Here is a 128,677-nt window from a genome sequence, read left to right as displayed (position 1 = left end):
TTATCAACCGTCTTGTGGATTTGGCCATACGTTTTTGGCCACATCATAATGTACGTTTTCATTTGCTGAAATCTTGGAAAACCTGCATGTTCTGGCATGGCAAATAAAGGCCTGACGTTGGTCTACTGTGATGTCATTTCATGCATAATTCATGGCCTGGGGAAGAGTGACTTGTTTGTGAGGGTGCCTATTGTGAACCTTCCACCTCCATGTAAGGAAAGGGGAGTATGTTGGTATATACAAGGTGATAAACTGTGGATAGGCCTAAACCATGATTGCACTTGATTGTGCTGTTGTTAGGAATTATGGGCCCATTGCTCTGATTTTGCTGTGGGGCCTCCTCAAAATCACATTCGGGGGGGCCAGGCCAGCCAGTGAACATCATTCTGGGCCACTCTCAACCTCTCTTCCATGTCATGTACAGGTTGAAGCCTGCCTCATCCAAAAATATGAATATCTTTCATCACCTTCCAGCTTCCAGCATCAAACCTAAAAATACTCAGCTCCTCCACATTCATAATCTAAAAATGTAATATTGTTAATTATTTTCCATTAAAACTATGCTTCAAGAGTAATGCAACAGTATCAATTGATAGTTAGATCATTGTAATGAAATAGACACTTAAATCAGACACTTAATTACTTTGATGGTAAGTTGTTTCATTTTGAACCAGTTATTTTAGTTCAATGAACAAAACATCTCTGGTTCATGTGTATTTTATCCAAGCATTTGGAAAACGTGTTAAGTGTTTAGAAAAATGTGCATTTTGATCATCAGTTATGAATTATGTGCCTAGAGTTCTGAAAAAGGACATGAAGTTTCTGTTATTCTTGCAAAAATTATTGTAAAAAACTGTAAGACACTGACTTAACATAGAGGCTTTGTTTATGCAACTTGCCACTGTTGCCACTGTACCAAAAGGTGATTTAAGCGATTTTGAACAATACACAAATTTTCAAGTTTATGTCCACCCACGTTAATCTTCTCTCCTGTCTGGTTTGTTTGTCAGACAAAATGGCAGATTCAACAATATGAGTGGTCAGTCGAGCTCCCTGCAAAGGGTCAATTTGGTGAAAAAAATGAACATATCTTGTGATGCTACTTCAAGCAGGATAATATACCATGTCACAAAGTAGGGCTGCACGATAAATCGCATGCGATATTTAATGGAGTAAAGCCGGTTCTGTAATCAGACAAGCATTAACTACACAGAGCCGTTGTTCACTGACAAGCTGCTTAAAACATGCACAAAATATAATTGTCAGTGAACAATGGCTCTGTGTAGTTAATGCCGCTCCATGTGAAAGCGTGCAGGTGATTGAGATTCACAGAACCGGCTTTACTGACAAGATGCACATTAAATATTGCATGCGATTTATCGTGCAGCCCTATCACAAAGCAATCAGTTTACTAATCAAATGGCCTCCACAGTTACCAGATTTTGGGTTGTGGGGGAATAAAATATTTGCATCATGGAGGTGCAGCTGAAAAATCGACAGCAATTGCATGATATGTGTCATGTCAATATGGACCAAAATCCCTATGGAATGTTTCCAGCATAATCTATGCCACAAAGAATTAAGGCAGTTCTAAATACACAAAAGGTAGTCCAATCTGGTACTAGCAAGGTGTACGTAATAAAGTGGCCAGTGATTGATTTGCGATGCTTGTGAATAGCAGTTAACTTGCTACTAAATGCATTAAACCAAATTCTGAGTATCTTTGGTTTAAAGCCAAATATTTTTGTTTGCAGTAACCTGGGAGAAAAGTCAGAACAGTCTTGCATGCACAAAAATAGACACAATGCACTCAATGTTTTTATCACAAACAAAGCATCACTCCACATTTTAATAACCATGTATTAATTCTTGTAATCCTTCACAGAGGTCATTGTACTGGTTATGTGTGGTCTATAAACAGCCTGGCCTTTAGTCTCTATAGAGCTGTGCTTAAAAGGGTCCCGTGTTTGAAGCCGCAGCAGTGCCGTTCAAAGCTGCAGCTGTTTTGGCTGCTAGATGATGACAGCTAAAACTGATGTTGATTTTGGCATTTATCTCCTGCATCCTCTCATGCAAATGAACCAGAGTATGGTGAAATGGGTCAGGGCATGAACGGAAGATGATATGTGCTGCACGCTGGGAGCGCTTGCATGTCTAGATGCATGTGTTCATCTCCATGTTGTCTGTGTGTGTGTATTAAATGCCGGTTACAGTTTGAGCTCTGCAGTCTACAGAGAGCCTAATGAGATATTTAAATTAAAAAAATCACAGAGTGAATAAAAGAGAGAGAGTCATTAAGACAGTGTTTATTGGTTCCCCTTAAGGTCTGCTCCACTCTGCTTAGTTGAGGGGGTTTGTCACATTAAGGGAATACCAAAAGCTTGGCTGTATGTACTAATTTTCTTCACTAATCCTACTTGTGTGTAATGGAATAATATCTTGAATTACAGTGAAGTATGTTGAACACAAATATCCTAACAGCTGATTTACAGCCTCATGGCAGTCAAACATAATTGCCCTTAATTAGACAAGATGCTCTTTCCAAACAACTGTCAATTGTTGTGTAATAGTCTACCCGACTGTCTTTTCAAACAGAGTAAGGTAGAGATAAAACAAAGTAATGCATCAGAGATGAACTTGTTGGGGTTCCACTGAGACAATGAGAGATATAATAGAAGATATAGGAAACAATACAACCCTACAGCGAGAGTGCGTCCTCCCAGACATTCCGCTCTGCCGCACAATTCCCCATCACCCACAGACCGCCAGAGCTGACATCACTGTGGAAACACGCAGAGGCCACAGGCCCCTCATCGTCTGCTCTCAATTACACACACATTCAGTGAAAAATCCTCAGAACACTCATGGTTGGGAAATGGCTTCAGAAGGTTATTAAACCTGCTAGAAAGACCACCTCTAAATAAACCTGCAGCAACAGCAGCCAGAGAACTAGGAGAACCTGGGAAACAGACCAAACACACTTTGCAGAATATCGAGAAGTGGAGTAGCAATTAGTACGTAGCATGTGCAATGCATATTGTCGTACATTGCAGTGTGGGGCTGTTATATTGAATGGATTGTAATATAGAAAAAATATTAATGTTCATATTCATGAACTTTCTGTTCATCAAAAGAATCCTGAAACAAAATCATCACAGTTTCCACAAAAACTCATTGTTTCCACACTGATAATAATAAATGTTTCTTGAGCTCCAAATCAGCATATTATATTGATTTCTGAAGGATCCTGTGATGCTGAAGATTGGACCAACGGCTGCTCTACAGTCAGCCTTGCTATTATATATATAATTATATATATATATAATTATTATTATTATTGTGATTTTGATCCAATAAATGCACCCTTGATGAGCATGAGAGACTTCAGAAACATTTCAAAATCTTAAACTCAAACGTCTAAACTGCAGTGTACATTTTTGCATTCCATCACTTCTGCTTTAGCTACTGTAGCTTACACTTGAAACTTGGCATTTCAGTGTCATGAATATTGTTGAGCTGTTCATGATTAGTTACTTTGGCTAACAGCATCTGCTAAATCGATAAACATAATTGTAAAGTCACATGAAAGTGAGAAAGTAAACACAAAGAATGTACAACTATAAATTGGCCTTTATATGTTTACTGTGTTCTTTATTCAGTGTCTTTCAGAATACTTTGGAGTAGGCCAAAAATAATTATTTTTGTAGAAAAGTGCCAGCATTTGCCAGTAAGTTGTTTCCCAGTAGTGTAGTTAGCAAACTCGCAGGATCATTGGAATTCTGGGTGTAAAAAAAAAAAAAAAAACTTCATAATTCTTCTTGTGTTTTTCTTCCATTGTGCATCTCTTGGTCACATACTCACTCTCTTTCCTGCATTCTTTATTTTTCATGGCTGACTGGCTTCCATTTTCAGTTTGGCAGGGAGTGATGTTTTGAAAAGCATTCCTCTGATTGAACATAAAGTGAGAGGGTTTGAACTCAAATCGGTATATTAGAATATTCATCTGGGATTATGGCAGAGTTAATGGGGAAGGATCAAAGTTCAGAAGCCTTTGAAAAGAGAGAACATAAGACATTGCGGATAACTTGATGGATTGTTATAAACACTGGAAAGGTCAACTTCAACTGCAGAGTCAGTCATTACTCTTTTTATTAGTTCACATTATATACTGTTTCAGTAAAAGACGAAAACAGACTGCCTAAGATAGAGTTTACTCTAAATTATCACTGTAATTTCTGTTTATTTGGCATACATAAAACTAGGACCGTGGTCCGTGGAGCACATTAGAAGTTGGCTTAAATAAAGTCGCTGAATAATTTGGTCCTATACATTGATGCATGCATAGAATAAATCTGTGTGGTGACTAATTTTTTCTTTTGTTTTATTTTGCTAGTTTTCCAGTGTTTTAAGTGTTATTTTATATACACTGATTCATTGGCTGACTGATTCTGCAAAATGCCTCCATGTTTTTTTGTTTTCTGTTATTTCCCATTATTTTTGAAATTGCTTTTGGTGACCTTAATAGCACATAAATTGCAAACTTCACCATTAAAAAGAGATCATAAATGGTTGATGAAAGTATTCAAAACTCTTAGACTATCCTAACTTACAAATCCTAACTAACTACTTACAAATTTTCTGCCAATACCAACAATGTTGTTGATTCAGGAAATTTCAATCACATTATACATCATCATATCAAAGTCAGCTTTGATGCCAATTATTATTTCTGCTTAAGAGTATTGTGTGTGTGTGTGTGTGTGTTTGAACTAGATATATGTTCAGTATTTTCATTGGTGTTTCTGTTCTGTCTGATAAACAGCATTAAGAGAGGGACTGAAGTGGAGTGATCATGGGAAAGAGAAAAAGAGTGACAGTAAGAAGGAAGGAAACAGAGGAGGACCATACGTTCTCCAGATGTTCTCCTACACACAACTGAGACATGAAGGAGAAAAGCTTCACAGAAGCTGCTGACACACACACATACTCAAGCTCTCTTTATGGTAGAACACGGCTGGTTAGCATTACGTCTACGTTCAGAAAAAAGCTCAGACCCCCTCATCTTTCACATGTGAAACCCTGTGAAATACAGACTTGCATATTATTTCACATTTCATGAAGTCATCCCAAGCATGCCGAATTTACATTTTTGGTCTGGTATCAATTTTTTGGAGCATTTAATAATAAACCAACATCTGTATGAAAAAACAAACAGCTCTCAACATCTCAATAAACACCCATGCGTGCCTCATTTTGCCTTTCCATCCTTCCCACATTCCTTTCCCTTCCCCTCTCTCTCCCTCTCTCGTTTTCAGGGAATACATTGAATAGCATTGTTTCTTTGTTCAGGCTTTGTTTTCCCTTAGTGCAGGCACACACACTCTAACAAACACATGACCTAACACACACACACAGAGAGAGAGAGAGAGAGAGAGAGAGAGAGAGAGAGAGAGAGAGAGAGAGAGAGAGAGAGAGAGACGCTGTTGCACTCCGAGGAACATTTTCCCAGGCCTTGAAGGGGCAACACAACACCAGCCTGATGCTGGGGTTCAGATGACATCATCAGGCCCTTCAAGTAGAGTCCTCCAACACCTCCTCCCCTCCATTCACACGCACTTTCTCATGCATCCCTCCTGCCCTCTCACTTGCTATAAACACCATGCCATTTCACTGTTAGTGGATCATCACATATAGGAAAACAAAATCAATCAGTCTGCCAGCATCCTTCTGGATGAGAAATTCTCTTCTCTTCTCTTCTCTTCTCTTCTCTTCTCTTCTCTTCTCTTCTCTTCTCTTCTCTTCTCTTCTCTTCTCTTCTCTTCTCTTCTCTTGTGAATGTATTGTGAGAATGCTTCAGGGAATATGTGTGTGTGTCCTGGAGGATTGCTCAGTTGGGTGTGCCCATGCTGGACATCAGGGCATCACACGGTGACCTTTCTTTCAAGGGTCAGTGAACCCTGTGTGTATGAGCGAGCTCATGGAGACTATCCTAAGAGCCTTTATGGAGAATGAGAGAGTATCTGGTTTAGAATATCTTTCATGTTCTGTCTGAAGCTGAACAAATGCAAATTATATCGGTGGAAGAAAATCACATAACCAGTTCAGGAAAATTGGTTTCCAAATATTGCACAATTAGAAACAAGCTCCCATTAAAAAGATTTTTGTGGCTGTTTATTTATTTTATTTTTTTGTTGTTGCTTTGGAAATGTTGCAACTGATGCGCAGGCCAATAAAGCACTTTGAAACTGAAAACTGAGAGAATGAGATTGCTTTTTCTCAAATAGGTGCTTCTTTTTATATATCTGAGCAGAACATATTCATGAATTATATTATGGTCCCACTTTATATTAGGTGGCCTTAACTTCTATGTACTTGCATCAAAAATAAGTACAATTTCCTTATTGTGTTCATTTTGTATAGCAAACCACTTCTGATGCTATTGAGGTGGGTTACAGGTAAGGTTAAGGACAGGATTGGTGATATGGGTAGGTTTAAGGGTGGGTTAAGGTTTAAGGCATTGGTCAACATTTTAATATAAATTTAATTACAGAAATTAACTACAGATGTAATTACATTCTGGTATTTTTTTTTTATATAAGTACAATGTAAAAACATGTACATGATAATCGCATTGTACCAAATGATTAATTTAAATCTAAGTACATTGTAGTTAAAGGGTTAGTTCATCGAAAAATCATAATTATGTTATTATTAACTCACCATCATGTCGTTCCAAACCCATAAGAGCTCCATTTACCTTCGGAACACTGTTTAAGATATTTTAGATTTAGTCCGAGAGCTCTCAGTCCCTCCATTGAAACTGTGTGTACGGTCTACTGTCCATGTCCAGAAAGGTAAGAAAAACATAATCAAAGTAGTCCATGTGACATCAGAGGGTCAGTTAGAATATTTTGAAGCATCAAAAATACATTTTGGTCCAAAAATAGCAAAAAAAAAACTATGACTTTATTCAGCATTGTCTTCTCTTCCGTGTCTGTTGTAAGAGAGTTCAAAACAAAGCAGTTTGTGATATCCGGTTCGCGAACGAATCATTTGATGTAACCGGATCTTTTTGAACCAGTTCACCAAATCGAACTGAATCGTTTTAAACGGTTCGCGTCTCCAATAAGCATTAATCCACAAATGACTTAATCTGTTAACTTTTTTAATGTGGCTGACACTCCCTCTGAGTTAAAACAAACCAATATCCCGGAGTAATTCATTTACTCAAACAGTACACTGACTGAACTGATGTGAAGAGAGAGATGAACACCGAGCCGAGCCAGATAACGAACAAAAGATTGACTCATCGGTTTTTGGATCACCAGTAATTCTTTTGGACAGTTCGATTCAATAAACCGGTTGAAGAAAACGGTTCACTGGCTCTTTTGCGCTCGACGTAATGGCATCATTGGCGATGATTGCCCTTCATTCAAGCCTTCGGTTTACCCGCGCTCATAACATTAGCACAGAATCAGTTCAGAATCAATCACCAAAAGAATCAGTTTGGTTCAGACGCTCTGTGTGTCAGTCAGCTTTACGCTGAATCATACATGCGCAATATCATCAGCTCCTCGGATCTCGAATCGGATGCGTCTGACAGAAACTGTTCTTCACTCGTAAACGAGTCAGTCTATTGTTCGCTATCTGGCTCAGCTCGGTGTTCATCTTCAGTTCTCTCTTCACAGCAGTTCAGTCAGTGTACTGTTTGAGTACATGAATTACTCCGGGATATTTGTTTGTTTTAACTCAGAGGGAGTGTCAGCCACATTAAAAAAGTTAACAGCTTAAGTCATTTGTGGATTAATGCGTATTGGAGATGAGAACCGTTTAAAACGATTCAGTTCGATTTGGTGAACTGGTTCAAAAAGATCCGGTTACATCAAATGATTCGTTCGCGAACTGGATATGACAAACTGCTTTGCAGAAGAGAAGACAATGCTGAATAAATTCGTAGTTTTTGCTATTTTTGGACCAAAATGCATTTTCGATGCTTCAAAATATTCTAACTGACCCTCTGATGTAACATGGACTACTTTGAAGATGTTTTTCTTACCTTTCTGGACATGGACAGTATACCGTTCACACAGCTTCAATGGAGGCACAGAGAGCTCTCGGACTAGATCTAAAATATCTTAAACTGTGTTCCAAAAGATAAACGGAGGTCTTAAGGGTTTGGAACGACATGAGGGTGAGTTATTAATTACATAATTATGATTTTTCGATGAACTAACCCTTAAAGGCCACGTAAAAGAGACCACTATTAAAAATAATACTGTCAGCTTTTACATTTTAAACTGGCTTGTTCCTTGTGATTTTATTTCTATTGTTTCTATTACTTTTAATTTAATTTTTTTTCTTTTCTACATCGATGTGAACCAAATATACTGTATCACATCACAACAGTTCAGAGATCCACAATCAAACATGCTGAATTAAACTTTTTGTAGAAGGTTGGGTTTTACAGTGAGCAGTAAAACTCTCAATCACATTCTGAAACATACAATGAGACACAAAGTATCGTTTGGTTAGTTATTCATTATGAAGTGGGCCTTTCTGTTGTCCAATGAAGAACAAAACATGCCCTGAATGAATAATTATCTTAGGCCATGAAACAGCTGGCTCACTAGACCTTTGCTTCCTCTAATGCTCATACATCTGTCTTTCACACCATTCCCTCTTTTCATGCTGTCTCTTCTGATTCTTTGACACCTCCTCTCCTGTTCTCTTCTCCCACTGCCTAATGTATTCCATTCTTTAGTTTTAAGGAAACCATGAACATCTGGGTTGTATTTAATGGCACTGTAATAATAGGAATTAAAAAATGTAAAGTTGTCTACTTCAGGAGATCAAGGAATCTTACGACTATACTTTATATATCATATATCTGTATAGATAGAAAATTGCTACTTGATTGTTACTTGAAGGGATAAGAGAGAGTGGATAGTCATACAAAACTAAATTATTGTTTTACCTGATACAAGACGTTGAATAACATTTAACAGAAAAAAGTGTATAGTCCCTTTAACATTATGTTTTAGGTTAAACTCCCTCTCATCACTGTTGTTGTTCCCTTGTTTAAATGAGGGTTAGCTTTAGAGAGAACCCTGTGCAGCTGTGAACAGGCTTTCACTTTGTAAAGCTATCAAAATTACCATTACATTCAAAACATGTCAAAAACAACCAGCAGAGACCTGTTTCATACATCTATTGATTATGGATCACTTTAGATAACTAAATAAGATAAATAAATATACCTAAATTGCTACAGTGACTACGTACAATACCGATCAAAGTTTAGGATCAGTTTGTTTTTTGTTTTTTTTTAATGAAAGAAATTGATGCTTTTATTGGAAAAGGACAAAAATGTTTCAACAATGTTTCAACAATGTTAACAAAAAAATGTTACTTAAGCACCATCTGTCACTGAATGTAATCACTTCTGAAAATTCACTTTTGCCGGAAGAGGAATAAAGAAAATTTGAAAATATATTAAAATATAAAATACTTATATGTAATTATATTTTACAATACTAAATGTTCTTTTAATTTAATAAATGCAGCCTTGGTGAGCATAAAAACCATATAAAAAAAATAACTAGTGTATTTATTAATGTGTTTTTTTGACAATTAATGTTCACTTTCTCTCTGATGCATGCATAACTTTAAATAATAAACCCCAACATAACAGTACATTTTTTTTTCTGTTTTGGTATGCGATCAAGGTTTAGCTGTTTAATGTTGAGTAAAAAAAAAAGGTCTGGGTATACTGGATGAAAGGTAATGCAAAAATAAAACACAAACTGGGAAGAGTATGTTCTAAAAGAAAAAAAAAACTATAACTATTACTTCTCTACAATGCTATTTAAAGTGGAAGAGCTGAATGTGCCCATGGATTCAGTGGAGTATGGCAGAGAGTGTACAGCCCAGGCTGCCTAGTGCGTGAGACTAAACCATGTTTTTCTTCCTCAAGGTCTTCTGAGTACTCTCAGAGAATGCCATGACAGTACAGCATTTGCATGTACACACTCACAGACAGTCACACAAATAGTCAAGTGGTTTATGTAAAGGGAAGGTGAGTCCGCACGCAAGCAAAGGAACACACACATCTGCTGAATGTGTCAGGCGGTGAAGGGATTCTGGGTAGAGGTGAGAGATCTTGCCAGGCGTTTTGAATAAATCCTAGAGGAAATTGTGACTTCCTCTTGCAGAGGACAAGGTCCCGGATCAACACACACACAAAACTAAGTGTATGCAACTGTATCCACCCTATAGACTATAGACACAAGTGGAGAACAAGTCAAACCTTAGAGAAAGAGATGACAGTTTGAAATGCAGAATATGGGAATATATGAAAACTAAAGCTGTTGTATTGTAATGAAACATTTAACATTCTGTGATAAAAAAATCTTATCAAATAAAAAATCATATCAAATAAAAATCATTCTACCAATTTTCTACATCTATGCTAGTTTCTCTTGTCACTCCATTATCTCTTTTGTTTTACCTCAAACTCAAATCAATATTGTATTTCCATATTTTGCTAAATGTAAGTGGGATTGTTTTATCAGCTAGTCATTATCACAAAATTATTTGACTATTTTATCATAATTTGCTATCCACCTTTTTCTTTGATGCAGAATTAAGCCTATTGGCGAGACTTAGGGTTCATTAGTCGCTATAATTAAATAATGAGAAGAATAACAACGTGCAGTAAATTTTAAAACTGTTTGCACTACAAACCAGTGTGTTCATAATTAAGATAATATATTAAAATAATATGATAAGACACACCAATTTTTAATATCATGCACCAAAATGAACTGTTTTGTACAGCTAAAAATAGCTGTACGCAGATGAGAACAAAAACCAGACCCATAGAATTTAAAATTGCCATGACCATTTTTACAGCAAGAAAAAAGTGGATACTGTATAATCCCTTACTTAGTTTCCAGTGACCAAATGTTAAATTTTATGTCCATTTTGCAATATTATTTGTCTTTCAATTATGACATGAAGACAGTGAACAGAGGTCTTGGCAGTATGCTTCAAACTTATCTTTAAAAATTAGTTTCAAGCCACCACAATTTTTTGAGTTAGAAACAACTGAGCTATAGCCCTGTCCTGCATTGCACCAAGATGAGAAAAAAAGAGTTATAAATTGTATTTTTAAGCATATGTTTAACAGTGTTGCTTGTAGTGGTATTACGCCTGCAGAAATAGGCTTTCAGTTTTAGGCAAGGACTATGTCTTGTATGTACATGAGCTTTTTATTCTGAATGTGGTTCATATAACAAGTTAAAGCAACAATGCTGCCAAGATTACCATGTAAAGATTACAAAGAGCTCAAAAAGTCTCTTACTTAGTTTTGTTTAATTTGTGCATTGATTATAAGATCATTGACATAAAATCAAGATCATTTGTTTAGAATGCTTTATTTTAAATCAAATTTCAGTGTTCAGTGGTTTGTGTCTGTAGGAGTTCGTCAGAACATTTCACTTAAATCTGTTTCTCTTTTGCTCTGTTTGCTTTTCATGCTATAGTAAGATCATTATAAGGACATTCAGCACTTACACACTTTTATGAGGACATTCCATACACATAATGTTTTTTCTAATGTACAAATAGTATTTTCAATCCCTTACCCTAACCCTTACCCCTCACAGAAATACTGACAGTTTTAGATTTTCAAAAATCTTCATTCTGTATGATTTATAAGCTTGTTTCCTCACAGGGACCAAACATTTCCCCATTAGGTCAAAAGTTACTGGTATTTCTACATTTTTGGAGACAGTAGGTCCACATAACGCACTGTGTAATACCATATATTACATAGATGTAATGGTTTTCACACTATACAAACTATTTTCTGTCACCTTCATCTTCACCCTCAACTTGCCCTTCACAGAAAACTACTGACATTTTTCATACAGAAAATACTTCATTCTGTATGATTTATAAGCTTGTTTTCCACATAGAGACCTAAAATGTCCCCATAAAGCCAAGGATTTTGAATATTTCCATCTATGTTGGGATGTTTTGTCCCAATAATGTATTGTATACCTGACTTATACACAATACGCAGTTTCCATGAAGTACATTACACATAAATATATTATCACCTTTCCTCTATTTCTTTATGTATCTCTTCCACACAATGCCTTCAAAGCAGTAAAAGGTTAAAGGTCAAATATTTGACTTCAAATAAACTATCAGACTGCTCACAGTATTACACAAACCTTTGACCACAATAGACATGTTTAGGCTTTTAGTAACTGTCAAGGCCCAGGTATACTTCATTTTCTGTGCAGACTGTGCGCAGACATCAGTACTATGTACTATTAGTTTAATACTAGGATGAAGACATAAGATTAATCTGCTTCATTTCTGCTATTTTCAGATCAACAAAAACGAAAAATTTTCTTAGCATTTTAGCAGTTTGTGTTTCTGTCTGAGTTTGAGTGCTGTGTATTTTTCGAATATTCTCATTATGTATTTACTTTTTGTAGTTTTTGTGCCGATCTTAATGTTGTATTTACTTTTAAGCTATGTGGAAAGATTCATGTCACTTCATGGAAGAATAAGCTAAGAGAGAGAGAGAGAAAGAAATAAGGCAGTGCTTGGATAAGGTGCAGGATTTGTCTCTGAAGCCTTGGTTAAAGGTTTACAGTGCAGCGGCCTCCAGGGAGCGTCTCACACTTTAAAGCCTCGATTTGTCTTGGTGGCACCTCTTATCTCAGGAAACTGTTTATCTCTGGCTTCCCTTTTTCTTTGCTTTGTTTCTTCCCTCTACCTTTGCTTCCTGTTTAGTCATTGTTGTTGTCATTATTTCTGGGTTTCCCTCTCTGACCATCTGCTCCATTCAAAATAACCACCAAACTCTATTTGAGCTCGTACTAACCAACATTTAATTCATCATCATGTCTGTCTTTTTCCTATTCACCACATGCCGTTTCTCTCCAGCCATCTGCAGTCTACCACTCACCTACATCCACCCACTATGCCATTACAGTAGCTTTCTTTCATACTCTGTCCTTCTCTTCCTTCCTTTCTCCTTTCTCTCCTCCTCTCTATAGCCTGTGACAGAAAGGATAATTAACGAGCATCATAAAGCGCTCTCTCTATTAGCCGTGCTGTGGTGAGTTTGCCAGCACTGTCATTCTGAACAAAACCATGCGGCTCTTCTATTTGATCCACACTTCAAAGAGGGATCCCCACTGTTCTCCGCTCAGTGCTCTAATTGTGTCCTCATTTTGGATGGGGCAAAACCCCCAACTGCTTTAAAACCAGCCAGTGCAGGGCAAAGATAGCACAGAGAGGGGACACACACTCAGATAACCATTTTGAAAGAAGTTTTACTTTTATGCTGCCCAGTGATCGATTTTGTGCTTAAAAAAGTATATAAGTATTATAAAAGTATTTTTTGTGCTTAAAAAAGTATTATATGCTGCAAAACTGGTCTTAGATCAGTATGACAGAGTAATATTTACTTTGTCCACACAAAGCACACAGTGTTGATTGTCTCTGTGACCTATAAGAACCAAAAGGCCACTGATAACCATGAAGGAGACATTCTCAAATGCCAACTTAATAGTCTGATTAATGTGTATATACATGCTGGATGAAGCCATGTTACAATTACATTGTCTGTTAGTCCCACTTTACAAAAACCAACACTTACAATACAATTTCAGTCAGACTAAAGAGTTTGCATGTAAAAAAAAGTTGAGTTATTGCTTTAGTCCAACTGAAATCCAACTTTTAAAGTGTGTATAAATGCATCAACCAGAGTTGTGTTAAATGCTCTCAGCTGTGATGCCTGATTATGAGAAGCCCCACATGTGTTTATGCGCCCGGATGTTTGTGTGCTTCATCAGATAAAACGGCATTCTTAAGTGGGACACCACAGTTTCCCCTTTTTACACCAGGAGCCCTTAAGTTAAAACACCACATCAGCATCCTTTTAATTACAGGATGAACCTTTAAAAAAAGCTTATCCAGTAAGATGCTTTACTCCTAGAGCACAGCATACACTATGTTGGGCTTCAGTGCATCTTTAATTATTTGTCTTTTAAGCAATTTTAATCAAGTCTGATAGGACAATTGGGTTTATGTAAACTTTCTTAAAGGGATAATTCACCTCAAAGTAAGCAATGCCGACATGTCGTTCCAATTTTACATCAGTATGAAGATATTTTGAAAAATGTCTCAACCCCCCCCCCCCCCCCCCCATATAATGATATAATAAAGGTCATGGGGTTAACTGTGTTGTTTTAGATCCCACTGGCTTACAATGTATGTAAAAAAAAAAAAAAAAAAAAAAAAAAAAAAAAAAAAACCTTCTTAAATTATCTTCAGCAGAAGATCACGTTGTTTAGGTTTGGAATGACATGAGAGTAAATTATTTATTTATTGTTTGATTGAACTATCAATTTAAGATTTTTTCTTAATTGTAAAGTAAATAATATTCTGCAGTACACAGGGTGGCTTGTTTTATCCATCACGTGAGAAGCCCGTCTTTGACTCTGTCTGCACTCATTGCACAACGGGGTCATGGTGCTAATCTAGTGGGCATACACACTAAACACATGCCAGCCTGCTGTCTCTCACCACCCTCCCCCAACACACACAACTGTCCCAGATCCCCCTCTTCTGACACACAGCATGCTGGGTCTTTACAAAGCCTCATTCCGCAGCCGTCCCAGGACTCTGCACTGTACTGCCGGACTGTTGCCCTCTGCCCTCTCGCACACCCAGCACTCTTTTGTCCCGCAAGAAAAAAGCAACGGTCACATGTCCACTGAACACCCCACAGATGCTGGCTTTGTGTTTACAGGTGATTTAAAATGCTAAAATATTTTGTATCATTCCAAGGACATTTTGGAATGTAACAGTTTTACTGCAGGGACATCATGAGAAGAACCACAGGATGTGTGATGAGATGGAATCATTTATTCGATTACATATTGCGAAAGACAAAAACTTTCTCCATGCTACTTAAATCATTTCAGAAAAGCAACTGATGAGCCATTACAATGAATTAATATAAGTACCTCCCTTCCCCCATACCATGTATACACACACAGCCTCCTCCTCACGCAGGCTTCAAAGGCGATGATGGGAAAAGCCATCTCTCCACTGGCCGCTTCAAAGCACAGGAAGTGTGTCAAAACGACTAGCTGGCTGGTTCCCAGCCCTTGTGTGTGTGTTAGTGTATGAGCAAGAGAGAGAAAAAATATGTGTATGCAGGGTATAAAACATGCTCATCTCTGTGCGTGTGTGTCTGGAAGATTCAAAGCCCGCCAGAATCCTCTGCTTTGAGAGGCAAGATGTGAAATCTGCTGTGGCATTGATGCCCCACTCTGGCATATCCACATGTTTGTTTGTATGTGCATGATTTTTTCCAAGACCGCGGACACGCACGACTTGTCTTGGAAAAGGTTTTTCTTGAAGAGTGGAGAGTGATGCACCGGAATGTCTTTCTTCAGAACTCTCTCAAACCTCATTCAGCTTTCATTAGAAAGATTTTAAGGAGTTCAGTTGACTTGTTTGTTTGTGTTTGGCACCTAATATCAGTGAAGTTCTTTGTAGATACAGAATTGCTGGATATGTTTTTCATGAATACTTCCCTGCATCATTTTAAATTATGGAATCCTAGTAATGGGTTTCCCAAAAGCATAATGAGCTGCACCACAAATACAGCTCAAGGTTTTTTATTCTTAATAGTCTTTAAATATCATATATCAGCTACTTTTCTTTATTTTCTTTTACTTTTAATTTTAATACTTTTTAAATTTTATTTGAACAAAAATCTATTTTCATTAGTGTTCATAATTTTGGTGCTGCAAGTAGCCTACCTTATTTGCTTTGGTAATATTGTAATTCTTAACAAAACTGTCAATAACGCATTGTTAGTAATAGATAGATAGATAGATAGATAGAGAGATAGATAGATAGATAGATAGATAGATAGATAGATAGATAGAGAGAGAGAGAGAGAGAGAGAGAGAGAGAGAGAGAGAGAGATAGATAGATAGATAGATAGATAGATAGATAGATAGATAGATAGATAGATAGATAGATAGATAGATAGATAGATAGATAGATAGATAGATAGATAGATAGATAGATAGATAGATAGATAGATAGATAGATAGATAGATAGATAGATCTATACATTGCCATTAGAGTAAAATTACTAAACCTAAAGGAGCCTTATAAAAACGTTCATTATAGATGAAAATTTCAGAAATCACTTTTTGGCTTTTGCATCTGAACTCTTCATATGTTTGTAGGCTAAATACTGTCTGTGATGTTTGTTCACATCTAGCCTAGACCATTACTGTAGGCCAGGGGTTTTCAAACTGTGGGTCGCGACCCACTCGTGGGTCACGGAATGGAACAAGGTGGGTCGCACAAAGTCACTTGGCTGCAGCTAATTTTGCGTTTCAATGACACACAGACACTAACACAGTTCAGTCTAGGGCTGCACGAATGTGACGAGTGGGGCGGGGCCTAGTGCCATGGGAACAGAGCTAGGCCGGTGGAGTGATTGGGAAATGAGCAACACTCACCGGTCTCAAGAACCACGGAGGAGATCGGAAAGATACAAAAGAGGAGCGATGACAGTGAAGGACGAGAGAGGACCAGGCCTGGGTTTTATTTTGTGTTTGTTTTTTATTTGTGCACGGCAGTCATCCGAGAGGGGCTGTCGCGCTGTTTTGTGTTTATTTGGTTATTAAAACTTTGTTTGATTGTCCGCCGGTTCCCACCTCTTTCCACGAAGGAGTCATCGAGGCGGTGGGCTGGAGTGAGTGAGCCTGCTTCACGTTTTTATGGACACTACATATTTTAACGCCAGTAAACAAAAATTAAAACTTGTAAATTTGTAGTGAAATTTTCAGTTGTACTCTAAAATAAAATGGTTATTTTTCTTAAATACTTAATTTCTGTCATAAAAATTTTAAGTAAGATTAGGTTTAAAGTAATTTCACTCGTTGTTTTTTTTTTTTTTTTAATATTTTGGTGGGTCGTGAAATATATTACACTTGTCTAGGTGGGTCGTGGAATGGAAAAGTTTGGGAACCACTGCTGTAGGCTACATAATTAGTACTCTATACGCTAGCCTACATTACATAGCTAGTTAAAAAAAAAATTTCAAAACAGTTTCAAGCTAATTTGTTACTAGAGAGGAGTTTACAGTTCATCTAGACAATCGTTTTTCACACCTTAATGTAATTCAGCTCTTGTCCAAAGCAGCGATTGGTGTCCGCTCGACTGGACGTGTTTAGCTGACGTCCTGCTCATGGCGCCCACGGGGGACTTTGCGCTGCTCTTTTTATATTTGGAGACTCCAAAAGAATCCCGCTTCCCTTTCATGTGCCGCCTCGGTCCAATCAGATTGTAGGAGAGGCGGCCTGCGCGAGGCGTCAATCACGCTCGCTGAGTGGCTGCAGCGCCTCGCGTCTGGTCCGCTGGAGCCGCAGATCACTCGATCCTCCACCGCTGCTGGATGTGTACGGACCCCGCGCGCTGTTCCTCACGGACGCTCACAAATATCGCGCTCTTTCTGGATTGTTTTTCATTTCTGATGTTTCTCACTTGCTCTCCGATGCAGAGAAATGGGTAAACTTCATTCCAAACATGGTAAGACGGCATCTCTTTGGTGTTGAACAGCAAGTCTTTGATTTTAAAGCGCTTGTGATGTAGTTCTTTCGAGTAGTCCATTTATACGACGTCTTTTTATTTTTTAAAGCTGCTATTTGTAAAGCGAGGGAGAGTCCTGAAGGTGAGTAACTTTATTTGTTATACAAATAATAACGCTTTTATCTGAAACGTTTGAACTGGCTAAATGACTAATAAAACAAAGCTGCATCTTTGAACATTTGGCGTAAACTAAAAGAAAACGCTAGGAACAAACTTGAAAACTGTTTAACTGATAAATACACAACGGTATTATGTATAAATTGTAATTTCTTGCTCTTTTAGGCGATAGTTTTGTAGTTAACGCGTGTTTGGCGAGGAAAGGACTGGATGACTGGATGGTTAAGCAGAAGTATTACTGCCCGAGCTCTCGTGTAGATCAGCAGGACTGCCAGCAGAAAAATACCTGCGGACTGTCTCCACGGGTACGTGAACGTTATTAATGACTTCTTATCACACGTGCATGTTAAATGTGTGAAGATTTTGAACTTTGAGAAAGTGAACTTGTCTGCGCTTCACCATCATTTATTTCCAAGACTGTAGGAATCAACTGTTTGGGTGTTAAGTTATCATTGCCTACAGAAATGTTGCGCACTTTGAAGTAAGGGGTGCATGCATTTAGCTATTTAAAGCTCGGCCTTCAACTGATCAAAAACGTTGTTTTGTTGTGATAAACATCGTTTAAAACCTGCAATACAACCATTATCTTTCCTTTGTTCTGCATTATTTCAGTTCATGGGTAGTTGACATGAAATATGCTACACAAGCATGCAATGTCCGAGGTGTGACACGCTGTAAGATATCTAAAACTATCTTAAACAACTATTTTATTCCAATAATTCTGTAATAATGTAAAAAAAAATGTAGAGAATAAATTGAATAGCCTTTTTGTAAATTTAAGAATTCAGTTGTTGCATCACATAACTATTTTAAATGATTTCGTGAAGTCAAAAATGAGATTTACAATGGTGATGAACTCGAAATAAATGTTTACGCTTTAGAAAACATACATTTCTTTACGCATGCGTCCATTTTAAAGTCCATGTTGAATAAAAAAGTTAAAAGTCAACTACCCTTATTGGGTTCTAGATGAAAAAAAGCGTGTTCGCGTTGCAGAATGATCGTTGCCTGCTTGTAGAGGCCACACGCGCTTCCAGACCACCCAATTCACGCGCTTTGAAAACGAGCGTGCCATTGTTTTTTGACGTCACCACGAACAATAGTTTACACTCTGGAAACACTCTGTAGTTTGAGCCTAACTATAAAAGCCAAAGGCGTTATTACCAGAAGTGATTAAAGGAGAAACATTCTCTGAATACACGTTCCCCTTTAATGATGTCTGTTAAAACGCTCTCTACGGTTTCAGCTGCTGCCTTTGAAGCCAGAGGAGGAGATTTTGTGTTGTTATTCATTTGAATGATAGGAAGAGGGAAAAGTCAGGTTTCCAGACAGGTTCAGGCTGTTTATTTCTGGCAGGCACATCATTTTGAGAGGAAATAAATATAAGTAGGTTTGGGATCTTAAAGGTGGCATATGTATTTGAAAGCATATATTTGGATTTTAAGCACCTTCTTGCATGGAAAAAGTTATGCATCTCTATCTTGAATCTACCCAACAAGGAGAATGTTTTAGCAGTCATGTTTAGACAAAAGGTGCATCAACCTTTTCACTGGCGGCTCACATGGGTAAATGGTTTATTTGAACGTGGTGGGAAGAACTGTGTGAGGGCTAGGAACAGATGCAAGTTCTCTCTGTAGGTAATAGATCACGGTGGGTTGAAAGCATTGCAGGCTGACAGGCTGGTGACAGCGCTGTATTGTGAAGTCGAGAAAGGGGTGGAGGGAGGGCCAGTTTGTCTAAGATTTGGCATCCTAGTAAACGCATAAGAGCACTGTCGTTTAGGAGAGGAGGAATCCTCTGGAAATACCTCAGAGTAAGCCTCTTTTGGCCAAGGGCTGATGCAGAGTCTCAAAAGACTTTTTTGAGGGTTGGAGAGATAGTGAGAGATGCTGAGAGTGGCAGAAAAAATGAAAGGAAATCCAGAAGGCTGCTATTAAAGAGCCATCTCAAACAGCATGAGAATGCAGCCACAACTTCTTAAACCCAATCCTCATATGTGGACATCCAAACACAAACCTGACGCTCTTAAACTTTCAGAGTCCGGAGTGTTGCTGGAGAAATGCTGCATTTCTTTTCTAACTCTCTAAGAAAGTTGTGGCAATAAACCTTTATTTAGCATGTAAGATGCATAGTACTGCACTGCAAGTAAAGAAATTGTAACCACATTGGTGTGGACTTTAGATCATGTGATGTGAAAGGGAGAAAATAAGTTTAAGGAGCATGTAACAGAGTTCTTGCCTGGTTCAAAGTTCACACAGTTTGAAGTTTATTACTTTTTTCACGCTCTGCTGTGAGAAGGTTTTATTGTTGCTGGAGAGATCATAATGCACTGAACAATGGCTACAAAGTCTGAAATGACTTCATTGAGTTACCTGTTTTATATTTATTCAACATCATAAAGTCATAAAGTTTTCCCTTTTCTCTTTTAACGTAGCCTTCATTGCTTAAATACGGTAATCTGAAGAAGTGTTTGTTTTAACACAACCTGATTGTTTTCCCTCTGATGTACTAATGAGGAGTTTAAGAAACAATAGCAGTACTAAGGAAAGTGTGTGCGCGTGTGTGTTTTTCCAGTTGGTGTGAAGTGATTTGGCCAGGCTGGGAAAGCATCCCTGCTGAACGAATTCAAACATTTGAACAGTTTTGAGTAACTGAATGGTGTGTGCTTAATTGAGCATTGTGAGAATGAAGGAATGAGTGAAGGTATTTGCATAAATATTTATTTGGAAATAATCATTTTGTTTTGACAAAACATCTCTGGGACAATTTAATATTTGATGTAGTGATGAAATTTGAGGCTGGTTTAACTGGAAAGAGGATTTTCATCCCTTTGTTAGTCCTCCCCTTTTAGTTTTGATTTGATTGAAAGTGATTGAAACTATTTGAAGATGCTATTTTTATTATTCCATTGAGATTGATTGGATCAGTGTGTGGAGTCTTTATTAAAAACATGTTGTTGTTTTTCTTTCACTTTATTCATTGGTTTTCTTAATCTTTCTGGAGTTTTTTCTGGTCTTTAGTGGTGCTTTAGACTAATGTTGATACTATATAATACACATCTTTTAAAACCAGCTTGTCACATGTTAAGTTAAACTATCTACTTTTCATAATTCAAATTTCTTCTTATTGAGAAAAAGCCACTGAGTGGAATTCAATGGAATGACCTCACTCCTTAAGCATGAAGAAAGCATAAACCTCACTCCTAAATGCAGGCTGATAATACGGGGATTAATAGAGGCTACCTGGAGAGTTAGTTATTTATAGTGGCTGTGCTTAAGTTCGGACAGTTGTGTGTGTCTGTGTTGTAAATGTGGTTCAAACGGTATGGACAGTGGGAAATCTGAGTAAGGAATCTGTTTGATGAGCATGTTTGTGTTGTGCTGTGTTAACTGGCCTTCACACACAAGACTTTATGTAGCACTGCCTATTACTTTTTCCAGTCTGGTTTGCATCGGTCTTGTGCTATTAGTAAATTACACTAGAAGTTCTTGTTCAAAAATAGGTAGGGGTCAGATTTGTGGCCTTGCTGTTAGCATGCTGCACTGTGGCTCTCACGTGGGCAATTTAAATAAAGTCTAGCTCCATCATTACCTGTTCTCTATATGAAGCCTTCTGTTTTCCTTTTGACTGGTGTTGTCACATGGTGCAGTTTTGTTATTGAGTAGCTTACATCTGAAGCTGTAAACAAAAATCTGTAAAATTAATGGTAAAAAACTGGCAGCTGAGGTTACCAGAATTTTGCTGTAAAAAATATTTACAGATTTAACTTAAATTTACATTTAAAAACAATATATATATTTTTAACCGGTATAATGTTAATATACCAACTTATGGAAGTAATGAAATCTGTTTCGTACCTTTTTAATATACTGATAACCACCAAAAGCAGTGAGGGAGTAAGTCACACGATGAACCCAAGTTCTTCACAAGCAGTTTTTAAGTACTGACAAATACAGAAGGTCCACAGTGTAATTCACACAAACACTAAACACCTTCATGGTAACACACATGAAACTGAAATAATCCTATAAACATTAATTTAACAACATTAGATGAAACTTACAACCCTTATGTGAACATCTGGTAAGAAAAGCTATAAGAATAAACAGTTATTTCAATAGAAAAACATAAAATGTGAAATATATAAAGGAATTCTGGGAATGTCCATTTATGGTTATTCACTGTAAATTTGACTTTAATTTTCACTTTCTAAAAACGGCATAGTGCCGTTAAATTACATGTAATGTCCAATACAGTTCTTCACCTTATAGGGGGACTTACCATTAACCTATTAATAGGTTATTACTATATAATTTCTATATTTCTATAGTCTTTTACAGTGATCCCGGACGTGCCCGGATGTGTCGTTTAAGCATCGATATCGCGATGTACGAATCCACGATAGTCACATCGCAGGATGTGCGATGTAGGCTGTCGTAGTTGATCCGTTATTCATTAACTGTACGGGCCAGCTGCTCCCGGCCCTTGACGAATGTGATTTGTGGAGAGCACGAGAGAGAGAGTGCGCGAGAAAGAGAGCGCACGAGAGAGGGAGAGAGAGAGAGAGAGAGCGCGAGAGAGAGCGCGAGAGAGAGAGAGACGGAGGGAGAGGGAGAGAGAGAGAGAGAGCAAGCGAGCCCTGGCCACACGCTCACCGTCTTCAAACAACACGAGCGCTGTCTTGCTCTCTCTCCCTCATGCATATTAATCAATTGACACGATGGTGTCAATGTTTAAATAATTTAAAATGAGAATGTAAGTGTGGTCACCCCATTTTTGTTTGTAAGAAAAAATTTGATTAGATTTCATATCGCAATATATATCGCAGAAAAATAAAATATCGCAATGTCATTTTTTCCCAATATCGTGCAGCCCTAACTAAAACTAGTCCGAATTACACTATAAAAGAAGAAACTCAACATCATAGCTCTAAAATCAGTCTGAATCAAAGTGCCAAGACCAGACGTTGTTACTACTTTGAAATAAACCAGTTGGCACAACAGTTCTAAACTAGGGCAAACCAGGCAACATCACAGCTTTAAACTCAATCTCCGGCACAGTCAAAAGTGGCCAATAGGTCAACTATAAACCAGGCTTGATCATGACTTTGAAAGCATTCTGTATCACTCTGTGTGTAGTATCACTCAGAGACCAAACACTTTGAAGCCCAGATCAAATAGAGAGCTGTAATTCTAAAAATATATTTTTTTGCAATTTCAGAACTTTTTTGGGGGGAATTTTTTTTGCTTGCTATTTAAACCTTTACTGACAACCAACACACTTTTTATTTTTCTGGCTGTCTTTACAACAGAATGTTCTTTATTGTAGCACAAAGAGTGACAGTATATGCACTATATCCTTTGTCTCTTTTATTCCCTTCCCAATATCCAAAGTATTTCTTTCACTTTAAGCTTCAAGTGTGGTTGTCACGCACTTACCCTCAGACTTCTTTCTCTTTCTGTTCTAGACGTCAGGTTTACCATGTCTCACCAGGGCTGGTTGAGAAAGGATGACAGAAAATGATTGAAAGACAGAGGGTGGGGGCGGAAGGGAAAGGCTATGTTTCTCTATAAAAGAGAAAGAAAAGGGAAGAGGGTGCCTCTGGGGAGTAGGACAGCACCTGGCTCCAGTGTAGGGCTGTTGAGGGGCTCCTATGAGAAAGGAAAAGAGGATAAGAGACGAGAAGGGAGGAGGGGAACAGACGTGATGTAGATTGTTCTTCCAGGACAGGAAGAGTTAAGGGACCTGCTGGTGGCTGCTCTGCCACCTCCTATATCAAGCAGTGAATGAACTCATTTTTTAACTCATTTAAATAAGTAGGCCTGAGTGTTTTAATTACTATATGTGTTTATTACTATATTTTTTTTCTTATTTTTTTTTGGGATGAATATAAAGTTCAAGAGAACAGCAATTATTTGAAACTGAATGTTTCTGTAACAGTGTAAATATCTTTACTGTCGGTTTTGAATAATCTACTCAAAAGTATTATTAAAAAAAAAACTCGGACTTCGCAAAAAAATGGATTGGCTAAGTGTAATTTGGACCCGAGTATGTGAGCAGAGCGAGGAGTGGAGTGGCGTGATTTTGCCTGGAGCTAGGAGTGGATTTTTTGAAAGTCAGAGCGTTGAGGTTTTCACTCGCTCCGAGAACACTCCGCTTCCTCTCCGTCACAAGCACAAATTATGCCAACTCACACATTAAACATAATTAGGGACGAGTGCGGGAGGTTAAAGCATGTTGTAAGTTTTACCGTTTGTTAATCTCCGGTCGAAACTAATGTGCTGCTACATTGCCGCACACAGACAGAGCACACAAGCTTGCACGTAACATACAGATCGCACACATACATTCAGGAATGAATAAAAACAGAAAAGTTACGGCATATTCTTTCTGTTTCTGAAGTAACTACCCTCAGCTAAGCAGTCATTTCATATGGACTTGACCTAATTGTAGTGTTCCAATAAACCATTAAAACTATTTTCTAGTATTATGCATTTATTTTTCGTTTAATATAATCTCTGAACAGAAGTTAGATTTTTTTCAAGCACTGTGAAATAATTTCACCACAGAGCGAAGGCGGAGCAGAGTTTCTGACGAGTGGACCAAGGAGCGGGAAATGGTGAACCCGGAGCAGAGCTGGAGCGGAGTGATTATTGAATGCTTGGAGCGCGGAGGGGAAATTGTTGCCGCTGCTATTCGCTCACATACTCTGATTTGGCAGCATTTAGATCACATTTTATAAAGACTTTATGTAAATACCCTAACTGTCATTCATCAAGGTTTTTAAATGAGTCTGTATCCTGGAATTGCAGCACATGCACTAAATCTAAGTTGAGATAACCTGTAATGAGATGGGAAACTTGAAAGGCAAGTCTGAGGTAACTGGACCTTCCTCTCAAATTACTCTTGGTTAGTAAACATGCAACGCTGGCTTTTAGTACGAACAGAAAGCACTGCAGTCATGTCAGTTGTAGGTGATTTAAATGGTTTGCGCGTGTTTTTATGTGTTTTTCCATTTAACTATGTGTAAGTATGTGTGTAAAAATAGTGCTTGGGTATGTGTGGCATGGGGGTGTGCTGAGGGCAAGGATGGCGCCTGGCCTGGTGCATCAGAGAGAGAGAGAGAGAAAGTGTGTGTGTGTTGTGCATTAAAGCACGTCTGTCCGGATGTGCTCTAGAGATCAAAGTGCATGGTGGGAATGTGTGGACTGAGTTGCCAGGATTAACAGCTGAGAATTGGGCTGTGTTTTCTAAATTTCCTTAATAAACACACACACACACACACACACACACACACACACACACACACACACACACTCCACAAGCAGCAGAGCTCAGAACTGTGTTGTTCCAACCTCCTCAAAACCCTTATTTATTCAGCTTCTCTGATACATTTATGTTTCTTCTGTACTTCAAAGTGTATGATCGAGGATCTTGATTTGTTATATGTAAGTAAACATTAACTGGTGTGTGTGTGTGTGTGTGTGTATATATACACAAAAATGTTAGGAAGGATCATGTGACACTGGAGTGTAATGGCTGCTGAACATTCAGCTTAGCCATCACAGGAATAAACTAAACTACATTTTAAGCTTTAAAATATAATATTTTAATAACATTTCATAATATTACTGAAGTGAGTAATAAAGTTAATACTTTTTTATATAAAAGACATAAAAACAAAACCTAAAAATCTTACAGATCCCATATTGTTTTTGATAAATTGTATAATTTGTTAGCTCATCACATACAATAATAAGAAAACATTTTAATTCACGTTTTTATCACTGTCTATCTGTGTTTTGAGTGCTTATTAATTAGTAATATTGAAGGATTTGGTAAATCTCTTACTTGATGTTTCCACAAATCTGTAGCTCTCTGTTACTCTGGTCTTTAAAGTCCTTCAGAGAGGAACAGGCTGGAGTTTCAAACAATATTTGAAAAGTCTTTTCTCTGTATTTTTGGGCCAGTTTAGTTATTCCCTTTCTCTGCCTTTAAACAGAAAGGATGAGGGGAAATAGGGAGAGAGTAAAGGAGGGATCACCTTAGGGGAAGAAAGAGTAGAACAAACGGGGAGTGCTGCTTCATTTTCAAGGCTTCAAAGCACTCTTTCACTCTGCAGCTTTCATGCTTTAAAGGTGTCTCTAGTAAATGAGAGCGTAGCCTCACCAGTACTGTATGTTTGCTTCATTTTATCTCAGTAAGTGTCCTGTTGTTGCCTGCAAAGTAGTAAGATTGATGCTTTTATCTCTCACTAACTATTCTGCAAACAACCTCTTTCAGTTGAATGTGTCAGTGATACTGATACAGGATGTGTGTGAAGTGTATGAAGTGAAATGTGGCCAAGTATAATTTGTGCTCTGCATTTAACTCATCCGAGTGGACACACACAGTAGTGAACACACACACATACAGTGAACACACCCCCATAGCAGTGGGCAGCATTGTGTATCTTATATCTGAATCGGCTGCAATATTCTTCCTTAAGTCCTACCCCAATTTTCTGTTTCATTAGGAAATACTGTTCTTGTTAAGCATTTTCATATTTATTTTATGCATTAAAATAGAGGATCAAACAAACTTGATAAATACAATCATGTTCACATCCAGTTTAATAAATCTGCATTTTGTTGAGCTTTTTGTTTTTATATTAATGAACATTATATTTGTATCTTTTTAGAGACAGAGAGTGTGTATGTGAGTACATGAGAGGCTAGAGTGCATGTGTGTGTGTGTGTGTGTGTGTGTGTGTTTCTATGGACAGTAAGTGTGTGGTGACATCAGCGTAGAGCGCTTTGATGTGGATGAGGTAATGTGTGAGGAAATATTTGCAATGTTAATCTCATCTGAGAAATTACTACGGAACCTCTACAGACACTGACACAAGCAGCTGCCCACACACACTTTAATGATTTCTTCATGTCCACCTTAAAAAAGAGCATAAACCATACAGACACGTGTAAGTTTACAATCTAATCACCAGTATCGAGGATACCAGACACAACAACTTCTCCAAACACTGCAACTGCCAAAATGGAGCTGATATTAAGCAGTATTTTGCAAATCAGAGTGTGCAAAGCAGTAATCAAAGCAAAAGGTGGCTACTTTGAAGAACCTAGAATATGACATATTTTCAGTTGTTTCACACTTTTTTGTTATGTATATAATTCCATATAGAATTAGTTTTGATGCCTTCAGTGTGAATCTACAATTTTCAGTCATGAAAATAAAGAAAACTCTTTGAATGAGAAGGTGTGTCCAAACTTTTGGTCTGTACTGTACATGCATGGTCAAAGATTGTTTGATCAGAATATGCATTTAATATCACATCGTTTTTTTTCAACGTTTCTCAAACGATTGCTTCAAAGCAGTTCTAAGATTCAGTCTCTCTAAACCCCTCCTTTCCGTGAGTCTACTACATTCTGACAACAGTCTGTTGTGATTGTGTACAGCAAATTTCGGAATATGCTCATTGCCATAGTTACATATTTTGAACACTCTATAGAAAATATAAACATCTATTATTTATCATACTTACAGGTTGTGATTCATTGGATCCAGCTGGTCCAAATAAACTGGGTACTGAGCCTTCTTTCAAGAGCAAGCATTTTGTGAATCCTGTGTTGAACTCTCCGTGATTAGAGAAGCAGTCGTCAGTAAAATGGCTTGTTTGAGTGATAATAGCCTTGTGGGCTGCGTGCAGATATATTACGCTGTTGCGCTACGAGCATCCTGAGTTCGAATCCTGCCTCGAGGACTTTCCCCGTTCCCCTCTCTATCCCACTTTGCTTCCTGTCCCTTCTTCACTGGCCTATTAAAATGCAATACATATATATGTTTAAAAGATGTTTGTGGCCAGTCAATGTAGAATGGTGGGAATTATGTAAATGTGTTACCCTGTGATGGCTAATGGGATTCAAATGACCAACGACTCATTTAAGTTGTTCTTTCTTTTCAGAGACAATAACTTTATTTACCATGCACTTTTGGCTTTGCAACTTAGCAGATCATTTACATTCACATATTGCTACATTACATATTGCATGAAAGGTAATATTCGAAATGGCATAATAGAGGTATTTTAACCATCTCACACAAATGCTCATCAATGCAGGCATCCATTGTTTTTACTTCTCCAATAACCAGCACTTTTTTTGTTGTTGGTGTAAATAGTCCCTCTCTCTTTCTCTAATCCCTCCCTGTTTCTGTTGTGGCTGTTTGATGAGAGGCGTATATTGAGACTAAAGTGATGTTTTCCTTCTTAAATAAAGACATCAATGATACATAAAATGCTAAACGTCTAATAATGCTCTAATTCTTCTATTATCTTTGCCTTCAGGCAAACTAACCATCTGAACAGACACACATATATACAAGCTCATTCACTGTCTTTCTGTTGCTCAGCTTGACTTGATTTAGAAACCTGTGATTCAGTAAATTAGCAGCATGTGTTTGGATTCTGAATGCGTGGAATTAGCTTTTTGTGCCAGGGCGGGTATACGATTATCAGAACTCGTAACTTTAAAATGCTTGAAATGTTGGATCAAGGGCTATTTTACACACAATTACTAACAGTCCATCTTCTGCCAATCTCTCTGCACCAGATCATCTGGTTTCAGTCCAGCCAAAATGGTTTTTTTTTACAGTTTAAGCTCACTAACTGATTGTTCCACTGACTTTCAGCCATATACCTAATCGTTCATAGCAAATCTAAGTTTATGTGCATGAACGTGTCTGTCAGCAGGTGAGTATTTTCAAACCCTCCGACTCAACTTCCTGCTGAGTTAATGGCCCAGCTGACTCTTTTAGGGGTTCAGTGGGATCTCATGGCTCTGGCATTGTCCACTGATCATATTCTTACCTCCAAATCGTGCTGAAGAAATTATGACCCATATTGTTTGCAACCTAACATGTACAAATCCATCACAAATGCTGTGTCACTGAGCACTTTCTTGGCATTCACTTAAACGTGAATGAATAATAAAATAAGAAAGAAGAATGTAAATCTTTTTCTCTGTGAAGCTGACAAGCGCTCCCGGCGCACATGAGCATATACTTTCTACGGCAAGCCCCGAAGGGACAAATACACATCACACACATTCACAGGGTGAAGTCACTTCATGAATTACATCCTAATACAATTGTCTTCATTTGCATGGTGCTTCTTTCTTCACATTGATAAGCTGCCAAAATGGGGTGTTGCAATACATGACAGGGAATCCGAGAGGAATCTCAGAGAGAGTTGTTTAATTTGTTACCTCTCTTCCTGTCTCTTTCAGTGAGCATGACAGAACCATAAAATTTCAGTTCAGCAGTGAGACTGGTTTATTTGTTTATTTCTCTTGACTTTTTTGCCTGTGGAAGGAAGAGTGTTTTTGTTCAAAACATATACCTTCAATGCATGGATGGAAAAATAAATACAATTTCATAAGGCAGAAGAAAGTGTAAAAAAACATGAAGGTGAGTTTATAATGACCAAATTTTTCACTTTTTTTAGAGTGCAACACTGACACTCCAGTCAGTAGTTCAAGTTGTCTGGGTTGCCTGTTCTGCTCATTATAAAGTATGAGGTGCTTATGTAGGTCACTGCACTCCGGACTCTTTCATCCTCACATGTAGGAAAGTATGTAGGGTACAGGGGGGAGTGTAGGGAGTCATTTTTGGATTGGCCCTGTAGCTAGCGAGAACCGGTTTTGACATCCTAGCATATACATCCTCTCTCCTGAGATCCTGCGCATGTAACCATATACGCTTAAGCAAGATAACAGACATGCAAGATTAAACAGGAATTCAGTTGCGAGTCTTTTTCTGTCTACGCTCGTGACTATATGTTCGTAGTTGATTGTCTCGCTGGTGAAATATGGCACCTGTAGGTGTATGTGTCTTTGTGAAGGCTTAAATTGTCTTAAAAATTGAGTGGTTCTGGTTGGCTGTGGTTCACAGCGCTGAAACCCTCCATCTTTCATTCCCTGTTTTAATATGATTAGGACTGTGGTCTTTGAGTGTGAAAACTGAAGGTGACAGAGAAGGAGAGAGAAGGCGACAGGGAGAGACGACAGTCTTAATTAGGTTTTCCCAGGTTTGATGACGTTCCAAGGCCGTGGCCTAGTGAAGGCTTGGCGACTGATTATGTCTGTGTGTTTTATGTGTGCGTGTCTGGCCCGTGATCATGCAGAACTGTCATCAGCTGCGTAAATTGTCCATCAGCCCTTGTGGCGTGGCGAGCAGACAGAAAATACAGACACTGAGTTGTGTGGGACTTTCCACAACACACACAAACACACTCCCTTACCCACATACATTCAAACGTACCGATACAGACACACACATACCCTAATGACAAAATGAACAAGGCCACATTCATATGTGTAATTTAATTTAGACACACATCCTCATACTTAACTTGGTTGAGCAATCCCCCTGGGTTTCTCTTCGCATTTTTCACTGAGCATTTTTTTTTCATAGTGCTTACATATTAATGTGCCAAACACTTGGGGTTGACCCTTATACACACTTACAGACACTTGGCAGTGCGTTTGAATGTGTTATTCCAGGTTTAAACTGGCAAGAACCAACATCTAATCTGTGCTCTTGCATTCGGCACACAAATCATTATCTTCAAGATGTGGTTATTCCTTAAAAAACAGCTAGACCAAGCATCTCCAACTCATGGTGGGCAGACTGGGCACTATACTAAAGCCAGGTGGTGTTTCTGTCGTTGAGTAGTTGGACAGTTTAAACCGAAATTAGTTAAATTATTTATTTAGTTATATTTCCTCCAGAACTGCTGCTTGTTTATTTATTTATTTATTTAATGAGCACTAATTAATCCAGAACTGGTATTTATTTACACATTTTTAGATCAATGGGAGATAATAGTCCTATCAGAAAAGTTATTATGTTTTAGGGCTGTAATAAGCCATTTGAAAAGGTATGTAGCTTATATTAGATAACATTACAGGCCGAACCCAAGTGAAAATTAATTTCCAGGCAGGGTTTAAGGATATGCAATTAACATTTGAGAAGTTGTATGATTCTGTTTGGCCTGCGGTACAGCAGTTGGAGATCCCTAATCTAGACAGGCACCACAGACTTGGACAAAAGGATCTTTAAAATGAGTTTATAATGAAAGGAGTTGTTCAGAAAAGCTTGAACTCTATAGCATTAGGCATATGCATACACTGTGCACACGAGATAATGATCCGGCTCCTAGATAAATCAGATTAGTCCATTGTTTTTAAATGCTTTTAAAAGTATTTTCATCACAGTGGCACAATATGGAAATCTGTCTACCACTTAGACCAACAAAAAGCATCCTTTGTGAAAAGTCCTTGCTCTATGTCTCTCTCCTGCTCTTAGTTTGTTTTTAATTCACTCTTGTATTTGTCCTTTCATATTGAAAGATTCATTTAGGCTACTTCCACTGATCACAGGGCCAACAAAAACATAGCACTGGAGTGTTTGATGTATGTGTTTGTGTTTTGGCAAATCAGTTATGTTGCACTGGGTAATGTGGGCATCCTTTTTTAGTAAAGCACTTAAACCTCTCTTCTTTGCTGTTTTGGCTTGCGTTTAAACAAAAAGATCTGGTTGGTTTTCCGCAGAGTGTGAAACATGGTGTCTGGGAAAGAGTTTCTGGTTGCTGGCACAGATTGAATGAAGCCCTTGTTTATGTTTCACAGGCCTTTTCATGATGCTGCTGAGGCAAAAGACCCACAGCAGAAATGTCATTGTTCCATCTGTTATAAATATTTATAAACACAAGCCAGTATCAAATATGGGCATGAATGTGTTCATACTAAGAGTTCGTCAAAGGACGCAAGTTCTCTCAGATGTTTTTTATTCTTTGTTTAAAATGTCGCTCACAAGACTTCATCTGTGAAATTACAAGATAATGCTTTTAATCAAAGACCCTATCCTTTGCACGCAAACATTCTATCTTTTTTTCTTAGCGCTATAAATGGCACTTAGTCTCCATATATTAGTAAGTGACCTGAAACACATGGTCACCCTCACACACGCTGAGTGTGTACAGATCCCTCTTCAGCCTCTCATTACACCACTGAAGAGAGATCAGCCTCTATTGATTACACTCCACACAGCCAATTAGCCTCTGATGTTATCTGGAAAGTGTACAAAAACATGCAATTTAAAAAAGAAGGACCATCTCAGAGGTCAAGGTCACTGCAATGCACATTCTCAGTGTGTTATGTAGTTTATGTTGCTAAGCACTTCTGTTTGAAATGTGGCTAGATTTCATTACTGAAAGTTGCACATTTACCATAAATAGTCTTACTGTGCTTTCACTTCGTCGCCATCGAGAGCAGCAAAAATTGCCTCTTTGCAGCGCGGCCAACAACTCTGTAGAAAGATTTGTAGATGCCCTGACGTAGATCAAATGCTTATCTTGCTTGTATTTAAAGTGGCCACAAAGCAAACAAGCTTGTTGATCTTGTGCAGACTGACCACAAGGGAGGTAACGATATAAGTTAACCTCATTAAATATTGTTGTAGATGAAGTATTAAGATCCTTTATCTAATAAATGTATAAAGCACTAATACCACACTGTAAAAATACTCTGATACATGTAAAAGTCCTGCACTGAAAATGTTACTTAAGTATAATCTGATATAAACATTACTTAATATAAGTATAATCAGGAAAAATTATTTAAAAGGTTTAAAAGTGAACTGGGACTATTATACTGTTATTTATTATATCATTAGATTATTATCAATATCAATATCAATACTTCAATACCACGACTTAGGTGCCCTTGAGCAAGGCATCGAACCCCCAACTGCTCCCCGGGCGCCGCAGCATAAATGGCTGCCCACTGCTCCGGGTGTGTGCTCACAGTGTGTGTGTGTTCACTGCTCTGTGTGTGTGCACTTCGGATGGGTTAAATGTAGAGCACAAATTCTGAGTATGGGTCACCATACTTGGCTGAATGTCACGTCACGTCACTTTATCCCTGTGACATCAATGCACATCAGCAGCTCACCAGGAACACCAACAATCTCAGACACTTTGGTCCACGCATCATTTTTATTTATTTATGTCCCTGTAGGCAAACGGGGACACGCCGTAGTTTATTGGGAAACCCGCCACAGCAATAATCAACTTCTCTTCCATTTTGTTTGGGAACTAATGTGGTCGGAACCAACGTTTACAGGGTTGTGTTCTCTGGAATCCTCTCAAGCGGTGGACTTCTACTTTCCGATTCGTTTCCGCCGAAATGCGTCATAGCTCATTACCATTAAGTTAACCTGATTTCAGCTCTTCTTGATGCTCTCAATGGCCAAGTCGCGCCGTGCCACGCTGCTGCTCGATATACACTTACATTGAAAATGAATGACTTCCGGCCACTTTGACGCTCTCGATGGTGGCAGTGTGAATGCACGGCTCTCTATATAAATATATTTTTATGTAATGTATTTTAGTATTTTGTTATTCATTGTCATGTGTTTGATTTGTTAGTTTTTTTAATACATTGTGAGATTCTTGGGTTTGTGAAAAGCAATATTTAACTAAAAATGTTTATTATTATTATTAGGGCTGTGTGAGACATTTTCAAATATTGCAATGTGGTGGAGTAAGATGCAAGAAAAGGGGCTTTAATATATGGGGGTGGTTGGGACTCCATAAAGCTTTTTAAGAGTGACTGCGAGGGGTCGACAGCACCACATCGAAGAGGTGAAGTCCAGGGATTAGTGAATTTCTCACAGCCCTCAATGTCCTGCGCAACAACACACAGCCACGTATCCATGCTCTCAAACACAGCACACTTATTTACAAAGGGCCAAGTAGTGCTTTAGCCAAACTTGACCTTGAATGATAGAGAGAACAAAAAATAAATAAAAGAAAAAGAATTTCTGCTGACCGATTCTCATTTCAACCAGCTGAGAAGAACTCATATTTTAAATGCACCCCATCCATCATCCAGACAACAGATAATTAGCGTGTTCCCCTCAAATGCTGTCGGCTAACCTCTCGAGCATTATGGTGAACGTGTGTGTTTGTGTGCGCAGCTTTGTGTCTCTAGCGGCTAGTGTATGGCTTGAGGCACTACAGCAAGACATTTAGTGCGCCTGTCTAATGTGGATGAAGACAAAGCAGCTCCTCATTGGCAGAAGCAGCATGTACACACATGCAGCTGCAGAGCTTCAGTGGAAGCTGTACGGTCAGTCTTTGGGCCAGAAAAATTAATTGTTAGTATGCAGACAGCTGGAGCGTTGAAATTAGACAAAGGTAGCAGGTGTGTTGAGACAATAGTCTTCTTCTAGACTGATGTTTGGTTTTGAACTTGAAAGATGTGTTCTAGACAGCTGCTTGTGTGTGTGAAGCATGGTTTAATATCTTCGATGAGACACTTCCAGTATCCACACCTGCTTATATTGTCTGTTAGGGGATGTGTAGACGGAATTGCGTCAATTTGATCTATTACTCTGTAGGATTTTCAATCTACTCTATAATGTCATTCATCTAGTCTTTGGAAATGTTGACACCCACTGTGAGGTGCTCAAGTAGGAGAAGCATGATTCAACCCAGCCTGCAGCGTATATTCATACAATTCACCCTTTTCACTGTAATGTTCTGATTTTATAATATCAACTGCACAAAAATTCATTTTTTTGTCTCAAATACGGCCATTGCTTGTCTGAGATGTGTAATTTTATCTACTTAGTCTTTTTTTCTTTTAAGAGGCCTAACTCTCTTTTCCATTGTCTCTGCAGGACCTGTTGGATGAAGGTTATGCTGAAGGTATCAGTGATGAACGTTATCGTTTAGAAGGTAAATTATCTCACTGTATCCCCTGAGCAACTGCTGTTCTCTTGCATGTAGCTCCTGATCTCTCCACTGCTCAGTTTCATTATTTCTTCTATTAAGTTATTTGCACAACGTTGGCACAGTATGATTTGTTTCTTGTCATTTTTGAGACATTAGTCTGTAAATTGAAGGTCGTAATTTGCTTATTAAACTCATAGTAGCATGTTAAAAGATTTATTGTCAAAAATCAGATAAGGTTTTTAAGCTGATATTCCATCTCCTGTAGTTGTAATAATATCATCTGGTTGGGGATCAAGATTCTTATCTAGGGTTAAGGCAAAAGGAAATCTAATCATTTGACTGTCATCATCAAGAGGCAGCAACAGGTCAGATTCCTGTACAAACAACATTTATAGCTTATACGTGCTTGAAAGTGGTCCACTCATATATGTTAAATTGTACCATGACTGGCAACTCTGGAATTCAATGTGATACCTTTTTTAATGGATCTATGAAAGTGTAAAACAAAGATTTTTTTTTGTCATCATTTGTGTACACATACAGAGGTCATAGCAGTGTTTTTAAAGCAGCTTTTTCATTTTAATGGGAGCAAAATAGTTTTGTAGTTTCCACCAAACCTGCTGGATTCATGATCAGGATGTTATAAATGGCTAATTAAGCTCATAGCAGTAAGCTCATAGCAGTAGGCAAAATCCTACTTTTGAAGGCAAGGATGTAAAATTTTGACCAAGGAACTTGAAATGATTGGATCATTTGTTGTTACAGTTATACTGCACTTTAGCCTGTACCAAGCACCCACACTGAGGAAACACACTTGGCTTTAGCTATTAACCAGTCACCACACAGTTTACTCTGAACTCCAGGTGAACCTTTAGATTCAAAGCCACGTTTGGGACGCTGCCAGGCTGCCCTCTGTGTTGTATAGCGTGGTTTTTAAGCTCTGTCACCGGAGCTCTGCAGCGGGTTTGGCTGTCTCATCACTCTGTGGGGAAGGACTTTGACTATTGCTGTGAGAGTTAGCACTTCCTTTGTGTGTATGGTGTATGTGTGTGTATAGTTTCTTTGTGACCATTTGTTAGTCCTCTAGATAAACAGCTCCTGTATATTGTGAGCTGGCTGGCATGCAGGCTTTGGCCCCGGAGCTCAGCGTTGCCTTTGAGTTTCTGGCCCTGATCAAAAGCCCTGATCTGACGCTGTTTCCCTCCAAAAATCCTGTAAAAGCTCCCTGGGACGACTACTCTCATCCTCTGGTGCTTTTCTTTTCTTTTTTCATCCTCCCTTGCCTCTCGCTGCAGAGGGACAAGACAGGTCCTCTTTGATCTGAGCGGATCAGCGGAGGAGAAGTGAATGAGAGAGAGAGAAGACAGAGAGAGATACTGTTGTGTCTGCCTATCCTTTTGGCTCGTACAACAAACACTGTTTCAGATTTGACTTTGCTTAATTAATTAGAGATTCTGTTTTACAGACGGACTGATCCTGGGCCAAAAGGTTTGAGAATGGAACTTCAAAGCACAGGGATTTGGGGCAGGGGGGAGGATTTAGCCTGCAGGACCCAGCCTGGTGCTGAGCCGTGTCCTCACTGAGCAGAGTTAGATCTGCTCTCGTTTAAAACATCTCCATCTTATTACCCAGAATACACAAAGAGACAAACTGCCTTTGAAATTTACATATTGAGTTCAGGATTGATCCTGATCTACGTCAGAACGGGCCGCTGTTAGACTTCATCTTTCCCGGCGACTATAAATTTGCTTATGATTTCAGACATAAATAGGATATCAAGGATGTTTGTGAAGCCTGGCCTTAGAATGTGATGGCAGCAGTTAGGCCTGTTTACGCATTTACTTGCAGCTTTAGAAAGGCAAAGTGCTGATTTACCATAGTCTGCTCTTAAAGGAACAGTTCACCAAAAATTACGATTCTGTTGTCATGTTCCAAACCTGTATAACTTTTTATATAAAAAATTTTTCTGTGAAACAAAAAAAGGCAGTTAAGCTCAATGTACAGACACTCTGAAGCTTCAAAGGTAAAACCGCATTATAACAACTCTATATTCAAAGTCTGACAATAGTTTTGTATGAAAAACAGGCCAAAACTCTCAAGTGGTTATTTACTGAAAATCTTGCCTTCAGCTGAAGAACCCAAATCTCAGTTGTGACATATTAAACTCAGCATGTCATAATCAGTGCCGTTTAACATCATTGACATTACTATTGATTTAAACTGTGCTTTCACGCCTGTAGATCTATTGCTTTGTTCCACAAACAGGGATTAAAATTATTACAATGTTGCTTTTTATATATAGACAAAAATTGTTAATACAAGTCACGTGTGAGTAAACTGTCCTCTCAAGTTTCATGGTTTATTTTCCAGAATTCCATCAGGATGGAACCAGCTTTGATGGAACTTCTACAGCTTCGAGGGCTTATTGATGCTTTTTTTTATAGCTGTAGTTTTATTAATTTAGCACTTTGAGCAGGAGTCCCAGATTTTGTCGGGAAAACATTGTTAAAATGCACCTAATACAAAGTGCATTAAGACAGTATTATAATATGAAAAGGCGCACTTTGATTTTGAATGGCGAAGACGTGCTCACCCATAGACATAGTCTACTGTTTTTCACGGAACTTACGTAATTACCCATTATAGATTGTGATATAACCTGGTTTGTTGGTCCGTTGGATCAGATTGCTTTCTCACTACAATCAAACCACTCCAGAGTTAGTTTTCAATCTAACCGAGACCACCTCGTTCAGGCAATCTCAGACTGATTTTTTAGTCATGAGGTGTTAAACATCGGCGATAATCGTGCATGATATTCGTACAGATGTAAACAAGCCTTAAGACACTCTTCTTTGTAAAGCAGCTTTCCGACAATCCATTATGAAAGTCCTGCCACTGCACAAAAAATTTATTCTGAATTGTGATGTATAAACGTGAGCTACGTGTGAGCCACATGTCCTTCATTGCTTTCCAAGACTCAAACAAAGTGTGTAGAGGAACATGTACTTCTGAGGTTAATATTCAGGGTGTGACTGCACATTTTGCCTGAAGGTTTATATCCAATACTATGAGACTTTATGAGTGTCTTCAGTGTAATATGTCTGCAATAGCAGAGATGGCATGGCTACATTCAAAAATAGCTGGGTGCTTCCTAGGCATTCTCTTTTAACTCTTTCCCTTCTCTCTTCTGTCTGTTTTAGTTTATATATGCTTATAAAGCTGCATTTCTATATGTATTTCCTCATTAAAAAATTACAAATTAATAACAATTTTGAACAATGTTCAAAATGAGTTACAGTCACATGAGATGAAGACAAAAAAACAAAAAAAATTTTTTAAGTATGAATGTGTGCCCCCCTGCAGTGGCCCTGCCCCCTGAGAAGACTGACATCTGTAATGGGGAAGAGAGAATGCAGGACACTGAAGGCTCTGCCACTGTCGGCCCACACAAACAACTACAGTTTGAGGTCAGTATAAAACAAACAAACATATTTAGTTGGCTTTTTAAAGAGATTAAAACGTTTATTCTGCTAGGATTAAAGCATTAAAAGTAAAATTGTTAAAAAGTCACACTAAAGACATAATTATACAAAAGATTTCTATTTCAAATACATTTCTATTCTGTTAATTTCTATTAATCAAAGAATTCTGAAAAATATGCATCATAATTTCCATAAAAATTATGCAGCACAGTTGAAATCCAATGACATTTTTAATTGATAATGAAGGATCATTTGACACAATGGCTGCTGAAATTGCAACTTTGCTTTCACAAATACAAGAAAATGTATGAAAATGGATAAAATAATTCTTTTTTCTTTCCACTGTTTTACTGTATTTTGGATCAAAAAACAATACTACTTTAAGAAAAAACATGGCAACCCAAAATTTATAACCAGTCTTTTAAAGGAGTGTTACAGTGATTATCCATTGTTGTTTATTAATCAGGAGTTGGAGTGTGCTGTATCAGTTGAAGAAGATAACAGGCAGGAGTGGACTTTCACCCTCTACGATTTCGATAACAATGGCAAGGTCACAAGAGAGGTAAGACTGAGACATCTGTGCATTAGGGAGAGCAACAGAGATAACACTAAGAGGACATACTAAATGTCTTTTCTCTTCCACCGTACCACACAGTTCCTGTTTTCCTCCGCTTCATAGTTGCTCTGCATTTACATTTCATTTCCACATGCTAAATAGCCTCAGATGTATAGCATGTTTCATGTTTGTGCACACGTGCTCTCCACTGCTGCAAGCATCTGTCTTCCCTCCCTGAGGCTGAGTAGACTCTGATTAACACATTATTATGGACATGTCTATGTATGAATTATGAATAATGCATGTATCTTAGCATATATCATGTACAGGCTAACACAGCATATAACAGACTAATGGACCGTCTTGTGTCAGTGAAGATCTCTTAATTTCATGTAATTTTTCCCTCTCTATCTCCCCATGTTCAGGACATCACCAGTCTACTGCACACCATATATGAGGTGGTGGATGCGTCAGTGAATCACTCCCCCAGCAGCAGTAAGACCCTCAGGGTGAAGCTCTCTGTTGCTCCAGACTCCAGCCAGAAATGGAGGAACTGCACCCAGACCAACACAGGTACATAGGGACCGTTTGCTCAGAACAACAGGAAATGAGTTGAGGGATATCAAGGAGAGTTCACTCAAAAATGCTGTCATCATTTACCCACCATCATGTTGTTCCATACCTGAATGACTTTCTTGTGTCCATGTAACACAAGAGGAGTTTAGCAGGATGTTGACGCTGCTCTTTTCCACACAGTTATAATGAATAGTAACAGGATCTATCAAATTTGATCAAAAAGACATTAAAATGCAGTCAGTACGACGAGAGATTTAGTGTGATGGTCAAACTTTAATGTATAGATGCAATGTGTAATGGTTTTTTATTTATTTATTTATTTGTTTTACTTGACTGTCTCAATTTCATTAGACAGGTACATCCTTGACACTTGACATTTTGTTAAATACTACATTTTGTGTTAAATACCACATTTTTTTGTGTTACATTATAAAAGAGAAAATAAAATAAAAACAAGGACATGAGGGCAAGTAGAAGATGAAAGAATTTTCAGGATTACAATTCTAAATTCTTGTTATGCTGTCTCCTACACTATTGCCCTCCTCCTTTTCCCTGTCTTCCATGTCATTGCATCTCTTGTAAGATGAGTTCATAGTCAAAGGCAGAAGATGAGAGAAAGAAAAAACCCAAACCTCTGCAGCTCTGAGCTTTTGGATTCCTTTTGGAAAGTGCTATCTTATCCCTCTTTGCTCAGATTGTCTTTTGCTGTTTGAAAAATAAATAAATCCACATTTAGCCACTTTCTAACTGTGTTACTTGGTAAAAAACAATGTGAAGGAGAACAGGAAGTACTCTGAAGAAACAGAAGTGTTTCTGTTTGTTTAGTGCTGTCATTTGAGCTATTTATACCCGTCATGTATTTGAAAGAGAAGAGCCTTTGAACAGCAGCTGTCTTCATGCAAATTCACAAGTGTGTGTTTTTTAGATTTATATGAGGCCTGAGGTTCAAAATAGAATAAATTAAGCATTGTTGTTTTTTCCTTCTTTTATGAACCTTCAAAGTAAATAGAAAGCAGGGAACAAAGGTTTCTTTCTTATTTTGGTTGGTCTTTAAAGCTGCTTCAGTATATGTGCATGTGTGTGATGCTGTGCAACTTAATGCCGTTCTCTTTGATAAAGACCCCCCTTCTCTCTCCCTCTCTCTCTCTCCCTCTCTCTATCACTCACTCTGTCTCCAGCAGACACTCCCCATCCCAAGCATAAGGGAGAAAAGTGTATTGAGGACTCCAAGACTTCAGAGAAAAAGTCAAGAGCCTTTCTTAGGTACTTATGAAATTAAATTACATAAACAGACAACATCATATATAAATCAGTTTAACAGATTAGTGTATGTAATTGTTAGATAAAACTGCAATTTATAAACTTCGGAAGAACATGTCACAGAATATTTAAAATAATGAATGTAACGGACAATGGTTGATTCAAGCCCGCTTTGTGGTCACAATCTCAGAGCAATGTAGTTGCAGTCATGACAATATGATGCTGTTGTGTTAGGCGTTACCATGCTGATCACCACAACCAGCAAGGTTGCCAGCGGCACTGTGTGGATGAGAACTTGGAGAGAAGAAACCATTATCTTGACCTGGCTGGCATTGAAAACTACACATCCCGCTTTGGAACAGGTACAATCTTAAAGGGTTAGTTCAACCAAAAATTTAGATTAGGCCGCATTTTACTCACCCCCGAGGCATCCTAGGTGTATATTACTTTCTTCTTTTAGACTAATTCAGTCGGAGCTTTGATCTTTCAAGTTCTATCATTGTAGTCAGTGGATGTTGCATCGCTTCAGTCCAAAAGACGTGAAATAAAAAGCGCCCTACCATTAAAAAAAAAAAAGTGTCTCACATGGCTCTGGGGTGTGAACAAAGGCCTCCTGTAGCGAATCGATTAATTTTTTAAAGAAAAATATCCATATTCAAAACGTAATAATCACTTGAATCTAGCTTGCACTCACTTTTGTAAATGAAAGCACTTCTGGGGGAATTACGTGTGAGGTCAGATTTTTGCATTCGCCAACAAAACAACGGTCACTAATAAGAAGAACAAAATGAGGATTTGTAAAGAAGAATGTCAGAGGATTTCAATATAAGCCAAGAGGTGACTGGTTTTCCTTTGCTAAAGTAAGGAAACTTTGCTTCTTTTGATTCTGTGAACAAACGTTGGTTTTCACGAGACTCACTGGCGCATACGCACCAATGACCCATACGTTATGATCCCGGAACTGCTTCTGCGTATAACTGTTGACGCAAACTAGATTAAAGTGATTATTACGTTTTGAATATGGATATTTTTCTTACAAAAACGCATCGATACTCTACAGGAGGCCTATATTTCACCCCCACCCCACCGGAGCTGTTGAAGACACTTGTTTTTATTGAAGGGCACTTTTTATTTATCTTATTTTGGACTGAAGGGATGCAACACAAAGAAAGCAAAAATAATACCTTTATTTACGCAGAACTTGGATGTTCTGCATCTTGTTTGCAAGCAGAGGATTTGACACAAGCATCAGTTCTTTCATGAACAGGGAGTGAAGACTGACATGGAAGATAAGAAATTATTGAATAGTCTTTTTTTATTTTATTTGCGCAACAAAAAGTATTCTTGTAGCTTCATAAAATTACGATTGAACCACTGATGTCACATGACTATTTTAACAATGTCCTTACTACCTTTCTGGGCCTTGAACGTTGTAGTTGTTTTGCCGTCTGTGCAGGGTCCCAAAGCTCTCGGATTTCATCAAAAATATCTTCATTTGTGTTCTGAAGATGTTATCCCTCTAAAATGTTTTTTTTTTTTTTTTGGTAAAGGCACAATTATTTATATACTTATAAAACATATTTATAATAATAACCCTTAAAACAAATAATTTTGTGCTTCCTCTAGCTGCTCCTGCCGCAGAACCAGCAAAACCCAACCATACCACACGTTCATCCAATCAGACACGCTCACGTTCTCAGGAACCAGAGAATGGGCACGCATACTCTGTTCACCATCGGCGCTCACAGACCATCTCCACAGACCCTCCTGCCATCCTCTCCCGGCACACACATGCACTTCGTTCCCCTAAAACGCACCGCACGCCGCCCACACAGGCCTCTGCCGGTCGGGTGATAAGAAGAGGAGCGCCCCCTCCCCCAGCGGTCCCCAACCAGACCCCTCCACACCAAAGCTCAGGCCCATACCGACGACACAAGCAGAGGCCTAAAGAAGGCCTGCACTATCGGGCTCTTGGGCCGACCGTGACGTCTGGCCCAGTCGTGGAGAAAGAGCATGTGAGGGATCTGCCCAGTCTGGTGCTATATGAAGGAGGACTAGCTCAGGTGGTCCAACGACATGAGCATCATCATCATCACGAACATCATCATCACTACCATCACTTCTATCAGTCCTGAAAAGTAAAACACAGATGGGCTACATAAAAAATCAAAATAAGAATAACAATGAGGAACATAACAATTGAATGATCATTGCATGGCCACATTGAGGCTGAGAAGGACACAAAGCATCATGTTCATGCCAAAGTGGCAGACAATATGTACGCATTTGTATATATTAGTGTGTGTGTGTGTTAGTGTGTGTGTGTGTGAGAGAGAGAGAGTTTGTGTGGGTCGGTTTGAATGTGTGCTGATGTATTCAGTCCTGTCTTTGGCAGCAGGAGAGGTTTACTTACTACGTAAGGGCTCTATCTTCCCCTTTTCTCTTCTTTTTTCTCTCTATCATTCTATCTGCCTCCTTTGTTTTCTCTTTCCGTCTCTTCATTCTTATCCGATTGGTCTATTTGGTTGAAAAGGTGGTCAGTCCTGTTAAATGAAGAATTTTGAGTTGTCAAACCACTTTTGAGGGAATACAATTCCTTGGTTTTGTAACTTACACTTTGTGTGTGCATGTGTGCACACATTCTGCGCATCTGTGTGCTTGTGGTGTCTTTTTTTACTTATCCTTTTATGTTTTCTTTTTTCCACTGAAGAACACTTGAAAAGCACTTCTTGTGCCATTGCATTCGAGACACTTTATCTATTAAGAGCTTCTCTCTCCGAAACCACAAATCTGAATCGACACCTTTAAAAATGCAATACAGGACACATGTACATAAAAGAGCCAGTAAACACACTCAAACCATCAAATCAGACTATGTTGAAGGACAGTATGAGATCTACACACTACCAATCAACATGAAGAAAACAGAGCATCATAATCAGCTGCTACCTCTAGTATTATTATGATTATCGGTATTATTGACAATTTTATTCAGAATTTATGTTTAATTTGTCTGTCTGTTGTAATATGCCACCAATCTGCAGTCATGTTAAGGTGTATTGGATTTAAATCCATTGTAAGCTTTATTACTGAAACGTTTTGTTTTGTTTTTGGTGTTTTCCTGTCCCTGTAACTTTAAGCTAATTTCATTCTAAGACCACTAGGCATCAGAGTTTATAGTGTAATTATGTGTATCAGACAATATGAAATCTTAAAATAATCTTCTGATTATTGTAGAATAATGTTTTGAAGCTTGTTAAAAAAATAATTTATTTGAAAAACATATTCCTGTCAGGTTTATGGCAAGTCAAAATGGGTCTGATCAAATGATTGGAAAACAATGAATACATTATACCTGATATTATTGTATTTTTTGCTTGTTTAGTTGTGGTTTCAACTTTTTCTTATCATTTCAGTCAATTCAGAAAACTCAAGTTTTGAAGTGTTAAGGAATCTGGGCTGCCAAGGTAAAATTGTATTTTTATTTCTCAGGTTCATTTCACGTTTGAGTTACTGAGTTACAAAAATTTTGGGGGGGTTTTGAAGGGAGCTGTGAACCACTGGACAGGATCACCCTTTAGAGTTTCTAATTTCTTTCAGAGTCCAAAAATATGTTCTCAGACTAAATTAGGATCTTTTAGACAGTATGTTAGTGCCTTTAGCTCGGTATTGGCAGAAGTGAGTTAGGTAGTGAGAAAACAAGTCTGGTTTAATAGGAGTACATCTGTTCCCATGCAGCAGTTTAAAACAGCATTTAAATAGTACATTATGAATCTATTTTAGGCTCGATGTATCCCAAGTTACATAGAGGGTGTGTGAGTGAGTGTGTATGGCAGCTGACTCATTCCTCTGGGGCAGGATGACCGTATCGCAGCCTAGAAGTCTCCAGTCCTCCCATAACTCACCGATACCCCACTGACAAGAGAGTTAATGAGTGCATGTGTATCTGAAACCAGCACCACGGAAGATTATGAAACACAACAACCTTCGTTCAAACTCAGCAAAGCAGGTGTGTGTGTTGAAGATCACAGCAGGTATTTTAATACTCCACGTAATTGTTGTAATCTGTCTTTTTTGATGATTTTATACAGACAAAAAAAAAACTTTTATTGAAAGTTATAAAAATGTGCACTTGTACTTGCAATTTTGGGCCCCAATGTGGACAAGCAGTTAAAATTGAGAATTTTGTCAGTGATGGGATGAGTTAATTATGTTTGCTTAGAATCTGTTGGACTTGCTGATATGTTTAGAGTGAGATCAGCTGACTCTTCTGCTCAGGAGGACAGTGGAAATGTGAGAACATCACACTACACTAAACTCTGGAAAACTAACTCATCACAGCTAGTAAGTTAGCCTCATTCGACCTTCACTCAGTTTTGCAGTTGAATGAATGTGTTATGGAGCTTAACTCTCCCTCTCATTCTCTTTCTGTTTATGGTGAGATGTTGCCATTTTAAATGATTCTGACCATTTCTTAAACATATATTGCTGCTCAGAAAAAAAAACAAAAAACAATCTATGGCATCATGAGAAACTGAAAAATTTAAACATGCCTCATGTGCAAAACATCTGAATGCACAGTAGATTAATTTGTTATTTTGTTATTGTTCCACAGTGTTCTTGTTTATCCTTTAAAGAATCATCACACTAAAATTGCTTAGATGTTTGATAGGTTCATCTGCCTGATGGTTGTAAATACATCATGCGCGGACAGCTGTGGTGATAACAGTATGTTAGTTGGATTCTTCACTATTTATCTGGATGAATAGCTATTTTGTATAGTGCCATTTGTACTTACAACATTTCTTGATTTCTGTTGTGCTTTTGTTTAGTGTGATTGAGTGAGTGTGTAGGACAACACACTCAGGCTCGCAGCAAATGATTCATGGAGGTGCTTGTACATAAATAACACGATGTGGTAGCATTACATGCCACACCCGAACCCTAGTCCAGATCATTTGTGATTTTTCCTAATAAATGTTCATGCTTTTTTGTTTAGTTTATATAGATGGATGGAAATAATTGCTTTATTTATTTAATAGCAAACCTGTGCCAAGAGAAAACCTTTCATTAAAATCTGAACTGTTGCTTACTGACTGGGTGGCTGTGATTTCTTTGGGCGTTTTTTTTTTTTTTTGAATGTTCTGATGATTTCTTTGCTTGCATGTACACTCATCATGACTGCATGCAGAGATCTGTTTCTCCTTTGTTAATATATGTTGTTTGCATGTCTTGCTTCAAATGTTTCAAAGAGTTGCAGTCTAACACATGGCTAAAGAAAGTAATGAAGTCCTGTAAGTTTTAAGTTACAGCTAGCTATACTAACACATCTCAATCTCCACATAGACTACTGTTTGGAGTCGGTAAGATGTATGTTTCTGGAAAAATTTATATGCTCTTCAAGAACAAAAATCCTGCAAGGAATTATTGTAAAATAAAAGTTTAAGTGTTTTTTGTTTGAATACATTTCAAAATGTAATTTCTTATTTTGATGGCAAAGCTGAATCTTCAGCATCAATTTTTGCAGTAAAGACCAGATTTAATCACCACGAGAGCTTTCAATATGCGCGGCACGCGCCACTGAGTGACGTCTGTAGACTCTGTACTTACCCTAACCCTAACCCGGTCAGAGAGCACCTGTCCATCAAAAACTCACTATCCAATCAGAGTAGATCACTGTTAACCCCGCCCCCACGAGAGGTTTGTGTCAAAACTCCAAACGAAAAACTGCGAAGCAAAAGCGAAATCTGTGGCAATGCATTCAGAATCCACGATCAACGAAAACGAATCTTTGAAAAAAAAAAAAAGAAGCATATTTGAAGAGCCTGTTACATTTGAGCGATTGAGTTCATTTTTTTCATTTTCATTGTATTTTTCTTCTTTTGTAATGGCATATGTTTGATAGTTTCTGAAAAAGTTACGTTCAGTTTTATAAAGTTACATTCATTATTATTGAACTAAATGTAATTCCATAGTAAGTGAGCAACACTATGGGAATACACCAATTACTGTTCTGTGCTTATACAGTCTTACATTCTATCTATACAGAACAAGAATTTTAATGTCCCAGTATTGTCTACACAAAAAGCTTACATTTAATTTATCAGATGTAGCAGTGCATTCAACCTAAATTTGTTATCAGCATGCATATTCCCTGGGAATCAAATCTTTTAGCATTGCTAGGGCCATGCGCTAACATTTAAACTACTATAATGCCTACTTTCCTTTCTCCTAGGATGTTTTTCTCCTCAATTTAACAAATATTTTCCTCAAGAGTGTAAAAGTGACACCAGGTTCACAATGGGTGCTGAATTTGTGTTGGGACTGTATGTATGAAAGAGCCATATCTCTGTGTCACAAAAACAAACAGACAGCAAGCGAGCAAGCCAGCGAATGATGCTATTGACTTGAGCGTGAGTGAGGAGGCTGCTTCCATATGTGTGGAGTGCGCTTTGTCTCCTGTAGATAGACACAGTTCTTTGAAGTGCGGATTGGCCCAGTGGGGTGCTAGCTTCTGTTGAGAGGAGATGCTAAACACAGAGGATGTGAGGGACACGCGACTATGCGCTACACTATTACCCATACAGGAGCAAAGAGGTGAAAACGCAAATCCAATGATAATGTACATCTGTTCCAGAGTATTTAGAGGCTTTGAACATTTTTTTTTTCTTTTCTGCGGGATAAGCGGAGCCCTTTTTCTTACAGTATCTCACAACTTCAAAGCAGATTCTCTGGATAATGCAAATGATTGGAATATAGCACTTTCTGCAGGCTTGAAAGCATGAAAAGAAAAGAGAGAGGAGAAAAAAAAGTGAATTAAAGCTAATTGGTGTGGAAGGCTTTTATGTGTGAGAAGATGGGCGAAAATAAAGCACTTTATTAACTGTCAAGTTCTCTGAATTAGGCGAGACACTGGCAGAGTGCTAAAGTTCACATTCCCTCCATCTGTCTTTGAGGTTTGTTTGTAGCACTCAATGTCTCGGTGCCCTGTTGACATTTGCTCCACAGCAAGGGTTAAGAGTATGATGAGATAAAAGTCATTGAGATTAATAGCATCCCGTTGTAATCACAAGGCCGTGTTTGACGGCTGAGAGGGAAATGGTAATGGAGGTTTGAATGTGTCTGGCTATATACGTCTATGACTAAGAGTACACATTGCAATAAAAGCCTTTGTATGTCTGTAAATACATTTCATTTGATCAATTTAAATCGATTTATATATTTTAAAATTTTAAAATAAATGGTATTAACATAGATAAAAATAAAGTAGTGATGAATGAAAATTAAAAATAGCTGATGATAAGTGTTATTGATTTTATTTTGTTATTGCTTTTTATTACAATTTATGGGATCCCTTCCAAATAATGGTTTTGATCAGTGTTGTTGGTAAGACCAGTGTTATGTTATGTTAATGTTAAAATAAGTTAAAAATTATTTTTAAGTAAAAATTGACAGAAGAAATTAGCATTTTTACTTTCAAAACTTTGTTGAATTTATGTTATGTTAAAAATTGTTGCTAAAACATGAAGAACTTGAACTTAAAAAATCATTGCCTTGGCAACTAATTGAAATAAGTTAACGTACTAAAATAACAACAAATTAAAAAAAAAAATAGAATAGAAGAAATTTTAAAAGCAAAAACTTATATACTATAATAGTGTATAAATAATACTAAAACAATCCTTACTGTGACTATTGCAGCGCTGTGATACTTTGATACAACTGGAGAATGCACTTACTTAACATAAATCATACGGAAAAAAAAAAAATTAAATCATGCATGTTTAATGCTGATTTCTTACTCTCCAGAAATACATCAGAGAAACATATTCAGATAATGACCTCCATCTATTTGTAATATTGTTTTCGGATGGATTGCTCCATCGTAACTATCTCCACATCGGCCCAGGGTGTAGTATGAGTGGAATGTGAGGATGTGTGGAAACGTGGAGACATTTTTAAAGCCAGGAACCCAAGGGCTAATGAACTGTAGTGAAATATTCAGAAGGAGAGAGAGGGGGGAAAGAAGAGAATGCTTGAGGGCTATTTTTTACAAGACCCCTGTAATTATAGCATTTTAGATGGTAAATTAAGACACAAAATATGACATGATGCCATTAATAGATTAGTTACTTTGCTGAGACCAGGCTGTAGTCTTCCTACAAGAATTAAACTCTACTGTCACGGCGTATCCACGCCTTTATGGATATTAAAGCCTTTTTTTTTCTTTTTTTTTTTTGCTTGATCCAATGAGTTATGAATACTGGACATGAACAAGTGGCCCAATAGATCAGATCTGCACTTATGTACAAATCTTAACTCTCAGCTCAATTTACTGGATTTAAATGAACCCCTGCTTCAGATTTTATTTCGTATGCCCTTTTGTTTCTTCTGTTATTCTCAAGACACTTACTTTCTCAAAAGTCTGTAGGATCTTTTATGAGTCACTTGCATATTCTAATTTTGAGTGTTTCCTCCTGTGATCCCTCTATGGAGCCACATCCATCACTTCAAAAAAAAGTGTTTCCTCTCGAGTCACCTGCTATTCTTTTCATGGTGAATCAGTCTGAGATAAGCAAAAAAGTGTTGACTTGCACCTTTTCAGCCTTAATCCAAAAACTGCACGAGTCCACCTGAATTCCCTGATGTGTATATTTTTACATGACATTATGTGCAAGTGTTTTTTTTAAGTAAAAATTGACAGAAGAAATTAGCATTTTTACTTTCAAAACTTTGTTGAATTTATGTGGTCAGGCTCTAGAGAAGTAAATAAGAAATACAGATTTTTTTTTTTCCCACTGGCATTCAATCATATTCTGTTGAATGGTTGCTATGAATGTTTTGAACAACGATTCTCCACAGTAAACCAATGAGGGTATTGGGGTATTAACATTCTCACACTGCACTTTATTCCAAAAATGCTGGTGTGTATTTTGTCTTGGTGGTGAAAAAGCTTTTCAGAAACCATACAGTACCTGAGAAATGCTTCCACCTTATTTACAAAGTAAGAGCGGGCACAGCCATTTTTAACTTGAATGTGCACGGCTTTCATCTGCATCTAATTATTTTCATGTACAAAAACAGTCCATTATGATGTTACAAACTTATTTATACTATTATTTTAATCTATTAATGTAATCATAAAAACAAATAGTTGAACATTTTACAGCATTTTGTTCTTCCATTCTTATTGTATAGTGGCTAACATATAAGAGGTCCAAGAAATTCACACAGAAAACAGGATTTGCAAGGCCTTTGTTTCTGCCATATAGCCTACAAACATTGTAGAATTCCCACTTTTTGCCATTTTGCCTCGACACAGTTCATAGTCAGGATGCTGTAGTAAGGTTGGGCTTATGGCATTTTCACAGTGAGTTCAATTAAATTAAATTCCAATTATTCTGCTTATCTGCATCTGACATTACATATAGCCCTTGATTGACATGTTAATTCCATACAAACACGCTGTTGACACTTTTTCAAAGGTTGCTATCATAGTTAGCCCTGGTTATCTTTCTCAAACTCCGATGCAAAATGAGAAAGAGAGAGATAGTGTGCCAGTGCGTATGGGAGAGAGGCACAAAAAAAGTTTCATTGGTTTTGAGTAGATCATTGGGGCTCTTTATTTTTGCAACATCAAAGCGCTTGTGTCTGCTTTGATGTGGCAGCATGCTGTTTAAGGTACAGAGTGAATGGAAAGATGTCAAGCTGCAAGGTGCCTCTGTAGTTTGCGAGGAGGGCTCTGCAGAGCAGCAGATGAAAGGACCAAACAGGGTTTGATAATGAATGTCCAACAAGTAGCCCATCTCAGACAGCGCTCGCGCAGCGGGAGCCAGAGCTAACCTTCAACGACGCACACAACGCCCCACACTCCTCCTCTAACTACTATCGCTCACTCCCTTGCTCTCTCTTTTTAGCCGTCCGCTGAAAACTCCTGAGAAGTGAGCTTTAATCTTCGTGTCAATTAAAACTCAACACAAAGCAACCGCACAAACACAGATAAAGGCGCGTGCCTGCGACTGCGGTCGCATATGAGCTGCAACACGCGCTGGCACTTCTTCTGTTCAATTCTCTATATCTGAAAGACATTTGATCTCTTTCTTTTTGACAGAGCATGCCTCTCTAAGCTCCGCGCTAATTGGCTTCCAATTTCACCAAGACTCGACTCAATTAGGACATCGCTTACCGACTTGCCTCCCCGGTTTGTTTGAAGCCATTGTCCACCTCTGTGCTGACAGAGTTTTACATCAGACTCTCAAACAGTGTCAACTCACCTATTTCTTTGATGTGCTATTTCAGAAAAAAGTGCAAACTGACAATGTCCTGCGTTGCATGTGTGATGAAGTGTTGTTAGGCTGAACGCAGCTGAAGTCTGATCAAACGGAGGAATAAAAGTATCTTCATTGATGGTTTTTATAAAACCAGATGTTATATAAATTGTGTTGTCATGAAGGTGTGCCGGACAGAAATATGAATTTATGGCTGTTTTTATGGGATGAAAGAGATGTGCAGCAGACCTCTTCTTTAATAATGTAAATAGCTATCCTACTTCAAGCGGGAGAACACAGTCCAACACTTGCAGAGACCAGGCTCTATTAAAGATCATCTATACAGAAAATATGAGGGCTATTTTAGACTTGTGAAAAGTGGATATTCATTTCATGTTCTCTGAGGTAAATGTGGTATGGTATCCCCATACCTTCTGAAATTCCCTGGTGTGCTGCCCTTCCAAGCAGCCGTAACCACTCTGTGACAAGAGGAGCTCACCAACATGTCTGCATGTGGTAAAATGAGACCCTTAATGATAGTTAAGCTAGAATACCGAACCTTCAAATGATGTTATTAAATTATTTGTAATTAGAGTTAGGGCTGGGCGATATACAAAAAAAAATGATATCTCGATATTGTCCAAATTTTTACGATATTCGATATATATCTCGATATGTTTGCATTTGCATTTAAATAATAAAAAATAAAACATGATTTTCTTTTGCCCATTAAAAAAAAAAAAAACTATTTAGATTAAACAGCTAATTTAAGCAGTTAAAAAATCTAGACCAAGATATCACTTACTGCTTTTTATTAAATGAATACATGTAGGCCTATATGTAACTGAAGCAGTGCAAATTAAGTAACAGTTACAGAAAGTGCATTCTTCTTTTTAGTGCATGCAATTCACAATTTAAACTATGCAACTGGGATAAGTATTTTATTTAAATTTTTTAAACAAGTTTTTAAGCTAAGAACACAAGTCTGTCAACTGTCTGTGGTTTTAAGAGAAGCTCTGTGGCATGAAACTATGGTCCTACTGAGACTAAAAACCCTCTTAGATGGGGAGCTAGTTGCTGAAGCACATAGCTATTTCTTATATATAAATATATATAAATGAATACCAAAGACTTTTGCATTCTCTCTGTCTATATTATGGAAACTGGTAAACATATCAGTGAAATTCCCCAATAGTAATTCCAAATGGCCATAGCCTATGTTTCTCTATTCAAACATCAGCGGTCGAGTAAGTGCATTTATTTTGCGATCACAAATGCAAACAATACAGTTGAGATCTCACGACAGAACACAGACCGGCTGAACGACACTTTCATTAGATCGCTCAATTCCAGCTTGTTAGTGTTTTCAGATTATCGACGGCGGCTCTTCCGCAATGAGGAGTGAGCACGTGCGCATGGTTGCCAGATTGCTTAAAATAAGCAAACACCGGGCAGAAAATGTATCCTTGTAACAGCGGAGCTCTGATTGGGAGATTTAAACTCTTGTTATCTGGCAACCGCTATCATTACAGCTCTCGTAGTAGAGGGGCGTAGAGCAGTCAGCAGTTACAGGTTCCTTTTTTGGACATTCGGCGCGTTCTTTTGGGAAAGTATGCTTGAATTTGAAATATTCGATATTCCCGATATATTCAAATTGTACATCGTCGTCAAAATTATTCCGATGTTATCGCTAATATTCGATATATCGCCCAGCCCTAATTAGAGTACTATAAACCTGTCAGAAACATTCAATGTGTCACCTACCAGTAAAGAATCCCAAACATAGTGTGATCAGTGTAGTCTGATACCCAAACAAATTACTCAACCACTTCTTTTTAGTGAGTCAAAAACATAAAACACGAATAGTTATCTGATTCCGGAACAAAGGACATTTATTAACTGGTTCTTTTTAGTGAATCAAAAACATTGAGCATGACCAGTGTCACAGAGCTGATTCCAGAGAAACTGACTATTTTGAGCCAGTTCAAAAAGATGAAAATGGGCCGAAAAAAATGACTCTCGTGTTGTTTCAAACCTGTAATCATTTCTTCTGTGGAACACAAAAGAAGATGTTTTGAAGTTTCATTTCCCATTTCAGGTTTCTACTTCCATGTAATTTTCTTTGTCCGTACAATGTATGCCAATGGGAACAAAAATGTTTGGTTACCAGTATTATTCAAAAAATCTTGCATTATATTTCACAGAGAGGAAATCATACAAGTTTGGAATTTCTTTCATTCATTTTTTTTTTTATTATAGACTATATGTAGTAAATGAAGTACAAATGTCAGCTATGTATAGCTGTATGAAATACTGATGTGTGACTATACACATGTCTGCGTCCACTCCACATGTATCACCTACTAACGTTAGCCTATCATGATCACACCATCATGCTGAGGGGACAGTTAAATTCCTGCATCTGTTCCTGTCCTTCTTTATTTACAATTAGCATACGAGTCACAGTTTTACAAAATGTGAAATGACAAGAAATGAAAAAAACAATTGTGCTAAGGGAGTTCAATTCATGGTAATTCTCTGATTAGGATATTAGCATTTCTGTCAGAAGTCTCCTCTCTGTACCCCAACAGTCTTTGTGGAAAATCAACCCACACCTCACTGTTTGTCATTACATCTGTCATTGTCGGACTCATCAGAGCTTTATATTCTACACAGATAAGATGACAAAATAAGCATGGCACATGAGGAAATATGAGATAAAGCAATCATGACAAAACAATAGGCAATAAAGGAACGAAACAAATCTATTTCCCAAGTTTTTATTATGTAGATCAAAGACAAAGACAGACTGGAGAAGCCACATATCTCTGACACACATACTTTAGGTATAAAGAATATATTTCAGAAAGTATTATGACAATAAGCCTGATTTGACCAGGACGTCTAATTTCATTTTCAAGCCTAAAATCCTTAATATTTTCCTCTAGTTCTGAAGCTTTTTGATTTTTGATTTATTCAGTTTTGAGTGTACAGTAGTGCAACTAAAAAATAAAACAGAGATAAAAACTAGAGTAAGAAAGCTGTAGCACACTGAAGGTAATCTGTTTACAACGTCTGTCTGCACACTGCTGCTCTGTTTCTGAGTCACTAGCTAATTGTGCTGTCACTGTCAGCACATGTCAGCTGGCCACTGCATGACTGTTCCTCTGAGTCCAATGCAATGCCAGAAATGCACCACATTCAGCATGATAGACAAGTTCATTGAGAGACACTAAAGAGAGTGAGTCATTTAATTTGGTTGTCTCTCCTTAATGGAAGAAAATGACCATTGCTGCAGAATTATTTATCATGGTCTCCATTCTGCCAACCTGGGTTGTGTACCATTCAGAACTGAATTGAAAATCTTCCTTAATTTGAAATTAAATGTAAATGCATAAATTGAGAAAGCAAACAGGATGTAAAGTTGCATTTAACATTTTAACCTATGAAGATACAGTTCAAATAAACTGAAATTAAAAGAAATTAATGTAACAGTATTTCTTTAGACTGGCCAAACAGGCTATGTCTTTTACACTGTGGACGACAGAGCTACAGAGAGATGAAGACATCATGCTGATGAGCTCTGGTCTCATCAAAGCCAAACAGCCCCCACACAGGATCAACACCAAACCCTCACAGCACCTTCCACTGCCCACACCACCATAAATGTCATTTATTCCTCAGCTGACTACTGGGTCTCATCATCAGAAGATATCATAATAATTTGCTTTATTTGAGCAATTAAAACTCCAGAACTGACAATTTAGGATTTAACTGTTCAGTATTTGCTCTTGAGTCTACATAACACTATAAGCCTACAGAACAGAATCATTTCCTTGAGTGGTTTAAGGCCCTAAGTAGTCAAGGCCACTAAGCTATCAAAGAAACAAATAAATCAAATTAAATTAAATAATTAGTTGAAATTGGCTGAAAATGTTTATTTAACATTGTTAATACATTATAGGAAATGTAATAAATTGGAATTGGAATAAATTTACCTTTCAAATGAATCTCTTTTACTGGAATTCTGCATTGTCTGTCATTTATTCAGTTGTTCATCTAAACTGTCAATACTCAATTTAAATAGACTAGCTGATTTAGTGTTTCTCGTGAATATAAATTATATCAAAGGTTTTATACATTATGTAATAGTTTAACCAGGGTAAACTTCTTGTTACTGGTAGGGGGCCATTTGAATGGTCAATGGTCTCTTTAAATAACTGTACATTTCGTGAGACCTGTTTCTATTTAATTTCCATTAATAACACATTGGCTGATGCACCATCAACCTTTAAATTCTAAAATTATTTCTAAATATTTTACATGATGTTAGACTTCCCTCTGGTGTATGAAGGGTGGTCCTGCATGTTTCTTTACAATTGTGGAAGTGAAGTTACTTGTTCAAAGCAGAGAGATGGCAAACCGTTGCTACGTTTATTATTTTGTCAGTCATCGAAAGAGAATTTGTTTAACTACATTCACTTCCGCATTAAAACGCTCCCGAAACTTTGCCTATAAGACCAGTGTTGGGGAGTCTCGGGGAGCACTTCTTGATGTGACAGAAGCTGTTTAGCTTTATTTTGATTAAAAATGAGGGTTTACAGGATAAAAAGTGATTAGTAAAATCACTCTTTGTACTTGGCGTAGGTTTAGGGGGGACGCTAGGTACTAGTCCCTATCAATATTTTGAGATGACAAATTTGTCCCCACCAATATTTAACAAGCTCCTTTGAACTGCTATTTGTATCTTTGCACTGCTATTTGGATCGATTCTTACGGCCACGACGACAGTACAAGACACGCTGTAATTTGATTGGCGGCGGGGTATCTGACAGGCTACACGTGCGGGCTGGGACTACTTTTGTGCTTGCACTAGCAGCGAGCGGGTGGTGTGTGTGTGTGTGCGCGCGCGCATGTTGACGACAGCCGACGGTAAGTTATCAGGGCTGTCTCTGTGCCACATACAAAGGCCAGTAAAAACATTTTAATATTCAGTATTTTTGCCCCTTTTTGTACTTTGTAGATGCCACCCAAGAAGAAAAAAGACATAAGACATAAGAAGCTTTTTCGTAAAGCAGAGTCAGAGTGTAACGTTAATTAGGCAAAATAACTAGCTATCCAGTAGCCACACAAATAAACTAGCAGTAGTGACTGACCAGGCTTTCAAATGCAGATTCTACTGTGGAAAATAGTATTAACTGGTGATAGTATGCGTTACCCAGGATGATAGAATGCTACGTTAGCAAGTAACAATGTCAATTAGCCTAGTACCTTAACTTAGAATCTTGCAGTCAACATAAATGTGAGTGTACTGGAGGGTAAATAGTGTTTATAATAGAAAAGGGTTATTATATTTATTTATTTAGATTTGTTTCCTTGTGGCAGAGTATTTTTTGTTAGTGTAAATACTAATGTACATAATTTATGTTAATAAAACGTTTGGTTTGTTTAGCATTACACAGTCTCAGGTTTTTATTTTTATTTTTTGAGAGTGCATTTTTGAGATTATACAGTTATACTAGCTCTTTAGGGACAGTATGAAGGATGGTATATCGGGGTCAGGATACAATATAATGAGATGAAGTAGATTCACTTCTGTATTGTGATATTCTGTATTGCCAACAGTCTGAAATAAAAAAGGAAATCACCATAAAATCACTTGTATCTTACAACAAAATAATTCCGGGGGGGGTCGGGGGTGTCCCGTGGTGTCCCCACCAAAGCTGAGACCAAACCGACGCCCATGCTTGACACTAACTTTACGTCTTCTATGTAACAACTTTAAACAAAGGCTGGATTATGTGTAACCGACTTGACAGTAAGAACTTCCTGAAGATCGGAAAGCAGCGCCTCCACTTTCACTTTCAGTTCGGACGATCATAAAGTGGCTAAACGGTCTATAAGGACAGAAAAGCATGTTTGTGGTGTTTTCATATTCTGGGGTATTTACCAGTTACTTTATATCTAGTGTAATAACTAGTAATCTTGTTTCGTTTGCGCAATATTTTCGAATATTTAAATAACACGCTTTTGTTCTGAAATGATAGGTTACAGGTAGTCTATGATCATACCTTCTTAGTGGGGGAGCAATGACATTCAGGATATATTTTAGTTATTGTCTGGTAAGTGTTTCTTAAAATTACGTTTCCTGATGCGGAGTATATATTTATAGTATATTTTGATAATGTGCCTTATTTAACTACAAGTACAATCATCACGCCCTAGGCTTAAGTTTAGGAAAGTAAACAATGAGAACTCGGTAAGAAGGAGGAAATGGGTGTCCAATGGAAATGTAGCTGTTTAGAGTACACAGTGCATGCCATCTCTTTGATATCTAATAAATGCCACAATATACACTTACAAAAGAAGTCGTGATGTTTTTGGTCTTCACTATCTCGTCCCTTTAGCAGGGTTCTGATTGTGGTTGTTGGCTTTGAGACAACACTGAGTATCACAATGACTGCTCACCAGTTGATCCTAAAACAACGAGCAGAGCTTCTGGCGGTCCTGTGTGGTGGAGGCAATGCCGAACCTCTGGACTGTGTTCTGGACCTGCTCTTGGCTTGTGAGGTTCTTGTCTGGGAGGATTACCTAAGCATACGAGTGGCGGAGAAACCTTTATGCTCCAATGTCAGGCACCTATTAGATGTGGTGTATGATAAAGGAGAAGATGCTTGCAGCCTTTTCTTGGCTGCGATGAACCAGGTCATACCTGAGGAGCAGAAGGCTGGCCTGTGTTTTGGGAAAGAATGTGCTGTGGTGGACAAGAACAGACCAGACACTGCAACTTTAACATTACTGGCTGACAGGCCAGTGTTAGTGAGAAAGCTCAGAGATAATATTGACAGAGCACTGAATGCTTTATTGACAACTGGCTGCTTCACCATTAAAGATTGTGATGCGGTGCAACTACCTGTATACACACCCTCACAACAGGTAACTTGTTTGAATACTACTTTAATCCATAGTTTTTTTCTTTGTGTTATGAAACCCCTTAAATTTAGTGTTCCCCATAATTACTCCTGAATTTACTGAACAATTTTCAAACAATTCCCAAATGAAATGTGTCACACTGTGATATACGTATATCTCATACATACTCGAAATGAAACAGTTTTCCTCTATTACTTATTAATTGCAATTCAGTTTGGTATGTAAATATTTCAAGCTTGTTAACAGTAAATGCCCATTACATGTGGATAGACAGTGATCTTGTTGGATCGTGGCAGGTTCGGCGGCTGTTAGACCAAGTGAGGTTTAAAGGGGAAACTGCTGCAAAGACCTTACTACAGTATCTAGAACAAACGGAGACAACCAGACCAAACCCTGAAGATAAAGAAAATCATCTTTCTGCCAGTATGAAAATTTTTTCAGTTGTGTGGACAGGGTATCTTTGCATTTCTTTGTATTCGGTGTTACTGTCTGTCAACTGCACAGATATGGTCATAATTATGTTGCCACCCATAATTATGTCATCACTGTATTAAATATAAATCATTATGAAATAATATTTTTCATATTCATTTCCTTTTTTCTCATAGTTACATACTCAAAAACATAAATGTAAATGTACTGAATACAAACTATATATTTGTCAATACAATTAGTTTTTTTTACTTGCATTGTTTCTCCAGATTGTCTGCTCTACCAGAAGAAGCTGCGAAGCTCTGTTGCTGCCCAGTCCCATTCCCTTAGCACCTATGGTGGGACAGGGCGTTTCTCCTTGGATGACATTTACACCGACAGTCTTCTTGAAGTGATCGATGGCTCTGGTGAAACTCTTACGCTAGGGCTGGAGGATGTGGTGGGTCCCTTGGGGACTCTTAATGAGGAGGCTGACACCATTCTTGTGTCTGGGGAGGCAGGAAGTGGCAAAAGCACACTGCTTCAGCGACTGCACTTGCTCTGGGCAAGAGAAGCTTTGCTCACAAACACTTTCCTGCTGTTTCCCTTCAGTTGCCGCAAGCTAAACGCAGAGCAGAGAGAACTGTCTCTGAAGGAGCTCCTCTTCCTGCACTGCTGCTGGCCTGATCGAGGTCAGGATGAGGTTTTCCAGTTCATCCTAGACCACCCCAATTTGGCCCTCTTTACCTTTGATGGGCTCGATGAGTTTAAACAGGGGTTCACAGATGAAGAACGCCACTGCTGCCCCACAAAGCAAGTGCCTATACCTGTTTTGCTTTTCAATCTTCTGCAGGGTACGCTAATGAAGGGAGTTATGAAGGTGGCCACTAGCAGGCCACAGGCTGTGGGCCCATCACTGAAGCGCTATCTCCGCAAAGAAGTGCTCCTGAAGGGTTTTTCTCCTGGAGGGATTGACTGCTTTGTTAAGAAGCATCACAGTGACCCTGCTATGGCTAGACGTGTCATAGAGTCCCTCCAGGCTAACACAGGGTTATTAAGTCTTTGCCACATCCCAGTCTTCTGCTGGATTGTGACCAAGTGCCACCAGGAGCTTCTAGGTGGTCAAGACGTTATTACCCAGACAATTACTGATGTCTACCTCCTGGTCTTACAGCATTTCTTTCAGCGAAAGTCACCTCAGTCCCAAGGAGTCTTGGGAAAGGCCTGGTTGGAGGAACATTTGGACACAGTTTTAAAACTTGGACAGCTGGCACTGGAAGGTCTTGAAGCCTCTTGTTATGTGTTCTCAGGATATGAGCTCCAAAGAAATGGACTGACAGAAAAGGAAGTCAGCCAGGGTTTTCTCATTTACTGCAATGACCTATCTGTTACAGACTGTAAACGCTATGAATTTCTGCACATCACCTTACAATGCTTCTTCGCTGCTCTCTATGTCGTTCTCAATCGTAACATCGATCGTTCTGCTGTCTCCAGACTCTTTCATCCCCAGTACAGGCAGTTGTCAGGTCTGTCTCAAAGATGTCTGGGACACTGTATTGACAGTTCTGTAGAGGAGCTGGAATCCCATGTGACAGAGACACCAAACCTCCAGATTACAGCTCAGTTTGTGTCAGGACTTTTATCCCAGCGGCACCATGATCTATTGCTAGAATGCTGTCCTATTGCTGTGCGGGAACGCAAGGTAAAGCAGGTAGTGAAGTCTTTGTCTAAAGGTATGCAGAGGCATTTCAAGTCCATTCCTCGTCCTGTAGAGGGTGAAAAGAAGAGCATGCACGCCATGCCAAGTTTTGTTTGGCTAATTAAGTGTATCTATGAAATGCAAGACAACAGTATTGCTCAAGATACCATGGCTAAGTTGGATGTTGAGCACCTGAAGCTCACCTACTGTAACATTGGTCCTGTGGAATGTACTGCGCTGGCGTATGTGCTGAAGTACCTGCGGAATCCTGTTGGGCTCCAGTTGGACAACAATTCAGTAGGAGATGTGGGCGCGGAGCAGCTTCTTCCATGTCTACATATTTGTCACTCCCTTTAGTAAGACGAGAGGTTATACTCGTTGTTTTGTTTGAAATGTTGTTTAAAGGAATAGTTCACCCAAAAATGTAAATGTCATCACCTACTTGTGTTCAATGACTCAGCCTCTTGTCACTCCAAACCTGTATGCATTTTGTGGAACATGAAAGAAGATATTTTGAAAAAGACTCTTATTTTTATGTCCATACAATGCAAATCCATGAAGTACAATGTTGTTTGGAGCCCCAAAATAAAATTGTACGTATCTTACAGTATGTTCTGCGGAAGGAGGAGGTAATACAAGTTTGGAGTGATGCACTGAAAAAGACATGGTGACAGATTTTTCATTTATGGGTGTTTATTCATTTTTTTCTAAAAACTTTTTTTTTTTTTTTTTTTGCAAATTGATTTATATGAATTTGAATCCTTCAGTTTAAGGAACAATAACATATCAGATGAAGGAATCCGGAAACTTCTGGAAAAGGGAATGAAGTGTGAAAACTTCCAAAAAATAGCGTGAGAATATTGAACATCTTAACTCTGCATTTTATGAATAACATATTTTATTGTTATACTTAGAATACTCGACTTTCATTACTACTTCAATATTTCTGCAGGCTTTTCAACAACAACCTCACAGATGCTTGCACCCAACACTTTGCTTTGCTGTTAAAATCAAAGCAGAACTTTCTGTCTTTGAGGTCAGTGCTTATTTCAGGTCAGATAATTATGTACTTTTTCTGGCCTGTCGGAAGCTGATGATTTTAATAATAATAATTTAAAAAAAATTACAAATAATTCAGTTTGTACTGCACATGTAGAAACAGGTTTCTCTTACAAAATATATAACTCCTTTGTAGGCTTGGAAACAATAACATCACGTCGCAGGGAGCAGAACAGCTGGCAGAAGGCCTAAGCTACAACCAGTCTTTGCAGTTTCTTGGGTGAGGTCAATAATGAAAGCGATTAATTAAAAAAAAATATTAATACTATATTAAGCTATATTTATATAGTATTTATATTGTATTTCCATTCTGACTTTTCATTTCCAGATTATGGGGTAATAGAATTGGGGATAGGGGAGCTGAGGCATTGGCAGCTGCACTGAAAAATAGCACAACGCTAATATGGCTAAGGTAATCTTGTATAGCACTATATTACCATAATTCTGCATTTCATTTAGAAAAAAAATTATAATAATAATAAAAAAAACATCCAGTTTAAAATAAACTTTCAGCTAAAAAAAGGTTGCCCAGTCAGATCTAAGTAAATTTTAGTGCTGAGCTACGCTACAGTATGCAGCAGGTGATCATTTTCGTGGGTAGTGATAATATTGGTTTGTTTCAGTCTGGTGGATAATGGCGTGGGCAGTGCAGGTGCATGCGCTCTGGCTAAACTCATCAGTCAGGGCAAAACTCTGGAGCAATTGTGGTGAGTAATCCACATTGTTTCTTATTTATTTATTTATTAATTTAGATATTTACAGGCCTGTATATTCCTGAGATTTACATGCCCTCTCTTTCTTTCACATAGGCTAAATAAAAACTGTATCAGCAGAGAGGGGGTTGAGTGTCTAATAGAGGCACTGAAAATGAACTCTAGTGTACAGGAAGTCTGGTAAGGTATTTCTTTTTTTGTATTTTTGCTAACTCTGTGTGCTTGTTTTTAGTCAATAAATTAATTCATGTGTTTTCTCTAAGAGTGGTATTATACTCTTTCTACTCTCATCATTGTATACAAAGGTGAACACAATAAAAGCACAATAGAGAGCATACATTCAGTCAAGACTCAACAGGAGTGTTAACAGACAAGTGTTAACAGACAAGTTAAACCGTGTACTCAGGTTGTCACATGTGGAAGATATACATTTGCATTACATTATTTCTGGCCAAAACAATAGTTAAATATTTAGACATTTTTGTATGTATTTTGCTGTTTAATTAATTATTCATAGTTGTTTAACTATTTAAATTTTCCTGAAAGTATTATAGCTGGGTGTTTAGCAGCGGGTTCCATTGTTACAACTTACCCCATTCAGTTTCAATAGAAATTAATTGCTTTATTAATACCCATGCCCGATGAATGGTTTGTGTTGTGAATAATGCTCTCAATACAAAGCCTTTTTGCTTTGTGCCCTTAAAGGCTGAGAGGAAACAATCTGAGCCCAGAGGAAGAGGAGGAGCTGAGCAAGCAAGAAAGCAGATTGATCTTCTGAGAGCAAGATGGCTCTGTAATGCCTGCCATCAAACTCCCAAATGCAAAGCTCATCATTTTTACTTAAAACATGCAGGAATCCATGGCTTAGCTAGTCAAAACTGCCTGTCTTGTAGCTAAAATGCTTATATGGTGTTGAGGTATATCTTAAAAGCTAAATATCTACGATACCAATCAGGGCAACATTTCCCAAAAGCATCATAAGCCTAAGTTGGTTGTAGATCCAATGGCTTATGATGCAGAATGTCATATGGGGCTGGACAATGACTGTCTGAGATGCTGTGTTAGAAAACCACACAAAAACCTGTCAAGCCACGGTACACAAACTGAACTTCTAAATGTGGGACAAGAAGCACACAAGATTTTTTTGGCACTATCCCTGAGCACTTATTCTCAGTTTACATTTATTGTACATAGTTGTTTTAATATGTGAGTTTTTATTTTCTATTGTATATGCATAATCCATTTAAGGTCTGTTACCAACTTGCACCATTTTCTTATGATGGTTTTGAATCCCTTTGCTTTAATTTCACATTCTATGTCTTATATCGAGCTGCGTAATAGCCATATGTATTTGTTTTCACACAAAACTCATTAAACATTTGTTTACTAAAACAGAAGCCCCCATCTAGAATGTATGTAAAACATGCTGTAAAAAGTACAAAATGAATGATGAAAAAATGGTTACATTTTAATTAAATATGCATTTATATTTGGGGTATGTATATTTAGACCTAAATGCTTGGAAGAACTGAGAGGAAATATACTGTATGTACAACCTGTCACATTGCCAGTTCCTCGGCCAAATCACTGGAAAACCCCAACAGGCGGGGCGAAAAAAAGACATCCGAAATGACCAATGAAAGATTTAGCTGTCGCTCATTGGCCAATAGGAGAGTAAGTTTCTTTCCACTAATGTTGCAGGTTTGGTTGAGCCGTCGGATACACACATTTACACACTGTAAATAATACTCACTTTGATTTCAAATGAAACAACGGCCTCGGCTCCACAAATATTACCGGACTTTTTCTTGTTTCCCCTCAAAGTCTCGCCGAGATTTTTTCCAGCGGTTTTAAAGTGCACGGAGGAGACGGCTGTCTCCCCATTAACCGGTAAGTTAGTAATGCGGAGTGTAGCCAGCGCTGGCTTCAGCTAAGACCATCCGACTATGTCACATAAACACCACCATCACTAACAGCGCCACGAGATCTTCCCTGGAATAATGTTTTTCCAAATGCCATCGAAGACAGACGGCTGAATACCGGGATATTTTAACGTCAGGTAAGTGCAGTCTGATCGGTTTGTGCTGATGTCACCTGTTTACCTTTAGAATCTGTCTGATACATGATCAGCTTTAGATCTGTTACTTTAACAGGATCCATTGATTATACATGACAACACAGCGTTATCCAGCGATGAAATTATATCTAAACCGAGCTCTAGGACTAGGAAAAACCGCTAAATAGGAAGCTGTTAGTTTGTATCCTGTACCTGATCATTATCATTTAGTGTAAGGCCTGTCCATCTCTGCTGCATCGTCTTCACCCTGCTTTACACATCATGGACTTCACAGCTCAGATTATTGACTTAAAATAAGAGGCGAACAAGTGCCATTGAGATGTATGGGAATGCTAACAGATTTCTTTGTCCAGGTATTATTGACCTCCTTGATCCTTTTGGGCTGAAATCAAATCAAGTAGGCTTTGCTTTACTTGAAACCCTTTGAAGTGTTTGCCCAGATTACCAATATTTACTATTATGGCAGACAATGCGTGGATAGGATGAAGAGTTATGTTTTTCAAAACCGTGCTGGCCTTTTTAGGATGACCCAAATCACTGCCAGACAACCTGAGCTGCTGGATTTTTCTTACATTTCAGACAAGAGATGACGTGCAATATTAGTAAAAGGTCATGCAGTAAAGCCTTCTCTGTCTCATCTTGTATTCTCAATATTAGTCATTATGCAGTAGTGGCATTTGTTCACCGTTATTGTGCATACAGGAAGCTCTGAGTGAGATTTAATTTGCTGCATGAATTCCCCTGCTGCTGGGGAAAAACCAAACTGAAATAGTCACACGGTCTGTGTGTTTATACAAGTGTGTTCAGCTGGTTATTGTAGTTTCATGGTCATTGATGAAGTATGCCATTAAGCCTAGTCAGTGGTTGGCATGTGATGTTGCTTAGGAATAGTTCACCCATAAATTAAGTTCTTTCATCATTTACTAACCCCCATGTTGTGCCAAAACTGCATTACTTACTTTCTTCCATAGAACACAAAATAAGATATTTAAAAGATGCTGAAACATGTACATAATCCATACCTTTCATTGAATGCACAAAAACACAGAGACATCTTCAATAAACATTTTTATGTGTTTTACAAATATTTTTGTTACAGTTTGGAATGATTTGAGGGTAAACTAAGATTAACTGTTTTAAAATAGGATGTGTCGAATTGTTTGATGGGGGGAAAAGCAGCAGAGGTTTGGTGTAAAGTCTTTTGGTGTATAAGTGGTTGAGTGTCCTGTAGCAGTCTGTCACTTCACTCATGCATTGCTGTTTAGGAAAGCTTTGTGTTGCTCTGAATGTGTGTGTGTGTGTTTCATTTTACACAGTTCATTTAATTAATTTGCATAAATTACATTGAATATACTTATCAAAAGTCACAGTCTGTTTATTTGCTTTATTTTATAAAAAAAAGAAAGAAATGGTGACAGTATTTAACAGTACTATTCTGATAGTTGTTGAGAGCATTTTTGATTTATTAACCTCATGTCACGTTTAGGCATATATGCAGTAGTTGAGTATGGAATGATATTCCGGACATTATTCAAAAGGAATTGCAAATTGTATTTGCAATTGCGTTTTCAATTTGTGGACACATAAAATGTGACATAATCCAAACGCAAATGCAAACCGCCCATTACCATTTGCATTTTCGTTTAAGCGAACGCACGGTGTCTGCCAAATTTAAAATGGAAATGCAAAGTCCATTTGTAATTGTGTTTCCCATATCTTACGAGCAATGAGCCTGTCATATTTAAATAGCAATATTAATTACCACATTTGCCTTTTCACTCTCTCTGCACTGTGCATGTAAACTGCCAAAACTCAAATGGAATCGCAATTCCTTTTGCATTTGAATTTCCAATGTCTACACGGAAACCTGTCAATCAAGTGACAGGGGTGGGCCCATTTTATTGGGCGTGTTTGCATTGGGAAGTGACGTCACTCACAGTCGACGGTAATACATAATTATTAATTAATTAGTGTGGACTTTGTCATCTAAATACTTAATAACCAATAAGGTTAAGGATGTGTCTTAAAAATTACCTTATCTTTTCTATCCTGTGAAGCTTTACTTAAAAAAGATGTTTCCTGATATTGACACTTTATGTTCTTTTTGTGGTGCTGAACACAAATCCATTTCTCATCTCTTCTGGGAATGCATATATAAAAGTCTGTTCTGGAAGAATTTTTGTATCTTCGATCATACTAAAAAATGTACCATGTTTTACTATGGTAAATATGAGTTATCGATAGTGTTTATAATTAAACCACAGTAGCCACAAATGTACAGTTGTCTGAGACGTTATGAAATGTTCTTTAACATCATGAACCATAAAATGTAGTCAGTGGTCTGCTATGGTTTATTTTCATAATAGGTAAACACAGGTCACACGATGTGCACGATGTGCCGCCGAGAGTCCTGTCTTCAATCGAGAGATCTGAAGCTGATTTGGTGTAGATCGGTAGCTTTGTGGTTAGTGACTCTCGTCTCGCGACGCGGCGTGCTGTCTTTTAGCGCGTTCGAAACCCAGGCCAACACAGACGTTCTTTATTTTTTTGTTTATCCTACTTACTTCAGCCCAGAAAACGGGCGATCATACTAATAACTTGTAATCTTTACAAGAATATCTGAATCATGCAATGAGCAGGTCTGCGTTTATTAGGGTAAACACTTAATATCGCGTCAGTTTGTGCTTTCAGAATCGCCGGGTCTGCTGGGGTCGTTCCAGCACATCTGCAGCAGAGACCTGAACCAGGAAGTTGGTCACCAGATAACACGGTAACCAGTTAAACCGTAACACCGGGAAGATTAGGCAAATAGACTGGTGACGTAGGTCTGCGCGCCTTTCTCAATACAAAGTATGCTGATTTCGGACTTGCATCCTCGGTAGTAAAGACTTTGTGCATTCGACTCGGGAGTGTGATGTCTGCGAGGACGCAGGTCCGGTAATTCTGCAAACAGCAGCATACTTGATAACTTCAGTCAGCTCGCCTTGACTACTGCAATTTCCTCACTGTACATTTACAATAAAACTAAAAAGGATATGAAATACCACTGCCTCCTTTCATTTTTCATTTAAACATAATAATAGCAGCAGAAATGTACTTAGTTCAGGGAAATGTGTATATATATACAGTCATTTCAAATGAAACTAAATATTATATCAATTGCCTCTTTTATTACCGTCGACTGTGAGTGACGTCACTTCCCAAAGCAAAAACGCCCAATAAAATGGCCCCACCCCTGTCACTTGATTGACAGGTTTCCGTGTAGACGTTGGAAATTCAAATTTTTGAATTTTGGCAGTTTACATGCACAGTGCAGAGAGAGTGAAAAGGCAAATCTGCCTTTAAATATGCCAGGCTCATAGCTCGTAAGATATGGGAAACACAATTGTAAACTGACTTTGCATTTCCATTTTAAATTTGGCAGACACTGTGCGCTTAAACGAAAATGCAAACGGTAATGTGCGATTTGCATTTGCGTTTGGATTATGTCACATTTTATGCGTCCACAAATTGAAAACACAATTTCAAATACAATTTGCAATTCCTTTTGAATAAAGTCCGGAATATTATTCCATAGTTGAGTCTGTATGCATCCTTTTAATGCACAGTGTCCCCAGGCATGGTCCTGCAGTTGCTAATTATGGTAATAATATGGCAAATGCTAGTGGGTCATTGCTAGTTCTCTGGAGGGGAGCAGGAAGGATTGGTCAGAGCTGGTAATTTAAGGTGGCAGTTGGGTACCAAATTCCCTTTAAGGCTAGTCAGTTCACTCGGCAGCCAGAATTGTAAATAGCTCCTATTTATCGCCTTGAATTGAAAAAGATAAAATCTACATAACTGTTTGTCATCATTGCATACACTGTAAAAAAAAAAACGTAGATTCTACGGTAAAACGCTGGCAGCTGGGGTTGCCAGAATTCCACCGTAAAGTTACGGGTAAAACATTTTTTTCTTTTACGGTTGGCAGCCATTGTCATTGTTGTTTCTACGGTTAAATCTGGTGCTTGAGTCAATGATTTACTGTAAAATAAAAAGTATTAATTTTAGGAAAAAACATTTTTATAAACAACGGTTTTATACCTTAAAAAATACAGTTACATTGTTGTAGGTTTAACGGTTTTACTTTATATTTACAGTTTAATACCATAATTTAACTGATATAATATTAATATACGAACTTATTGAAGCACTGAAATCTGTTTTGTACCTTTGTATTACACTGGTAACCACCAAAAGCAGGTGGTGATGAGAGAGTCATGTGGTGAAACAAAGCCCATCACAAGCAGCTTTTAAATAATAAGATACATAGAAGGTGCACGGTGTCATTCACACAAGCACTAAACACCATCATGGTGAGACTCATTAAACTGAAATATGCAATAAACATTAATTTAACAACATTTTATGTAACATACAAACCTAATAAACATAACAGATGAGAAAAAATTAAGAAGAAACATAGTTATTTCAAAGAAAAAACATCAAATTCAAACAAAATTTGAAATGCAACGCAGAGAATTCTGGGAACGTAAGTTTACGGTTTTTCCCTGTAAAGTTTACAGGAAATTACCGTTAACCAGTAAACAGGTTTGTACTGTAGCATTTTCACAGTTTTTTACCGTTAAAATCACAGTCATTTTTTACAGTGTATCAATATCTTATTTGAATTGTATTGAATCTTTCAAGAACAAAAAAATCTAGCTAATGCACATGCATTTTCTAGTATTAACAAAGGGCCTATTAAATTTTCTCTTATTGTGTAAGGCCAAATTTAAATGCCCTTCCGAAACAGTTACTTTTGGTGACGTGAATAAGTATATAGCACAGGAATTTCTGATTTCATTAGTATGTATGTGGCCAATTGTAAGTGGTTTTAACAGGTGGCATAACTATTTGATTATTATAAAAAAAAAAAAATGTCTGAAGTGGCCAAGTGTAAATATGCCCAAACAGATGATTGGCTCTATAAAGCGGGACTTTCATTCCTACATTTATGATTTCGCTTTTATGAAACGATTATCAAAAGTATCCATGAAACGATACTATTAAAAAAAAAAATACTCTCAGTCAAATTGGCCAATGAATTGCACTCAAAATCTGAGCAGGGTTTGTAACTATAACTGTACAAAAGTGCACAAAAAGATTTTCCTCAAAAAGAAAAAAGAAGTTTGAAATATTCGGCTGGAATCACTTTACATAATAGATTGCTTCAAAGCAAGCAGCTTTACAGTATTAAACATGAAAAAACACTGTCAATATTGCCCTCAATTAAAATTACAATGTTAGATATAAAGCATTTCTTCTGTCTTTTCATGTTTTTACACACTTAACAGAAAAAATGGAGAAGATATCTATTTCAAAGAAGGCAGAGCCCCAAAGCACACCTTCCTACTACATAATTGCCACAGACCAGAGTATGTTGGAAGATGTATACCAGCTGGAGTAAACTTTTCCGGAAAGTTTTCTTTGGCAAGCTGTTTCGAATTCCCCAATGGAACTCAAAACAAACTTCGTTTTGGCCTGATTTTGTAAGAAATGACATCACACCAGTTAGTTCTCCAGTTTTGCTTGAAGTATATTTGATCCTTGACACCCTGTCTTTTAAAAAAAATTAGAATCCACAAAATCTTCCACACTGGCGAGCTTACATTTTTGCGTATGGGTTCGAGAGTCTTGCTTTTGTCTGTCATCTCCTTTGACATGAGTTTGTGCAGCAGTACGAGCTACACTGTACACTTTCTTTTTCTTATTTTTTATGTTATGATGAGTGTCACATAGAATATATGTGCAATGCATCTATATGTGCACCTATTATGTTGGACTGTCAACCAGATAGTTACTGGCACTGGATAATTACAATATGTAGAATTATAATTTTTATTTTTATATTAATATCACAGTTTGGCTCAATACTGGTATATTGTGACCCCCTACTATTTTCACCATATTGTTGCTCAGGTTTTCTTTGTTGCCGGCTGTGACAAAATCTTGAGCTAAAAGACACTAGACAAACAAAAACTAGACTAACTGTTCTTAAACTTTTATACTCTTTCTGTTTTTTTTTTTATTTTTTATTATTCCCTGTCTCTCTTTTTCCAGCTCTTTTTGTCAATTAAGTCCATCCATCCCATTGAAAACGTCATGAAGGCTTCCTCTTCCTAGTCCCACTGACCCCTGATGACCCACTAACCTTTGACGTGTGTTCCTGTCATCTTCAACACTCTCCTGCTATGCAGCCATGAGCTCTGCGCTATGGAGCCAGGAAAAGCCAGCAGGCAGTTTCCGAGACGACTGGCACTTCTACATTGTGGTGATGGAGTGCACTGTGGAAAGGCCAGGTCAGAAGACTCTGCGCATCCCACGTGGCAGCCTTGGCCAGGCCTGCCAGGAGCGCAACAGCCTGGGTCGCACAATACCCCCCAGCAAGGGTAAGCGCAGCTTACGCATCCTGGACCAGACCAATGTGGTGGTTAGCGTGGATGAACGGGACGTTATGGAGCTTGAGGAAAAGCTGGCGGAGCTGCTGTTCCCCATCACCAACTGCGAAGAGCGTTACAGCCTGCTGTGCAACAGAGCGCGTCTGGACAGGGCCCACGACATCAACTGCGGATCAAAAGTTCGAGTGCAGCTGAGGTCTGGTGACGAGCCTCTTCCAGGTGTGGTCCGCTTTAAAGGACCTTTGCTGCCTGACAGAGCGCTGAGTGGTATCTGGTTTGGTGTTGAATTACTGGTGAGGAAAACTGTTTGTCTTGTTGGACGTTGTTTGTCTGGTTTTGGGTTCACCTGGTCTTTTGAGTGTGTGATCATTACAGAACAAAGCTGCGTTTGTCTGTGGGGCTGAGCTGGGATATTTGGACAAACATAATTTAAGCCTATAGGCTGCTTGTGTGGGTAAAGGCTAGTCACAAACCCACCATCACACGTCAACAATGTCTTTTGTTTATATGGCACAATGTGTGATGCTATTTATGTGAGTTTTGATGTCTGTGTTGGTGTATGTAATGTCCTTTTCTCTTTTGTATTTCAGGAGGAAGGCCGGGGTCAAGGTTTCACAGAGGGCTCTTATCAGGGTCAGCAGCTGTTTCGTTGTGAAGATGAATGCGGTGTCTTTGTTGCTCTGGATAAACTTGAGCTCTGGGAAGATGAGGTGGAACGTGTGATGCTGGAGGATAATGACACGGAAGTGGAAGGCGAAGGAGCGCCACTGGAGATCAACTCTCGAGTGTTGGTGCAGACACGGGATGGCCCGGAACGGGGCACTGTTATTTACTGTGAATTACTGCCTGGCAATGAGAGTCTTGGATACTACGTTGGTGTTGATATGGTAAATGAATTAGACGGTGGTGGTGAATAGCAGTTTTTAGCTGCAAGTTACAGTTGCATGCTCTGTATGTTTAATATTACAATTTTCATGAAGCAATATCTTCGTTCAGGCAATTCAGATATTTTAGGAAGTGCTATTTAAGTTGATGATTACGTTTATTATTCATAAATTATCAAGGATGCACAATATACAAATTCTGGCGGATGAGGTAAGACCTTTGTTCAATTTAGCAAGGCAACTAGGGGTGTAACGGTACGCAAAAATCACGGTTCGGTACGTACCTCGGTTTTAAAGTTACGGTTCGGTTCATTTTCGGTACAGTAAGGGAAAGAAATGCAAACATTAAACTGCAGGTTGTTTATTACTATAAATTTTTTTAACAATTTGTTTACAAAATTGGTGGTTATATATGTTTACAAAATTAGTGGTTTTATATATATATATATATATAAAAGAATAAGAAATAAAATACTGCTGCAAAGTTCTCCACTAAATAAAATACTCTCAGCCTCAAACCAATATCACGTAATAAAATATAGTGAAAAATATAAATATAAATATAAATATAAAATATATATATACAGTACAGACCAAAAGTTTGGAAACATGACTATTTTTTTATGTTTTTGAAAGAAGTTTCTTCTGCTCATCAAGCCTGCATTTATTTGATCAAAAATACAGGAAAAAAATGTAATATTGTGATATATTATTACAACTTAAAATAATTGTTTTTAAATTTATTATACTTTAAATTATCATTTATTTCTGTGATGCAAAGCTGAATTTTTAGGATCATTATCACATGATCCTTTAGAAATCATTCTAATATGATGATTCATTATCAAAGTTGGAAACAGTTCTGCTGCTTAATATTTTTTCAGAACATGTGATACTTTTTTAGGATACTTTGATGAATAAAAAGTAAACAAAAAAAAAAGCTATGTTTTTAAAATATAAATATTTTGTAATAACAATATACACTACTGGTCAGTAATTAGGGGTCAGTAATTTTTTTTTCTTCTTTTTAAATAAAATCAATACTTTTATTCAGCAAGGATGTGTTAAATTGATAAAAAGTTATAGTAAAGAAAATATATTATTATAATATTATTAGAATGTTTTTTTATTTTGAATAAATGCAGTTCTTTTTAACCTTTTATTCATCAAATATATTAGACAGCAGGTCTAATAAAACACTCATAATAAATCAGAATATTAGAATGATTTCTAAATGATCATGTGATAGACTGGATGTTATATGTGACACTGAAGGCTGGAGTAATGATGCTGAAAATTCAGCTTTGCATCACAGGAATAAATTATTTTTTTAAAGTATATTCAAATAGAAAACTATTATTTTAAGTTGTAATAATATTTCACAATATTACTGTTTTTTTTCTGTATTTTTGATCAAATAAATGCAGGCTTGATGAGCAGAAGAAACTTCTTTCAAAAAAATAAACTTTTCCAAAGTGTAAAGTGCAGCAACAACAGTTTCAGATTTTAGACCTGCTCAGATTTCGTTATAGCGTTGGCCCGATCGGAATTAAGAGCAAAGGTCTGTTTAAATGCCGACGGGAGCTGCATTTGAATTACGGTCGTTTTTTTCCTAGTTGTAGTGATGTTCAAACTCGCAAGATGCCTTTTGAAAACTTTAGAATCAGCTGCAGGGTGGGATTTGCACTGAACGCGGAGACTTCCGCCACCTAATATGTTCGTGCGGAAACACGAATATGTACCTATGTTCCGCATACAAAATATTGAATTCGGTCATTCGGTGCACACGTGCACCATACCGAAAGCCCTGTACCGTAACGGTCCGGTACGAATACACGTACCGTTACACTCCTAAAGGCAACTACCACATTCAAGGCTCAGAAAGGTAGTTAGGACATTGTCCATGCCCTCCTAAAACACCTTGTTTAAACACACCCCCATATGTCAATGTTACTGTGTGGGAAGATTTGCATAAAACCACCCAAATGTTCATGCAAAGAAGGAAGGAGTAACTTTGATTCTTGCTGCGGTATTGTTGCTCCCGCTGCCACCTTGTCATGGAGGCACTGTGTGGTTCGTTGTGAAAGCGAAAATTCTTTGTTTGGTCTTCCAAAAGAGGATACGACTAGAAATCAGTGGTTAAGTTGTATTCACAACACTGTTCCAGAACAATTCAACACAAATATAGGACTGTTTCCTGAACCTACAATGCTGGGTGTTCTGACTCACAGCATGTAAGTATGTTTTCACATTTAAATAATTTCCCACTGATGATTCAAATGCGAGTTTTGAGCAGTGTAGAGAGTAGCGCTTGTTGTTTGTCGTTTCTCTGATCACAAATGTAGACATGGTTTTATGTTTACACGGAGCGATACGCAGCGTAATGCATTAAAACACAGTATAAGTCGTTATAATCAGTAATTATGCCCCTACTGGATGAAACAAATGGCTCGTTTGTAATGGGTTTTATTGGTTTTGTCTCATTGCACCGGGACACACCATCACAGTATGTTAAGGGGCGTAACATTTCCATCAGACACTTGAGGTATTCGGCCAATCACAATTCACTGCATACCTGTCCAGTCAGAGCAAACCTTGCTTTCAGAACAATTAGCTTTGTAAAAATCGATGTGTTTCAGAAAGGCGGGGTATAGAGGAGAAACAACAATGTTTTTTTAACCCTAAACCACATAAACACATTGCATTACACCAAATACACAAAATAATGTTCTTTTTAGCAACATTGTATGACCCCTTTAAGGATGTCCTTACTATGTTTCTGGGCCTTGAACATGGCAGTTCCATTGCTGTCTGTGGAGGGTCAGAAAGCTCTCGGATTTCTTAATTTGTGTTCCAAAGATGAATAAAGGTATTGCAGGTTTGGAATGACACGAGTATGAGTAATTCCTTAAAGAATTAAATTTTTTTTTAGGTGAACTAACCCTTTAATTCTCTGTTATTTTGTCTAAATAACATATTTTTGAGATTTGATAAAGATTACATTAAACAGTGTTATCAAATTATAAGCGTTTTTAAACATTAACTTGAAGTGATGGGACCAATATATTGTGCATCTCTTTAAAATACACTACCATTAGAATGTTTAGGGTCATTAAGATTTTTAAAGAAATACTACTGTACTTCTATTTAGAATGGGCATATTAAATGTATAATGACATTAATAGTCTTATGAATGATTTCTAAGATGGGGGGGGGGGGTAATTAGCATACTAGAATGATTTCTGAAGGATCATGTGACACTGAAGAGTGTAAAAGCTGCTGAAAATTCAGCTGTCATCACAGGAACAAATTACATTTTACATTACAATAGAAAATAGTTCAATCATAATATTTCCCAATATTACTTTTGCAGACTTATGCGAGCATAACTTTTATAGCATCAAAAGCATTAAAATATCTTTCCAACCCCAAACTTTTGAATGGTAGTGTATGTCAAAATAGTTTGGATGTTCACCTCCACTGAGACCGATGTCAGCGAAGGAGAGATGTAGAGACAGCTCAGTATTCTCTGTGTGACCACCATAATGGCAAACTGCCAAATGCTCACACAAGACACAACCAGCACACGCCATTCCACTGTTCTCGTCTTTTCAACCTTTGTTTCTCTCTCTTCTGTTAAGCTGTCACTGCTCTCTCAGCAGAGCTCAGCTGGACTCGCTGTCACTGACATCTAAATAGTGTAGATGTGGAAAAGTTTAGCTTTTGTAGAGTTTTACTTATTTTTCAGGATGGTACATTACATTATTTTGCTCTTGGTCTTTTGAGTAATAGATTGTATAGATTAGACTTAAAATATATTTGGGTCTGTTTAGTAAGTTAATGCATGTATTATTATAACTGTAATACACTAAGAAGGTTTGGTGAGTTTGGTTTGTTTTTGTTTCAGAAAATAGTACCTAGAAAAAAAGGCTATACATTAGAATTAAATCTAGATTAAAAGATAACAGTAGAGATCTGGTATGTAAAGGCTGTGGGTTTAGAGTCCAGAGACATCGGTCGCTCTGATGATAGTGTAGGTTGTGTAGTGTAGCCATTAGAGAATTACAGCTCCCAGTTAGTGAGACGGGTCCTGTCTGAGTCAACAAGGACACAGATGAAAGTTTCCATTAGGAAGCCAATAGAGACAGGCCAACCTTTGTTTGGCACATGTTTATTTTGAGATGGAAATGACAGTGTTGTAGATGCTAACGTTTATGAGATGATCTAGGTCAGGTGCAGTAATAGGGTGCTGTACCTCTCGCCCTCAGGACAATCCCATTGGAGACTGGGATGGGATCTTTGACGGCAAACAGCTGTGTAATTTTGCTAGCCTTGAACACACCCGTCTCGTCCCCATCTGTGATGTGATGCCAGGTAAGGGCTCTCACTTCATACTTCTGTATTCTTTCAGATGAGGATATTAGATCTTGTTCTAAAATTTGCTTACTGCTAGTTTGAGCTACTCCGATTCAAAGTACAACAAGTATCTTGGTCATTACAAAAGTAAAAACATTGCGTTTTATAAAATATAAATGAATTAAAATTTTGAATTTACAAAATTAAATACATTCATTGCATTTATAAAAATCTATTTGCAGTTTTTTTTTTTTTCATTGTAAATAGCTTTTCTATAGGGTGTTTATGGATAGTTGATATTTCTTTGTGCGTTTTAGATTTCAAATCAGGGTGTAAATATTTGTTGTTAGAAAGCAAAGGGCTGTAATGTTTGTGTGTGTGTGTGTCATGTTAACACGCAGGAAACAGAAGCTCTTTTGTCTAATGGCCTTGTTTTTTTGTGAGTGGTGTGTGTGGAGCTTTGTTCCCTATTTATTGATTTGTTTGTTTGTGTGCATGTGTATGCGTGTGGGCAAAACATGTTGTCTTGGTTAATATCTTAAAGCTAGCACTCTTCCTTAGTTTATCTTTGAAACTAAAGGGATCTGTAAGTGCAGTCATCAGAGTGAAACATGCTGCTTTGTCTGTGATGCTGTATGTGATATTACCAAAATTGTATGTCAAAAGTATTAGTTTTTTTTTTTTTTTAGAACTGTAAACGAATATATCAGGTTATATTTGTTAAATATTTTACCCAAAAATGTTTTACCTATTTCATAATTATAAAATAGTCCCTACTTAAAAAAAAAAAAAGAAAAACACACAAAAAAACAATTTTGTTCTTTTTATTTGGAACTTACACCAAAGGATCAGATTAATATATTTTTAATGTTATTGGAAAAATCCACACAATAAAATAACCTTGAAAATCTAATTTTAAGTAAAAAAATAAAAATAATAAATAAATAAAAATTGGAATGATCTTGTGGATTCTGAACAACGTGAGAAAAATTTGATTTTTTTTTTGTGAGCTATTTGCTTGTATTGAAAGTTGTCTGTCTTTATTTGTTTTCAGAATACTCCATGCAGGATCAGAGGCTGCCCATCAGAAGCTGCAGGGCTGGCAGTGACAAACCTGGCAGCCAGAGCAAACCAAAGAGCAAAGGTATTATTCCTGTTATATATTTATACAGTTAATAGTGGTTGGCAATATGAGCAAACTTTTATAGATGAGTAATTTAATTTCATCATATAGTTTTTTTTTTTTCTGGCTTCTGGAAGTCATTTTACAACACCAACATTTAGATACCAGTGGAGCTTTACTATTTCAATACCAGTGCAAATACTACTCTAACCAATGTGAGAAAGATCTCAAGTAATTATATATATATATATAAAAAAAAAAAAAAAAAAAAAATTAAAATAAAAATCAGCCAAGAAAAATGAGTGATTTTTCTCCTTTTGTTTGATTACAGCATAGACAGAATCAGGTACTCTATATTAGGCTGATGATGCTTTCAAAGCTAATACAATTTATTTTATTTCAGACAGTTTGTGATTTTGAAAACTGCTATTTCAAAAGATTAGTTTTTTCTTTAAAACACAAAAGAAAGAAAGTAAGAAGAGAAAAAATAATAATTTTGAAGTGCTGATGTACATGCTTTAAGGAAGAAGCACTCTCTCTCACACTCTGCCTCTTGTTCTAATTGGCTCTAATGTCATTTGCTGCTCTTCTGCTTAAATTTGTAAATTTGCCCTAAATTCCGGTCTGCTGCATCATGTGAAATCTTCACCAGACATGTGATTTCGGCTAGAATGCACACACAAATGAGTTGTTGAGAATGTAATCCCACATATATTCCCTCTTCTTCTACCTTCCTATACACATACACACACACTGTTTACTGTCTTCCTGTCTTCCTGTTTTCCTATCTTCCTATCGTGACTGTTATTCAGGGTTAGGCCTGCAGCCTGGCAGCAGGAGCAAGTCTGAGTTTTATTATACTCTAAATGGCAGCTCGGTTGATCACCCTGCTCAGTCCAAAGCCAAAGGCACATGGTACATAGATGAAGGTAATCAATAATCAATACAGATGGACAGACTGGGAAACTCTAATAATAAACATCTTAACAGCAAGGTGCCTTTCTGCTAATATTCAGCCTAAAATTAGACCGCATTTAACTTTAGTTACCTTTACTAGTCTTGGAAAGAAAAAGTCACATGTTAATCAATGCCTTTGAATGCATCAGTGGGGATTTGAAAAGGCAACTTGGTGCTGAGATCTTTTATCGGGAGTCTGGTTCACTGTGACATCATAGCATGACATCATTGATCAGAAAATCTCAGGTGTCATTCTGAATGTTCTGTGCTACAGTCATTTGTGTTTGCATTTCAGGTTCAGTTTTCAACTAAATGTAGTTATAAGGCACTAAGAAATAAATTAGAATAAATAGAGAAATTTATTTACTCAGGTTAGTTATTTTCTATTTTTTCTTAATCTTTGTTTTTATTATTTTTTAATTTTTTTTAGAAAACTTAATTAATTTGCATCACATATAAAGCTTAGTATTTATGGCCAGTTTTATGCCATTTCACAAATCATGCATAAATATACATAGATATTTAATATAAATCCACTCACCCATTGTGTAATTGTGTGTGTTTGAATGTTTGTATTTGGCACTGAACTTATTGGGAGATTGTATTCCTTAAATATTGCTTTCATCTGTGTAATTATTTCATATTTCATGTCACTCTTTACTAACGTGCACTATTGGGGAATGTTCAAGGGGCGGTCTGTGATTGGTTAAGGGGTTTATAATTGTGTTTGTGGCATGTGCTGCTTTCATTCTCTTTCACCAGACTGTCATTCTTCCAGTGGTGATTTTTTTTTTTTTTTTTTGTAGTCCAGTGTTTCTCCAGTATCTTCATATTTCATGTGTTGGTGTGTGCTTCAGTGAGGAGAAAATAGCCAGCACTAATCAGCTTTGAAAGGACGTCATATTTTGGCATAGTTAAAGTATACACTACCGTTCAAAAGTTTGAGTCAGCAAGTGTTTTTTTTTTTACTTTGAACTTTCTATTCATCAAATAATGCAAATAATATAAAATTGATATTTTACCCACTGTCAGCGTGTATTAAGAAATGTTATTTGAGCATCACATCAGCATTATTCTTACTTCTGAAGGATCATGTGAAATTAGAAAACTGTTATCTTAAATTAATATTGCAGTTTTACTGTATTAACTAGCATAAGAAGCTCACCAAAAAAAATGTAAAAAGAACCCCAAACTTTTGAACTGCAGTATAGCAGTATATGAATGTAAATATTCTTAATGACAAATGACAGATGATCAGTTTATATTCCTGGTCCTCCACACTGATGCAACATCTGGTTATCCTGACCTCTTGGTACAGCCTCTTATTTCTTTGGCTTTGTTTCTTGATAGTCGGTGAGGACCCGGCCAAATCCTTGACAGACACGCCCCCAGACCTCAACCCAAGCTCTTCCCCTTCTCAAGCTCCGCCCACAACCTCCTTGCTGTCCAATGATAACAAGTTCCACTCCCTGCCCTTCAGCTTGAGGCACAAAGATGGCTCCAGTGGGAGCATGAGCCACGGCCCTCTCTCCCTGTCCGCGGGCTCAGTGATGGGGGAGCAGCAAGAGGTCCTGCCACCTGTTACCACTCCTGTCCAGAGGCCTCCCTCACCACCACAAGGCCAGCCAGGGTTAGAGGTCGGGTCATTGGTGGAGGTCAAAGAGAACCCACCGCTTTGCGGGGTCATCCGCTGGGTTGGTTTACCTCCAGGACTACAAGAGCCACTAGCTGGACTGGAGCTGGTCAGTAGATTTATGTGTGTTTGTCATCAACTATGTTATAAGTTATAAGCACCAAATTGACATATACGTACTGTATTTTCCAGACTATAAGTCGCACTTTTTTTCATAGTTTGGCTGGTCCTTGCGACTTATAGTCAGGTGCGACTTATTTATCAAAATTAATTTGACATGAACCGAGAGAAATGAACCAAGAGAAAACATTACCGTCTCCAGCCGCGAGAGGGCGCTCTATGCTGCTCAGTGCTCCTGTAGTCTACATTGAAAACATAGAGCGCCCTCTCGCGGCTGTAGACGGTAATGTTTTCTCTTGGTGCTTGGTTCTAAATAAATGTGACTTATAGTCCAGTGCGACTTATATATGTTTTTTTCCTCATCATGACATATTTTTGGACTGATGCGACTTATACTCAGGTGCGACTTATAGTCCGAAAAATACGGTATGATTTCTGATGATGATTAAGCTTTACCCTCACAGTGATATAATGTATAAACATTGAAAAACATTTTCTCTCTCTCTCTCTCTCTCTCTCTCTCTCTCCATATATATTTATATAACATAACTGTTTTACTATGTTTTTGATCAAATAAATGGATCTTTGAGCATAAGAGACATCTTTCAAATTGAAAAAAAATTATTTTGGCTGTGTTTAGGAGGAGGAGTGTGTGGGCTGCACTGATGGAACGTTTAAAGGGATTCGTTATTTTACGTGTCCACCAAAGAAAGCTCTGTTTGTCAAACTGAAGTGCTGCAGGCCTGACTCACGATTCCCATCCTTACATCATTCACCCAACCCCATAGAACGATGCAACTCCATAGGTAAGAAATACACTTTTAATTGTCAGTCCATGTCCCTATGATTATGATATCTTACAGTGAACCAGATTCAGGGATATGTAATATTCATTTTCAGTGCTATACAAGCTTTATAAATAGCATTTGCTACATAATTTTGATTTATCTAAAATTAATTTAAAAATCTAAATGGACAAAAACTGCAGGTTCATTAACACACTAAAGCCCTTGGAATACTTCATTTTTTTGTGCTCTGTCTAATGCATAATTGAAAGCACAAAGCCTGTAAAACTATACTCCGTTGACCCTGAATGTTGATAGATGCGTTCTGCTTGTGCAAAGTGCTTTGAGCGCCGATATCACTAGTACATACTGATGATGTGATTTAAGCTCCACGCAAAAAATACAAAAATGTAAAAATCGGACTCCACATAGACATTGTATGCTGACAACAGCAGATTATTCTGACAAAATTGACATCACATAGACTGTACATGAGCTGGAGTGAAAATGATGCATGAGCAATGCCATAATGACAGAGCAGTTTGACTTAAATTTTGCAGAGATGAGAATAGGAAGTGATTCTGTCATACTAGCATTATGTTAACTTGTACAGTAAACAAATCTTGTGGCTATATGTTGAAAATTGCATGTGTTTTCATCATTTATATTTTTAAAAACTGAAAGTCAAAGTTTGTTTTGTGTAGTATTAACATTTGTACTGTAGATCCTGCAGTAGATCTTAACTTGCTGATGTCAGAACACAATTTATAAAACCTCTGAGCACTGAATGTCACATTGTAATTAATCTATATATGACTAATCAGTGTTTTTTTTTTTTTTTGCAGCTTTTGGGGGTTACCTAAGTGAAGTAGTTAATGAGAACACTCCTCCTCGGACAGAAAATGACGGTTTAGAGGTGATGGTGGGGAAAAAGAAAGGAATACAAGGGCATTACAACTCCTGCTATCTGGACTCGACTTTGTTCTGGTAAACACAAGCACACACACAAAGTGTTTAATTTCTCTGTATCTCGATGATACCTACACTGAGAGTTTAAAGTAGGAATGACTTTACACATTACATTTGTTTGACACTACTGCAGTGAATTTGCATAAGATAATTTATGTTAAATTTGTAAAGATGTATTCATCTGTCTCTTTCTGCATGTCAGTCTTTTCTCTTTTAGTTCTGTTTTGGATACGGTGCTCCTGAGGCCAAGATCTAAAACTGATGTAGAATATTACAAAGAGACACAAGACTTACTTCGCACAGAAATAGTCAACCCACTTCGAATGTGAGTTGCATACAGTTTATTACTACATATTATTTGGCTCATAGAACTTGTAAACATTCTACATTTAAGTATTCATCCAAATATTCCCCTTTACTCATTCTCTGTGACAGACCTGGTTGTGGTCTTTTATTAATCTGTGTGTGTGTGAATTTGTTAGACATGGCTATGTGTGCGCCACTAAAATCATGAAACTCAGGAGGATATTGGAGAAAGTGGAGGCAGCATCAGGATTCACTTCAGAAGAGAAAGGTCAGAAAAGTCTCAAAGAAATGTATTGATGAAGAAATACTGCCCTCTAGAGATGCAAACAGAAACTCTTAGGCACTTGTTTTATTCAGCTTTTGAGATCTTTTCATGGTGAGTGTTTGTAATATTGAGGAACAACACAAATGGTTGGAGCATTCATTATTATATGTATGCTTGTTTGATTTTTACAGGAAATGTTTATACTGTACTGTATTGCTGGGAAACACTACTTTCCTTTCAAAATGTTAAAAAGTAATGTTTTCAGCTACACAGTATGACAGAAAAATAATTATGTCAGACCTGTTATAATGTTATTATGTGATCTCTAGTTCTTAAATTTGTGAGAAAACGCTAATAGAACACGCTCTCTCCTCAAAAACTGTTATTATAATACCAAATAGTTTGGGAGTGATTTTTAATTTTTTTTTTTATTACTTCATAGAAGCTTATAAGGATCTTTTATCTTGAATACATCCAGGTTGCAAATTGTGCAACCATACTGAAACACAGGTGGCACTTAATATTTTAACACCTTAATATTTTCTAAAGTTATCACACACAGTCCTGATATGACACAGAGAACATTCCTTTCTTAATAAAAGAAGAATACAAAGTTACAGTTTTAGACTTTTATACGTTTATAATAAGGCTCCTAATTTATTGCACTCAAAATTGAATGCAAAAAATAAATAAATAAACCTGATCTAGAGTGCCAAAAATGTATTAAATGCATAATATTTACTTTACTGTAAGTTTATATTACGGTAGACAAAGTTATCATGGTAATACTTTATTTTAAGGTGTCCTTGTTGCACGTTACATGCACTTACTATTATAATAACAATAAATTGTGTATAATTACATGCAAGCAACCCTAAGCCAAACCCTAATCCTATCCCTAACTATATAGTCAGTACGTGTAATTTATTAATGTTACTCAAAACTTAAATGTATAATTACACTGGGACAAGGAAACCTCAAGATAAATTGTAACTGTTATCATATTATGGCCCCACTTTATTTATTATTTTGTACTTATTATTAGTTGCTTTAACTTCTGTGTACTTACATTTAAATTAGTAAATTGATAAGCTGCACTTATTATGTGCATAGATGTTTTTACCTTGTACTTATAATAATAAATAGTCTCAGCCTCAGACGTTATGCCCACGGACTGAACGTCTGACGCATATGGGACACAAAAATGGAAACACTTCAGGAATGTCGAAATCGTCATCGGATTGGTTCAATTCTACAGGATTTCCGCGAGACGTATGTGTCCGTTCTTTAACGTTCTGCCTTGGAAAAAAGATACCGTGGCACCAAACCCCCTCATGAAAGAAGAGAGGCGACATCTCCATGCCTCTAAACGTGATGATGAACGAAACGAACTGTGATTGGTTGTTTGACATGTCGGTCAAACTGCCTCATGGGCGGGCGTTAGCCAATGAAAGCTGCCATGAATTCCAGACCTTTGGCCGCGAGACTAAATAATAAAAAACTGGATGTATTACGCTGTTAATTACTCAGTAATTACACTATTAAACCCACTTTAACCCATGCCAGTAAATATGTCCCTAACCTTACATGTATCAAAAATACATGGTGCATTTTTTGCCATAAGTACATACATGTTAAAGGCACCTAATATAAAGTGGAACCTCGTGAATAGGTACTATATGCTCAACACCAAAACACATTTTATTATAAAAAAAATAAAAAAAAACACACTATCAAGATTATCTGCATTTCAACTAAGTGAGTGACGTGAGTGACGTGACATTCAGCCAAGTATGGTGACCCATACTCAGAATTTGTGCTCTGCGTTTAACCCATCCGAGGTGCACACACACAGAGCAGTGAACACACACACACACACTGTGAACACACACCCAGAGCAGTGGGCAGCCATTTATGCTGCGGCGCCCGGGGAGCAGTTGGGGGTTCAGTGCCTTGCTCAAGGGCACCTAAGTCGTGGTATTGAAGGTGGAGAGAGAACTGTACATGCACTCCCCCCACCCACAATTCCTGCCGGCCCGGGACTCAAACTCACAACCTTTCGATTGGGAATCCGACTCTCTAACCATTAGGCCACGACTTCCCTCTAAATGAACTGCAAGATGAATTGTAATAAATTGATTTACAGCTAAATGTTTTACAGTATATCAAAGCTTCTGTGTTTAGTTACATAGTAAGGTGTTCTCTTTCTGTTTAGATCCTGAGGAGTTCCTCAACATCCTTTTTCATCACATCCTGAGAGTCGATCCTCTTCTCAAACTTCGGTGCGTCTCTGACACCCTTTAAATCCCTGCACTCTTGGGAACTCCACAAAACTGTTTTTGTCTTTGTTAAAAACATGGTTGTATTATTTGCAGGTCAGCAGGACAGAAGGTTCAGGACTGTTACTTCTATCAAATCTTTATGGATAAGAACGATAAAGTGTTGGTGCCAACCAGCCAGCAACTTCTGGAGTGGTCCTTCATCAACAGTGATCTCAAATTTGCAGAGGTATGTACACAGGGTATGCTCTGGATCTTAACAACATAATTAGAGGAGAGGCAACTTACACTTCCATGTTTTATTGTTCTTTACAACATATTCTTTTATTTTCCTGTGAAAAAACATGTATTTATTTGGGGCCAGTAAGATTGGATTCTTTTTGAAAGATGTCTCTTATGCTCACCAAGGTTGCATTTTTTTAAAATTAAGAATACAGTAAAAACAGTAATACTATGGAATTGCAATTTAGATTCTTTGATTAGGAAGTTTAAAATAACTTCATTTATTTAAAAAAAGAATTTATTTTGGAACATCTTAAATGTCTTTACTGTCAATTCTGATTCATTTAACGTATAAAAAACAATTAAAAGAGAATTAAGATGCATTTAGATGTTTGTTAGTGTTGTGTAAGGACAAATGAAGGGCACTGTCATGTTCTTGTCTGTTTGTTTCTGTCCAGGCCCCTTCTTGCCTTATAATTCAGATGCCTCGCTTTGGGAAGGACTTTAAGATGTTTAATAAGATCTTCCCTTCTCTGGAGCTTGACATCACAGATCTGTTAGATGACAGTGAGTCAGTTCAATAACTGATTTGATTTGTGCTGTTATTCGAATACCATTCCACATACCAAAATGATATATCTGGGTTTAAGATAAAGAACTAATATTATTGGAATATGCATCATTCTGGCTGTACTCTGTTTTCTGTGTTTAAAGGAAAATGATACAACTAATGTTTTTGTCAGCTCCTAGAGAATGTCGAATTTGTGGTGGCTTAGCTCTTTATGAATGCAGAGAGTGCTACGAAGACTGTGACATCACACCAGGAAAGATCAAGCAGTTCTGCGAAAAGTGCAATACACAGGTAGGACACAAGACCCAAACATGTTTTTCTTCCAGCTCTAAGAAAATTCACTTATCTTTATCTGCAGAACCTTTCATATCCACTAGATGGATACATTTCCAAACAAATAATGCTCAAACACGCTTGTCTATAGCTATTGTCTACATTCCTTTCTGTGCATAAATATACTTTAATGTGCATATGTATGTGTACGTGTTTATTTTCTATATATCTGTCCTTGCATATGTGTTAATTTCCTGGACCTTTAGGTACATCTGCACCCACGGCGTAAGTCTCATCGATATGTTAAGTTATCTATACCGAAAGAGCTGCAGGAGTCTGTTTGGAGACAGGGATCTTACCCTCACCAGCAGATGGAGCTGTTTGCCGTGCTCTGCATTGAGACCAGCCACTATGTTGCCTTTGTCAAATATGGATCTGCAGACTCGGCCTGGCTATTCTTTGATAGTATGGCTGACCGCGACGGTACAGAGCACTTTCTATTTGATATAATTTCAATATAATCTATCCTATATCATTTTAATAAAATCTCACCTCTTGAGTTTTATTGAATAAATTGCCTCACTATCCTTTTACTAAATTGTCATCTTTTTTTCTCTGTTTTTGGTGGCAGGCGGTCAGAACGGGTTTAATATCCCACAGGTGTCCCCGTGCCCTGAAGTAGGGGCCTACCTGAAGATGACCCCAGAGGAGCTCCACGCACTGGACCCCAAGAACATCCAGGGCTATGCACGCAGACTTCTCTGTGACGCCTATATGTGCATGTACCAGAGTCCCACCATGAGCCTCTATAAATAGAGAGGGAGAAATAATGAAGGATGGAAAGGTAGGAAAGGGAATGGCTGAGAAGGAGAGAGATGAGGGAATGAGGGAACAGAGGAAAGAGGCTGTGGTGAAGAGAGAATGAGGAGGAAAAAAGTGCCCAGGAAAATGCACTCCCACGTCCGGCTGCCTCATCCTCTGTTCTGCATCTCTCTGTACATACTGCAGGGTAAATACAGTCATGAGAGCGAAGGCGAGATCAAGAGAACGAAAGAAAAAGCCTATTTGCACTGTGTGAGAGCATATGTGTTTGTGTGTGTTTGTTCAAGTGTCGTTGTCGTTTTCTCTGATTTGTGTCGTCTTGGGCTCAGCTCAAACTCTTGAGTGTTCGGAGCGGTGTTTGGCACAGGGAGAATTCGCAATCTTTCCAGCCCTCGGGTGTTTCGCAGACGCTCACTCACCTGATGGCTTCACATTCACCACCTACCGCCAGAACTGACCCCTCCAAACAACAACACATTCTACCCCTGTAAATGAAAACTTGGATGATAAACCAAAACTGGATGTTTCCCTTCTGTGAATTCTTCCATTCGTCATCAACCCTTCTTAATGCACTGCAGCGTCCAGCATTAATTATAGTTGAGATGCACTGTGTGTAGTCCCTGTTTTTGCCTTTATATTTTGCTGTGAAGTCTTTGTCAGGTGTGTTCACATAGAGCAGAGCCCTTGACTGCCGTGCACTGGTCCTAGATCAAGACAGAAGAATGAGATGATTAAGCACACTTTTTTGGACATGACGAATAATATAATTGAGCTTTTTCTTGTTAAAAAAAAGGTTTTATTATAATTTGGTGTTTATAAATGTGGAAATTATTATATTATTTTAAATACTGCAAAAAAATACTAGCAGCTTCCCAGGCCATGCTCTCAAAATCATAAATTAGTGGTAAATTGTTTATTACAGATACGAGTCAATTTTGCAAATATTATGACTATATGAAATTCCGAAAGTTACTGTTTTGCAGTCAAGGACATGTTCCTGTTATAAAGAACTAATTCCACTTCCTGTTTGTAAATGACGTGCTCTGCTTAGAGGCTGAATGGGCAGAAGCTGTTTGACGCTAAAATGCTGTGCTGTTGGCTAATTTGCAGTAACACTGTTCATCGAGATACTGGATTGATGATGTACTGTGCACATTTTTGATATGGGTTATCGGATTGTTTACAGTGCCTGGTTTAAACTGAAGGGTTATGGAAAGAAACATGCATTGGGATTGTTTTTAATCTCTGCTGATGTAACCGTACACTATGGGAGAGATTCTCCGTGAGCAGCTGTAATGGGAGAAAGGATGACGACTAGTGTACTTGTGTAAAAGCCAGGTGGACTTTATTATCTCTGTGCTGTTCTCTTAAATGTTAACTAAATTAAAACGCCATTTTGAAAAAGCTTTTGTGGTAATGAATGCACTGCTTTTGATTTGATCATTTGGGATTGTTTGTTAAAATGTGTGTTGTTTTTTTTTTTTAAATAGAAGTGAAGACAAGCAAGAGGAAGGAGTGCAGTTTCTGTGTGTGTGTGAAGTGAATATTTACCTTGAAAAGTTGACAGATGTGCCACCAAGGTGTGAGAATCTCTGTCTTCGCATGTCACTGAGATGTGTGCAGCATTTGTGCTTTGATGCCAGCAGTGTTTTCATCTGCCACGGGAGTGTGTGTGTTTGTAGACGGTCTTCGGCAGGCAGACGGGCGAGGTGAGTTTGGATGTCCGTTGCCTTTGAGTGTTTGTGTGGGGATTTGTCAACTGCCAGCGGTGCTGCTTTCACCTGTCACCTGTGTGGATCTCATTAACATGGTGTCACGACCAGGGCATGATGTGGTCTCAGACGCAAACACAAGCTGGACAGATGGGGCTGATCTGTAGCGAAGGCTCAGCAGATGGAGACACAGACGCACACACACACACACACACACACACACACACACACACACACAGACACACACACACAGACCACATCAAGTCTCCACCCCTGATGACCTCATACGGTCGCAGCCATTACATGTTTAGATGTACCAGTAGATGTAGCGATATAAATCGCACTATATTTGAATGTTTCATTGTTAAGTTCTTTGCACACTGAACAAAATTCTCATCCAAAATTTTCACACGTTAAAAAAATCATTGCGACCTCATGTTGTTACACACTGCCTCTGAAACTTTCGTCCATCATAATAATACATTTTTTCTGCGTTTTCACATCTGTAGCAAGCATTTTGAAAGGAAAAGCTTAGACAAAAATAAATACTACTCGCATACTACTATTTAAGATGTTTAGTGTGTAAGGTCCTTAACAGTGTGATTACACAAATAAGTTCTGAGTGATATTGTGGCTTTAGGTTTAGGATTTGGTTTATTGTTAGTTGTTAGTAATAATAAATAATTTACTCTCACTACTATAATAAATACAAGTAATGTTTAAGAAGGACACTAAAGTGCTATCAAATTTCCCAAATCTTTGATTGTCCACTGCACATTTGGATACTCGTAATACTGTAGGTCTGTTAGTGCTTCATAAATCATTGGTGACACTTTACGACAGGGTCTCATTTGCAAACGTTAATTAATACGTTATCTAACATGAACAATGAACAACATATGCATGCAACTTGTATTAAACTTTGTTAGTGTTAGTTGATAAAAGTTAAAAAATATATTAGTAAATTTTAAGATTAATAAATGTTGTATAAGTATTGTCCATTGTTAGTCCATGCACTGTACGCAAACTTTTTTCGAAGTTCTAAATAATACAATAAAGAGAATACCGGTTCAATGTTTCTACTTCAAAAATTAATTTGTGTTGTTTTGCAATTATTTGTGAAATCCACTAGCTATTTCTTAGTGAAAATTCTTTCTACTTAACATCTACTGGTTACCTAATGTTAACAAATAAAACCTTTTTGTAAAGTGTTACCAAATCGTGTTTCTCCCAAATAAAAATATATATAGTCCACTTTGTTAAAAGCAACACTGCCTCTTAGCCTTGTCATCTTGTTCACTTCAAGCCTGTGAACTGCACAATTGTCGTGCTAGTATTTGTCATCACAACAGCTGGCACACAATGCTCTCGTGTAGCTTTATACGGTGCCATATGCCTGTTGTGCCACGTGCTAATTTAGCCTGCGTTGGCGCTACCTGACCAGATGGAGAACGGTATTGTCATTCTCACCATTAGAGTATAGCCTTGGGGCGAATGTCAGATAAAGCATATGGATTCCTTTTCTGTCGACTTTGATTCTGATAAGCGTAAGATCTGCTGTTGTCAGAGGTTTACCTCTGAGTCTCCTGATGAGAGTTCAGGAATGTAAGGATTAGTTTTGTGTGTGCTCTATGTGGATGGATAGTCCATGCACTGTACACTCACTAAAAAAGATTTTTGCTTCTCGTTCAATTTACTTAATAAGCTAATGGAACACAGTTCTTGAACATTTTATCAGCTCAGTTTCACTTTGTGTAATCCACCTAAAATCATAAAATAGAAGTTTACAGTACTTAATCCGTTTATGTTTGGATGGCCGAGGATTTATGGTTCCCAGCGTGCTTTGCATGAGACTGGATGGGCAAACAAAATGTTGAAATGAAGTTCTATTTTATGTGTTTTCGAGCATGATGAAAAAGGGTGAAACCGGTGGCTGCCAAAATGCTGAAAAGTGGCACTTGTGCCTGGGTTGAGAATGCTAGCTCGTAACTGTGGTATACATAGCTTTGCTCAATGAGAAATTGGACTCTATAAACAAGCGCTTCCACCTTTCCACTGCCACTTTTGGTGCAGTTCAGTGTATGGGAAATGTGAGAAAATTAAGCACAAAATGAGATCTTGTGTTCCACAACAGGACAAAGCAAGAATTTAAAACCTCTGGAATTCATTATTAAAAAGTTATGTTCACTATAATTTCATATCTTAAAACATAGTTAATGAGTTTAAAAGTTTAAAATATTTTTGAGTGTATAGCAATAGTGATTTGAAACTTCTGAGCTTCTGGCTTCATGACACAAGGATGAAGTAAGATAAAGTAGAGTCTTACATTGAAAAAGAATGAAAAGAGACTCAAGAACACTGTATGTAATTACGCATCTCTCACAGGTTGACAAAAGTCATTGTGTTGGGTCAGGCCTTCAGTTTTGCCTTGGTCTTGTTTTCCATAGTGAGTGCACATGTCTATAATCTGTGCACTCAGAATGGAAATATACCAACACTGGCTGTGATTTGACACTTGTTTTCTGATTCACCCTGTCGAATTCTTTACCTATACTGCTAGTTAGTTGAAATTCACTCCTTGAGCTGTTTCTTCTCACGTTCCCAAGGGAAAACATCCACAGTGAGAGAGAGAGAGAGTAAATGTTTAACCCTACTCAGACAACAGGAAAACAGTGATTTCCCACAGTAAAGATGAAAGGGATTCTCAAGACAGAGCAATTTAAAGCCAATCAGTACTAACCCAATATAAACCCAGAGAATCACTTTAACTTTATTCTAACAGCAGCTTTTATTGGGCGTCTTCAAAGCTCAAAAACTGGAGCAGGTAATGCAGGAATGATGAATGATGATAACATTAACAATTCTTATTCACCCTTCTTTAAACGATCTCTTTGATTAAGTTTCATCTTGAGCTCTTAATGATCATCTTGATGCCTGTGATCAAACTTGATCTGTATGTCATTTTAGTTGTAAAACACAGTCTTCACTAATCAAAGGGGAATTTATAAAGGTTTACGAACACCAAAAAGTGTGAGAGATAGGAGAAAAATACACATTGTGTGCTTTTCGTTTAATGCATTTGGTTGTGTATCAGTGTAGTCAATAATGAGCTGTGTTGCAGACACTGCTGTTGGCTCTGAAGAGCAGGTGCTGCAGAGCTATGCAGTATGCCTGTGTAAAATATTTAACCTCATAACAGGCAGCACACGCATACACACACAGTGGCATGTGTAAGGTGCTAAAAGCAGTTAGCATCCTTGTGTGACTTGTGGCAGGACTGGTGTGTCTGACTGCACACCTGCACACCCTTCATTCTCTCTAACACTGCATTATTTACAGGTGCTTACTAGGACACAAGGAAGTCGTATGTGATGTATTCCAGTTCCAGCTGCAAGCCGTTTTATGTTGATATATTTCATACAGCCAAAGGTTTGGGATCACCAAGTTTTTTTTTTTTTTTTTTAAAGAAATCAATACCTTTATTCAGGAAGGATGCATTAAATTGACAAAATGAACATTTTCTATTTATCAAAGGACCCTGAAAAATGTGTTGTGGTTTCCACAAATATATTAAGCAGCATTCATAAAAAAAAAAAAAATGTAAAAAAAATTATGATAAAGAAATTTTCTTGAGCATATTAGAATGATTTTTGAAAATTAATGTGGCACTAAATACTTAGTGATATATATATATATATATATATATATATATATATATATATATATATATATATACAGTGCTGTAAAAAAGGTTATTGCCCCCTTCCCAGATTTTTTTTTTTTTTAATTTTATGCATATTTGTCACACAATATATAACATTACACAAAGATAAACTAATTGAATACAAAATGCAGTTTTGAAATAATTATTTCATTTATTAAGGGAAAAAAGCTGTGCAAGCCTGCCTGGCCCTATGTGAAAAAGGAAATCTAATAACTGGTTGTGCCACCCTTTTCAGCAACAACTGCAATCAAGCGTTTACGATAACTGGCAAAGAGTCTTTCACATTGCTGTATAGGAATTTTGCCCCACTCTTCTTTGCAGAATTGTTTTAACTCAGCCACATTGGAGGGTTTTTTTTTAGCATAAATGGACTGTTTAAGGTCATGCCACAGCATCTCAATTGGATTTAAGTCCAGATTTTGACTTGGTCGTTCCAAAACCTTAATTTTGTTTTTCTGGAGCCATTCAGAGGTGGACTTGCTGGTGTGTTTGGGATCATTGTCCTGCTGCATAACCCAAGTGGTTTGAGCTTGAGGACACAAACTGATGGCCTTCTCCATTGGGATTTTCTGATAGAGTGCAGAATTAATGGTTTCATCAGTTATGGCAAGTCGTCCAGTTCCTGAAGCTGCAAAGCAGCCCCAGACCATCACACTACCACCACCATATTGGTATGATGTTCTTTTATGAAATGCTGTGTTGGTTTTACCCCAGATTTTATGGGACACACACTTTCCAAAAAGTTCGACTTTTGCCTCATCAGTCCACAGAATATTTTGCCCAAAAGTCTTAATAATCAAAAATTTTTTTTTGCCAAATGTGAGACGAGACTTTGTTCTTTTTGGTCAGCAGCGGCTTTTGCCTTGGAACTCTTCCATGGCTCCGTTTTTGCCCAGTGAGGCAAGTAAAGCCTGCAGTTCTTTAGATGTTGTTCTGGGTTCTTTCATGACCTCCTGGATGAGTTGTCACTCTTGGAGTAATTTTGGTAGGCCAGACACTCCTGGAAAAGTTCACCACTGTTCCAAGTTTTCTCCATTTGTGAGTAATGCCTTTGACTGTGGTTCGCTAGAGTCCCAAAGCCTTAGAAATGGCCTTATAACCCTTTCCAGACTGATACATGTCAACTGTTGTGTTTCTCATCTGTTCTTGAATTTCTTTAGATCGTGACATGATGTGTTGCTCTTTAAGCATGCTTCACCTTGTCAGACAGCTTCTATTTAAGTGATTTCTTGATCCAAGAAGTCTGGCTGTAATCAGACCTTGGTTTGGTTAGTGTAATTTAACTCTGCTTTCTAAAATAATGTGGTTAATCACAGTACTTTCATGATTTTATAGGAGGGGGCAATTCATTTTTCATATAGGGCCAGGTAGGTTTGGACAGCTTTTTTCCCTTAATACCGTATTTTCCGGACTATAAGTCGCACTTTTTTCATAGTTTGGCTGGTCCTGCGACTTATAGTCAAGTGTGACTTATTTATCAAAATCAATTTGACAAGAACCAAGAGAAATGAACCAAGAGAAAACATTACCGTCTACAGCCGCGAGAGGGCGCTCTATGCTGCTCAGTGCTCCTGTAGTCTACACTGAAAACATAGAGCGCCCTCTCGCGGCTGTAGACGATAATGTTTTCTCTTGGTTCTAAATAAATGCGACTTATAGTCCAGTGCGACTTAAATATGTTTTTTTTTTCTCGCCATGACGTAGTTTTGGACTGATGCGACTTATACTTGGGTGCTACTTATAGTCCGAAAAATATGGACAGTAAATGAAATCATCGTTTAAAAACTGCATTTTGTATTTTAATAATATTTCACAATGCCACAAATCAATGCAGCTTTGGGTGTGCATAAGACATCTTAAAACCTCTTTCAAAACATTTCAAAATATCAGACTCCAAACTTTTGAAAAGTAATGTATGTATATGTATGTTTATATTACATTTAATTCAATTGTAAAAATACCCAAAGGCTCCAACGTGACAGATGTCTCTCCAGGTAAGACATCAAGGCCCATGTCTACAACTTTATGACTAATTCATATATAGAAGTAACACATTCCTCCTTATGTCATGAGTTAGTGTGAATCCTCTATATAAGATCCCTATGAACTGTATGAGACCTCCATATGTGTGAATTTACATGTATTAATTTAGCAGATGAATGCAGTGCAGTGTCTCGCATGCAGAAGTGGAGGACCACACAGGGCCTTCAGAGGAAGACAGAATGCGAGAGCAGGAGCCTCATCGCCATGCAGATGACACGAGTCTATCCCTTCGACTCAGAGGTAAAACTCATAAAGAGTGCTTGTACACACACAATAGCATCTTCTTTCTGTGCTGGCAGTTCTATTGTGCTATATGGCAAGAGGCCATGCAGAGTGCAATTATTCGTTTGTGATACATCCTTTTTCCTGTCATTCCCGTTGTGGTGCAGAATGCTGGTTTTGTTCCGACACTCAGCGTTCCGGCTGGCAGCTGTCAGCTCCGATACCGTCTACTGCTCTCAGTGTTCCCAGCCGCTCCAGTCGGAATTCCTAATTAGATTTGCCATTTTCACGCATCTGATTGCCATACATAACAACACAAAGAGGCCGACATCGCCACACACACACCTCTAACTGTAACAATTCATAACAATGCTCATTAACATGTTTGGTGTGGAGGCATTGATTATGACATTACCATCTGAATGGATGACCTGCCCATGCAATTTCATTACCGGCTTGTAGATATGGATTAATAAACTTCTTATTCTGGTCCAAGGCTGGTTATTAATTACACAAATTAGTGAGGGCAGGGTAATCAACTTAGGTCTGTTTGCCCTATAATAATTGATCTAAGTTTTAGCAAACATTGCTGTTAGGCAAGGCTGAGAGTTCACCTCGTTAGCAAAAGTTTAATTCTGATCATAGTTCATGAGTCGTTTGCCTTAAGGTCAGATCTGAATGTCAGAAGCGTTTGAAATTGATTGGTGTTAAATTGAATCAATGTCATGTTCAGGAAAAACAATAACAGTTAATGGATGAGGCTGAAACGCCATCTGCAGAGGGAGGGAGAGAAATGAGAGATAGAGAAAGAAAGAAAGACGTATGGGCAGTAATGATGGAAGGAAAGGAAACTGAAGCATGGATATGAAAAGAAATTCAAGAGGCAAGAAAGTTGGAAAGAGAAAAGGTATAGATTGGAAAGGAAAAGAATGAATAAAAGAATGAAAGTATTGCTCAGGAATGAAGGAAGGATCAAAGAGTGTTTCATATTTGTTTATGTGCAGAAAAAAACAGACAGAATACTCATAGAGACTTCAATAGAAACAAAAACTTAAGTTCACAGCACTTCACCCCTTTATTTCTCCAAGAGTGGCTGTAGCTAATAACTAATATCAAAGTTTGCAGAATGCAAGCGTCTGTCGTTCTCTCCATCAATTCCGTGACCCCCCCCCCCCCCCCCCCAACTCACTCTTTGTTTCAAGTGACTGGAAGAATGCCAGCTGTTACAAATCCTCCTGATCCTTTACAAAGCTAGCGCACACTGATGGAAAAAAAGACAGAGGAAGAAGATAGAGAGAGAGATTTACTAGTTCTGTGAGGTCTCCACAAACACCTGGCTTCTCTCTCTCCACCTGGAAGAACAGCAGTCGTTTTCAGAATTGTGTGAAATTTCACACTCGTTTTTCACAACACATTTTAATATGCACTGTGCTTTTTCTCATTCCTACTTCCATCCGTCCCTCCCTCGCTCTCGACTCCCGAGTATGAAATCCTTTCATTCTCCTTTATTCGCTGTTGCCAAACTCGGCCTCCCTGCCAATCATGGCTGAGCGACAGCACATACAATTTTCCGCCAGCAATTTGCCCCCTTAAGAGGAAAATTGCTTTGGATAGAACCTCTCCCAGCAAGACAACCACAATAAACAGCTACACCTGTAATGGCATTGGTGCTGTCAGCCCCGGGCCGGGACGAGCGTTCTTACACACTGAGGAGAGATGCTTTAAACCCACCCTGCCCTGTAATATCCACACCTGCGCAGAGCCGAGCGCTCCGCCAATCCTCCTTTAAACATAACTCACTGCCATTGTGCCAGAATGACTGCTATGAAAGGCTTTTGTCAGATATGCCACGGGACGGCCTGTGTGCGTGCGTGCACGGATTGTCATTTATTATATGTTGTGTGGTTTTCTGTCAGTGCGCGTATTGATTTGAGCGCCGGCGGAGAGGCAGAGGTCACTTTGATCGGCGTGAGATGAGGAGAGGGAATAGCAGAGAGCTGACATTCCATTAGCTGAGAAAAAAGGACTCCAAATAAAGAGGAATATGTTAAGGACAGGCGGCGGCAGAGGGGTGATATGACTGTAATTAAGAGAAGAGAGAGAACAGCGAAGTGTCTGCTGCAGGAGGCTATTGTCTGACGGAGACGGCCGAGATCTTGCTCTTATATTACATGCTTGACCTTTCGGCAGCTGCACCCCCACCCGTCCACTCATCCGTTCTCCCTTAGGTTCTTTTGCAGGTCTCACTCACCATCAAACTTTTGGCTCTCCTCATATGCCCTTTTACTTTCGGAGGCCTCGACCCAGAAGAAACCCAGTTGTTTTATTATGGTCAGATAGGAAAGATTGTTCATCTGGACCATGGATTGTCTTTTTCAGTCAAAATGGTTCATATTTGAGGGCGAGTATTAGGGTGCATTCTGGACACTTCATCTCAGTGACAAAAAGTGGCCCATTTACTCGATTTCACCTAACGCTGACCCTTTCCAATGGCACTGGGGAAAACGTGTGATACCTTAATAAACAATATTCTTTGAGAAACACACTGAGCCATCACTAACATTACCTTTGATATCTGTGTACACGGGTGTGTGGCAGTCAGACAGCGTTTATTAGTTAGGCGTTTTGAGGTCTGCATCTCCTCAGAGTGTCAAAGACATAAGAGCACTACTTTATCATTGTTTGTCTGACTGGGGATCCCACAGGGGCTGAGTGTGTGTGTGTGTGTGTGTGTGTGTACAAGTGAGAGAGAGAGACAAAGAGCAGGCTCTTTGGATGGGTTTTTTATTTTGTTCTGAGCTTTCAATTTCAGGCTTTGCAACAAACTGGATATTCATTTAATATTTAGCATATTTGTGTTATGAATGTGTACAGTTCAATGCTCTTAACCCAGGGCTGGACTGGGACAAAAAATCGGCCGGGGCATTTTTGCCCAGACCGGCCCACTATATGATCGTAAACACCACCCATCTTTGCACGCCCTTAATTATATGCATACCAACTCCTATTCATTAAAACCACTAATGCCATGTAATGAGTGAGTATAGGAACGAGTGAGAGTTAACAGATGAAATAAGTCAAAATTTTATATTTATTAATACAGTTGAACTATACTCCACAGCGGTGAATCCTAAAACAAGCTATAAGCGGCTCTGGCGTAGCAATACCAGTGTTTCTTACAGGATTTTGTTAAAACTATGGTGGTGTGTCCTCGGTCCTTCTAGGGGGGTTCGGGGGCATGCCCCCCCTTGAGAAAATTTTGTGCATTTTAATGTTAAATTCATTAATCTGGTGCACTTTGAGAGTTCAAAATTAAAAGCTCCAACCCATATTCAGTGCGCAAATTAAACAAAGAAAAATTCAAACCTCTTTTAGTTACGTGTCTATTTACATTACACCTATACATAATAATAGTTATAATATTAATCCAATGACAGTAATAGCCATATTTTGTAAAACAAATGCACAAAAAAATAAAGGAAACTTTCTTAATTAGTTGGACCAATTTCTATACTTGAAAGAGATAAGCACATGATATTTTATTTTGACGCAAACTGCATCAAGCTTTTATTTTGGCGGAAAACATGGTTTACAAACGCCTCTTATTAAATTTCTAGTGAATTGCGGTAATCGTCAACTATGCAGATGTGGAAATAATCTACACTCATGACATGGCCTAAGTGTTTTGAAAGTATGCTTACCGCAGGCTCTACACTTTCTCATCTCTCTCCTGATCCTCCGTCCTCACTATCATCATCTGCCACAGGAGCTGATGAAGGTCAGAAAACATATATTTTGACACAGTTTACAGTGTCTGCTTTAAGGGCCTGGTTCTATTTTTTCACGCTATTTATCTGCACATTTCTTGCATTTCTTCTCCATCTTTTTTTACAGATACACACTGACACTGCTGCCGCTCGCTCACTCGTTTAAAGTTGTGATTGGGCCAGCCCAGTGTCAATCAAGAAAAGAGCCATTGGGCCGCTGATCTACGTGTTTCATGGGCTGGTCTGTCAGAAAAAAAAACTAACACTGACTTTGACCAACCAAGTATGAGATATCGGCCCAAATAGCACGTCGGCCCACCGGGCAAATGCCCGGTATGCCCAATGGCCAGTCCAGCCATGTCTTAACCCTTCTGGGGGGGTGGGGGTTGGGGGGGGGGATTGAATGAGCAAGTCAACAAGTAAACAGAAAAACATAAAGGCAGAAAACTGCTCTTATGCCATACCGTGAATTCTGATATGAATGAATCATGATGTAAACTTAATCCAGAGAGTGAATCATAACCGTCTTGTTGTTTCTTTAAAGGTTCCTGAGTGTAGCAGATTTTGGAAAAAAAAACAGGAGGAAAAAAAGTTTAGATTCTGGGTTTGTAAATAGTAAATTGGCTATTTAAGTTAATATTAAGTGTGGTTTTAGACACAGTATTGTAAATATTGACCGTTGCTCTATTCCACCAGTGAAAACAGTTCCAAACAGAATCACAGGAGAACACTCGCATCTCTGCAAACACAGTAGGGTTCATTCTTCTCATCATTTTCGAATGAATCAGGTGAGTCAGTTATTCAATGACCCATTCGTGAAGACGATCACTTGCTTTGTTCCAGAATGAGTGAATGACAGTGACTTGCTGCCACTTACTAATGGTAGTTTCATATATAAAGTATAAATCATTTTTCAGTTTTTAGTATATATGTTTTTTTTTCAAATATTTCAAACCTTCTAACCTTATTTAAAATCTTATAACATTATTTATGCAATTGTAACTGCAGTGTACATGCATTCATGGTATCTCTGAGCAGCATTAAACTGTCAGGGTAAATACATCTAAATTCCTCTTTACATGCAGCTTTCATTTAAAAAAGTGGCACCTTTCCAGTGCAAAGATTGTTTAAACTGATTTAATTTGTAAGAGCCCTAAATATTGATAATAATGTCTTCCTATTTCAGTTGCATTCATTGAAAAGATTTACAAATTTACATAAAAAGGAATCACATATTTATAAAGATTAGAAAAGTTGCCCTTATAGATGTAAAAATTGTTCATGTCATATGTCTGGGATTGTTTTCAGTTTTTACCCTGGCTTCACTAAATGCTGTGAAGTGTCCTCCTTTTTGGCTACCATGCTGCATATAAACCACACCACTGTGAAACGAACCCAAGAACCTCACCAGCTCCTGGAATATTTGTTAAAAGGTCAAAGAGAGCCTTTGTGATGATATTGAACATAACTGAATTTAATTACATATATAACTAATTCACAAGGATGAATCAATTTCATCGTGTCACCATTTCTGTTCACTATTGTACAAGGGCCAGACACAACAATAGCTGGGTCACACACAAAGACCATTCTTAAATTGTAAAGCAAGTAAATGCTTAAAAAAAGCAAACGTTACAGTCAAACAAAGAAACAAGGATTTCTGGGGGGAAGGGTTACATCACGCAAAAGTGATTAATATTTGCTTTCAGAATGACACTGGCATGATGCATGGGTGCTTCAGTCATGCAAATGAATATCTTAAAGTGACGAATCACAGCAGCACCACTAAAGTTCAACAGGCAGATTTGCATATTTATATTAGCTGTAACAGATAGTAAGTGCATCAGGGAGGAGGAAATATAATGCATTTGTCAAAGTACGCCTCTAACATGGCCGAACACTGAGCTTATTAACTTCTAAAATTCTGATATCTTCAATTATTCACACAAAGCATGCCTCGCTAGATGTATTGTAGGACATTGACAAAAGGAACAGGCATTAGAGAGAACATAATGACCCAAATGGAGCCTGTACTTATTATAAAAGCAAAGATATCAAAAGCAATATACCACTGATACAAAACAATACAGCTATACCATAACTTTACCATTGTGATGTAATCATAAAACAGCCTAGACAGTGGGCTTGTGTCAGAGTTATGGTTAAGGCTACACTCCCTGCATTAAAAGCAAACTCAAATAATTTATTGCTTCCTCTTTTAACATATATTAATCTGAGCAAACCATTCAAACAGCATCTCTTAAAAAGGGGTGTAAATGGAAATCTCTCAGCTTTTGCTGTACCTTTAAAAACAATCCAAACATTATTACTACACAGCTTCTGCTGGTATGAAATAACTAAAACACATTTCGAATGATCCGCTTTAAACTTTAAAATACATACACTCTACTCTGTAGAAATTAGGAGTTGGTTGTGTTTTTGAAAGAAGTAAAATGCTCATCAAGGTTGCATTTATTTGATCAAAATGCAATAAAAACAGTAATATTATGAAACATTATTACAGATTAATTGTTATACACTTAAACTATAATGCTTCCAAAAGGGGGTTTTCACAGCGATGTCACCGAAGAACCTTTTAGTGAACAGTTTTTAAAAAGAGCCTTTTTTTTTTCTCTCTGTGTGAGGAACATTTTAATCTAAAGAACCTTTTTTCCAATGTAAAGAACCTTTTATGGAATGAAAAGGTTCCATGGATGGGTGAAGGTTCTTTGTGGAACCATTGATGCCAATAATCAACCTTTAAGCATGTAATAAGTAACAATTTAGTAATTATTAGTGTGTGATTTATTTTTGTGATAGCTAAGCTGAATTTTCACAAGCAATTAGTCCAGTCTATATTCTAATATACTGATTTCCACATCATGAAACATGATTATGAGCTCATACAGTGATTTTATTTACATAAACTGTGATAAAATGTATTTCTAGATTATTTGATGAATCGATTTTTTCAAAGGAACAGCATTTATTTGAATACTACATCTTTTGTAACACAATAAATGTCTTGACTGTCACTTTTGAGCAATTTAATGCATCCTTGCTGATATAATAGTATTAATGTCTTGCAAAAATAAAATCAGAAAAATAAAAACCTTACTGATCCTAAACTTTTGAACAGTATTGTATATGATGTCCAATATAATCAGAAATGCTCTCTTTGAACTTTTTTTTAACCCAAATTTCCATATATATTACAGAGATCGTTTTCAATCTAAATATGGTGTGTATTATATAGATTTCACATGCTCTCTAACAAAATGTGACATGCGATGAGTTAATCTACTCATCTTCATCCTCCCACACTAATGGCCAACTGCCTCCCTATTCATGATTACAACTGATAATATCATGTGACGCTACATGTAATTTATGGACGGAATAACATATGCAATATGTGAGTGGTTGTATGCTGCCTTGACGAAAGGTGATACACAAAATGAGAGACGGAATATTCAATTAGTAATCTGCTGAGCCATATGTTAAGCACTCAAGCCGTTCCTTATTCTAAAGAATATTTTGAAAAACAACTCCATTTTGAGCCATATCAATGAACGCCATTAGTTTAATGCAGTCCAGAGGAGTGAACTGTAATTTTATCTGTGTGCAGTTTGAATGGTTGGGTTTAGTGTTGGCAGACACTCAATCTCTTGGGTTTGCTCATTGTTTTCATCAGGTGCACTGTTCCTATTCATAGTGTTAAACAGGCCATTATACAACTGCAATTACAACACACTCCACCGCTCTGCAGGTGCTAGGAACCCTGGCAAAAATGGCAGTTTTAGTTTTGCACACACTCGAGGTGAATGGCAACCCAGACTTTGTGATTGCCAGTTTTGTAGTGTTGGTTCACTGCATCAGTGTTGCCAAATTAGGATAGTTTTACACCACTGCTTGCTTTACACTTTGCCATGACGGTAATGAAACCCTGAGGAAAAGGTTTTAGCGTTGTAAATGTTGTGCAAGTCTCGCATGTTAGTTTGACTTCACTGCAGGATTTTGGCTCAGAAATTTGGCAGCCATAAAATACTGCCAAAAAATCTTAATGCTGTTTTTAGATTGTGTACACTGCTGGTCTGTAAGGGTGCATGCATTTGAAAGAGTAAAAATATCACTATTGTGAATTTTTATTACAATATAAAACACCTGTTTTCTGGCGATCAAGAAACATTCCTTTTTCATTTATGAAACAATTTTATTTGTGGAGTCTTTCTATCTGTCTGTCTGTCTATCTATTTTCAGGAGTTTTTGACAAATAGATGGAAATTAATTTGAAATATAATTATTCTGTAATGGATGGATGAGGGAACGAAAGGAACAGAGTGGAAGAAAGTCGTGACTTGTGGTTTTTGTGGCAATATTTCTTCATCAGCCTTAACTGGAGCAGACAGGTCCCAATTAGCTGGATTTACTGTATGCTTTTCTTCAGAAATATGAACAAGCTACAGTCGTTTCAGCACTGCAGTGATGATAGCACCAAATCGAATCAGAGAGAGCAAAATGGATTTTAAAAGCCTGTTGCTGTAATGCTTCTACTCATAACTGACCATTTCAACCACATGCTTAACTTAATTCCCCTCAGAGAGACAGGCTGCCTCGAAATATAACCGGGTCATACAAAGAGACTCCTTCTCTGTATTTAACAGGCAGAAGGACACTTCAACTTAGTTGTATGATGGGATGAATTACAGACTGTGAGAGAATAACAAACAATGCAGAAATGTCATTACGGTTTCCCACAATAACTTAATTATGGAGGACAAAACTCCAACAGATAAAAAGATGGAGAGCTGGATTGATGGGAAGCAGTATGTTGGTTATTGACAGGGTCAGATATGGTAGTTCTTGGGATTCTTAAACACACTGATGTTATTCAGCTAACGTTGAAAATGAAGACGCCATTTTGCATGCCATTGAGAAGCACACGCAAGCAAATATGATGGGTTTACATTCAGGAAAGTAACTTTCAACTCAATAGGATGAAAAACCAACCAGACACATTCACTCATGTCCATGTTCTCAAACATATCTCGCTCATTCACACTGTTGTTGTGATGTAGGTCTGCACAACTTTAGCTTATATTCTCTGATGGAAAGGTTGCCAAACTGTGGGTAATTACTGTATTGAGCTGATATGAAATATCAAATGACTGGTTCAATAGCTCCCATGGTGGGTGAAAATTCACTGTACACTTTATGAGCTCATAAATCAATACAAGAAAAAACAGCAGTTAAGCATCCAACAGAAGCTATTAAATCACTTAGCTGGATATTAAGTCAGGCTATGTCAGCTGCCAATACTTTTTAACACCTCCTGCTAAGCAAGCAGTATAGACCGGTGCTGATTGCTTCAACTTTTACATATACTGAAATATTCACCAAGGCACAGTGTGCTGTCACAACACTGGCAACGAAGAGATGATTATTTGCTATATCACCGGGTGAAAAGGAAAAGAAAAAGAGAGAGGTGGAATTTATTAAGTGGGATTTTAAACTTGAGTGTTTCATGCCACATTGTAGGAGATATTTGGGAAAAACAGGATAAATGGGTTAAATATTGTATCTATATCTATAAGTACAGATATAGGTATTTAGATGCACTTTATAAGTTTGACTTCAGCAAAGCAATATTTCAGGTTTTTTAAATATTTAGTAGTCTGACTAAAATGGTACCAGAACTGTGCTGACAATGTTTACATGCTGGCCTCACTACAACTAGCATTTGCTCCTAAATACAGAGGTGATGTGCAAACTGTATTTAATACTTCAGCATTTTATTGTGTATTGTGCTTTGTATTCTTTGGCAGTTGAAGACTGTAGTTTGAATATGGGTTAAATGCCATTTTGAATTTAACAAGGATGGACATGCTCTCAATAATGGTCCTAGATCACATAATTTCCCAAGTCACATCTTTTGTTTAGTAGTTATTATTATTATTTTTCAGAAAGACATTTCATCAGTGCAACAGTTGATATGTTGTTAAACTACAGGACAATCCACTGAACGTCCTGTGCTGCACTTCTTCCCTCTCAGCCTCAATTTCATTCCAGTCAAAATCTAAATATGCCACTTCTTCCTGTCTATTAAGTCTATTTTAGCTTGGCTATAAACGTAAACACACGATGTGTTTGTTGACTCAATCATATCAATCATTATTGTGCTAGATGTAATCAGTCTTACCCACAGTGCACTGGGGTCAGGTAGGAAACACATTCTCATTTGCAATCAATTACACCTCATCAGAGAGAGAGAGAAGGAATAAAAGAGGGAGGACGAGAGAGCGAGAGAAAGATAAAGAAGGATGGCGTAAGGATGTTTCTTGCTCTACCTCTATAAATACCAGCAGGAGGGCCTTGGCTTGCAGATCAATGCAGTGCAGTTCTTCTGTCAGGACTGTAATGGTGTAATGTCAGCTGGCTCTCTCATTGCTAGCAATCAATAGCCCGTCTCTCCTGGCCTCAGACCGGGGGACACGGCGTATGTGTGTGAGACGCTGGATTGGGGTTAAATGACAACCACAGGGCTCCTGACTAGATTTTAGCCTTGTTTTACCTGGTGACCCCTACCGGCTTTACCTCGTCTCCGTCTGTAGACCCCCAGAAGCACAGAGGTGAGGAGAAGAGCGCCTGCATCTCCACATCCACAGCATGAGCTACTTAAATGCTATAAACATGCTGATCTAAGATGTAATTATTATTTAATATTTTATATATATTAAAATTAAATAATTGAATACTTTACTTTAGTGCTTTCATGAAATCCACTCTGCAGTCAAGGCATTCCTCGCTAATTTGGCCAATTATTGTCCACAGTGAGTCAGTTCACGTCTTTTTGTTCAAGATCAAATTTTAAGACTACCTTCTGTCTCTATCACACTTGCAGTCTCTCTCCTTTCCACCGTCTATGCTTTCCTCTTATCTATTCACCTATTAGCACTAATATGGAGAACATTTCTAAACTTGAGCTAGAATTTTAATGAAGACAATGCATTCAAAAAGACGGGAGACAGAGAGCAAGAGAGAGACAGAGAGAACTAAAAAAACATCAAACAGACAAGAGATGGACAGATGAGCACACACTTTGAGAGACTGATTCACAATCTGACACAGGCCTTCACTGATAGTCAGAAAGGTACACACACTTGTACTCACACACAGAGGACAGTAGAGGGAACCTTCTGGATTCCTGACAGAATAGTATTTTACAATATCGCCTATGTGACAAGCTCCAAGTTTGAATGAATGAATAAATGTGTATTGTATATGTACACAATATAATTCACTATATAATTTAAACTTTTAGCAAGGATGCTTTTGAAATTGATCAAAAGTGATGGTAAAGACATTTATAATGTGAAAGTTCAGCTTTTCCATCACAGGAACAAATTACATAAAATATATTAACATTTAAATTGTAATAATATTTAACAATATTATTACTATTTATTTTGTCATCTTGGAGGCATAAGACACTTCTCTCCCCAAAAAATCCCTAAATTTGTACATTTTTAAGTGTGTTTGTGTGTGTGTGTGTGTGTGATATTTTCAGTTACAGTATAATTAACATATTTGGTTGTCTAAGACAATTTTTTATTTTATTATTATTATTATTATTATTATTATTATTCAGTTTTAGTAGCTTTATAGGTTAACTGTGTTAAAAAGATGTGTGTGTTATTGCCTATCCTGAACTTTAAGAGCAGTTTTCTCTCTCGTTTCTGCAGAATGCTGCACTCCTGTAATCCAGTGACAAATATATATCTGCGTACAGGGTAGTTGAATCATGACAAATTATTGCTTTAATATGATTTAACCTGAAGCTTTAAAATGCATGCAATCGTGCTTAGACTGAAAAAAGAAAGAAGAAGAAAAAAAAACAGACAATTGAGACTAAATTTGCTCTGATAGCCTGGGGTCTAAGAGGGATAACAAGACATTCAGATTACACCAAACAATATAAAAAAGGTCATTTCTTTTTTTGGTGCCATTGTGATCACATTTAGTAAGAACATTTAGTATTTTTAGTGGATTGCACTCACAAATAACTGGCACATTCCTTAGAGGTAAAAATTGTTTCCTTTTGTTCTGTCCAGCACCCAGTGTTCCTGGTCTTAACCACTCTGCTAATGAAGTTTATTTCTCACTGCTGTCACACATCCAGAATAACACACTCCCCCTTCTTTATATAATGATGTACAGCTCACTGAGATCCCCACCATATCCTTTAATCCATACACACACATATAGTCTTTGCTACTACCATCACTCTCATGTTCTTACAGCCTTACTAACACCCACTGTGCTACAAGAGAGAAAAAGAGGGAGTGTGTGTGTGTGTCGGGAGTGTTTCTGCAGCACTCTCTCCACAGCATGTAGACCACTGCAGTGAGTGGGATGACACTTTAGTATGTGTGTGTATGTTTTGAGCAAGTAGTGGTTAAAGTGACACACTTCCAGTCAACAGGTCCTAGTACAGTGTTCAAAGAAACGTATCTAGCTAACAAGTGTGTGAAACAGACAGTGTGAATGCGTGTGTAACTGTGTTTGTGAAAGACTTAAAAGTGTGAGTGTGTCTGAGAAAGATGGTGGGGGGAAGGGGAAAGAAAAAGTAATAAAGAGGAACGGCAAACAGTGTGTCCCTCTTTTTGACATTCAGTGTCATTAGTTAATAAGAAGTGCCATCCTTTTTATGTTTCGCTTTATAACTTGAATAAGCTTTTGGGGAATTATAAATATGTGGTTTCATACCAGGAATAATATAAAAAATAACTGAAGAAAAATCAAATAATGAATAATAATAAAATAATATTAATGGTTTTGACGTGTAGAGTTGAGTATGCAGTGGAAGCAGGTCTGTCTGACTCTACGGCAAGGCAGCATTTGCTGATTCTGTACATTGTCACGATTTTTCTTTATCTTTCCAGGTGTTCTGACAGTTTTAATTCTATATTCAGAGACAGACAGCATCTAATTTACTCTATTTAGTTGTAGCTTTTGTGAAATGTTTTTTTATTTTTTTTTTGTGTGTTTAATAATTAGACTTCACAGATGAGTTTTTATCATGAAGATGTTTTAATGCTGTCTCACACAAATATACTGAATGCATTGAGAGGGATGTGTGTTTGTTGTTGCTAATTCTTGATAAAAGCTCAGAAACGAGACTTTTGTTAAGTTGTATCAGTATCTGACATATCGATCGTAAATGCATTGGAAATAACAAGTGAAGAAATAATGTTTTAAAATATGTATTTATGAAAATAAACGATTGAATTTGGAAATTAAACAATTCATGAGAACATGGAATTACCAGTAAAAAAAAAAAAAAATATATATATATATTTTTGAATTTTTTTATCAATGCAGTGGTAATGTTTTGTGATGCTGCATTATATTTACACAGAACCAAAGCAGAATCAGAGCTGCATTTGATAATTGAGGCGGTGTGATAATTATTTCAACTTAAGCGATCATTATTCATGAACGTCCGAAATCAATGAAAATTAATTGGAGTTGCAATTAAAATAGCTGCAGTGCACACATGAAAGACAGCTTTTTGTTTACAAAACAAAAATAATCAATAATAAAAAAAAAAAAAATTGAGACTCAAGACTACTAAAATATGGTTCAATAGCAAGGACAGAGCCTGCTCACCTTATGTATGACTTTTCTTTCTTTCTTTCTTTCTTTCTTTCTTTCTTTCTTTCTTTCAATTATCTTATATATAATCTTACTTAAAAGCAATGAGACTAACGGGAGAAAAGAGACTAAAGCTTGCCATGTATTGCTCTAGTCTAAAATTCCCTGGATGTGATGTGGTGGTGTGTCAACATTGGCTACTTCTAGCTCTAAGGTCAGGTTGTATTTGAAAAGTTAATACTACCATAGTATCATTATCTGTAGCTCATCTGCTCTTTTGTGCTGTCTTCATCTGCATTACACCTCTGTACCCAAATGCTGGAGTCTTGCGAAAGCAATTATCAAACCCTTCACATCTCATTCCAGCATACGTACAGTGACTTACCTCACACACAATGTTTTCCTCTGGCCCTTCTGTTTATATCGCGCTGGAGATATATATATATATATATATATATATATATATATATATATATATATATATATATATATATATTACGAATTTTATTATGTATGATGTGTGTATTTGCACTCAAATGAGAACTCTTATCTACTAATTGCATGCTATTCCTCTCACATCTGCATTCCAGCATCTCTCCTTCACACAAGCACACACGCACATTAATGAAGCTCCTTAGATTTGAATTAACCGAGCATCAGTCATAGCTGATCAAAAGATAAACGGCACCGGCGATCTCTCGTGCTTTTATGGAAATTCGCTCTTGATCTCGGTCTTTACGAACGCGCAATTTAAAGACTAGAGAAACGAGTCGCGCTCCCATTAGTGGCCGCTAGGAGGCGTTGCACTCCAGTCCACAGCTTGACTCAGTACTACTCGAACAGTGTGTTTTCTTGTTTTTTTACACACGTGAACACTCAAGTACAGAGCGAGACTTGCTTTAGATGTAAAATCCGGTAATTTTTTTTTATTTAATTGTATCTATTTTTATTTATTTATTTTAAAATGTAATGCCAGGAGTTGGTTTTATTGAGACGGTGTATTTGTCGTGTGTCCAGTTTCACATAGCTGAGAGGATACAGCTAATGTCATTTTAATCTGCAGACAGATATCATTGTCAGATGGGAATGTGCTTAACTTGGAGAAAAGACAAATAGCATATCACTTGAAAACAAATAAAGGGTTATTCTGCACAGTGAAATATCTAGGTTTGCCTACAGGACACTAAATTAAGCAATTTAGTTCACCTGTGCTGATTTTCATTCTAAATTTTATTCAGCTTCAGTTTCATGGATGACAATGAAGATCAGGATTACCTATTTGTTTATTAAATAAAATCCATGTAACTGTGTGTTTAAATAAATGTTTTAAAATAGGCTAAACAGTTTTGCAAAAATTCTTAAAGATGATTATTAGTCACAAAGTAATTGTAAAAAAATACATTTAATGAGAAAGGTGTATACAGTATATATATATATATATATATATATATATATATATATATATATATATATATATATATATATATATATATATATATATATATATATATATATATATATATATATATATATATATATATATAATATATAATATTACTTTTGTCTTTCACTAGTGTACTGTAGATATTTAGCTTATAGCCTAAACGGCATATTAAGATGCAAATACATGATGAAAATCGCATGGTTCTAAAGATAAATAAATAAATACAAATAAGTAAAAAAAGTAAAATAACATAAAACCAATATATTTTCTTTACTGTTTTCCTTAACCTAGGTTTGTGGGAGTTTTTTAATTTATTTTTTTATTATAGAGGTAGTGAATGGAGTAATGGCAGAGGAATGGCAGGGCGGATACATGGCCAATTTCAGCACAATTACACTTAGTTGACCTCCCTTCTAGGGCAATTTACACGACTCCCAAAGTGTATGCATGTTTATGCAAGACTGGCATGATGGGTACAAAACCCCAAGAGTCCATTTGTGTGCCTGTTTGTTTGTGTGTGTGTGTGTGTTGTGCAGGTTTTAAATGTCTCAAAAACGGGAGGGGCTTTACCGTAAATCTCTCTCTCTGTTTCCAAACCAAAACACTATGAAATTATTCTCATTAAAAAGGGTAAAATCAGTAAGAATTGCAAGTATTATAAACTCATTTTTACATTTAAATAAAACAGTGCAGCACTTTTAGCCCTTTCTCACTAATAAATCCATGACGGTTAAAAAATCAGTCTTTGCATTAATTTTACACTCATTTGATCACAATCAAGTCACGAGTCTTGGCCTCTGATGCTTCTACTAGCATTAAGAGTTTACATTTTGTGTAATGAAATGTGTTTGAGTTAAAACATGAGAAAATGTAACAGCGTTATGATTTGTTACCCAGCATACTTGTTTTATATTGGATCTAGATTTAACCCTTCACCTTAGAGGAAATGAAATGTAACACTTAAAAATATAGCATTTACCCATTTTGCTTGGCTTCATATTTCTAAAATCCTGCTCTCGCTCACTTATTCCCTCTCTTTGCAGGATGACGTTGGGAAACAAAGGCGTGTTAATGATTTTCGGAGGCCACGGTCGAGCTGGAGAGCACTTCAGACTCAAGAGCAGGAAACACAGGGTTCCCACAGGTATGAAGGTCTACACACACACACACACACACACACACACACACACACACACACACACACACCCTCACAAACACTAGCTCTCACATAAACTCACAAACAAAAAAAGAACAACAAAAACAGATTGTTACACAAAAATTACAATAACATCAGCACATTAGAATTAATTACATATTTACCCAGATTTTTCTTCCTGGTTTAAGAAATTCGGAGGATGAGCTTATTATATATAAAACATGATTTACATGTATTGTAATTGTTTTCAGGATGATATTTTTATTGTCAAATGTAATTCGAGTCATGTATTGTTTGGTCATCATATTATACAGTTTTTTTGAATGAGTGTGTCTCTTCACACAGTGGATTGAAGAGCTCGACCCTCTTTCTTAAGAATAGGATGGTAATAGTAGCTGGCTGGTGTGTGAAGTTAAACTAAAGAGTGTTAACAGCTCTTGTTAATTGACCCGACCTCGCTTGTTATGAAAAAGATCCATGCCGTTGCATATGGTAGTGCAAAGAATTATGGGAATCATTGTGCAATAGGGTAAGGGTGGAAATGAAACTGAGTATATGACCGATGTCATTTTATTAGCATTGATTTTATTTTATGTATTTTGTTGCAGCTAATGATATTGATTTGCGCCATGGATATTTAAGGTCCCTGTAAAGGTTAAAGGATTATTTAATCATTTGTGCTGTGCTTCGTGGTCACCATTGCTAATAAAATGTGATTTGAGAGTGACCAGTGGCGGACTGGGACAGTAAATCAGGCCGGGAATTTGACTCCACCCCAGGCCACCTCTGTTGCTGCAGTCACCACCACCCAATTCATGTGTCCACCAGACTGCTAAACTTTTTGGCTCTTTCAGTTGTTTGAATTGGGTTATACTTAAAAAATAAATCAAAATCCTTACTCTGTGCATGGGCAAAATAAGCTAATGAAGTATCAAGAAGTATCAAGGCATTCACTGTCTCTATCATCTTTTCCTGAATCCCTCTCTCTCTCACTCTGCACACTGAGTTTCTCTGCAATATGAAATAAGCACTTTCAATAATCTATATTAATTATGCAGCCATCAGTTTTATGTCCCAATGATCACAGTCCTACTACTGATGATCTTATAAATCATAAAAGCACATATTTTTATGTGAGTAAAAAAAAAAAAAAAAAATCTTGTTCCCTCTCTTGTTCAACAGCAGGAGCACTAGCAGCACTACTGCTACTGTTGCTTCCTTCGTCACCTTCAAAAATAAATAAATACACATTGTACACTAGGCTACATAAATGGAAAATCAATTTCTGGTCAATTAATTTTTTTTGGCACTAAAAAAATACTGTATCTTCATATGTAAAACAGTGTGCTAGTTTGTCATTAAGATGCTCTTTTAAAACATCTATCATTATATATATATATATATATATATATATATATATATATATATATATATATATATATATATATATATATATATATAATTTGTTTTTTAATAGATTTTATCTATTGTAAGTCGCTTTGAATGAAAGCGTCCATCTGCCAAATTATTATGTAAATATTAGGGTGGAACAGTTCAACTTTTTCACAGTTCGGTTTGTTTCACGGTTTTAGAGTCACGGTTTCGGTACAGTTGTATTTGTTATGGAAAAACTATACTTTCAAAATATATATATAGTATCATATTATTAAGAATATTCTATCTACAAGCAACAGCACAAATAAATACAATAGAGTAAAGATACAAATAAAATAAACTGACTTCCAGGTTTTTTTAGGTAGGTCTTGCATTAGTTTTTAGGTACAGAAATCAAATGTAAAACAGCATTGCATTTTGGACTATAAATTAAAGATTATTCTTTATTAAAGTAAAAAAGCTTTTTAAACAAGAGCAGTGAGGGATTTCTTGGTTGTTGCTGTTCGATTAATATAAAGACTGTCACTTTAAGAGAATGCACTGATACAGTGTTCGTATTAGTATTGAACAAGAGTCAATGATTTGTAGAGGGTTTTTTTCATCGCTGTTGTAATGTCTGGGAATCCAGAATGCCCATGAATCAACAGAAACATATATTAGCTGAACCCTGTTTGTTTTACGTGTTATTTATAGTAAACCATATTACAGATGCTTTGTCAGATTTAAGTTGAACAGCGGTCCCAGCGCGTGCCGAAACCGTGTGTGGTGAACAGAACAGTTTGTTTTTTTCAGTGAACCATAGTAAATATAAATGTAATTCTGACCGACCTGCTCCCTTACTGGCGAACATGGCTGGGATTTTGCAGCAACTTGCTGTGTCTGTGGCCAGGGCTTTTCTCCTTTTTAAATGTTCCGTGTCCGCTCCTCCTTTGCGTTTACGCTCCATTTTTTTTGCGCGATTTTCTAAGATAAAGCCTGCCTCTGGATATAGCAGTGCTTCGCTGATGTTTGGTCATGTGGTGGTATCATTTTCACTCCGCGATCGCCTGATTCGTAGATTCATAAGACCGTCAATTAATTCGCAGTTGCATACCAGCCTTTTGCTCGTCAGCCTGATCGACTGCACAGCGGCAGCCGGCAGGCCAGAATGACTGTCAGGCCACCGGGAAATGTCCCGGTGCTCCTGATGGCCAGTCCGCCCCTGCGAGTGACAAATAGCTTTGAACTCTTGTTCACTCAGAAAACAAAATAAACAGCCTTATTATTGAATTTAGTATTATATTCCTTTATATAGATACAAACAGGCCAACTATGAATAAATATTAAGTAATTTCTATTAGAAAAAAAGTAATCCAGTTAATATTCAACAACATAAATGGTAGTATGCATTTGAAATCCCTCAATGTATATGTGTGTTTGAGCATTTCTGTATCATGTGTATGCAATGTCAGGTCCTGTTCTCCTACGTATCGCCATGCTCTGACAGCAGGGCAGGGAACAGAGTGTTTGTTCTTATAGGATCGAACACTGGTTCACTCTCCCACATCCTGAACAGCCTCCCACCATGCTGCAGAATACCAATTAGCATGATGACGCTATGCGCTAACCGCTCACGCTAACTTAGGCCAATGTACTGGGGTGTATCAGGCTGGAAGCATCTTAATGGGTCCCACAAGATGAGCAATGGGCAGTACGGACTCGTTGTGTTAAGGAAAACAGTAAGGATGTAGGGTGTGAAATTTTGAGGGGAAGTGCAAACACAGTGGCTGATCGATTTAAATACATTTGCGCAATGTGTGTGTGTGTGTGTGTGTGTGTGTGTGTGTGTGTGTGCGTGAATGGCTCAAGACTCCAGAGATACTCAGAGAGGGACAGCTGACAAATACTGCCACGGTCTACATGTCACCTGATACCTGTCAATAGTCCAGGTGGAGCTTTCCTCTCTTGCCCTCTCTTTCTTATCATTAATTCTCTCTCTATCTTTCTATTTCACACACACACACACACACACACACACACACACACACACACACACACACACACACACACACACACATTCAATAACCTCTGATACCCTGAGGTCCAGCTGCTCTGTAGGAGCGTGAGTGTGTTTACTGGACGAGAGAAGAAGCCCTCACCATCACGGCTCACTGGCTCCCAATACTACCAGCATTTTCTTTAACAGAGCCAAAGTGAATAGATACAATTTCAGCCGGTGTAGAGGGTGGCACATCCAAGACAAAAGAGACAAGATCCTGCAATCTGGAGGTCGCTGACACTGTCCGAACAGTAATTACTACACTTCCCAAAACACTAGCACCAGCAGCTCTACCCCTATACTCACTCTCCAAATGCCAAGCTAGGCATATTAGCAAGAACACATGTCCACAATGTGGCTATACTGTGAATATATGGTTCAGTCTACACACGTGGAGATTGCTTTATAAAGGACGTGTGTACTCATCAACTGGGCACTAGGTGAGAAAAAAGAAAGAAAACAGGAGAAAGCGAGAGTGAGGGGGAGATGTCCTTTTCAGTTGTATGCTTTGAATGAAAGAGGCGACTAAAGTAAAATTGACGCTCTCGATTCTCTGGGTTGAGCTGTGGGTCTATGAATATGTCAGAGGCATTTTAAAAAGCCATACGTTATTGTCTGGACTGAGCAGAATTAAAGAAAATGAATGACCAAAAGTGTGCCCTTCTCTCTTTCTCACACACACACAATTTTGCACAAAATATGTATGGTTGTTTTAAAATTCACTATGTGGCTACCCTAATAATTGTCAGGTATTTGGATGGTGTGCCATAGTATGGAGTTAATATTTTAACATTTATTTAATCAAATGCATTGTGTTTATTTGAATACAGACTTATTTTGCATTTCAGCTAGTGTAAACTATAATAATTCACAACCAAGATGTATGCAGCAGAAAAGAGATTATATTTAAATCTATTAATATATTTGAATATTGTGTGTTACACGTGTATTATTCGTTGGTTTCTTTCATTTCATATAATTCAAATATATTGCTTTTATGGTTTATTTCAGACATCTTTTATTATTATTATTATTATTTTCACATTTTACTGGATGCCTATACTGAAATATTTCTACTTCTTAGATTTTATGTGAAAAATTTAGTTGATATTTACTCTGCACTACAATATAGCTGACTGGTGATATCATGGCTGGTGAAATTTTGAATAATTACTACTTCAGACTAAGACAAAGAAACCCCCACAACTGCAGGCAAGCTTTCATTTAGTTGTTGTTGTGATCCATTTGTGTGGGCTGTTTTTTCAGAAGTTCTACTTTGGTGAAAAACACAAAGAGCTTGTTTTTCCCCCCAAACCAGTGACATCCTTCGACACACGGGTGAGCACTTAAGAGAACTTTGAAGATGAATCAATTTCTATATTATAGCAAGTCCGTAAGGGTGCTGAGCGGGAATCGAACCTCCTGCCTGCACTTCATAGCAGTCAGGCAGCATTGATGAGGTGATTGATCTTGGGATGGAAACGACGGGGAAGAGGAGAAGGATTACGCTTGTCAAATACAGTCAATACAGTGGGTTAGATGCGCAAATGTTTGCAGTAAATCTTAAATAGTGTCTGTGAAAGCTAAAAAGACTGAAAACTGCAGCAGACAAATGGAAGAGCCACTTTAGGGTTTGGTTTCTCCACCGTCTGTCTAATAAAAAACTGACAGAACTGCGAAAGTTGGTGGAGGAACTGACGGCAGGTCTGTAATAAGCCCACGGCAAAGTGCTGAGTGGCAGCCGCAGCAGCCGGTCACACGCCGCACCACGCATTCATCCTCACGCTGCGTCCACCCAGTTATTTACAGCTGGCTTTTCTTTTATGGAAAAATCAAGATGTGATTGATTCAGGTTAATGTGACGGCCAGGCTGCAGCAAGCTGCATTTGAGAGCTCAGGTTAACAGAAAACACTAACTTCCATAAAGCACTACGGGGATAAATCATGCTTATTCAGGCCGGCCTGACAGCCGTTTAAGCTGTGGCAATCATCGAAAGCACCTCTGCCGCCCCTCCGCTCCGCTCCGCAAAATGTCGAGGGGGGAGTGTTGGATTTGATGGGGGACGAGGGAGGGGGCAGATGAAGGGAGATGGAGAGCGTGAGAGAGAGAGAGAGTCTCATAGAGGTAAATGAGACCGAGGGAGATGGTCATATCAATGAGCCATCAGCAAGCGGGTGCTTTACATAAGCATCTCGGTAAGCAGTAAGCAAATTCTGTTGACAAAGAAACGCAATAAAACAAAGAGGGTTTGGAAGGAAGAGACGTCCCCAGTGCATTCCTACAGCGCTGCCTCGCTCTCTCCTTCTCTCGCTTTCTCTCTCTCAGGAGCAAGATTATAGTGTTTGCTTTTATCTGTCAGAGATCAATATTTCAAACGTCCGATAAAAGAGGAAATTGAACTGGGAATAGACTGGAGTGCTGTAAAAGTACAAAGCACAATTATCAAAAAGCACTTAAAGAGCTTAATAGGATACACATATTAAAAATGCCCAAATGGATGTCGCGGAACCATAATGAGGACTCTTCCTCATCCCTCCTCTGCCTCTCTCCACCTTCGGCTGCAAGGTGAAGCTTTTGATCATAATGCAGGGCAGGGGGTTTGATGGTCTGAGGGTGCGATGCTATATGGACCCCTAGAGGCCTCATGTTTTAACATTGCACCATTAGGTCTGACAAGCCGCACACTCTGTTTATGTGCCTACCATTACAGCCGCGTGCGCCCGAGAACGGGAAGGGAGATTTGGCAGTCAAGGACGTGGCAGACGGAATAGGCAACTGAGCCGAAGCCCAGACAGGTGATGCACTTCAGCACACACGTGGGTCAGAAGCTGTTCGGGATCACAGGATGGACATTTTCAACATTAATCTTTCCGTTCCTTTCATTACTCGTTCCAGATCAAGCGTACAACAAATCTCAGTCTATGTTTCGGATGTCCGACCTCCATCCTAGCAGTCAGATCACTCAGATCAGTCTCATAGAGTTGGATTTACACTCATCTAAACACCTCTTCCCAGTCTGTAGATGTCCCATGACATGCAGCGGTGTGTTCTGGGCACCGGCTGTTTGACACCTGGTCTGCTGTGCATCTAATGTCATGTTTGTAGTGGTCTTCATTCATCGGCTTCATGCACACCCACTCACCATGTGGAAACTGTCAGAGACCCCCTCAATACTGAAGGTTACACATACGCCCCTGGGATGTCTGTCAGGCTTCCCTTCTGGCCCGGGATGTAGCTGAACCCTGTCCTCAAGCTATTGAATATTCTCCATTTAAACAAAATTCAAACCACTTATGGCCTTTGTGTGTTGTGATACCCAACACCACTCTGGAGGGCTGGCGATCTGCACAAACACACCAGTGGAGATTAGGGCTGTCAACGAATATTCTAAATTCGAATAGTTTAAAAAAAACGAATTTCGAATGTGAAAATATTCAAATAAAAAAAAAAATGTGGAAAAAAAGGCCCGCGGTAGTAGAGGCGTGGTTGTCTGCTTTGCGAGTGGGCGCGCTAGCGCGCCTGAGGGTTCAGGGACAGGTCACAGCCTCACAGGAGTCGCACTGTCTGGCACAGCATCACTGCTGAAAGTTGACGCGTCTTCATGGAAGATGCCAGCAAGTGCAGAGCCCAACTCGACCGCAGCACAGAAAATGAGGTAAAATTGTTGACCCGCGAGATTTTTGTATGCAAGCTATTTAAGATACAGTTAGCATACCATTCGACAACTAGCAACATGAGGTCACATCTCAAAAATGTGCACCCAAATGAGCATGGCATAATGTGTGGAACTCCAGCTAAACAGTCACGTCTTGACACTTAACGTTACTTTGCATCGCCCGCCGCAAGCACTTTGTCTGCAACACACAAGAGGCCATAACGGATAAAATAATTTTGTTCATTTGTAAGGACATGAGACCGATCAGTATCGCAGATGGGGCAGGCTTCGGGGAGTTCTGTCAAGCAATGGATCCGAGGTTTGATTATTTATCGTTTCATGTCAAGGAAAAGTTCCATGTTTACCACAGCACAGCTCGCTCGGAGCATTCAATGCCAGTTCTATATGCTGTAAAACTTCAATTAATATTTTAATAATATTTGTTTCAATCACTGAATGAAGCCTGCTATATTTGGCACAACAGTCGCGACCTTAAATTGCAGTTTGTAAAAATTTGTTTGTTCATTTAAACCATTATGCGCAGAGAACGTGAGGGTGAGAGAGCGTGAGGTCTGCAGTCTTGGCCATTAGTTGATTTCCTTGTTTTTGTGTAGGTAATACGTTGTCATATATGTTTAAACTTAAATAGACTATCTATACAAGTAGTTATGTCTCATTGTATTCTTTTTGGCTGTTATTGACGTAATGTGCGTCATTGACAACATGCGCAACCAGATGTTCGAATAGTTCGAATATTCGTGTATTTTTTAGAGGGAATATTCGAACGTAATTTTTGAGCAATTTTGACAGCCCTAGTGGAGATGTCAACAAAGTCTTGCCCACAGTCTGATGCTCATCTAAAGATTAGATATCTTATATATAAACAATATATATATGATTATATCTCTTATATCTTATAAACAATGCTAAATATACGCTATAGTTTAAAAGTTTGGAATTAATAAGATTTATGTGACATTAGGGAGCGTGATGGGTTGTAACGTGTAATCTATCTATCTATCTATCAAAAACCGGCATTCCTAAATTGATTTTGGAATGCACTTCTCAGTCAACTTAGCGATCATGTGACGCATACAAAAGAAAACTAGTCATCTTAGCAACAGAAACAAAGTGCATCTGAGACTGAACCCTGCTATACTTTTCTTTTTCTACTAATCTTCTTTTCTAATTTTACTGCCTGATTCTCTTTGACCTGTATTTTACTCAGCTGTGCTTGTTTAAATTAAATCTCATTTCTCACTGAAATGATTCCCTATCAACACAAGTAAATAAAAACTAAATGGAAAAGCCAGTGTAAAATATAAGAAAGACAGGAAATGAAACATTTGCTTGGTCAGTCATTTAGCACACCTGTCCGCTGCTTTCCCCCCTCCAGAGCTTATCATACTTTTATATGCAGAGGAAAAGAGATGAAATAGAGTTGTAATACCCAAGCAGTGGCAAATCAATAGCATTCTAGACATAACAAGAACATTAACTTATCTTAAAGAACAGATAAAATTAGAGAGCAGTTGTAACAGAAGCGATATCATGAACATCTCTTGATTGAAACATCCTATTAGCTGAGAGCTCAGTATGATACGACAGACCATTCATTTCAGCCATATCTTAATGGCCCATCATTAGTCATATAATCAATAAGCTTCTTGATTAAGAGAACTCAAGAATGCACGTTTCATCTACAGGCATTTTTTTTGCAGATCGATGACAGGGTTATCTCGCAAATGACGAGGATGCAAAAGGAGGATTATGTGCGTGCATGCCCGCGCACACTCAAACACACAAATGCTGCCGTGTAAATCATGAAACACTTTGATCAGTAGCCCAGCATAACTGGAGGCAGAGCTTTTAATCGCCAGCGGTAAGTCATTAACTAAATTAGTTTTTAAAGATTTAGGATGCTCTGCAGATTTCATTCTCAGATAGGCCTGAAGTTTTGTGGCTTTGAAATATCTGTAGGTTCACGTTGATGGATGAAACACTGCTGAACGATTTCCCCTACAAGTCGAAGCATTTTTCAAAGTTCCAAACAATCTTCATGCCACCTGCTAATGTCTCGGTTCCTGTCCAATCCCCTGAAGGAAGTGCACTGATTTTTCAAATTTCATTAGCCCATTAGTTGAATAATGTAAGACTGGTGTTCAGATTTATCCAGTGCACTAACTCAATAACCTGTCCAAAGTCCTTGTCCAAGGACATTAGCCATGCAAAAAAAGATCACAAGATCCATTTTTCTATAGCTAAGCAGAAATCAAACATTTAAACATTTATAGGTCGCCCTGTTAAAGATAGGCCACCAAAGTCACTCTCCCAGACTTCAATTAACCTTCTGGGCTGTTAGCCTACTGTCTCTCCCTCCCTTGCTCTTTTTTCTTCATCTCTCTCCCTCTCTTAGACATGAGGTCTTTACATAAGGGAATACTGGAAAGCGAGAGAGAGTCGGCTGGTTTGATTCCAAAAAAAGAAAACTGAATGTGCTGTTGAACGAGTTTGTCATTTTGTACCTTTTTCCTTTGTCCTTCAGGGATAATTTTCCCTGACATTCAAATCACATTTTTGATATTTGCTCCGTATGATGGGAGATAAGATGAAAACAGCCTGTGAAGTGTACTGGGAGCTGTCTGTACCCTTGTGAGGGGCGCTTGGGGAGTTTGGTCTTGATGCGTTGAAAGAAAAGGTCTGGTGTCTGGTGTCTGGTGTTAGAAAGATTTGTGCTGGTGCATTTTTACATGTAAAGGCTGAGTTTAGCCAGTCATCATCAGTGGAGACATATAAGGTGTGCAGCATATGGGACTCCAGAAGCGAAATGCTTTAAATGCTGCCTCGAGGGTGCTTCTAACACCACTTTACCTCAGCCACCAAAGTAATTGTGCATGCTTAAAGATAAATTAGCTAATAAGTGTTTTAGAAATGTCAACATGCAAAAGATTTTCATATATTTTTAAGATATTAGATATTTTTTTTAAAACTACTGCTAAAATTAATATGCACATATGTTCTCAAGACACATTTGGCCCATTTTCTCAAGTTTTATAATTTTCAAGTTAGTAAATTGTGTATATTAAGATCTGGACCTATTAGTTTACATATAGGTAAGCTTATACACTGTGATTTTCATAGTTGTGCTCTCTTGTATACACATTAACAGTATGTTATTAAGAGGGCCATCAGTTTAACACTTTAATTTACTGTGAATAATTATTTAAAAAATAATAATAATAACACACAAGTAATCATGCCCCCCGAACCATATGTAAAACCATTACCACACTGCTATTAAAGGCAACATGCAACACTTACTATTACTAAGAACAGGCAAAGTTGCTCATGAAGGAAGTGTTCTTATGTTCAAAAAAAAAAATCCCTGGATGGAGTGCAACCAAATGCAAAGATCTGGAGATGCAACTACTTTTAACTTAGACGTCTTAAACTTGTTTGCCAGAACTGTATCTGCATATGGACAAACAGTTAAAAATAGTGTAGGTAGAATGCACTTTTTAACTTTGACTAACCAAAGTTATCGAATATTAATGAAGTTCAATGTGTGAAAACTTAAAAGTAAGTTCAGAGAACATTCATAGCCTGATCCATTCTCAGAACAAGAGAGCCCGTATGTAGTGTGCATGCCTGTCTGTTTTAATGAGCAGGCAAATACATTTTGAACACAGCTTATGTAGTTGGGAGGGATGAGAACGGCTCAATAAAATACACACCAGAGGTTGAAACGATGGGGGGAGTAAAAAAAGCTTTTTGACAATGTTAAGCCAGGCAGCTGCTCTGAGGCTACCAGGGGGTTTTTATCATCTCTTCAGATGTTGGATCATAGGGAAAGAGAAGCTTTCCAAGGGTAAGCAAAGTCAGGCAAGCCCTTACAGTAACATCAACATACTACAGCCACAGACAGATTGCTGAAGCACAGTCTCACTGGGGTCTTGTTAAAGCAGAATGGTACTACAACACATTGAAAGAGACCTCTGCAGATTTTCAGGAGACTGATTCACATAGTTCTACTGTTCTTTGCTAAACTTCCCACAGACTACAACAAACGTTGAGTTCAACTGACAGCAAAACTGTCAACACTACTGATTACAAAAAAAAAATTACTTCAACTTGTCCCTCTTTTGCTTAAAAAAAAAGCAAATATCCGAGTGAAAGAAAGGCATGTATAAAAGGCCAGTCCACTGTTTCAATAGTATAGCCGCAAGATGTAAACAATGTAAATTAATATGTTTAAGTGTGAAAATAATAAACCTTCTTAATTATATTCAATATAACATGTAAAAACTTGCCATAAGTTAAACGATTTACCATTAAAATAATACACAAGTTAAACAGCAGAATTAATGAACGTGTTTTATTGTAAAAACACTATATTGTGACCGTAAAAACAGTAATATTGTGAAAAATAATGCTATCATATAAAATGTAATTTATTCCTGTGATTGAATTGTCAGCAGTCAATACTGCAGTCTTCAGTGTCACATGATCCTTCAGAAATCATTTGAATATGCTGATCAATGTTGAAAACAGTTGTGTTGTTTAGTATTTTTCTGGAAACTATGATTTTTTTCAGATTTTTGATTGTGAAAGTTTAAAAGAACAGTATTTATTTTAAACAAATCCTTTGTATAATTATAATGTTTTTAATGTCACTTTTGATCAATTTGATGCATTCTTGCTGAGTATAAGTATACATTACTTTCCAGCCCCAAACTTTTAAAATAATTGGACGCATTTACTTCCATTGTAAGTGCTTCTCTGTAACCTCACTGTTTGCCTTTTTATTTAGAAGAAAATGAGGGATGAGTCGAAATTGTTCTTTGTAATAATCTGCATTGTCAATTGATCTTAACTTGCATCGAACTTAGAATATTCATTTAAAGTCATCAATTCAGAGATTTCCTAACATTAGAGGATATAATTGCACCAAACACAAGTCCTTCAGTACACAACAGCTCACATTCCTGAGTTCAGCAGCTGCATATGAGAGCAGGAAGTCAGTGTATTGATGCATGCCGGTGTCTAAGAAGTGTGTATTAAAGAACAGCTCGAGTCACCGCCCCCCCCCCCCCCCTTCTCTGTATGGCATCGCCTCTATCCCATAACAGCCCCTTGCTCTCACTATGACAGAGGTTAATGATTCTACACCTGGCCTTGGATGAGCTAGTGATATTTTACCTCTTGCAGGAAGAGGGTGATATATGGAGACTGCAGTTGTTTTGGGGCTGTATAAATTAAAGGAATAGCCTGTATTGGCGGGCAGGATGATGAAATAACAGGCACTTTAGGTAATTCCTCTGATAAAGCAGTCTGACCCCCGAGCAGAGCAGAGGATGATAGAATCAAATGTTCTGGTAGAGGTCAGCCGTTGGAGCATCAGTTTAGTCAAGCCATTACAACAGAATACAAAGACCCAGCACCTGTCAAGAGAACAGGCCAGGTGGGTGAGAGAGAAAGAGTCTAAGTTATCCTTCTCTTTTTCAAACCAAATGAGATTCATTTTACCTTTGCAAAGAATCAGGGCAGGGTTGATGGGCTCAGTGTAGAGCACAATTCTCTAAATAAAATATTTCTATAGTCACTGCACATGTGCTGAGCCATATTGCTATGTAGAAAACTGCATATTAGTTCAGATAGATTTTCTCCTGAGAAGTCTAAATAATCAAATCGACTGAATGTGAACACTGAATTGATTTGTATTTCTGGTATTTGTATTTATAATTACAATGTTGACCCATCTCTTACACCTTAACCCACCCTTAAACCTACCCATACCACCAAACCTGTTCCTAAACTTACCCGTATCCCACCTTTATACCAGCAGAATTGTTTTGCAGTACAATATGAACGCAATAAGTACAATACATTGTACTTATTTTTTGATGTAAGTAGAAAGTTGTCAAGGCCAGCTAGTATAAAATGGGGCTGATAATTTTTCACATGGAATTAAGAAAGGAAGAAATATAAAGGTGTGCAAATGCTGGCAGGCTTTTCCATTTTGGATTTTCACAACTTAAGAAAAGAGATCTATTTCTCTCAATAGACTGTTGTATCAGAGCTATGTTCTTGAATACGCTTACAATGTTATGCACATGGCACTTACAGTAGCATATAAATAATGCAAATAAAAGTTAATCTCAGCAACATAAATACATGTCTTACTTATGACTGTAATTTTCCTGCAGAGCTTAGCAGGAGCTGCAGAGAACTGTATATGTGTGTGCGATATCAGGATGTTAAACATTGAAAATGATGATTCTGCATCAGACTACTAAATAAATGAATAAATATGTGGACGGAAGACAGATGATAAACACCAGTACTTTTGCTAACCCATTAGCAGTTGACAGCTCTGCTGCGGGCGCAGGGTTCCTTCCGGTGGGTATGGAGCCTGTATATCAGCCTTATTACACCCCCTACTTCCTGACCTGGCCTTCTAATTCATCCATTATAATTTGTCCTGTCAGGGGCTCTTGTTTTATCACTAACTAACCCAGGCATTACGGTCTTGATTTATGGTGCCGATTGAGTGCTAGCAAATCATGGAATATTTTCATTGATTACCACAAATTGTCTAATCTGCGCTATGTTCGTAGGCCTTGATTGGGTGGTGCTTACCGATTGCTTCCCGCTAACTTAAAAATCAATCAAGGGACACAATGGTTAGAAGGCTGGATGGATCCGGTTCCAAGCCGGTGAATCATCCTCAATCAAATTTGTTGCAAATTTAAATCCATAAGTCATCAAATGAATTCTAATTTGTATGATGCCTACATATGCACTTTCTCATGAAGGAGCCGAGAGAGCATAATCTATGGCCTCTCTGCTGCGTGCTTAAATGCAAGCAAATACGGCACATTATCATTATACTGTTTTTTATGTAACACAACCAAAATCTTCAGAAACAAGGGTCTATAGTTAAAGACACAAATATATTTAAAGGCACTTAGGGTGGTCTGTTTGATACGTGGGGTTTGACTGGAGGTCATTTTTTTTGCTCTATACACTTTTAAACTTTGCCTCGCGTGTTTACCCATTGACATTTGTCATGGACACTAATTATAGTTCACAAACAGGTAGAAGAGATTCAGACAAACAGTATGCAGTCCCATCTCATTTGTATCAATGCCCAGAGAGTGAGACACATCTGGAGGGGGAATCTAAAAAGCATCAGATGCATCTTCTTGAGAAGTTAGCAGGGTTAGGGCATGTTAGCACCTCTGAGGTGCTCCGGCAGCTAAAACATACGTGAGTGCTTTTGTGTATTTGATATGAGGGGCGGATGGCAGGTGTTGAAAGGTGACCAACTCCAGGAGGCAGCTCATCTAGCCACATATTAACATCACTGTCACATTCCCAAACATTGTATTTGTTTACTGAGTCTACTGAGCCTTGGGCATTATGAAGAAATATCCAGTGACAGTGAATCAGAGCTTTTTATTGATAGCAGAACGGAGAGACTGACTGTTGGATCTTCAGCTCATGGATCACTTCTAACAACTCAGCCTTCACAATTGCATCATCTTAAAGCTCAGCAATGACAGGCACCAACAATATCAAGCAGTCGGAATCATTCTGAATTTCAAAGAGCAAGGCGACAGGACGGCATGTCACATCCCAGGCTGCGATTAACTGTGAAAAAGTCAGACAGAGAAAGCAGTAATTGCACAGTAATTTCCTCCTCTCCTCTCAGTAGATTGTGGGATCGTTTTAAATCTGTGGGTCTGAGATGGAAATATTTTAACTTGCTCATTAAAAAGTAAGAATTCATATAACTTTGCCCATTCAGAGGTTTATAGATTCCAGGTTGGAAATGACCTTGAAAGAAAAGTAGATAAAGACATGATAAAAAAAAGCCTCTTAGGGAAAAGTGTCTACATCAGTGAAACATCAACAGGAAATTCACCTAGTTTGATAGTCAGAGAAAAGGAATGATAAAAAAAAAATTCCTTATAAGACACAGAAAAGCATTTTAAATGAAAATCTCAAGACCCCCCCCCCCCCCTTTTTAAAATACTAACTTGCAGTAATTCTAGTTTTGGTGATTGGCATGAATTTGTATTTAGTGTACACAAATTCCATTTTTAACTCTTACAGCAGCTATGACATTCCTTCTAAAAATATCTGAGGACAAGGCATTATCCATCATTATGTGGGAAATTTGGAGCCGTATGCCATAATCTGTGTTTCCATGTACACACCCACACAGCTGCAGCTTTGAACTGATTAAAAGTCTATTCATGATTCGCTCTTCCTATTTTGTCTGGTGACAATAGAGTGCTGTTTGTATTGTGTCTATTCGTGCATATTGTTTTTGTATGATATGTACATAGTTAGTTGGGTGTATGTGTGTGTGTTTTGTGCCTCCACATTTGTAATTTTCCTGTTGTGACTTATTTTTGAACAATTAGCACTCCTGTAGCTCAGACAGTAGTGCATGTCTACTGTGAAAATATGACTCAGAAAATGTGTACAATAGATGTGTAACTTGTATCTTGCTTTGGGGTGGTCTCATATATTTTAGCCTTAAAAAATTGCAATTATGGATCGCTGCAGTTGTAGAGTACAATTTATTTTGCTGTTTACTTTTATTTGACTTTGTTACAAGGTTATTAAATGCTGAGTGGAAACTGCAAAATCGTGGCTTTGTATGAGGTTAAAACTTACATATTTTATTATTGTTTTTCCAAATTAAGTTTGAGTTTTGAGTTTGAGGATCCAACAGAGTTACAAGGTGTTTTTAATGCTTTTCATTGGCTAAATATTTGTAAAATCAACAGATAAATGGAAAGGTTGACCAATAGGACTGATAAAAGTGTATACTGTATAAAATGCTGAAATTTGGAGACACAAGATTTCTGCCCAGACAGACACACTTTGTACATCAAAATAAGAATAAAAATATGTATCATATACTACATAGGACTAGTAAATAACAATCAGTCAGTCACAGACAAATACCAAATACAACCATACACTAAATGTTCATCATCATTGTACAGATTTCTCTGTACAGATGTTTTTAGACAAGACCTACGTAAGTCATTGTCCTCATATATTCTGTGATTTTCCTCATGCAATTTATTTGTGCATTTGGGTTCTGCGCAAATGTGTGCTGTGAGAAGACAGGCTAATGTTCATTCCATCTTCCCCATCAGCCGCCTGACTCATCAATAGATCCATCCACCCAATCAATGGCCTGCAGAATCACTCAAAATGATCAGCCCAAGGCCTGCTCAATCTGCACACAAAATCAGTATGGACATTCATCTTTTGAGTCCACACACAGGCCGTTGTAGGCAGCACTACGCTAACACACATGTTCACACTCTCTCCCTCCCACTGGGGCCAAAACATTAGCTTCAACCGTACAACATTGCCAATATGGGCGGTTGCTTCAACCTAAGCACGGATCCCATTTTGCAAACGCAAATGAGTGTTTAAGGGTCTATTAAACCCACGCACAGCTGAGCGATATGGTCCATACACAGGTGTGTGTGCTAGATCATCCTATTAAAGGCATCCTCCGTGTTTAGCGAAACATGTCCAATTCCCATTTTCTAATTTTTTTCCTCTCTTGTTTCTGCCAAATGCTTGTGCTTTCTGAGCCAAGGTGGAGCACTGGTCATGACATCTGCTCCCCTGTCAAGCATCAAACATCAAACCCATCCCCCCTCGTCCTCCCCTGACTGAGCGCAGGCCCACCATCTCCTTTGAACGCTGGGAAGCGATGGCTTTGAGTTTTCTCCCCCAGGGTCATTATGTTAGCGGTGATAGAGACCCTACTGACTAAAGGAGAGTGAGCGGGGAAAGAAGAAAGAGCAAATCTGAGTGATGGCCAGAGAGAAACAGAAATGGGAAGAGCAGAGTAGAAGTTTCGTTCTCCCTCTCTCTTCACTGGACAATACACCTGTTCAATAGCGAGGGGGCAAGAGTAAGAGAGTGGGACCGCCTGAAACAAATGAAAGGTGCAGTTGCTCAGTACACAGCGGAGATTGCTTATCGATCCAGATGGCAGTATTCAGGCGCGCTCGTGAGAGCCTGAGAATTTTCTGAGGGAGTTAATAACCAGGCAGCTCAGCTGTCCTGTCCAATTCAGCAAACTCTGACGCCTAATCACACCAGGATCCCTTTTTCTGCCCTCCCTTCTTCTTGCCCCTGGGCCCCGTACCTTCCATCCATCCTTTTCAGCTTTATGCCATTTTTTCTCGCTCTCTTTCTATCACTCTATCTCCCTCGTTCCCCTCCCCCTCCCCTCCTCTTCCACTCGGATGGTTCGCTGAGAGTGATTGGACTGACAGCCTATAGAAGGCGGCTAATCAAATTGTTTATTATCAGTCTGAATCAATATGTATGGATTCTTAAAGGATCACAGACAGGACTGAGCGCGAGAGGAGATCAGTGCAGCTGTGGGTTTGGGCCAGGCCCCTCTGACCAGAGCTCTTCTGTTTAAGCAACTTCACTCTTACTTAAGTCGTGACGACCCGGAGGGGTCAGCTGCTGTGGAGGTGGGGGGGGGGTTAGACAGATTGGATATTCCCCCTAACACACGCACAAACATGTGCACCCTCCAGCTTTGAAAGTGTCAGCCCCAGCTGCATGATAAACAACCTGTCAATCACATTACCGGCGAAAACAACGGAGCCTGAATGCCGAGCTCAATTTCAACTGGATGTTGGGGTCACACGGACATTTTCCATCACATCTCTCTCAAAATATGGGAAATTTTTGGAGGAGTCGGGGCACTCAATCTACTTGCGGCCTATGTCTATAGCATTAAGGTCACACACAGCAATGAGTTCCAGGGATTGTGGCGAGTAATTAGACAATGCCAAGGCACACTGAGAGTGAGACATGTGCAGCAGACAGTGGCTTATTGTGCTCTTGGTGGTCTCACCTCTTTCACTGTAACGGCGAATGTGTTTTATAAAGAGACATCAGTGCCGCTTTTGCAAATATACTACCTCGTTTCCTGAGCACCATAGCATAAAACAGAATACTGTGTGATATTTGGTACAGATTAGTTTCTCATATCTGAAGAACAAACCTCTTTGAGAGATGTGATTGGACCCTGTAAAGAATGCTGCAGAGGCAACACTGATCAGAGATATTGATTTGCTCAAATCACATAGCAGGGAGTCAAAAAAGTGAAACGTTTCTCTGTTACCGATAATTAGTATAATAAGCATGAAGAAGCGAGAGAGACAGAATAAGAGAGAGAGAAAGGCTCATCTGTGGCATGGCTGTTGACTCATGGTGGGAATCAATAGGTCCAACAGTGACAGCCTCAGAAGAAATCAAAGATTACCGCTAACATATTTACATTTACAAAATGGTGGAAGAACAGCACAATGAAATGGTTACACTTTTATAGAGACAGATTTTAAGTAGTTATATTTTATATTTATGTTTTATTTTTTATAATATTATAATAAAAATATACATATACATACATTTTAAACATCAACCACCAGGGCCGTAGCTGAGGTTTGCAGGGCCCTGTTTGAAATTGTTTAATTTGTATGTTCGTTCTGTTTATTTATTTGTGCTATTAACACAATAAGTTATTATTATTATTATTATTTTAAGTTTGTAGGTGTCCAGGTACAGAAAACTAATAATTAAATGTAAAATAGCACTGCAAAGTCTTCACTGTAAAAGTTAAATATACAGTCAAACCAACATTTATTCAGACACCTTCAACATTTCTCACATTATCAGTTTCCCTTTCAGTCGATCACTCTTGACGTCACGTCGGTGGCTGACGGATTGGGATATCACTTTGATAGACCAATCTACTTTGAGTGTAAACGAAACAAGCCAATGCACATTGCATCTAGCTGCCGCTGATCACAGTGTGAGTATAAGAAGGCTGAAGGTAGAATGCATACCAGCTTTTCACTTCAGAGCCGAGCGACAGTATCGTTCTGCTCAACTGTGTCTACTGTGAACTATGAGTTCAGCACACTCTCAGAAGCTTCCTGTGTTGGCAAGATTGGCGCTTCAGTGGTGATCGTTCCAGTGTCGAGAAGATTGTACTACCTCCTGTCGTGTTGCAAACGGCCATCTCCCCTGTGAGCCTCAGCACTAAAAGAGCATTTCCTAAAAATCAATTTCCTCTAAAAGAGTTCCAAGGGTGCATCTTTATAAAGATGACGGATCGTCCTTATAAGGATGCTGTTTCACCTGTGCGT

At 37.9% G+C, this 128,677-nt stretch overlaps 3 protein-coding genes and 1 long non-coding RNA gene across 10 annotated transcripts; 3 read left to right on the top strand and 1 right to left on the bottom strand.

Annotated features, from left to right (window-relative positions):
- The first annotated feature begins 17,382 nt into the window (after nucleotides 1-17,382).
- Nucleotides 17,383-45,581, top strand: nkd1 (NKD inhibitor of WNT signaling pathway 1). 4 transcript variants are annotated; one of them, XM_059532036.1, is made up of 10 exons: nucleotides 17,383-17,646; nucleotides 17,756-17,788; nucleotides 17,989-18,128; nucleotides 34,561-34,618; nucleotides 37,979-38,082; nucleotides 38,564-38,659; nucleotides 39,079-39,226; nucleotides 40,411-40,492; nucleotides 40,724-40,866; nucleotides 42,116-45,581. In XM_059532036.1, the coding sequence occupies exons 1-10, from the start codon at nucleotides 17,622-17,624 to the stop codon at nucleotides 42,622-42,624; spliced, it is 1,338 nt and encodes a 445-aa protein (XP_059388019.1). In that variant the 5' UTR covers nucleotides 17,383-17,621; the 3' UTR covers nucleotides 42,625-45,581. The 4 variants fall into 4 exon arrangements, with proteins under 4 accessions (XP_059388019.1, XP_059388011.1, XP_059388038.1 ...); XM_059532028.1 differs by having other exon boundaries at nucleotides 17,385-17,646; nucleotides 40,408-40,492; XM_059532055.1 differs by having other exon boundaries at nucleotides 17,386-17,646; nucleotides 40,724-40,851.
- A 10,999-nt stretch (nucleotides 45,582-56,580) lies between these two features.
- On the top strand, nucleotides 56,581-62,415 carry nod2 (nucleotide-binding oligomerization domain containing 2). Of its 3 annotated transcripts, none has more exons than XM_059531970.1 (12): nucleotides 56,590-56,699; nucleotides 56,805-56,879; nucleotides 57,165-57,693; nucleotides 57,987-58,113; nucleotides 58,392-60,156; nucleotides 60,568-60,651; nucleotides 60,753-60,836; nucleotides 60,996-61,079; nucleotides 61,188-61,271; nucleotides 61,483-61,566; nucleotides 61,669-61,752; nucleotides 62,278-62,415. In XM_059531970.1, exons 3-12 carry the CDS (start codon nucleotides 57,214-57,216, stop codon nucleotides 62,348-62,350), a joined length of 2,949 nt encoding a protein of 982 aa, XP_059387953.1. In that variant the 5' UTR covers nucleotides 56,590-56,699; nucleotides 56,805-56,879; nucleotides 57,165-57,213; the 3' UTR covers nucleotides 62,351-62,415. The 3 variants fall into 3 exon arrangements, with proteins under 3 accessions (XP_059387968.1, XP_059387953.1, XP_059387961.1); XM_059531978.1 differs by having other exon boundaries at nucleotides 56,594-56,699; nucleotides 57,168-57,693; XM_059531985.1 differs by lacking the exon at nucleotides 56,805-56,879 and having other exon boundaries at nucleotides 56,581-56,699.
- Nucleotides 60,027-63,900, bottom strand: LOC132122116 (uncharacterized). Its single transcript, XR_009426344.1, has 3 exons — nucleotides 63,842-63,900; nucleotides 60,243-60,278; nucleotides 60,027-60,151 (listed from the first exon to the last, which is right to left on the bottom strand). It is a non-coding gene; the product is annotated as an uncharacterized LOC132122116 (long non-coding RNA).
- LOC132122102 (ubiquitin carboxyl-terminal hydrolase CYLD-like) lies at nucleotides 63,265-87,055 on the top strand. 2 transcript variants are annotated; one of them, XM_059531998.1, is made up of 17 exons: nucleotides 63,265-63,631; nucleotides 69,749-70,379; nucleotides 70,677-70,973; nucleotides 75,239-75,344; nucleotides 76,381-76,470; nucleotides 77,262-77,378; nucleotides 78,757-79,148; nucleotides 79,800-79,965; nucleotides 80,790-80,931; nucleotides 81,116-81,238; nucleotides 81,396-81,487; nucleotides 83,700-83,766; nucleotides 83,860-83,992; nucleotides 84,444-84,552; nucleotides 84,729-84,847; nucleotides 85,096-85,312; nucleotides 85,461-87,055. In XM_059531998.1, exons 2-17 carry the CDS (start codon nucleotides 69,888-69,890, stop codon nucleotides 85,643-85,645), a joined length of 2,847 nt encoding a protein of 948 aa, XP_059387981.1. In that variant the 5' UTR covers nucleotides 63,265-63,631; nucleotides 69,749-69,887; the 3' UTR covers nucleotides 85,646-87,055. The 2 variants fall into 2 exon arrangements, with proteins under 2 accessions (XP_059387981.1, XP_059387990.1); XM_059532007.1 differs by lacking the exon at nucleotides 77,262-77,378.
- The last annotated feature ends 41,622 nt before the right edge of the window (nucleotides 87,056-128,677 follow it).

This window comes from Carassius carassius, chromosome 3 (genome assembly GCF_963082965.1).
Source record: "Carassius carassius chromosome 3, fCarCar2.1, whole genome shotgun sequence".
NCBI classification, from domain to species: Eukaryota; Metazoa; Chordata; class Actinopteri; order Cypriniformes; family Cyprinidae; genus Carassius; species Carassius carassius.
Note: the sequence above shows the minus strand (reverse complement) of the source record. Positions and strands in the feature narration are given on the sequence as shown.

Bases quoted from the DNA above. Each gene is read 5' to 3' on its own strand.
- LOC132122102 (XM_059531998.1), top strand. From the start codon at position 69,888: ATGAGCTCTGCGCTATGGAGCCAGGAAAAGCCAGCAGGCAGTTTCCGA. The intron at 83,993-84,443 runs GTATGTACACAG...GTTTCTGTCCAG, and splicing joins GTGATCTCAAATTTGCAGAG to GCCCCTTCTTGCCTTATAAT. The intron at 84,848-85,095 runs GTAGGACACAAG...CTGGACCTTTAG, and splicing joins GCGAAAAGTGCAATACACAG to GTACATCTGCACCCACGGCG.
- nkd1 (XM_059532028.1), top strand. From the start codon at position 17,622: ATGGGTAAACTTCATTCCAAACATG. The intron at 18,129-34,560 runs GTACGTGAACGT...TTGTCTCTGCAG, and splicing joins CCTGCGGACTGTCTCCACGG to GACCTGTTGGATGAAGGTTA. The intron at 38,660-39,078 runs GTAAGACTGAGA...CCCCATGTTCAG, and splicing joins ATGGCAAGGTCACAAGAGAG to GACATCACCAGTCTACTGCA.
- nod2 (XM_059531985.1), top strand. From the start codon at position 57,214: ATGACTGCTCACCAGTTGATCCTAAAACAACGAGCAGAGCTTCTGGCG. The intron at 57,694-57,986 runs GTAACTTGTTTG...GGATCGTGGCAG, and splicing joins TATACACACCCTCACAACAG to GTTCGGCGGCTGTTAGACCA. The intron at 60,652-60,752 runs GTGAGAATATTG...ATATTTCTGCAG, and splicing joins GAAAACTTCCAAAAAATAGC to GCTTTTCAACAACAACCTCA.